The following is a 143,533-nucleotide window of genomic DNA, read 5'->3' on the forward strand; positions in this document are numbered from 1 at the left end:
AGGCGTGGCCACCAAGTGCACCTTGCAGCTGGGGGCAGTAAACAGCAACACAAAATATGTGGGATATCAGAGTGTGCTTCAGCTGTTGTAGGCTATTGAAAACCAAATCTTTCGTCAGGGTATATGGTTCCAGATGGCTGCAAAGTTGATCTAGCCGCTTTCTGCTAAAGTCGGCTCCCAACAGGTTCCTACCAGCAATGGAGGACTGTTCTCCTTGCTCCACATCCCTGCCAGCCTGAGCTGTTGCTTGAGTTTTTGATCTTAGTCATTCTGATAGGTGTCAGATGGAGTCTCAGAGTCGTTTTGATTTGCATTTCCCTGATGGCGAAGGATGTTGAATGAACATCTCTTTACGTGCCTTTTGGCTATTACAGATTCCTCTGGTGATAATTCTCTGTTTAGAGCTATATCCTATTTTTAAAATTGGATTGTTTGGTTTGTTGTTCCCTGAGCTCTTTATATATTTTGGATATCAGGCTTTTATCAGATGGATGTACAGTTGGTGAAGATCATTTCCCATTCTGTAGGCTGCTGTTTTGTCCCTTTGATGGTGTCCTTTGTATTACTGAAGCATGTCAGTTTCATAAGGTCCCATTTATTAATAGTTGATCTTGGTGCCCGAGCTATTAGTATTCTGTTCAGGAATTGGTCTTCTGTGCCAGTGAGTTCAAGGCAGTTTCCCCACTTTGTCTTCTATGAGATTTATTGTATTCATTTTTATGTTGATGCCTCTGATCCACTTAGACTTGAGCTTTGTGCAGGATTATAGATATGAATCTATTTGCATTTGTCTACATGCAGACATCCAGTTAGACCAGCACCATTTGTTAAAGATGCTATCTTCTTTCCATTGTATGGTTTTGGCTTCTTTGTCAAAAATGACATGTTCACAGGTGTATGGGTTTACTTCTAGTTCTTCAATTTTATTGATCAACTTGTTTTTTTTTTAATGCCAATACTATGGGGTTTTTATTACTATTGCTTTGTAGTATAGCTTGAAGACAGGGATGGTGATACCTCTAAAAGTTCTTTTATTTTATAGGATTTTTTAAAGCTATTCTGAGATTTTTGCTTCTTTGTTTGAAGCTGAGTATTGTTCTTTCAAGGTCTGTAAAGAATTGTGTTAGAATTGTGATGGAAATTGCATCAGATCTGTAGATTGCTTTTGGTAGGATGGCGATTTTTATTATGTTAATTCTACCAATCCATGAACATGGGAGATCTTTTCATTTTCCAATATCTTCTTTAATTTTTCTCTTCAAAGACTTGAAGTTCTTGTCATACAGGTCTCTCACTTGCCTGGTTAGAGGTACACTAAGATATTTTATGTTATTTCTAGCTATTGTGAAGGATATTGTTTCCCTGATTTGTTTCTCAGCACAATTGTTGTTTGTATATAGGAGGGCTACTGATTTTTTTCTTTGAGTTAATTTTGTATCTAATCATTTTGCTGAAGGTGTTTATCAGCTGTAGGAGTCCCCTGGGAGAATTTTGAGGGTCACTTTTGTATATTATCATATCATCTGCAAATAGTGATACTTAGACTTCTTCCTTTCCAATTTGTATTCCCTTAATCTGCTTTAGTTGTTTTACTGTTCTAGGTAAAACTTCAAGTACTATATAGAGTAGATATGGAGACAGTCCCTAATTTTAGTGGAATTGCTTTGAGTTTGTCTCCATTTAATTTGATGTTAGCTATTGGCTGACTGTATATTGCCCTTACTATGTTTAAGTATGTTCCTTGTATCCCTGATCTCTCCAAGACTTTTATGCTGAAGGGTTGTTGGATTTTGTCAAAGGCTTTTTAGAACTTAATGAGACGATAATGTGGTTTTTCTTCCTGTTTGTTTATATGGTGGATTATATTGACAGATTTTTCTTGAGTTACTCCTGCATCTCCAGGACAAAGCCTACTTGATCAAGGTGGTTGAGCTTTTTGACTTATGAACTAATGATTCTTTGGACTTCTTTGGTGTCTGTTGTTATATCCCCCCTTTTATTTCCAGTTTTATTAATTTGGGTATTCTCTCTCTGTTTTTTAGTTAGTTTGGATAAGGATTTGTTAATCTTGTTGATTTTCTCAAAGAACCAACTTTTTGTTTCATCGATTCTTTGTATTGCTCTCCTGGTTTCTATTTTATTGAGTTCAGCACTCAGTTTGATTATTTCCTGCTATCTCCTCGTCTTGGGTATGTTTGCTTTCCTTTGTTCTAGAACTTTCAAGTGTTCCGTTAAGTTACTAGTACGATATCTCTCTTTACGGAAGCACTTAGTGCTATGACCTTTCCTTTTTATGACTTTTCCTTTTCCTTTCATTGTATTCCACAAGTGTGGGTACGAAGTCTTTAATTTTTTTTCTTTATTTCTGCCTTGACCCCAAAGTCATTCATTACTGAGTTGTTCAGTTTCCATGAGTTTTTAGGATTTCTGTTGTATCTATTGTTGAAATCCAGCTTTAAACTGTGGTAGTCTGATAGGATACAGGAGGTTATTTCAAGTTTCTTGTATCTGTTGAGACTTGCTTTGTGACTGAGAATGTGGTCAGTTTTGAAGAATGTTCTGCGAAGTACTGAGAAGGTATATTCTTTTGTGTTTGGGTGAAATGTTCTGTAGATACCTCTTATGTCCATTTGAGTCATAAACTCTGTTAACTTCATTATTTATCTGTTTAGTTTTTGTCTGAATGACCCATCCATTGGTGAGAGTGGGGTATTGGAGTTTCTCACTATTAATCTCTAAGGTTCTACATGCAATTTAAGCTTTTGATTTAAGCTTTAAAATGTCTTTTATAAATGTGAGTGTCTTTGTGTTTGGGGCATAGATGTTAAGAACTGAAAGTCATCTTGGTGGATTTTTTTTTCTGAGTATGAAATGTCTTTCTCTGTTTCTTTTCATTAATTTTAGTTTGAAGTCTATTTTCTTAGATGTCAGAAGCAATTAGAAGCAAGCTACACCAACTTGTTTTTGTGTCCATTAGTTTGGAAAATTCTTTTCCAACCCTTTACTCTGAGGTAATTTCTATCTTTAATGGTGAAGTATGTTTCTTGGATATAGCAGAATGCTGGATCCTGTTTCCATATCCATTTTGTTAGCCTGTGTTTTTTGTTTTGGTTTTTTTTTTAAATCAGGAAATTGAATCCACTGATATTGAGAGATATTAATGACCTATGACTGTTAATTCCTATTATTTTTGTTGTTGTTGTTGTTGGTGACGATAGTGTTTGTGTGTGTCTGTGTCCCTACTTTGACTTTTGCTAGTATGAGATTATTTATTGCCTGCATTTTTGTGGGTATAGTTAATCTCCTTGGGTTTGAGTTTTCCTTCTAGTACTTCTGTAGTGCTGGATTTGTGGATAGATGTTTAAATTTACTTTGTCATGAAATATCTTGTTTTCTTCATCTATGGTGATTGAAAATTTTTCTGCTATAGTAACCCAGGGTAGCATGAGTGGTCTCCTAGAGTCTGCAAGACATTGTTTCAGGCCCTTTGGCTTTTAGAGTCTCTGTTGAGAAGTCAGGTGTAATTCAGATAGATCTATGTTATGTGTTTCTTGGCCTTTTTCCTTTGCAGCCTTCTTTTTTCTTTCTTTGTTCTGCATGTTTAGTGATTAGATTATTATGTGATATGAGGGCTTTCTTTTCTGGTCCAATCTATTTGGTGTTTTGGAAGCTTCTTGTCTCTTAACAGGCATGTCATTATTTATGTTAGAGAAATTTTCTTCTGTGATTTTGTTGAAAATAGGTCTTGTAGCTAGGACTCCTCTCCTTCTATTTCTATTCATCTTAGATTCATCCTTTTCACAGTGTCCCAAATTTCCTGGATGCTTTATGTTAGGAAGTTTTAGATTTAGCATTTTTCTTTGACCAATGAGTTTATTTCTTGTACCTTATCTTCAATGCCTGAGATTCTCCCATCTCTTGTATTCTGTTGGTGATTCTTGCATCTGTAGTTCCTGTTCGCATACCGAGGCTTTTCATCTCCAGAATTCCCTCAGTATGTGTTTTCTTTATTGCTTCTGTTTTCATTTTCAGGCCTTGAACATTTTCCCTCAATGTTTTGTTTGTTTTTTGTTGTATTTTTGTTTCTGTTTTTCTTGGCTTTTGGGGCATTCTTTAAAGGATCTATTGATTTACTCTATTTTTTTTTTTTTTTTTTTTTGTTTGTCTTTTCCTCAATTTCTTTAAGGGAGTTTTTCATCTATTCTTTAAGGAACTCTTCAGAAAGTTGGTTTTAAGGCCATTTTTCTTATGCTTCAGCTGCACTGGAACAATCAGGTCTTGCTGTCATAGGACAGCTGGGCTCTGGTGGTGCCATATTGTCCTGGCTGTTGTTGATTTTGTTCTTAGACTGATGTTTGGGCATCTGAGGTTGGCATAATTATAGGTGTAGGTGCTGATTTTCTAGGTTTGTCTTTGTTGAATGAATGTTTGTTCTTTGGTTTCTTTTTCTATTTTAGTCTCCTGGTCTTTGTGGCTTGAATTTTGCTGTCCAGAGTGACCTCTGATGCAGTAGGGAGTCTCTGACTAGGTTGGGAGTTGAACTTATGGTGACTAGCTTGGTCTTTGGTACAGCAGGGATCTCTATTCTTCTGACTAGTGTGGTCTGCACCTGAGCATTGGGAATCTGCAGGATGTTGGGGCAGGAGCCCAGCTGCAGGGCTAGCAGTGAGATGGGGAGGCAGTAGAATTAGTTTTTGGGAACTAAAACTAGGGAGTGGGGTAGTTCTGGTGGCAGGCTGGTCATTGACCTGTTCTTCTAACTGGTGTGACCTGTACCTGAGAAACAACAGTTTTCCAGAGTTTAGTCTGTATCTTTTTATTGGGGGAAATGAATTCATTGCTATTGGGATATTAATGGTAAATGATGGTTGATTCTTGTTTTTTTGATAGTGGTGGTTTGTGTGTGTGTGTGTTTCCCTTCTTTTGGTTTTGCTGGTATGGGATTATTTATTTTTTGTTTTCATGGGTGCAATTAACTCTCCTAAAACTATTTTCCTTCTAGTACCTTCTGTAGGGCTGGATTTGTGGATTTATTTTTTAAATTTGACTTTGTCATTGAATATCTTGTTTTCTCCATCTACGGTAAATGAAAGGTTGATTTTTTTTTTTTTTTAAGTATAGTGGTCTGTGTCTGTGTCTTTAGTCTCTTAGAGTTGGCAGCACATCTTTCCAGGCTCTTCTGGGTTTTTGGTTTTGAAAAAGTAACGATTGCTTTTTAAGAATATTTACCTGTCAAGACTCTAAGTTACTCTGAGGCCAGAAGCTACAGGCCCCTCAAGATTAATAATTGTTAAATGGGGTTTGGGGGGTAGGGATGGGAATTAAGTAATGAGATTCTTTTATTTAACTTCTTGCTGGCTAGAGAAGATTGAAGAAAGAAACAAATGCTTTGAAAAGAGCCTCTAATCTTTATTTCTAAGAAAAAGAAAAAGAAAAAGAAAAAGAAAAAGAAAAACAAAAAGAAAAAGGAAAAGAAAAAGGAAAAGAAAAAAAAGTAAGAGAAAGAGAAAGAAAAAAAGAAAAAGGGGGAACTAACTTTCTATTGATTGTAAAAAAAACCCAACTGCTGATTGCTGTTGTTCTCAGTACTTAGACTTTTTTGCAGTATGCATGATCACATGATATTCTAAGCATCTTTTTTTCAAAAGTTCACAACAAATTCAAACATAAATTTAAATAATAAATTGAAGAAAAAGTAACAACAGAGATGTTTACATGTGTTTCCATTAAGATAGTTATCTAAATAAACATTCATTATGTCACTAGCTCCACAGGTTTATTGAAAGTTTAAAACTATAATTCTTATGTCTAAGTCAAGAGGCAAATCATCTGCCTAGTGTCTCATTAATATTGAGGTTTATTTATTTATTTTTTATTTTTTTTAACTTAACATATCTAAATTTCTTTTTTTATTAGATATTTTATTTACACTTCAGATGCCATCCCCTTTCCCCATTTCCCCCCCCTTAGAAAACCCCTATCCCATGTCCCCTTTTCCTTTTTGCATTTATACATTTTTTTTAAATAATGTTAATCATAAGCGTTATAAGTTTGGAATTGTTCAATCAGAGGTGTAACCCACTGACCGACCTAGATATAACAACTATCTTTGACTGGTGGAGATACATGAATATCTGCCTCCCTGTCTCCCCCCTCTTTCTCTCTTTCATCACCTAGCTTTTCCTATCCTTCTCCTCCTCTTCTTACTCCTTTTCTTCCTCTCAGTACTCCTCCTACCTTAGCTCCTCCTACACATCACCCTTCCTGTTAAAATGAAACTTTTCTCTCAAAATACAATTAGAGCATAATTATGCCAATTTGTACCAGTGAGGTACAAGATAGTCCTAATACCCAGTCCATCATTTTGTTGACTAACCAGCACCTCTGTCATCTATCCTAACTAAAACATTTAGTTCTGAACCTGGCTTTAGGATGAATATCAGCTGACGACCATCCACTCAAATCTTTTCTCTTACGGTAAATAGCTATAAGTTTTCAACCCCTTCAGAAATCCAGAATGACTGAGTTAACTATAATTGTGGGAAGCACAAAGCATAGCTTCTAAAACTTAGCCAATTTATAGAGACCTCTGAACACCTGAAAAGCCCCTATACTACCAAATGTTGGAGCATCAAATCTTCAGCCTTCTGGCCCAGAATCATCTGACAGACCTTGGTGATGCAGGATTATTAAGGACTGATTACTCTGTCTAGGCAGATATAATCAGTCGACTATTCTGTATGTGTGTCCTTTTCTGGACAGTAATTTGTCTGTAGATGGAGAGAGGCAATTCTTGCCTAGTGGCTGTTACCACACAACTGGTGTAACTCCAAGGATGCTCAATTTCTTCTTAGAATCCATGACAGGAAGCTATTAGGAGCAGACAGGTCTCTAATCAATATGAACATTGATATATAAATATTTGTAGCATCAGTTCTATGGACTTCTGATGTTTTGAAAACCAACTATCCATGTAAGGTAACCTGGACTGTTTTCTGTTAACTCCTCTCAGCTATTTCTAAGTAAAATATGGAAAGCACCCTAACAATAAACTCAAAAATATGAATTTGCTATAGTCCCTTAACTCATAGGTTAACCGTCCCAAATCAGTTAAAAAAGTAAAAAAAGGGCTGGGTCTAGGCATTGTATTCCTAAATGTGTTATACAGGCACGATGCCCATGAGTGTATCAATATTCATCTCATTTTTATATTAATAAGAGGCTCGTACCAATGAAAACCTTAAATTTGAGATCAAAGTAAATTTTGTACCATTTAAGAATTTATAACTTCATCTTGATAATAATTATACAGATTTCTACCAGTAGGTTATGGCTATGCAGTAAGTCCCAGCTAATCCCCCCTGTTCCATCAATACCACTACTTGTCCCTAGAAAGACAGACCATTATTAACCACATTAGTCCCCAAGCTCAGGGAATAGGGGCGCTGACTCTTCTTTAACTTCTTCAAGCTGATTAAGGGCGTTGAGATTTTAGAAGAGGGGTGGGGGGGGGAGAGTAAGTTGATAAGCCTCTGATGCTGTGTCTTCACTGAATCCAGATGGAATTCCAGGACATCAGAGGTTTGGGCAGGTCTGCTCAGTATGCTTGATGAGTAGATACACCAAGGCTGTGTATTCTGCAATATACAATTCTCAGAACAAGTTTTAGTATCAAGAAAAAAAAAATTTCCCACCCCCAGGGGGCTGACATTTCTTTTTAAAAGATGTTGGTTCTGAAGACTTTTTTTTCCCCCCGCTTCTTAAAATTGGTTGTAGTATTTACGTTTCAGATTTTATCCCCTTAGCCTACTTCCTCCCACCACCCAGAAACCTATCCCATCCCCCTCCTCATGCTTCTATGAGGCAGTGACCACACCTACCCACCTCACTATCCCCTCCCCGCCCTCACATCCCCCCCCCACTGTGTGTTCATTCATTCATTTTTCATTCTTTTTTTTTTTTTTTATGGGACCAAGAAACTCCTCTCCCACCTATGTCCGACAGGGCCATCCTCCCCTACATATACCTCTGGAGTCTTGGTTCCCTCCCTATGTGTTCCCAGGCTGGTGGTTTAGACCCTGGGGGGCTCTGGTTGTTTGGTATTGTTGCTTTCCACCTGGAGTCAATAACTCTTTCTGCTCCTTCAGTCCTCTCACTAAGTTCTCCATTGGGAAACCCCTGATCATATCAGTGGTTAATTGTGAACATTGTCCTCTGAGTGTTTTAGTCTTTGGCTGACCTCTAAGGAGACAGCTATATCATGTTCCTCACATTATGCACTTCCAGCCATCCACAACAGTGTTTAGCTTAGGTGGCTGTACATGGGGTGAATACCCAGGTGGAAAGGTCTCCTGATGGCCCCTCCTTCAGTTTCTGTTCCATGTTTTGTTTCCCTATTTGCTCCCTTGAGCATTTTTATTTCTCGTTCTAAGTAGAACGGAGGCATCCCCTCTTGGTCGTCCTTCTTCATGAGCTTCATGTGGTCTGTGGGTTGAGTCTTCGCTAATCCAAGCTTTTGGGCTAACATCCGTGGAGATATGTTTGTGTAACTATCTTCTTTTGGGGTTTTTGGAAGATTACTTTCTTGCTTTTTCTGGGTTGTAGTTTCCCTCCTTGTGTTGGAGTTTTCCACCAATTATTCTTTGAAGTGCTGGATTTGTGTTGAGATACTGTGTAAATTTGGATTTGTCATGGAATATTTTGGTTTCTCCATCAATAATGATTGACAGTTTTGCTGGGTATAGTAGTCTGGGCTGGCATTTGTGTTCTCTTAGGGTCTGTATGATATCGGTCCAGGATCTTCTGGCTTTTATAGTCTCTGGTGAGAAGTCTGGTGTAATTCTTATAGGTCTGCCTTTATATGTTACTTTGCCTTTTTCCCTTACTGCTTTTAGTATTTTTTCTTTGTTTTGTACATTTGATGTTTTGACTATTATATGGCGGGAAGTATTTCTTTTCTGGTCTAAACTATTTGGAGTTCTGTAAGCTTCTTGTATATTTATGGACATCTCTTTCTTTAGGTTAAGGAAGTTTTCCTCTATAATTTTGTTGAGGATATTTACTGGTCCTTTTAGTTGGGAGTCTTCCCCCTCATCTATACCTATTATTCTTAGGTTTGGCCTTCTCATTGTGTCTTGGATTTCTTGTATATTTTGGTTTAGTAGCTTTTTGTATTTTGCATTTTCTTTGACAGTTATGTCAATGTTTTCCATGGTATCTTCTGCACATGAGATTCTCTCTTCCATCTCTTGTATTCTGTTGGTGATACTTGTGTCTATGACTCCTGATCTTTTTTTTAGGTTTTCTATCTCCAGGGTATTGTCCCTTTGTGATTTCTTTATTGTTTCTACTTCCATTTTTAGATCCTGCATGGTTCTGTTTAATTCCTTTTCCCGTTTGGTTGCATTTTCTTGAAATTCCTTAAGGGATTTTTGTGTTTCCTCTTTAAGGGTTTCTATCTGTCTACCAGTGCTCTCCTTAAGTTCTTTGAGAGTGTTATTTATGTCTTTCTTAAAGCCCTCTATCATCATCATGAGAAGTGATTTTAATTCTGATTCCTGCTTTTCTGGTATGATGGGGTGTTCAGGGCTTGCTCTGATGGGGGAGCTGGGTTCTGATGATGCCATGTAACTTTGGTTTCTGTTGCTTACATTCTTGCTCTTGCCTTTTGCCATCTGGTTAACTCTAGTGCTGCCTGTACTTGCTGTCTCTGACTGAAGCCTGTCTTTCTAGTTATCTAGCTTGTGTCTGATCTCCTAGGGGTCCAGATGTCTCTGTGATCTTTTCCAGCTGCACTGATTACAGTGGTACCTCTAGGATGCCTCAGGATATGGTGCCTCCAAGGTAGTAGTCCAGCTAGGTGTCTGCTGTTCTGGGTGCAGTGTCTCCTCTAGAATATCTCAGGATATGTTGTCTGAAGCTCTGAGTTCATTTGTTCCTCTGTGGCTCTGGATTGAGTGGACCTTCCAGTATGTCTCAGGTGGAATCCGGGGTCCACACAACAGCAGACCTGGCAGAGGTCTGATCTAGGCCTCAGATCTGAGAACTAGTTTCTAAGACACTGTCCAAGTTAGAGCGCCTGGGATCCCTGCTTCCTCTGGGTTCTTGGAGGTTGGGGACAGAGCTGCCACCCAAGATCTGCTCAGTGCTCTGGCCCAGACTGGAAGGAACCCGAGGTTTTTTTAAATAGATAAATCAAGTCAATATTTCATCTTCTGTCCTTGCACCTACAATAAACTGTTCATTCCCTTTTATGACCTTATGCTATCAAATAACGCTTTTACATCCTAAAGAAACTTTTCCTTAATCATAAATCCATTACATACCTGCTTTCTATTTTAGTGTAATTGTCTCATGACACATGAAGGATTAGAGCATCCTAATTACAGTTTTTCTTATAGAGGGTTTCAAAACTGCTTATATAATTTTAGGAATTCTATAGAATCACTATTAGGAACTAAGAAATCATCTATAGGTCTACGTAGCATTGTTGTGTAAGAGTACATCTTCATTGATCTGTAAGAAATCTGTCCAATAGGGTGGGCTAATGTCTAGGGATTAGTATATTATGTTAATAATGACAGGAAAGACAAGAATCAGTCAGGAGATGAAGTCTCTCGAGGCCCTGCCTCCCAGAGCTCATCATCACAGTTTATTAAAAAATAGTGGACCATTTCAGAAAAGTCACCTGCTAGCTTTTAGCTTATTCTGGATGGTTCCTGGCAGTTGGTATTTTTCTCTTGCATCTTTTAGTAGTCTTTTTTTTTTTTTTAAATCTGTATGTTTAGTATTTTGATTATTATGTGCCAAAGGGACTTTTCTTTTCTGGCCAATAATTTGGTCTTCTGTATGCTTCTTGTACCTTCATAGGCATCTACTTCTTTAGGCCAGAGACATTTTCTTCTATGTTTTTGTTGAAAATATTTTCTGTGCCTTAGATCTGGGTTTCTTTTCCTTCATCTGTTCCTAATATTCTTATCATTATTTTTTTAAATAGTATCCATGATTTCCTGGATGTTTTGTGCTAGGAGATTTTTAGATTTAACATTTTCCTTCCTTCCTTCCTTCCTTCCTTCCTTCCTTCCTTCCTTCCTTCCTTCCTCATCCTCCTCCTCTTCCCCCTCCTCTTCCTTCTCCTCCTCCTGTTCCTTTTCCTCCCTCCTCCTCTTCTTCCTCCTCCTCCTCCTTCTTCCTCTCTCTCTCTCTCTCTCTCTCTCTCTCTCTCTCTCTTCTTTTTTTGTATTTGTCTTTAATCATTTTTTTACAGTCCAATCTGTCTTTCCCTTCTGGTCCACCCTCAAACGGTTCCTCATCTCATTCCTCCTTCCCCCTGTCTCCAAGAGGATGTCTCCACCTCCCACCAGCCCTCTCCACCACACCCAATCAGATCTCCCCACTCCCTGGGGCCTCAAGTCTCTCAAGGCTTAGGTGCACCTTCTCTCGCTGTGGCCAGACCAGGCAGTCCTCTGCTGTATGTGTATTGAAGGCCTTCTACCAGCTCCTGTCTGTTGCCTGAATGGTAGCTCAGTGTCTGAGAGATGTCAGAGGTCCAGGTTAGTTGAGACTGCTGGTCTGCCTATGGGGTCACTGTCCTTCTCCTCAACTTCTTCCAGCCTTTCCCTAATTCAGCAAAAGGGGTCACCAAGTTTAGTCCATTGGTTGAGTCCGTTGGCTTGTTGGGCCTCTCGGAGGACAGCCATGGTAGGCTCCTTTCATGCATGTTCTTTTGGGTTGGAGTTATCTCACTGAGGATGATATTTTCTAGTTCCATCCATTTGCCTGCAAAACTCATGATGTTCTCCTCACTAATAGCTGAATAGTATTCTATTGTGTAAATGAACCAATTTTTAGCTAATGTATTCATTTCTTCTGTCATGTCTTCAATGCCTCATGTTCTCTTTCCCATCTCCTGTGTTCTGTTGGTAAAGCTTGCTTCTTTGGTTCCTGTTTGAGTTCCTAAAATTTTAACTTTCATATTTTCCCCAGCTTGAGTTTTCTTTATTGATTTTATTTTCAGTTTCAAGTCTTGAATGTTTTTATTCATTTTTCCCACTGGTACTGTTTCCATACATTTTTTCCATACATTTTAAAAAGAGATTTATTCATTTTCTCTTTAAGGACCTTTTACCATATTCATGAAGGCCATTTTAAGTCTTTTTCTTGTGCTTCAGCTATATTGGAATATCCAGGGCCCGCTGTGGTAGAATATCTGTGGAGACATATTGTCCTGGCTGTTACTGTGTTTTTATGTTGTCATATAGGCTTCTGGGATTTGGATAATTGTAATTTCAGGTGCTCAGACATCTGGTCTTATCTTTGTTGAGTGTTTTATTGCTTGTTTTATTTTCTCTCTGGTTACTAGGAGAGTGTGGGAACTATGTGTTGCCTGTAGAAAAATTTTCAGGGGTCTTGATGGGTATGGTCACTAGGGATTCATTGTAAAATGTGGTTTTTTTTTTTTTTTTTTTTTTTTTTTTTTTTTTTTTTTTTTTTTTGTCTTTGGAATCTGAGACTTAGGAATGGGAATGGCCTGGGCATGGTGGAGGTATTTCATAAAAGGGAGAAAATCAGGGTACTCTACTAGGATCTGCTCAGTTAGTCTCCAGGGAATGAGGGCAGAGAATGAGGAGAAGACACAGTAAAAGGTCTGCTTCATATTTCTCCCTCATTCTTTCTGTTATTCTCTTTGGCCAAAAAAAACTTGATTGCTACACTTTCTTTAGATTTATTCTGTTGGATATAAATTCTCTTAGACTGTTTATATTGTGAAAAGCTTTTCTATTTCTCCTTTAATTATGGTGGATAGCTTTATTGGGTATACAGACTTTTAGGAGTTGAAATGTATTGTTCTAAGGTCTCTGGCTTTCAGAGTTTCAACTGAGAAATCTTTTTCTAAGTTTCCCTTTCCATGCATTTTGCATTTTTTCCTTCATGTTTCAATACACAATCCTTGTTATGTATACTTACTGTTTTAACTATGATAATCCATGGGGATTTTCTTTTCTGAGTTTGTTTACTTTGTGTTTTATGCACATCTTGAGACTTGTATGGGTGCATCTTTCCATAGTTAAGGAAGTTTTTCTATTATCTTTTTGAAGATAGGTCCTAAGTCATTGATTTGAGATTTCCCCTTCATCTGTGCCTATAATAGGTCTGGTCTTTTCCATGGTGGCACATATTTCCTGTATGTTCCTTTTCTTTCATCTATCTATCTATCTATCTATCTATCTATCTATCTATCTATTACCTATCTATCACCTATCTTTCTATCTATCAATCTATCACCTCTCTATCTATCTATCAATCTATCTATCATCTATCTATCAATCTATCATCTATTATCTATCTATCTATCATCTATCTATCTATCTATCTATCATCTATCAATCTATCTATATCAATCAATCAATCTATCTATCGATCAATCAATCAATCAATCAATCAATCTATCTATCAATCTATCTATCAATCTATCAATCTATCTATCTATCTATCAATCTATCACCTCTCTATCTATCAATCTATCTATCATCTATCTATCAATCTATCTATCATATATTATCTATCTATCATCTATCTATCTATCTATCATCTATCAATCTATCTATATCTATCTATCAATCAATCTATCTATCTATCATCTATCTATTATCTATCATCTATCTATCTATCTATCTATCTATCTATCAATCTATCTACTATCTATCTATCTATCTATCTATCTATCTATCTATCTATCTATCATCATCATCATCTGTCCTTTACTCATTGGTCTAGATCCACAACTTCATCCTCAAGTCCTAATATTTTATCTTCTGAAGTCATTGTTTTTGAAAGGCTTTCTTCTGAGTTATGTGGTTGAGATACTGGGCTTTTAAATTTTATCTCATTTCAGCTTGAGTCCTCTTTATTATTTCTGTCTCCTCACTGAATTTGATTCTCAAGTCCTGGATTGCCGTTGTTTATATCGGTCTTATGTTTGTGTTTTCATGGGCCCCACTCAAGCATTTAGTCTCCTTAAGCGCTTCCTCTTTAGTTCCATTAAGCTGTTTTTGTGTCTGCTTTAAATTCCTCCAATTCTTTGACGATGCTTATGATTGTTCTTTTAAATTCCATGTCCTGGGGTTCATCTCATTGGCAAACATTTCTAAAGGACTATTATGTTTCAGAGAAAAGGTACTGGTTTGATCATTTATATTGTTTGTACTTTTGCAATGAGATATGGGCATGCAAACCTCTTTTTTTTTGTTAGTTCTAGGTCTGATTTGGACAAATCAGGTTGGGGCAGAAGAGAGAATGTATGGGCAGGTTAAGCTTAGAGGTTGGAAATATCTTACATGGCATGAAGTCTGGTGGATGGAGTGAACTAAGATCATATATAAGGTGTGACTTTTGGTCCAAGCCTGGAGTGTGGGTTATATCTGGCTGGGTGGAAATTTGTATGTGACGTTGGAGGGGCCTGTGGATTGGGGGATAAATAGGAAAGGTCCTGGCAGATGCCTAGAGGTTGATTGTACCGCAGGTAGGGATAGATAGACTATACCAGGGCACCAAATGTGGGTACTAGGCTTGATCTGGTGGGTTGGAGAGGATGTGTAGTTAGGGATGGTCAAAAGAACTCAACAGTCTAGACCCTGGAGAAGTATGTGGATGGCCTGGTGGGGTGGTAGGCATCAATGTAGTGCATAATTCTAGTTTTTATTTTTAATTAACATGAAAAATAATAAATTTCCTTATGCCATTTTTACAGGCTGGTTTTGTGTGTCAACTTGATACATGTCAGAGTCATCAAAGACGAAGACGCCTCAGTTGAGAAAACGCCTCCATGAGATCCAGCTGTAAGGCATTTTTTCAATTAGTGATCAATGGGAGAGGGCCTAGCCCATGGTGAGTGGTAATATTCATGGACTGGTGGTCCTGGATTCTATAAGAAAGCAGGACCACCTAAATAAATAAGCCATGTAAAGCAAGTTAATAAGTGTGAGGAGCCGCATTCGCCATTAAAAGATGGCGCAGGCTTCTGCTTCCTGGTTCTTCACGGAAGCTTTACTTGAGAATGCGCCTGCACATGGCGCGAAAACCGAGTATGACAATTGGATGAAAGATTTGAGCCAATGAGGGATCTGCACGTCTCCCAAAGCTCTATTTAAGCAGCGGGCTTTCTGAGCTCGGCGTCCTTCCCCTTTTCTCCATCTTGAAGAGCTGTTCAATAAATGCTGTCAGAAGAATCCTGAGTGTGGCGTTCTCCTTATCGGCGAGGTAGCGCGTCGCAAGTAAGTAGCACCCCTCCATGGCCTCTGCATCGGCTCCTGCCTCCAGGTTTCTGGCTTGCTTGTATTTCTGTTCAGACTTCCTCCAATGATCTGGAAGTGGAAGCAAAATAAACTCTTTTCTCCACAATTTGCTTTTGATCATGATCTTTCATTGCAGCAATAAAACCTTAACTAAGACACCATTGTCACGCGCACTTATTTTTGACTGACTCTCTTCCTTCTTTCTTTCCTCCATAGCCTTTCATCATTAATATTTGCCTTTTCACTTTCAGTATGTTTAATTTTGATCAACCTTCCCTCATCCCTGAACCTCCTCTTTAACCATCTCATGGTCCTCTTTCAAGATTCACAACCTATACTTAAACACATAACCATATGTATATGGAAGGATGCTTTTGATTTACTAATTTACATCCAAAACATGGCTTCCCTTCTCAGTCCCTTTCTTACAGAGTCTCCCCTTCCCTCTCTTCTTCTTCTCTGAGAGGCTAGGGCTCCCTGGGTATCCCCCTTCCCTACACATCAAGTGTCTGCTAGATTAGGTACATCACCTTCCACTGAAGCCAGCCAAGGCAGGCAGCCATGGAGACTGAGCTGCATGTCTGATACATATGTGCTGGAGTCCTTGCTCCAGACCATTTGCTCTTTGGTTGGTGACTCAGACTCTGAGAGCTCCCAGGGGTCCAGGTTAGTTGACTCTATTGGTCTTCCTGTGAGGTTCCCATCATCTTCAGGACCTTCTTCTAAAGTAGCAGACTTCCACCTGAGTTCTCTGAAAAATATTTATCCCTCTCCATATCCCTCCTCTACCCTGCCCTATATTTTCTAACCCAATCTAAACCTTTCTGTTCCATTATTCCCCCTTAATCTTTTACAGATGAGTTTCCTGTGCTGTCTCAAAAATTTCCAGAATTATCCATATTTGATGAATTCATAGATTCCAGAGAATACTGATGTAGCTCTTGTGGTGTTCAGAACACTGACCAGTGATAATACCTTAAGGGAGCCGGCATGTAATGACCAAGTATCTCGTATTTTGGAATACCTTTCAAACTAGCAAATGCAAGAAGAGTAGAGGTTTACTCATAGTGTCATTTGTCAAAATGGAGGCCTGAAAACATCATCTCGAGAAACCCACTTTCCAGGTGAATATTTGCATTATTGAAGGGAGACCTTCAATATCTACCACAAAGAGACTTGCCTCCAGTCTCAGATCTCCTCTGGCTCAGATCTGGGGGCATACTGAAGTTAGATGGGGAAGAGATGCGGGTAGATGTGACCATATTTTATTAATATTTGTATTAAATTTTAAAAATAAAAAAAAAGTTTTCAAAAAAAGACTATTCAGAATTGCATTATTTATTTGGAAGAATGTAATATTTAAATAGAAATCCATAATATAAAATTATTTAATCTGGCTTGTAGTAAGCAGTCATTTCCATTATCTCTGATATGACAGTTGAGATTCATTATCCCAATTTCTTATATATCGTCACAAGATATAGTCGCTCAGCTGCTACATATTTTGAGATCTTCCTGTCAAATTAAAAGTATGTATTCTATGGACAGTAGATTCTCATTTACTACAAGGCCCTGTAATGAGTAACCAGCTTTACTTCTTCATTGTTTCTATGAGTGTGACATTTCCACATGTGAATGTCTTCCTATGGTTGTGTGTGTGTGTGTGTGTGATGTTTGATGGATTGTATTTAGATTAATATACTCCAGAACCATCCATCTGCGTGCCACCAGCAGAAATCTATTATTTTTAATGTTGGAATGGTATTCTGGTATATACGTATTCTGAATTTTTCTTGTTACTTATTGAGTCAAGCTACATGATAGTTGATTAAATGTTTTGATTATTATGAATTAATATGATCTAGTGAATGAGTGCAGATATATCTTGTGCACATTTTCTTTCAGTTCTTTTGGGTATGTATCTATTGGTTTGAGGTCACAGTTGCATATAGCCCGGAAGTTGTTTTGAAGAACATTCACATGTGACAATATTTTATTAATATTTGTATTAAATTTTAAAAATTAAAATTTTTTTTCAAAAAAAGGACTCTTCAGAATCACATTATTTATTTGTAATGTGTATACAATAGTTACGTGGCTATTTCCTGCCAGGTGCAGTATGGAAGTAATCATCTATCTCTGCATCTTCATCTGCTGTCATCTGTTTTTCTGACGATGGTCTTTTCAGTAAGAGTGGGGTAGCATCTTATTTGGAAATTTGATTTCTCTAGTGAATAGTGGTGTTGAGCATCGTTTCATTGACAATGTCCAGGTTTTGGGCATTGTTTTAATTAGGTTCCTTTCTGCATTTCTCTGTATTGCCATATTTCCTACTATAATTAGGATGCTGCACAATTATTAAATATATGAATTACTTACTTTTGACTAGTTCCTGGTATTCTTCTTACTCAGTTCTCCACTTTCTTGTGAAAGAGCTTTTTAATTTGTTTTATCCTCATTTGCTTGTTTTCGTTATAAATGCACATTTTCCTTGGCTCGTAGTAGTAGAACTGTCTTTCTGAGCAATGTTGCAGAGACTTTTGTCCCATATTTCTTTATGTCTTATAGTCTGAGTTTTCACATTGAAGTCTTCAATCCATTATGTGTTGATTTTGTATAGAATATGAAACAAGAAGCTGAAAACGAAACCTAGGATTTCATCCTGTGAGTGGCTGAGTTAAAGGCTAGATTGATTTGTTGGATCATAATATGTCTATGATCACAATGAGGATATTAATTGGAAAACAATTTGATCCTAATACTAGACCTGAGGTAGGTGGAGTTGTTCTGTATCTAAATAATGAAGACCTTCAGTGAGATTACAAAGGCTTCTTGAGGTCTTCATACCTTTGAAAAAGGCTTACCTGTACGTCCATGTTTTTGGCGCACATAGGCCCATAGAGTCACCCTCTAACCACATCTGAGGAAATCTACCTTTCTTTGGCTTACTAAATGGTAATGATCACTTTTAAGTAAATGCCTTTCTTGTCCTGGGTTTCCTAGGACCTTCCCAGATCCCCCTGTACTTCAGCACACATAGAGGCCTCAACGTCTAACTGGTACATCAACGTGAATCATACTGGATTACTCATAAAGATGTGCTCTGTCTTTCCGAACATTGTTTTCACTTTTTGATTTATAGAAACTAACTTGGATATAATGTGTGAAAGTGAATTTTAAGGGCGTAGGGCGTTGAAACCCTTACCTGTAAATTCGGACCATGTACGATTTAATAATATAGTTTTAGTGAATAGATATTTTTACCTTTAATGTTGTATCTCAGTGATGTAGAAAGGACTCAAATTCTATGGTAGTCATTAGGATAGGCATCCAGAGCCCTGAGTATTCACTATATAAAAGGTAGCAGACTGTCTCTCCCCCCTCACGGTAGCACAGAGAATTACTCTTACTCTCTGCTCACTGACACTGGGAGCCTCCTATGTATAAAGTTTTTTTTTTTTTTGTTTTTTTTTTGTTTTTTTTTTTGTTTTTTTTTTTTTTCAGATTCATGTGAGAAACAAGTTAGTAGATTAAAGGTATAAGGCTATCAGTATCTTGAAGAGTCGCCAGAGTATCTGTTGGTCCCAACTTGGGGTGGGGATGTTGGCCACTGGACTGGGAAACACCAATACAATGACGGTATATGGATCCAAGTGTGGCAGGGACCTTGTGGCTTCATACAAATATGAAGGAGGCGGCAGGGTGATTGTGATGGATTTGTCTGAATGAGCCCTGACTGCATAAATTAATTTATGTAGAAGTGGCTCCACGCTCCTGCTCTCTACTTTTTCCACCTGAGTTAACTTCCTACTTGGAGTAAGATGGTCCTCAATGGTACATTTCTTGAAAAATCAAATGGAATCTCATTTGCTTAATTCTTGACAATATTGGTTTCTTGAGTAGATAGGGGTGTCTGGCCTGTTCTTCAGTGCAGGTGCCCTGATATACCCACATTTTCTTAACACAATGCAAATTTATAAAAGACTCATTTTATTATGACAAAGCTACATGTCAGGGTGCTTTTCTTTATTAAAGCAATGATTACTCATTGTTCACATTACTTCTGTCAAACCAACGACGTTTTTGGCAACAGCTGCCTTTTCCTTTGTAACAGGTGCTGATTGGAAGTAAAAACCATGGGCATTTGTGCACATGACAGTTGTTTTTTCCTTGGAGACATTTTATTGTGTCAAGGCCAGCAACTGCAAGAAAAGAACAGAAAACCCTCAGATTCTTGCTACAGCAGCAGTGATGTTTAGCATGCTTGATGAAGGCACAAGAAAATGAATTTCCGTATTTAAAGAAAAAAATTCCACAACTGATAATCTGGATGTCCAATAAAATATGAGCTGTCTTGAACTAACTTACCAGGGAGAGTCCCACAGCTCAGTAGCCATGTAGATTTGCGGTTATTACACTAGAAAGAGCAAATGGAGGATACTTTCTTATCTACTAATTTTGAGACAGGGTCTCACTCTATAAGTCTTACTGGCTTGGAAGTTATTATTTAGGTCAGACTGGCTCTGAATCACAGAAATGCTCTTTCCTCATTCTCTTAGATGCTGGAAGTAAAGGATGGACCACCATCTCTGGCTGTAGAACATCCGCATCACCACAAACTCTTCAGTGGGACAGCGGTGCCATGGTGGTGGGAGGAAATGGGGTGATGCTCTGTTTTCCCACTCCAGAACTTTCTCAGAGAAGCATCGTAGCCTAAGCCACTCACTTGCTCACACTAAATCCATCTTCTTGAGTTCTGTCTCATACCCTTTCTCTGCATTTTATAGGTTCTGACTTCCGCTGTGTATGATTGTTGAAAGAGCAATGACCTAAATCTAACATTGACCTCTACAATAATCATCCCAGTTAGATCCTCCAAAGGTGACCACCTCCAGGTTTTGTTTCCTTTTGTGGTGCTGTCTGTGCTGAGAAGATTCTAAGTGCATGTTTAGCATATTCTATGTTCCCTGGTGAAATACTTGCAGCTGATTGTTTGGTACTAGAACATGCAGTAACAATCAAGTTTTGAAAGCTCTTTGATAGAGAGCCACATTGTTTTGTTTGTTTGTTTTTCTTAGTGACATCATTAATCTAAATATTCCTATATGTGTTTTTCTTCTTTGTTTTTGATCAGTGTATTTGTTGTTTTAAATTATTAACTGGACAGAATTCAGAGTCACTTGAGAGATGGGCCTCTTTTACGCCTATGGGGGATTATCGTGATTGTGTTAATTGATGTGAGATGACCCATTTTAACTGTGGATGGGACCATTCCACAGGCAGGCATCATGGAATATATAAAATGGAGAAACCGAGGAAGCTTGCACTCATTTATTACTCTCTGATTTTTGACTGTGGCTTATTGTAGTTTCTTTTTCAGTTGCTATGAGGAATATTCTGACAAAAACAACTTATGAGACAAATGGCTTAGTTCATCATTATGAGGACATCAAGGTGACAGGAACTTGAAGTTAGTTGTCACAACCACAATCAAAAGCAGAGAGAGAGAGAGAGAGAGAGAGAGAGAGAGAGAGAGAGGGAGAGAGAGAGAGAGAGAGAACAAGAGAGCTTGCATGTCAGTGCTTAGCTCACTTTCTGCAGTCTTTTACAGTCCAGGCCCTAAACCCTGGAAATGGACATGTTTTCTTATCTCAGGTAATGCAACAAAGACACCTATAGATTATTCTAAGATTGTGCCAAGAAGACAACAGTATCATGTGGATGCCATGTGACCAACTACTTTAAGCTCCTATTGCCCTGGTTTCCCTGCCAATCTACTATATACTGAGCTTGGAGATAAATACATTTTCTCCTTTTTGTTGTTTTCCTGAATATTACATCATATCAAAAAAAAAATAAATGAAGGCAATTGCTAAGCAGAGGAAGATTGAACATAGTAGGATCGTTTTAAACCAAGCAGAGACTCAGAGCTCAGTTCAGTCAATGTCTGATCTGACAGAGGACAAATGTGAAGTCCATTGATTGCTCTTCACAGAGCAGAAAGTTCACAAAGACAGAACTGGGACCAGGACGGATTCTTCAGCCCCATTTTTATTCTCATTGTATCCAAGTACACCGCTAGATAACTACTGGATCCTGCTGCTCCATAAGAATTAATTTCTGGTTCTCCTTTACCAAGTTGTGTTTGTCACAAGAAAGAAGTGACTAGGGGCTTTCCCTGGAAGTAATTCAGTTACATTTCGAGTTCAAGACCTCCTTATGTAGTGATGACGGTCAACTTGATTCCTGATCTTGTGGACTGTGCTCTTGAGCTACTGATCACTAGTCATGTGATTGAGGTAAACTATTTATCCAAGAAATGGTGATTGCGACTCTCTTTTATTCACAAGGACATTGTGAGGAGTAAGTTAAAACGAGAGTCCTTGTACTTGATTCAAGGTTTATGCTTCCTGCACATGGCCTTTAATGCCCTGTCATCTGTCACCAAGTTACCTAATCTAAAACATCAAGTTCATATCGCTCATTAGCCAAGTGTACTGTGGTCATGTGTTAAATGGTCCTGTGAAAGATCGTTAAGGAGTGGGTGCCCATTTTCTGACAGAAATCTGGCCTCTCGGTGAACTGTGCCTTCCTGGGAGTAAGAAAGAATCTTTTCTACAAAGAGTATTTTCTAGATGACCATGACAAGAAGGGGGTTGAAGATCTTGGAAATCTCTTTGACTGGCTCTTCATTCTGGCCAGGTTCATTGCCTGACAACTAGGACAAAGGTTGAAGTCCCTGTTGCTAGTTGGCTACAGGCTTTTGAGTCTTGGAATGCTGTCTTACTGATGGCTCCTCAGATCCAAAACTAATTTTTCACCATTGTACCCAGCTCTGGTGAGGGGTCCAGCAGGTCTTGGTACTTACCTGGGTTGACCTGGAAGCTGGATAGAGAGACGATCAGCAGCAGAAAGCAGGAGATCGTCATGATTGTTGCACACGGAGCTAATTAGTCAGGGCTAGTATTGGAAAGCTTAGCTCAAAGATGAGCTTAGAACACAGAGTGCGTCTGTCCTAATAGAGAGGCAGGAATAAGTGACCTCAACGTTGAGCTTTAACGAGGGATGGCAATCCAGAGTGCCTGTCCAATAGCTAAGCTCTACAGTGTTTATTCTGAGGCATCTCAAATCCCGAGATCACTTTATCTCTGTTGCCTGGGCCTAGATTTTGCTCTCATCCTGGAAATGCTAAGTTCTATTTACCTAAACAGGACTCATAAAGGCTCCATAGGAAACTCAGACAACTTCTTTAAACTATGTTCATTGTTGGGTTTTAAAACTTATCGTAGTTACACATTGGTTGGCTTCACTCACAGTTTGTACCCTGGTTGCTTTACAGTGAAGAACATGGATAGGAGGCAGAGGGAGGTGTCTTCCCCAGACTCTCATATTTTTATGATTTAAATGCCATCATTTAAAACATATGGTAGATATATCACAACCTTTTAGAGGGAAACAGACCATGAAAAATGTCCATGTCTGGGCTGGAGAGATGGCTCAGTGGTTAAAGAGCAGTGACTGCACTTCCAGAGTTCCTGAGTTCAAAACCCAGCAACCACATGGTGGCTCACAACCATCTGTAATGAGATCTGATGCCCTCTTGTGGTGTGTCTGAAGACAGCTACAGTGTACTCATATATAATAAATAAATAAAATCTTAAAAAAAAAAAATGTCCATGTCTGTAGGTAAAAACTGGCTGGGGAGCCGCAGGGTTCCTCACACCAGGCTGTGTGTAGTTGTCTGGGAATGCCCTGGGTTCCTCCAGCTGGAAGTTAGGCCCCGCTGCTCACTAAAGGCTCCTCACGGCGCGGCCCCAACACACAAGAAAGTCCATTTTGGGTTTCCAAAACGGGTTTATTGGCATGACGATGGTGGATGGATCTGGATACACCCTCCCCCCACCCCCCTCAAACCTAGGGCAGACCTGAGTTAAATAGGGAAAGAGAGAGGGGGGAGGGACTGGGGAGGAATGCTTATTTGGCTCCACCCTCTGGCCTTCAGGTACCTCATTAGTATGTAAATCTCTCTAGGGTATGGGGCCTGTTCATCACACCCTCCACCTGAGTTTGTGACTGAAGGGTGCTGGTTGAATGTAGATTAGACCTTGTGTCAGGAGCCTGGGTTCTGGGGGCGTGGCCAAACCCACAACCCAAGAACCAGGATACCCTTCCATGGCCCCACACATGTCTATCAAGAATTTGCTACAAATGTAACATTCTAAACCCTAATCAGAGCCAACTAAAGGAAAGGTGGAAACCAGGAGCCTGGCTCCTGCCTACATTTCTTTCAACCCTTGTTCCTATAACATAAAGCTGTCTATGCAGAGACAGTACCAGACAGTTATCACAGATATTTAAGTACCAAAATATTAAATATTAAATATTAAAATATTTATTTTTGATTCCCTTACAGGATACTCTTTACTAACTGAGGTGGCCAGCTGTTGATATTGTCCAATGTCACCCATATATACAGGCGACTAAGACTCATAGTGCTGTTGGTTCCTGAGTATAAATGTTCTCACTGACCACAGAATCAGACCCTTTCTGACTGTGGATCAAAAATGGCCACACTCTGGTTTTGGCTCTTTTCTGTCTTGTAGTGTAAAATACTTCACCCTCTTCTTAACTTTAGGTTGTATGAAAGACTATGTGGTTTTCCTTAAGACTCTTTCTTACTGTCTCTTGGACTGATTCTCTTAGGAATCATTTCCTGCTCTCTTTCACTCCTGCTATCTGTGGATTAGTAGTAAGATCTGGAAAGTCAACTAGATTCAATGTCATCTGCGGACAAGAGTGTTTCGTAGCACGTTTGTGTCCTCCCCTGTCTCTCACAAGAAGAAGTACAGTGCCTTTATCTCTTAGTAAGCTGAGGCTGATCCTCTGGTGTGGCTTGTCTTAGCATACTCCTCTATTCTTCCACTGTAGGGTGAACTTTTTATAGACTGGCCTCATAACAATCTGATAATTTTTTATGTTGGTGATTACATTCAGAGCTGCAAAATGATCCTGGCTCTTTACTTCTTTGGTGTCTACTTACTATGAAAAGTTTTAATAGAGATGGAATGCAGATAATGATGCTAAGTTATACAGAGAGATCCATATCAAGTAACCATGTTCATCATGGTACATGTTCCTTTTGAAACAGCATATCAGTATGGTGATAGGATATTCATTAGACATTTCATAGAGGGGTGTTTGTAGGAAAAATAATTATAGTTTTGTTGTGTTGGAAAAATGTCCTGATCTTGCATTTATATGATGAATATTTTGCTGACATGCTGTGTTTCTCTTATAGCTGTGACAACTCAGGGAAAGATGGGAGTATTTTGGCTTATAGTTTGAGAGACACAGTCTGTGATAGCATAGAGGGTGTTGATGAAGGAGCATGTAATCACATTAAATCCACAGTCAAGAAACACAGAAGGGACCAGAGAAAGGCTCTGTTGGGGACAATGATTGTTGAGTAAGCACAAGGGCCTAGGTTTGTACCTTCAGCGCCCCTTGAAAGCTGTGTATGGACTTATTCGCCTTGCTTGTGACCCCACTGCTAGGAGGAGGTGGGTTGTATGACAAGAATTATTGGGACTTGCTGGCTAACAGCTTCACCCAAACAAACAATTAACAAGCAAGCAAAGAAACAAACAATGAGCTCAGATTCAGTGAGAGCTTTTGGAAGAAAAGCAGAGTGTGATAGAGTAGGAGGGTTATTGTTTTTCTCTGGGATCTGTGACTTAACATAGGTGCCAGACATGCAACACACGTACATACATTGCAACACAGACACACAACAGGCAGGAAAAGGATTGTATTATTAGATTTCAAGTCCTACTTCTAGCAACATTTCTTCTTCTGTGAGCCTTTCCTCATGATTAACTGCGAACCCTCTCATCATATAGGCCACTTGACATACTGTAATGCAAAGTGTATTCATTCCAGCTTCAACTTTTTTATCCTGTTTAACAGTGCATACACTGCCCAAAAGTTCAACCTTCACGTTTCTTTTGAGATACAAGGCAATCTCTAATATATGAGCCCCTGTAAAATAATAAAAACAAATGACATCATCGCAGAGTTCAATGGTACTGGATAAATGTTCTCTTTGTAAAAGGGAGGGAGAAGAATGGGTGCACAACAAGGAGAATGTGCTGAAGAAAGATGAAACCTCAGCCTGAGTGAACTTCAAAACTAATGGAGCCCGGTGGATAGGAAAACCAATCATTGTCACAACAGGTGAAAAGGCTAAATAAAAATCAGGCAAATGCCGAGTGAGAACAGAAGTTATTGATTTTTCTTAGATACATATCCTAGCAAGAACAGTATAGCATAAAACATTTCTATAATTTTATCTGTCATATGATCACACATCCTGCGTTCTTACGGCAATCATCTTCTTAGGTACCTGCGGTAGAAATGAATATTGAAGTGAACAGTGGAAACATGACATTGTCTCAAGGGGACAAAAGAACAGAAATAAATCGGTGTTAGAAACATGCCACTGAGGGCTCACAGCACATTTGTATGAGGAAGGCAAACCCAACAGTAAGTGGAGGCTACAGGTAAGAAAGAGAAATAAACGAGTCAATGAAAAAGCTAAAACCAACCCTTCTCAAGTTCTCCTTACGTTCATAGAACTTTTCACTTACTTACGTGAAAATTTGAATCAAAGCAAAACGACAAGTGTTTCCAATGAAACCATGCCCTACCCAAATATTAATATGTTTTATTTTTGTTCACTTTGTTTATTGTTGAGAATATCACACATTCATCTATATTTCTAAATTGTTGTTTTTGTTATATATGTAGCAATCTTATACACACATATATAAACAACAATAATGCTTAATTATGTAAAGACAACCGAGTGAGTTAATTTAGTGTTATTTGTATGTACATAATTTTGGGGCTTCCCACTTGGTACCAGATAACCAATTTCGGGCTCATCCCTGGGGAAGCATAATAGTCCATCTCTTTGTAATTATTAGGAGCTTGTAATCCTTTGTACATGGGTGGAGTCTCAAGATTTTCCTCTTCCATTTTAGTATATCTATTAATGTTGTAATTGTTCAGTTCTGATTTTGTATAACCATATGATTGAGGTATCATAAGTGTAGCTTCCCGGTCATTTCTAGAAGATACTAACAGTCAACTTCTGGGCCTTAGCAATCTACTGCAATGATCACAGGGCCATAGATATAGGAGTTGTGCTATAGATATATCCTATTGATGCGAAAAATCCCACAATAAACTGTCCCCTGTATTTTGACTACTTGATGTTTTCTGAGATAATCTCTGCTGCAAAGAGAAGCTTCTTTTATGAGAACCGAGAGCTGCACTTACCTGTGGATATAAGGATAGCATATAAAATGCAGTTAGAAATTATGCCGACTCATAGTAAGTCGGCAGAAGTAGGTACTCCTCTAAGATCCATGACTTCAACAGCCCAGATAGTTTGCTAGGTTTCTAGTACCTTGCATGGATTGCTTCCAGTTGATTCAGTCTTACGCCATTAGAGAGCTTCTGGTTACCACCAAGATATGCATGCCACTATTACATCTTTAGCAGTATCTTTCAAGACTGTACCTAACCCGAGACTCCTCTTTCAAAACTCGTCTTCATAGTACCACAAAGTATTATGCAAGCTGTCAGAGGGGAATTTGTCAATAGTTCTACCTAGCAACAATACGTATGAAACACATGGAATGTGTGCTGATCAAATCTACTCAAAAATTCTTCTCCTTGAACTCCTTTTACAACTCATCAACCACTTTGCCTTCCCAACTTTGTGTGCTCACTAAAAAAAAATGGACTGACGACTGATTATATCTGCCTAGACAGCGTAATCAGCCCTTAATAATTCTGCAGCACTAAGGTCTGTCAGATGATCCTGGGCCAGAAGGCGGAAGAACAGATGCTCCAATGTTTTGTAGTAGAGGGAGTGTCCAGGTGTTCAGCAGTCTCTATAAATTGGCTAAGTTTTAGAAGCTATGCTTTGTGCTTCCCACAATTATAGTTAACTCAGTCATTCTGGATTTCTGACGGGGTTGAAAACTTATAGCCTCATAGCCAATCCTGGCTATTTACCTTGAGAGAAAAGATTTGAGTGGATGGTTTTCAGCTGACATTCATTCTAAAGCCAAGGAAAAAGCCAGGTTCAGAACTAAGTGTTTTAGTTAGGATAGATGACAGAGGTTCTGGTTAGTCAACAAAATGTTGGACTGGGTATTAGGACTATCTTGTACCTCACTGGTACAAATTGGCATAATTATGCTCTAATTGTATTTTGAGAGAAAAGTTTTATTTTAACAGGAAGGGTGATATGTAGGAGGAGCTAAGGTGGGAGGAGTACTGAGAGGAAGAGAAGGAATAAGGAGAGGAGGAGAAGAAGGAGAGGAGAAGCTAGGTGATGAGAGAGAGGAAGAGGGGGGAGACAGGGAGGCAGATGTTCACGTGTCTCCACCAGTCAAAGATAGTTGATATATCTAGGTTGGGTAGTGGGTTACACCTCTGATTGAGCATTACCAAATTTATAAAGCCTTTGATTAACATTTTTTAAAAAAAATGTTTAAGTGCAAAAAGGAAAAGGGGGCATGGGATAGGGGTTTTCTAAGGGGTGGGGGGAATGGGGAAAGGGGATGGCATCTGAAGTGTAACTAAAATATCCAATTAAAAAATGGACTGAGTTCACTTAGTGTTGCCTCTGTGTATATGGGGATATGTAGAATTAAATATTTAAATAAAATCCCATCATGGGGTTTCCACTACCCACCCCAATGCTTTGTGTTCCTGAATGAAAGACACACACACACACACACACACACACACACAAAAAAAAAAACCTTTATATTTTGATATGCCTTAAATAGTGTAACAGCTGGGCCACTTCCTAACCTCCTCGTAGTTAATCCACCTCTGGCTGATAATCCTGAGTTATTACTTAAACTAAATTCTACACTCTATTGTGGCTGCCCTGGACCTAGAGGGCTGCCCAACTGGGCTGTCCTCTCCTGGCTCCTTCACATGCAGGCTATGTTCCCTGTCCTCCACTATTTTCTGGCATGGAGTCTCTCTTCCTTCTCCCAACATAGTGAATCTCCTTTTCCCCCTCTGCGTCCCAAGCCCAGGATTCCTAAAAGTCCTGCTTTTCCCCTGCCCAGCCATTGGATATTATTTTTTTTTATTGACCAATCAGAACTAATTGGAGGCAGGGTCCCTCAGTGTCTTACATGCAGACAGTCATGTAAGCAATTTTGGAGACCAAAATTAACATTATAATACAAGTAGCATTAGGCCAAACCCACTATACAGGTATAGGGCCATCCACCACAGCATGGGTACAGGAACTATTTCTATGCTGATATTTTGACAGTCTTGATCTTGTCTTAGGTTTTTATCCACAGCTTCTGTGAGTTCGATTGTCAGAGGCTCTGTCATGTTAAGAAAATATCTTTTTCCTGTAGATGTCTTCTACCTTTACTCTTAAATTTTTTTCTTGCCCCCTTGAGTTGCTTTGGCCAACATAGATTCATGTGTTCGAATTCTTGGCCACAAGGCATGGAACTCTTAGGAGGTGTGGCCTTATTGGAAGACTTTTGTCATTGTGTAGGTGGACTTTGTGATTCTATGCTTAATCTCTGCCCAGTGTGGAATTCTAGTCTTTTCCAAGCTACTTTCAGATCAATATGTAGCATTCTTGACTCCTATAACACCAGGTTTGCCTGTATGATACCATACTTCCCACCATAATGATATCAGACTAAACCTCTGAAACTGTAAGACATCCCCAATTAAATTTTGGCCTTTACATGAGTTTCCTTGGTCATGGTGTCTGTTCCCAGCAACAAAACCCTAACTAAGACAGAAGTTGTTACCAGGTACTGGGGTATTGCTTTGATAGGCCTGACTGTTTTTATTGGAAGGAATATGAACTGTGGGTTTGAAAATCATTTGAATGATTTACGTGGGACTTAATAGGCTATCTTAGTAGGAACGTGGAAGGCAGTGGTGTTGGGGGAAATTTGAATTGTGGAGGGGCCTGGCTCAAGAGGTTTTCAAGGAGAAGCATTTTAGTATGTTGCCTAGAGACTGTTCTTGTAATAATTTTGAAAAAAATGTAGCTGCTTTCCCCCTTGTCCAAAGAGTCTGCCTGAAGTTAATGTGAAGAGATTTAGGTTAATTGCAATCTCAAAGAGAATCTCAAAGTAACCTAGTTTAGACTCTAGGCTGGTGGTTCAATGTTATGAAGAGCATTTTGCTCAAGCATAGCAAGCTTGGAAAAGAAAAATATAAAATGTATGGTTCAAGTAATGGGGTACCAGGAAGTGGATTGGAGCAAAATCCTACATACAAGGATAAATTAAGAAGAATTGAGAGAGTGTTACCTTGGGACAAGATCCTTCCCAGGCAAGCTTATTGTTTATGTTTTTGCAGCTTTATGAGGTATAGTTATATCATGTTAGGCACTATTATGACATGATTATTATTTTCATTTAGAAACATAATTTCCTATGAAATTGACCAGGTATGTACTGCAATGGATTGTCTCTGTTGTCAACTTGACTACATCTGGAATGAACTGCGATCCAGAAAGGAAGGGTGCAATTGTGATCCAGATCCTGAAGCATAGTGGCCATGCTTATAAAGACCTTGTGAAAAGAAATTAAAGAAAAATTTGGGTTCAAGTGAGGAACCTTTAATCCTAGCACTGTAGAAACAGAGGCATGCAGATTTCTCACAAGTTCAAAGTCGGTCTACAGAGCAAGTTCCAGGAAAACAAAGCTTAGGCAGTGAAGAATTCAGTGAAAACAGAAAGCTGGTGAAGATGTAATAGACCACGGGGGGGTGGGGGGGGTATGGTCCAGCCCCAGGAAGCAGCTTCAGTCATGTGGCTCTTGCTTTAAAGTCAAGAGTAGAAGGGGTTACTGGGACAATTGATGCTGGTTAGCTGGAACAAAAAAAAAAAAAAAAAAATAGCAGTGATTAAGAAGAGACCATCATCACTGACATGAAATTTTCTGGGAAGTGTTATCTGAGAGCATAAAGAAGCTGTGTTCCAGAGATAAACATCTTGTTCGTAGCCTGGTGATTTAAGAATCACTCAGGTGGTAATGGTTTCGAAGGTATGAAGGCATCATGGAGAGCAGCTGAGCCTTGGCACTGGGGAGAGGCCAGGCAAGGCCAATGGTGAAGTTACAGCCTCGGTGGCAGTTGAAGGTGAGGCTTGGCACCATGACACATATGGAAGAGAGGATATTAGTGAAAGCTCAGCCTAGTTGTAGCAGAAGATTCCAGTGTTGCAGAGATGCCAGTACCACAGGATGACCACTAAGAGAGCAGCAGCACTGGAGTTGAACCTCTGGAGTCTAGAACACAAGGTGTGTTTGCTGCAGAGGGCAGTGGTAGAGAAGTGACCTGCCCTTTGGAGGAGCCCAGAAGATGATGTGTGGATCCTGGATCCTAGACATTGGACATTGACTTATTTATACTATTACAGTTTAATTTTGCTTGGTCCAGATTGTGACTGTGCCCTGGATCTCTCGTCTTGAAGAAGGTATTTAATTCAACCTTAGCATTTGCAGTTGCCCACAGCTGAAAGACCTTGAACTTTTAAAAGAGATTTTTGGATTGTTAGAGACGTGGGATATTTTAAACAGATTGAAATTTTAATATGCTTTAATACGTAAAGGCTGTTAGACTTTTAAGGTTGTTTTATGTTTTTAATGTGAGAACTTGGGGATGAATAGGAAAGGAAGGGTTCTAGCTCAATAGTGACGTGTCTGTGTTTCAAGTTCACAACGGGTCAGTTGTACTGGCTGGTTTTGTGTGTCAACTTGACACAAGTTAGAGTAACCAGAGAGGAAGGAGCCTCAGATGAGAAAATGCCTCCATGAGATCCAGCTGTAAGGCATTTTTCTCAATTAGTGATCCATGAGGAAGGGCCCAGCTCATGGTGGGTGGTGCCATTACTGGGCTGGTGGTCCTGGGTTCTGTAAGAAAGCAGGCTGAGCAAGGCATGGGAAGCAAGCCAGTAAGCAGCACGCTTTCGTAGTTGGTCTTTGTATCAGCTTCTGATTCCAGGTTTCAGCCCTGTTTAGTTCCTGTCTGACTTCCTCCAATGATCTGGAAGTGTCAGCCAAATAAACCCTTTCCTCCTCAACTTGCTTTTTGGTGGTGTTTGTTTGCAGCAATAAAAACCCTAACAAAGACATCATTGTCATGCACACTTTTTTTGGTTGATCCTCTTCTGCCTTTCTTCCCTTCATAACCTTTCATGGTTAATACTTTCCTTATCACTCCACTTTCAGTATGTCTCATTCTAATCAACCTTCACTTTTCTTTAACCATCTCATGGTTCTCTATGTAGCTCCTACAACCTATATGTAAACCTATAGCCACAGATAGATGCAGAGTGATGCTTCTGAAGCAGCAGGCTTGTACCCGAGTTCTCTGAAAAATCTTTATCCTCTCCATATCCCTCTATGTTTTCTAACCCAATTCAAACCTTCCTGTTCCATTATTTCCCCTTAATCTTGTACAGATGAGTTTTCTGTATTGTCTCAAAAACTCTGGAATTATCTATATTTGATGAAGTCATAGGTGTCAAGGACTCTAGAGAAAACTGACACAGCTCTAGCAGTGTGCAGAGCAATGACCAGTGTTAATACCTTAAGGAGGTCTGTATGTGATGACCAAGTATCTCATAACTTTGGAAGACTTGTAAGAAGATTAGAGGTCTGCTCCTAGTTCATGTACCAAAATAAAAACCTGAAAACATCACCTCGGAAAATCCATTTTCTGGGAAAATATTTGGAGAACTGAATGGTAAAATTCAGTATTTACCCCCAAGAGACTTGCCTTTGGTATCAGATCTTCTATGGCTCAGATTTGCAGGTATAGTGCAGTTAGAAGTGGATGGATCGGGGTAGGTGTAACCATATTTTATAATATACATGCATTAAATTAAAAGGCTCAGAATTGCATGCTTGATTGGAAGAATGCAATAGCTTAATGTAAATTCATAGTATAGAATTAATTACTAAATCAAGATTACTGTAGCAGTTGTCGTCATTGTCTAGACTGTGACCTTGAGATTCATTATCCCAATTGTCTTGTATCATCACCGCACATATTCACTCAGCTGCCACATATTTTGTGATATTTCTCCTGTCTGATTTAAAGATTACATTTTTAGGGCCACTAGCTTCTCACTTTGTACATATCCCTGCAATTAGTAACTAATGTTTCTCATTCATTGTTTCTATGAGTGTGACATTTCCACATGTGAATGCCTTCCTATGGTTGTGTCTGTGTGTGTGCGTTTGTGCATGTGTGTGTGTGTGTGTGTGTGTGTGTGATATCTGACAGATTTCATTTAGGTTAATATACTCCAGAACCATTCATCTGCTTGGCACTGGCAGAAATCTATTATTTTTAATGTTGGAATGGTATTTGGGTATATATGTAGTCCACATTTTTCTTGTTCCTTATTCAATCAAGCTACACTGAGGTCGATTACATGTTTTTATTATTGCGAATTATTATGATCTAGTGAATGAGTGTAGATATATTTTGGGCATATTTTCTTTCAGCTCTTTTTGAGTATGTACGTATTGGTTCAAGGCTACGACAGTGGCATATAGCCCAGCAGTTGTTCTGAGGGCATCCACATGAGAGCTAATGTTTACACAATAGTTGTGCCAATATTCCCTGCCAGGAACGGTGTGAAAATGATCATCAACTTGTGCATCTTCTTCTAATATCGTTCTGTTTCTCTGATGTTGGTCTTTTTAATAAAAGTGAGATACCCTCTCATTTGGGTTTTAATATTTATTTCTCTAGTGATTAGTGATGCCAAACATTGTTTCATTGACAGCTGTCATTTGAACATCAGTCTATGAATAAATATGTCCAGGTTCTTTGGCATTGCTTTAATTGGGTTCCTTTCTATGTTTCTCTGTATTGCCTTATTTCCTACTATAACTAGGATGCTGCACACTTATTAGAAATATGAATTACTTACTTTTCACTAGCTCCTGGCAGTGTTTTTACTCTGTTGTCTCCTTTCTTGTGCAAAAACATTTTTAGGTTTGGTATATGCTCATATGCTTATCTTTGCTATAACTGCCTGTTATATTGGCCTCATAGCCATAGAATTGTCTTTCTGAGCAGTGTTGTAGAGATTTTGTACTATATTTTCTTGTTTTATAGTCTGAGTTTCACATTGACATCTTCAACACATTATTTGTTGATTTTTGTATATAATATGAGACAAGGGGCTGAAACTGAAGCCTAGGATTTTAGCCTGTGAGAGTATATATATTATATATTGATTATATATATATATATATATATATATATATATTCAATGCAGCCTTTAATTCTGTATCTACATTATGAACCCTGTGGTTGAGTTTACAAAGGCTTCTTGAAGTCTTTGTACCTTCAAAAAGATCTGCCTTTACATTGATCTTTCTGAGACTAGGAACTTGAAACTCCTAAACTTAGGTGTAGGTTTAGATTTTTCAAAACCTGCTTTAATAAGTGTTCTTAAATGCTTCAATCTTTCTTCTAGCCCATCACCCAGAGGTAGTAGAAAAGAAAGGAAATGTCCTTTGGGGTTATTACATTCTTCTTTGTCAGCAGTCCAGTAAGTACATCACCATTCACAAATCAGCAACAACAGTTTGATCCAGAATAAACTGTGATCAATTGGCCTGAGTTAGCCAGTGAAAGGCACAAGAAACCACTGGAATATCACAAGGTCTTTGATGAGTTACTCTTCAAAGGTACAATAAGCAAAGATCAGCAATACAATGCAAGACGACCCAATACAAGAGTGTTGGCAGCCAAGACTAGCTAGATGCAACAATGTCAGAGCCTCCTCTTACCGTCTGTGGGGTCATAATTATATTCTTTCTTAAACATTATGTGTCCTTTCACATATCTGGTTCAGTGAAACATCCTGTATCTGCTAGAGTAAAACTTTCTTTCCTATGTCTGCTTCAGGAAAACATCCTTTCACCTGTGTGCCCCAACAAAGCATCATATGACATAATTAAGTTGCCAATGAAACAGAAATTTCCACTTCACTTAGGCCTCTGGAATCAACATCTAAACACTTCTAAGGAAACCTACCTTTCTTTGGCTAAGGAAATGGTGATGGCCACTTTTAGGCAAAGTCCTTCATTGTTCTAGGTTTTCTTAGGAACTTCCTACCTAGCTCTTCCATATTTCAGTAAAGCATAGAGGCCTTGACTTCTAACTAGTGCATCGAGATGAACCACACTTATGTGCACTGTCTTCCAAAACACTGTCTGTACTCCCTGATTCATAGAAGCTAATTTAGATACAATGTGTCAGAATGAATTTTAAGGTTGTAAGAATCTGTCCCTGCAAATTTGAATCAGGTCAAATTTAATAATGTAGTTTTAGCTAGTGGATATTTTTACCTTTAATGTTGTATCTTAGTGATGTAGAAAGGACTCAAATTCTTTGCGTAGTTATTAGGATGGACATCCAAAGCTCAGCGCTTTCACGATTTAAGAAGTAGTCACTATTTTAAAAGTATCTGTTTTCCCCTTCACATTAGCACACAGAATTACTTTCTGCTCAGTGTCTCTGGAAGCCTGTTATGTATAAAGTCTTTACATATTCATGTGAGAAACAAGTTAGTAGACTAAAGGTATAAAAGTAGCAGTATCTCTGAAGAGTGTTGCTGTCGTCATTTTGTTGGTCCCAACTTGGGGTGGGAATGGTGGCCATTGGATTCAGAAACCTAAATACAATGATTATAATTGGATCCAAAGATGGCAGGTGCCTTGTGGCTACATGGAAACTACAAATATAAAGAAGGTGGCAGGGTGGTTGTGATGGTTTGTCTGAACAATCCCTAACTGTATAATCTAATTTAGGTAGAAGTGGCTCCGTGCTCCTGCTCTGTCCTCTTGCCACTTGAGATGAATTAAAGTGGTCCTCATTAGTATGTTTCTTGAAAAAGTGAAATGGAATCATATTTGCTTAATTCATGGCCGTATTTCTATTTGACAAGACAGGGATTTTGGACTGGTTTGTCTGTCACTGCAGGTGTCCTTAAATAACCCACATTTTCTTAACTCAATACAGATCTATAGACATCTCATTTTACTATGAAGAAGCTACACCTCAGTGTGTTTTCCTTTATTACAACAGTGGTTGCACATTCTTCTTGCAAGTTCTGATGCATCAACAGCGTTTGTGGCAACACTTTCCCTTTCCTTCATAACAGGTGCCAACTACATCATGAAAGTATGGGCATTGGACAATGTGACAGGTGTTTTTCTTCTTAATGCACTTGATTGTGTCAAGGACAGCAACTGCAAGAAAAGAAGTGAAAAGCCTTCAAACTCTTGGCTGTAACCGCAGTGGTTTTAGAATGTTTGAGGAAGGCATAAGATTTCTACATAAAATACGATTTAAAAAAATCATTTAAAAAATCTCCACAATTGAGGTTTAGGACCTCTAATAGAAATCATATTTTTTCTGAACTCACTAACCAGAGAGATCCCCATTGCCATGTAACTGTGGTTACTACATTAGAAAGCGCAAATAGAGAATAATTTTTTTCTATTTATTTTGAGACAAGGTCTCAATCTATAAGCCTTGTTGGCGTGGAATTCATTATTTAGGTCAGGCTGGCTCTAAATCACAGAAAGGCTCCTTCCTCACCCTCTTAGATGTTGGGAAATGAAGGAAGAACATTCTCATCATCACAAACTCTTCAGTGTTGCCATGGTGGTGGGAGGAGATGGGGTGATGCTCTGTTTTCCCTACCTCAGAACTTTCTCAGAAAAGCGTCACAGCTTAACTCACTCACTTGCTAACAGTAAGTCCATCTTCTTGAGTTCTGTCTCATAGCCTTTCTCTATATTTTATAGGTTCTTACTTTCATTGTGTATGGTTGTCAAAAGAGCAATGCTCTAAATCTAATGTTGGCCTCTACAATGATCATCCCCAGTCAGACCTTCCAGAGGTTACCACCTCCAGGTTTTGTATTCTATGTTCCCTGGTGAAATATTTGCAGCTGATTGTCTGGTATTAGGAAGAGTAATAGAAATTAAGTTTTAAAAGGACATTGATGTGTTTGTTTTCTTAATGACATCATTAATCTAAGTACTGATATATATATATATATATATATATATATATATATATATATATTCATTCTCCTCTTTGTTGTTGATAATTTTAATGGTTCTTTTACATTTTCAGATTGACAGGGTCTAAAGTCATTTGGGAGAAGGACCTCTTTTATACCTGTGGGAGATTCTCTTGATTGTGTTAATCCATATGGGATAACCCATTTACCTGTGGATTGAACTATTTCCTGGGTAGGCATTATGGATCATATAAAATGGAGAAACAGAGGAAGCATGTACTCATTCTTTGCTCTCTGATTTTGGACTGTGGCTTATTGTAGTTTCCTTTCTACTTGCTATGACAAAAGGTTCAGACAAGAACAACTTAGGAAAGAAAGGGTTTAGTTCATAATTGGAAGTTTCAGTCCATCATTACAAGGAGATGAAGGTGGTAGGAACTTGAATAATTTAGTAGTCATGACCACAATCAAAAGGATACAGAGAGATACAGACAGACAAACAGACAGACAGACAGACAGAGGCAGAGATAGACAAATACAGACAGGCAGACAGATATAGAAAGACAGAGAGATAAATGGAGACAGACAGAGGAAGACAAACAGTGATAGAGAAATGGTGGATGGGAGACCTGCATGCCAGTGCTTAGCTCACTTTTTGCAGTCTTCGACAATCCAGGCCCTAAACCAGGAAATGATGACATTCTTAAGGGGCATGTCTTTTTTTTTTTTTCTCAGTTAATGGAATAAAGACAATCACCTATAGATGATCTAGACAATTTGTAATTGATATTCTCTTCCCATGCCACTCTAGATTGTGTCAAGTAGACAACAGTAACCATCAGGTGGATACAATGTGACCAGCGACTTCCGCTCCCATTGCCTTGGTTTCCCTGCCACAGTGTATCATATACTGAGCTGGGAGATAAAAGAAAGACTTTCTCCATTTGTTTTTTTTTTTTTTTTCAGAATATTATACCACATCAGAAAAAGAAATCAAGGCAATTGCTAAGCAGAAGAGGTTTAATAGACTAGGACAGTTTCAGAGGGAAGGAGAATCTTGGAACCCAGTTCATTCCCTGTCTCCCTGATCTAATAGATGACAAGTGTGCCCATTGTCTTCACAGAGCAGAAAGCCCACAAAGACAGAGCCCGGACCAGGATGGAGTCTCCAGCCCTGTTTTAAATTTCATTCTATCTGAGCACACTCCTGGCTGAGCACTGCATGCTGCTGCCCCATAAGAATCAATTTCTGGCTTTTCCTTTACTGAACTGTGTTAATCACAAGAAAGAAATAGCTATGGGCATGGTGTGACGTAATTCAGTTACATTCTGTGTTCCAAACCTCTTTATGCAGTGGTGCTGGTTATCCACCCAGCCTGCTTGGGCTGCAGCGTCTCAGATTTACCAAGGAAGGGGCTGGATTGATCTCAGCCATTTCTCACGTTCTAATTCTGGTCATTTTACCTTGGTGGACAACTAGTCATGTTTTCTGTCTTTTGTTCTCCAAGAATCATTCAATCTCTTTTCCTTTATTTTCAGAGAGACATTGAGACCCAGACAGACTGAATGCTTCTCAATTACTTTATGAAAGCAAAGCCATGTTTTGTTGAGCTTAAAATCTAGTTTTCTGAAGAAAAAAAGAACTGGGAAGTGTGTTTATTTCTTGGAAAGTTTGTGGACATCAGATGTCTTTTCTATAGAGTTTAGTCCAACAATTTTTAGCACAAGGGATAGATCTGTCTTACTGTTATGAAACTTGGGGTAAATATTGATATTGCCTTCAGAGGCTCTCAAAGTGCCATGTCTCTCCTTCTCCTGATTCTATTTTCCTTCCATTCCTAACCAGATGACTCAAATTTGTGCATAGAAGACAGGCCACTGATGTTAGTCAACTGGAAATGAAGAAAGAAGTTCTTGTTAAGGGGTCACAATGGACAACATTTGTTCCTTCCCTTGTCCTTCTAAGCAGTTGCCCTGTCCTGACCAATGGAAGGTTGGAGTGCTATTGTCTTACATATTTGTCATATGGTCTCCAGATGGACTCTGAATGCAACTATGCAAGATTCTCGGTGAATATTTCAGAGGTCAGTGTTGGGAGCCAGGATGATCCAAGGATTTTTAAGAGACCCTGATAAAGGGGAAAGCTATGTTCTTAACCAAAGTAAAGTCAGCACTGGGGCCTGGGACTGGAGCATCAAAGAATCAAGACTTTGATCAGTCCCAAGGGCACTGTGTGTTCAGTCTGTGACACACTTGAGATATTCTGCTTTCCTTTTGTGCCACAATGATTGGTTACCTTCCTGCTAACTTTGTTTCATTTTATGATAGGTTTCTGCTGACTCTCCCATTTCCCTCCTGCAAACCATACATAAAGGCTATACTTCTTAATAAAATATAGTATACTTCGTGGCATAAGGCATTAGCTCATGAAAAACCAATTGACCTGAAATTTTCTTTCTTCTTTGTTTGTTCCTCTCCAGTCCTTCACTGTCAGAAACCTGTAATGAAGAACAGCCTGACCAGGTCAGAGAGGTAGAAGAGAGGCCATTTGGTCATGGGGAAATTGCAGGTTGAGATGCATAGTAGATAGGGAAGGTGGAAATTGGAGTCACAGACTCCTTTGTCCTTTGTCCTGGAATCTTCATCTCTGCCTCATTTTCAAGGGAGAAAATGGACCTAGTCTTAATGATATGCATATTCAGCCTTTAGGAAAAGGAAGAAAGAATTTGCAGATTTAAAAATGCCTCTGCTAGAGTCATGTTAATGAGAGAGGCAAACAATTTGCTAGAGAGAATGCCAAGTGGGTCATTTTTCTTTTCTTTTTTGGTTTTTCGAGACAGGGTTTCTCTGTGTAGCTCTGGCTGTCCTGGACCTCACTCTGTAGACCAGGCTGGCCTCGAACTCAGAAATCCGCCCGCCTCTGCCTCCCGAGTGCTGGGATTAAAGGCGTGTGCCACCACCGCCCGGCACGTGGGTCATCTTTTCAATTCTCGTTCACTGCTTATTAGCCTGTAATTTCCCCCCAAATACATCAGTTTCTAAAAATGCCATTTTCCATTTTGTCCCTGCAGTATTTGAAAACCTGTAGGGTTCTTCTAACTTTGTGTGTGTGTGTGTGTGTGTGTGTGGCCTTTTGATCCCACACCAAACAATTCTGGAGATTTTATTTTCTTGGATTTCATGATCCTCTCTGCACTGTACTTTCAGTGTCGTGTAACCCAATCCTCAAGGGTCCCCACACAGCCACATCACAACTCATGGCTATTGGGCCTTGACCTACTGAGCACTGTCCTGTGATTGTGACTCCTTTTTTATTCACAGGGACACTGTGAGGAATAAATTAAAACTCGAGCTCTTGTACTTCATTTTAAGTCTGTGCTTCCTACACACAGCCTTCAAGACATGCATCATCTCTCACCAAGTTACCTAATCTAAAACATCAAGTTCACATTTCCCATTAGCCAAGTGTATTGCAGTCCTGTGTTAAATGGTCCTGTGAAAAGTCGTTTAGGAGTGGGTGCCTGTCTCCCGATAGAAATCTGGCCTCTTGGTGAGATATGTCTTCTTGGGGGTAAAGAAAAAAACTTTCTACAAAGAAAAATTTCTAGACCATGAAAAGCTAAAGATCTTGGGAATTCTATTACTAGCTATTCATTTTGGCCAAGCTCACTGCCTGATACCTAGAATACAGGCTGAAGCCCTGGATGTCAGTTAGCTACAGGCTTTTCAGATTCCAAACTCACTTTTTACCTGTTATATAACCCAGTGTATCCAGTTCTGGTGAGGGGTCCAGCAGGTCTTGATACTTACCTGGGTTGTTCTGGAAGCTGGATAGAGAGACGATCAGCAGCAGAAAGCAGATCTTCATGATTGATGCACACCGAGCTGATTAAAGACAAGGCCAGAGCTGGAAAGCTTAGCTCAAAAATGAACTCAGAGCACAGGGTGCATCTGTCCTAATAGAGAGGCAGGAATAAGTAACCTTAAAGTTGACCTTTAAGAGAGAGGTGGCAATCTGAAGTAATGCTCCAATAGCTAAGCTCGACAGTGTTTACCCTGAGGTGTCTCAAATCCTGAGGGCATTCTATCTCTTTTGCCTGTGCCTACATTTTGCTCTCATCTTGGAAATGCTAATTACCTCTTGTCTAAACAGGACTTATAAATGCTCCATAGAAAACACACATTATTTTTAAAAAGTAGTTATTGCCAAGGTTTTTAAACTTATACTAATCACACATTAGTTAGTTTCACTCATAGTTTGTTCCCTGGCCTATATATACTGCAGGACATGGATAGGAGACAGAGGGAGGTGTCTTCCCAAGGCTTTCATGTTATTATGACATAAATGTCACCATTTAAGAAATATTGTGGATACATCATAAACTTTTAGAGGAAGGTATTCATGAAATTGTCCCTGTATATCAAGAATTTGCTATGAACATACCAATCTAAACCCTGGTCAGAGTCAACTAAATGGAGGCTGGAAATGAGGATCCTGGCTCCTGTCTGTCTTTCTGTCATCCCTTGTCAGTCTGGCTTCGCTGACACACAGCTGTCTATATTTTTCAACTTCTGGGGACAGCACTAGACAGTTATAACAGACATTTAAATAACTAGCAAAATGCTAATACCAAATATTGAAATATTTTTTTTTGATTTTTGATTTTTGGATAGGGTACTTTTTACAAGCTCAGGTGTTAAGCTGTTGATATTGTCCTATGTCACCCATTATTATAGATGACTCTAAGTCGTTTAATGCTCTTTGTCCCTGAACATAAATGTTCTCTCTGTTACAAATGCAGGGATCTCCTCTCTGTGGATCCAAACATAGCCACACTCTGGTTTTGGTACTTTTCTGTCTTGTAGTTTAAAATACCTCACCCTTCTCTTTCTTCTAGGTTGTGTGAGAAACTGGGTCCTTTTTCTTAAGACTATCTACTACTCTGTCTTGGACTGATTCTCCTAGGAATCATTTCCTGCCTTTCTTTCATTCCTGCTATTTGTAGATTAGTAGTAAGATCTGGAAAGTCAACTAGATTCAATGTCATCTGTGAGCAAGAGTGTTTTATAATATGTCTTAATCAGGGTTTTACTGCTGTGAACAGACACCATGACCAAGGCAACTCTTATAAAGGACATTTAATTGGGCTGGCTTACAAGTTTAGAGGTTCAGTCCATTATCATCAAGACAGGAACATGACAGCATCCAGTGTCAGGAGCCATAATGGGACAAGCTAATAATTAGCAGATGATCATCCTGAAATGCTTGCCTCAGATTATTATATAATCTGCAATGAGTGTTCTCCATCCAGCAAGGCTGTGGAGACAAATTTTAGGAAAGATTCCTGCTATTAATATGATTTTCCCATTATTATTTTTATTATTATACATATGCAACAATCACTAAGCAATACCACACCCCTTTGGAGCAGATCTCTGCAGATCCACGAAGATGTACTGTCTTGTAGATACTATATAAACAAATAGATGGCTTCTTAAGTCTTAATGATGATTCTATAAGAATTCCTAAAATTATATAAATGATTATTAAGCTCTTTTATAACGGGACTGCTATTAGATCCCTCATGCATAGTCAAAACTGCAATGAGAACTCTTCTAGTCTCCTGAGTGTCATCAGTTAATTGCCCCGAGAGAGATAGTAACCAGACTTTCTCCTGCTCGGAGCACATTCCAAGAAGTTGTAAAACAATTAACCAAGGATCACTAAAAGAGAATTAACGATTTATTATAGGTACCAGGACAGAAGAGAAAATATTGCCTGGGTTTGACTGTACAAAACTTCACCAATTTCTTAAGTTACAGTTTCAAATTTTCAGCGAACCCGTGGAGTTAGACAGGTGATGAATGTCTAGCTAGATAATTACTCCTAATGGGTGTTCATGTAAACATTCTGTGTTGTAAACTTCTATTTAGATTTATGATTTGAATTTTGGTGTGAATTTGTGATGAACTTTGTAACATGTGACCATGTACTCTGAAAGATGCATAAGTACTGAAGAGAAAGAGAAAGAGAGTAGTAGTTAGCAGTAGAGTAGTTGTAGACATGGATGTTCATTAGGAGCCGTTCGTTCTTTCCTTTTCTTTCCCCCTGCCTAAAATTTTTCTCCCTTAGAATTTTTACTTTGTTAGAATCTTTTCCTTTTCCCCACTCAGGACTTTTCCACCTTTCCCCTCAGATAGCCGCATAGGATACCTCTTACACTTGAATAAATCTATAGCAACTTTTTAAAGTGTCTTTTCTTCCTGCGACTTCAGACTAGCAGAGCCCAGCAGTTCCTGCTGAGATAGAACAAAGACCACGTTGCCTAATACTCTGCTGTTAGGCTACAGGTGTTAATCACCTCTCAGAAGAAGTTTTTAGGATAGTAGGAGGCTATTTACTTAACCCCTTGCTGGTCTTAGGGCTGGGATGCAAGTGCCAGTTTCTGGTCACAGGATCCCTGACTGCAGGTCAGGTACAGTAGCATAGGGCTGCCTCAAGAAGAACCGGACAGAGGAGGAGAAGAAAGAAGAAGCTGCTTCTCCCCTATCACCCAAGCTCTCCCCCCTGCCCCCCCCAATCCAGGCAGTCATGGGGCTGGAGGAGCTGAGAGTTCCAACTCTTGTTCTGAAGGCAGCTAGGAGAAGAGTGGCTTCCAGGCAGCTAGGATGAGGGTCTTAAAACCTATGCACTCTCTTGTTATTGAGCATTACCAAACTTATAAAGCCTTTGATTAACACTAAAAATAAGTTACTAATAAAAAAATAAAAAAAAAACTATTTCTAAAGCTTAATATTAGCCTCAAGTATATATTACCTCTTATATAGTGACTATTCCAAGAACAGAATGTGAAATAGTTATCCTTCAGTTGGGATCAGGGAACTGGACAGCCAAAATTAATAATTTCCTAAGTCCAACTCTTTCTGATATAAATAAAAGAAAGAACAAAATCACCTGTTGGGGTCTTTTTCAGTGATGTAAGTCTAGGAAAATATCTAATACCTTAAAAGTACACATATTTTTTATGCAATTACCAGAATTTGTAGCTGATGGCACCTTAGAAACAAAGGTCAGTGTCATCAAACTATTGCCCACTAGCAGTCTATGAAAATAAAGGTGTATGTTTCAACAACAACAACAACAACAGCAACAACAATAAACCTATGCCCTCAGTGATACACCTACTCCAACAAGGCCACACCCACTCCAACAAGGCCACACCTACCCCAACAAGGCCACACCCACTCTAACAAGGCCACACCTACTCCAACAAGGCCACACCTACTCCAACAAGGCCACACCTACTCCAACAAGGCCACATCTATTCCAACAAGGCCACACCTACTCCAACAAGGCCACACCTACCCCAACAAGACCACACCCACTCTAACAAGGCCACATCTATTCCAACAAGGCCACACCTACTCCAACAAGGCCACACCTACTCCAACAAGGCCACATCTATTCCAACAAGGCCACACCTACTCCAACAAGGCCACACCTACTCCAACAAGGCCACACCTACTCCAAAAAGGCCACATCTAATCCAACAAGGCCATACCTACTCCAACAAGGCCACACTTACTCTAACAAGGCCACATCTATTCCAACAAGGCTACACCTACTCCAACTAGGCCACACCTACTCCAACAAGGCCACACCTCCTAATAGTGCCACCCCTTGGGCCAAGCAAATCACATAAAACCATCACATATCATGTCCTTCTTTGTCTCTCACAAAGGGAGTGCAGTAGTACCTGTGTCTCTCAGGCTGAGGCCTGATCCTCTGGTGTGGCTTGTTTTAGTTTAGTCTTTTATTCTTCCATTCTAGAATGAACTTTTACAGACTGGCCTTAGAACGAGCTGATAGTTTATGTCGGTGATTATATTCAGAGTTGTAAAATGGTTCTGACTATTTTTATCAGGTCTACTTACTATGAAAAAGTTTCTATTAGAGATGGAACATAGATACGGCTAATAAACTATAGTGAATGATCCAAACCACCAAATATCAAGTAACTCTATTCATCGCAGTTTACTTTCCTTTTGAAAATAACATATCAATATGATAAAAGAATATTCACTAGACATTTCCAAGAATGGATATATAGGACAAAATCCTTACACAGTTTTATGTTTGAAAACTGTCTGCATCTTACATTTATATGATGAGTCCATTGCTGATATGCTGTGTTTCTCTTCTTCTAGCTCTGACCATCCAAGGGCACATGGGAGTATTTTGGCTTATAGTTTAAGAGACACAGTCCATCATGGCATAGAAGGTGTGGAAGAAGGAGGATGTAATCATATTGAATCCACAGTCAAGAAATAGAAAAGGGACTAGGGATTGTTGCATAAGGGTTAGGGTCTGGGTTTGTGTATTCAACACCTACAAGAGTTGTATATGGTCTTACTTGCCTTGCTTGTAACTCCACTGTCAGGAGGAGTGGGCCTGTATGACAATAGTAGAATCACTGGGACTTGCTGGCTAGCAGCTTCACCCAAATAAACAAGCCCCCAAAAAGCAAACAAACAATGAGCTCTAGGCTCAGTGAGAGTTTCTACCAGAAAAGCAGACCATAGAGCAGGACAGTTAATGCCTTCTGCAGGCTCTGTGACCTAACATAGGTGGTCAAACATAGAACATGCACACCTTCATGCATTGCAACACCAACACACACACACACACACACACACACACACACACACACACACACACACACAGCAGACAGGAAGGGGGCTATGTTATCTGATTTGAAGGCCTACTTCTGGCACCATCCCTTTTCCAGTGAAACTCTCCTTCCTAACTGCTGGCCTCATAGGCTACTGGATACATCATAATACAAAATCTACTCATTGCAGCTTCAAACCTCTTTATACTGTTTAATAGTGCATGCACTGTTCAAAAGTCCAATGTTCATGTTTCTGTTGAGACTCAAATCAATCTCTAAAGTATGAGTCTATGTAACAGAATAAAAACAAATGACATCACAAAGTTGAATAGTAGTGGATAAATGTTCCATTTCTAAAAGGAAAGAGAGTGTTGAAGAAAGATGCAACCTCAGCTTCATTCAGTGAACTTAGAAATGAACAGAGCCTGGGGGATAGGAAAGCCAATCATTGTCAAAGCAGGCGAAAAAGACTAAAATCAGGTAAATATGTCAGGAGAACAGACAATAATAATGTTTCTTAGATACAAATCATAGTAAGAACAGTATAGAATAAAACATTGCTATAATTATATCTGTTTGGTGAGCACACATCCTGCATTCTTATGACAATCATCTTCTTAGGTACCTACTGTAGAAGTGAATATTGAAGTGAACGGTGGAAACATGACATTATCTCAAGGAGACAAAGAACAGAAATAAATGGGTGTTAGATACATTCCACTAAGGGCTCACAGCACCTTTGTGAGAAAAGCAGACCCACCAGTTAGCCTAGATGTCAAGAAGAGGAGTTACTTGAATAATTGATGCTGGTCAGATCAGCTGGAGCTACAGAATTAGTGCTGATCAAGAAGAAACCAGGATTACTGAGGTGAAATCTTCTGGGAAGTGTTTTCTGAGAGCACAAAGAAGCTGTATTCCAGAGATAGACCTCATGCTGGCAACTTGTCTTGGTGATATTTAAGAGTCACCCAGGTGTTACTGTTTCCAATGGCATGAATTTGTCAAGGAGGGTAGCTGAGACTCGGCACTGTGAGAGGCCAGGCAAGGCCAATGGTGAAGTTACAGCCCCAGTGGCAATTGTAGTCGAGGCTTGGCACCATGACACATGTGTAAGAGAGGATATTAGTGAAAGTGCAGCCTAGTTGTAGCAGAAGATTCCAGTGTTTTAGAGATGGCAGTACCATGGGATGACCACCAAGAACAGCAGCAGAAGTGGAGTGGAGTCTAGTCTCTGGAGTCTAGAAGACAAGCTGTGTGTGCTAGAGAGGACAGAGGGGGAGAAGCCCTTTGGAGGAGCCCAGAAGATCATGTGTAGATCCCAGGTACTGGACATTGATTTATTCATTCATTGTTAGAGTTTAGTTGCTCTTGCTTCAGATTGTGTCTGCGCCCCGATTTTTCCCTCACGTAGAAGATATTTAATTCAAACTTAACATTTACAGGTGCCCACAGCTGAAAGACCTTGAACTTTTAAAGGAGTTTTTGGATTTTTAGAGAGGTGTAATATTTTAAAGATATTCAATTTGTGTGTGTGTGGTGTGTGTATGTGTGTGTGTGTGTATGCGTGTGCGCATGTGTACATGCTTAGGTGGCTTAGGTACACACATGCACACACGCACCTTAACTTATAAAGACTGTAGGACTTTTGAAGTTATTTGTATTTTAATTGTTTATTTATTTATATTATAAATATTTCTCCCCTTCCTGCCCCCTAAGTGTTCTTTACCCCCTTCCTCCTCCCCCTCACCTCTGTGAATGTGTTCCTCCATCCATCCTGTCACCCATCCACCCACCCCCAACTCACCACCCTGTATCCCCCTTCCCCGTGGCATCAAGTCTCTGTAGTATTAGGCACATCTCCCACTGAGGCCAGATGAGGCAGTCCTCTGTTATGTATGTGCTGGGGGCCACAGACCAGCCCATGTAGGCTCCTTGGTTGGTGCCCTAGTCTCTGGGAGCTCCCAGGGGTCTGGGTTAGTTGATACTGTTGCTCTTCCTATGGGGTTGCAATCTTCTTCAGCTTCTTCAGTCCTTTCCTTAACTCTTCCATAGGGGTCCCTGTCTCATCCTGGAGATGCCCCCCACTTTCTCATCCTCATCAGTTGCAGATTTCCATTCATTCTCATGGCCATTTAGCTATCTCTCCTGTCTTTCCCCACACCTGATCCTGAACATCCCCTTCCCTATTCCTTCTCCCACCCAGTTCCCTCCCTTCATCTGCTTCTTATGACTATTCTATTCCTCCTTCTAATTGAATTCAAGCTTCCTCACTTGGGTCTTTCTTCTTGTTTAGCTTCTTTGGGTTTGTGGAGTATAACATTGGTATTCTGTATTTTATAGTTAATATCCATTTATAAGTGAGTATATCATACCATGTATGTCCTTTAGGGTATGGGTTACCTCACCCTGTATGATAGTCTCAAGTTCCATCCATTTACCTGCAAAATTCATGATGTCTTAGTTTTTAATAGCTGAATAGAGTTCCATTGTGTAGATGTATCACATTTTCTTTATCTGCTCTTCAGATGAGGAACATCTAGTTTGTTTCCAGTTTCTGGCTATTAAGAATAAAGCTGCTATGAACATAGGTGAACAAGTGTCTTTGCGAGATATTGGAACATCTTTTTGGTATATGCCCAGGTGCTAGGTGCCAGCCCTGGTGGTTCTTTCTTGTTGGTTCTTGAGGCAGTTGTCTCACTTCCTGGTCTCTCCTCTGAAAACCTCCCACCCTGTGCCCCCTCCCCTTTGCCTCTAAGAGGGTGATCCTCCACATACCTACCCACCCACACCAGGCTCACCCCTCCAGCATCCCCTTTGATAGGGCAACAAGCACCCACAGGACCAAGCACCTCCCCTCCCACTGATGCCTGATAAGGCAGTCCTCTGCTACATATGTAGTGCGAGCCATAGACTCACCCATGTATACTCTTTGGTTGGTTGTTTAGTCCCTGGGAGCTCTGTGGAGTCCAGTTAGTTGATATTGTTGTTCTTCCTATGGGATTGCAATCCCCCTCAGCTCCTTCAGTCCTTCCCCCAACTCTTCCATTGGGGTCTTCAGTTTCAGCCAAATGGTTGTCTGTGAGCATCTGCATCTGTCTTAGGTGGTTGCAGAACCTCTCAGAGGACAGCCATACCAGGCTCCTGTCTGCAAGCACTTCTTGTTGTTAGCAATAGTATAGAGGTTTGGTGTCTACAGCTGAGATGGATCCTAAGGTGGGGTGGTCTCTGGATGGCCTGTCCTTCAGACTCTAGTCCATTTTTTTTGTCCCTAAGTTTCCTTTAGACAAAAACAATTCTGGGTTAAAAATTTTGAGATAGATAGGTGGCCTCATCCCTCTACTGGGGGCCATGTCTAATTACTGGAGATGGTCTTTTCAGGTTCTATCCCTGATTTTGGGTATTTCAGCTAATGCCATCCCCTTTGGATCCTGGGGCATTCCTCTCACATCCCTAGCATCTGGGAGTTTCTAGTGGTTCTCCCCACTCCCTATCTCCAACTGCTATTTATATCTATTCATTCTCCTGGCCTTCTGGACTTCTCTTCTGTCTCTTCCCATACCTGGTCCTGCTCCCCTTTTCCCCCTTACCATTCCCTCTCCCACCCAGGTCCCTTGCTCCTTCTGCTTCCTGTGATTACTTTGTTCCCCATTCTAAGTAGGATTTAAGCATCTACACTTTCGCCTTCCTTTTTGTTAAGATTCATATGGTCTGTGAGTTGTATCATGGGTATTCTGAACTTTTGGGCTAATATTTACTTATCAGTGAGTACGTACTATGTATGTCCTTTTAGGTCTGGGTTACCTCGCTCAGGATATTTCTGTTTCCATCCATTTGCCTACAAATGTCATAGAAGCCATTTTTAATAGCTGAGTAGTACTCCATTATGTATATGTACCACATTTTCTGTACCCATTCCTCTGTTGAAGGACATCTGTTTTTTCCAGTTTCTAGCTATTATAAATAAGGCTGTTGTGAGCATAGTGGAGCATATGTCCTTGTTATATGTTGGAGTATCTTTTGGGTATATGCCCAGGAATGGTATAGCTGGGTCCTCAGATAGAACTATTTCCAATTTTCTGAGAAACTGCCAGATTAATTTCCAAAGTGGTTGTACCAGCTTGCAATTCCACCAACAATGTAGGAATGTTCCTCTTTCTTCACATCCTCACCGCATGTGCTATTACTTGAGTTTTTGATCTTAGACATTCTGATTGGTGTAAGGTGGAATCTCAGGGTCATTTTGATTTGTGTTTTCCTGATGACTAAGGATCTTGAACATTTCTTTGGGTGCTTATCTGCCATTTGAGATTCCTCAGTTGAGAATTCTTTGTTTAGCTCTGTATCCCATTTTTTTAGTTGGGTTATTTGGTTTTCTGGAGTCTAACTTCCAGAGTTCTTTGTATATTTTGGATATTAACCTTCTATCAGATGTAGGGTTGGTAAAGATCTTTTCCCAATCTGTAGGTTGCCATTTTGTCCTATTGACAGTTTCTTTTGCCTTACCAAAGCTTTTCAGTTTCATGAGTTCTCATTTATCAATTCTTGATCGTAGAACCTGAGCCATTGGTGTTCTGTTCAAGAAAAATTTCCCCTGTACAGATGTGTTTGAGGCTCATTCCCACTTTCTCTTCTATTAGATTCAGTATATCTGGCTTTATGTTGAGGTTCTTGATCCACTTGGACTTGAGCTTTATACAAGGAAATAAAAATGGATCAATTTGCATTCTTCCACAAGCAGACCACCAGTAAGACCAGCACCATTTGTTGAAGATGCTTTCTTTTTTCCACTGTATGGTTTTGGCTTCTTTGTCAAAGATCAAGTGACCATAGGTGTATGGGTTTATTTCTGAGTCTTCAATTTTATTCCATTGATCTACCTGTTTGTCTCTGTACCAATACCATGTGGTTTCTATCACTATTGCTCTGTAGTACAGCTTGGGGTCAGGGATAGTGATGACCTCAGAAGTTTTTTTTATTGTTAACAATTGTTTTCACTATCCTGGGTCTTTTGTTTTTCCAGATGAAGTTGAGAATTGTTCTTTCAATATGTGTGAAGAACTGTTTTGGAATCTTGGTGGGGATTGCTCTGACTCTGTAGATTGCTTTTGGTAGGATGACCATTTTTACTATGTTAATCCTACTAATCCATGAGCATGAGAGATCTTTTTTATTTTCTGAGTTCTTCTTTGATTTCTTTCTTCAGAGACTTGATGTTCTTGTCATACAGATCTTTCACTTGCTTAGTAACAGGATTTGAAGTTCTTGTTCTACAGATCTTTCACTTGGTTGGTTGGAGTTACACCAAGATATTTTATATTATTTGTGGCTATTGTGAAGGGTGTTGTTTCCCTTATTTCTTTCTCAGCCCATGTGTCCTTTGTATAAAGGAAGCCCACTGATTTGCTTGAGTTAATTTTATATCCAGCCCCTTTGCTGAAGTTGCATATAAGCTGTAGTTCTCTGGTAGATATTTTTTTGAGGGATGGGTTGCTTATGTATATCATATCATCCACAAATAGTGATACCTTGACTTTTTTCTTTTCATTTTTTATCCCCTTGATCTCCCTTTGTTATTTTATTGTTCTAGCTAGAACTGCAAGTACTATATTGAATAAATAGGGAGAGAGTGGGCAGCCTTGTCTTGATCCTGATATTAGTGGGATTGCTTTTATTTTTTCTCCATTTAATTTGATGTTTGCTGTTGGTTTGCTACATATTGCGTCTATTATGTTTAGGTATGTGCCATGACTTCCTGATCTTTCCAGGACTTTTAACATGAAGGGGTGTTGTATATTTTGAAGGCTTTTCCAGCATTTTATGAGGTGATCATGTGATTTCTTCTTTGAGTTTGTTTATATAGTGTATTATGTTAATGGATTTTTGTGTATTGAACCATCCCTGCATCCCTGGAATGAAGTCTACTTTATCATGGTGAATTATGGTTTTGATGTATTCTTGGATTCAGTTTGCTATGATTTTATTGAGTATTTTTATATCAATATTTATAAGGAAAATTGATCTGAAGGTCTCTTTCTTTTTTGGGTCTTTGTGTGGTTTAGGTATCAGAGTAACTGTGAATTAGGTAGTGTTCCTTCTGTTTCTATTTTGTGGAACAGTTTGAGGAGTATTGGTATTAGCTCTTCTTTGAATGTCTGGTGTAATTCTGATCCATCTGTCTTTATATCTTACTTGGCTTTTTTACTTTAGAGCTTTCATTGTTCTTTCTTTGTTCTGGGCATTTAGTGTTTTGATTGTTATGTGATGGGAGGAGTTTCTTTTCTGGTCCAATATATTTGGTGTTTTATAGGTTTATTATACTTTTATGGCCATTTCTTTCTTTTGGTTGGAGCAATTTTCTTCTATGATTTTGGTGAAGATCTTTTCTGGCCCTTTGAGCTGGTAATCTTCACTTTCTTTAATTCCTAGTATTCTTAGGTTTGGTTGTTTCATTGTGTCCTGGATTTCTTGGATGTTTTGGGTTAGGAATTTTTAATGCTTTGTACATTCTTTGACAGTTGTGTCTATATCTTCTATGTTATCTTCTATGCCTGAGATTCTTTCGTCTATCTCTTGTATTTTGTAGGTGATGCTTGCATCTGTAGCCCCTGTCCTCTTTCCTAGGTTTTCCATTTCCAGGGTTGCCTCTATTTGTGATTTCTTTATCATTTCTATTTTCCTTTTTATGTCTTGGACCATTTCACCTGTTTGAGTGTGTTTTCCTGTATTTCTTTGAGGAATTTTTTTTGTTTGCTCCTTAAGGGCTTCTACCTTAGAAGTTAATTAAACCTTAGTGTTTATGTTTTCCTGTATTTCTCTAAGTGAGTTATTTATATCTTCCTTTAAGATCTCTATTATCTTTATGAGATGGGATTTTAGGTTAGTATCATGCTTTTCAGGTGTGTTGGGGTATCCCGGGCTTTTTGTGGTACTAGAGCTGGGTTCTGATGGTGTGAAAGTATGTTGGTGTCTGTTAGTTATGGTCTTGCGCTTAGCTCTCAACATCTGGTTATCTCTGGGGTTAGCTGCCCTGGTTGTCTCTGTCTGAGACTTGTGCCCTCTGTACCTGAGTTACAGCAGATCTCCTGGGAGCTATGTGGCCTTGTCTTTAGCCAATCTCCTGGGAATTTTGATGTTGAGAGAATGGAACATGCAAGTAGATCTGTCCAGGTGCAGGTGCAGACCAGAAGGGAAATGTTGTTTCTGCAGAGGGGAGGGGGTTCCACAACTACTGAGCTCCTTGGGGATCCCAGCTGCTACAGTTATTTTGGTGGGTCTTACCTGCTGTGCTGGCTGCATCAGGTCTCCTGGGAGATCTGCAGACTTGTGGTGTTGAGAGAGAGGTGCAGACAATAAATCAGCCCATGCTCAGGTGGAGGCCTGAAGGGAAAAGGCATATTTACATTTTGACTAGTTTATCACATTCTTCTTACTCTGTTTTCTCCTTTCTTGTGACAAAAACATTTTAAGTTTGATTTACTCTCATTTGCTTATTTTTCTATGAATATGTATCTTCTTGGGTCATAGCTATAGAAATGTCTTTCTGAGCAGTGTTGTAGAGATTTTATACCATATTTGTTTCTTGTTTTATAGTTTATGTTTTCACATTAAAGTTTTCAATCGATTATTTGTTGATTTTGTATATAATATGAGATGAAGGGCTGAAACTGAAACCTAGGATTTTATCCTGTGAGTGGCTGGGTTAAAGGCTGCATTGAATTGTTGTATCACAATATGTCTATGATTACAATGAGGGTATTAATGGGTAAACAATTAGATCCTAATGCTAGACTTGAGGCAGGTGGAGCTCTTCCATATCTAAATTATGAAGACCCTGGATAAGTTTAGAAAGGCCTCTTAAGCACTTTGTACCTTCAAACAACCTGCCTTCATAAACAACTCTGTGAAGCTAGAAGCTTCAAACCTCTGATAGCACACCTAGAATCAATCTCTGAATGCTTCTGAGGAAATCCCTTTCTTTGGCTAAGGAAATGGTGATGGCCACTCTTTGGTAAAGCCCTTGCTTATCTTAGGACCTTTCCAGATACTCTGTAATTCAGTATACATAGAAGTCTTGACTTCTAACTAGGCCATCAAGATGAAGATGAATCACAAAGTGTTACTCATGAAGATATGCACTATCTTCTAAAACACTGTACTCACTCCCTGATTCATAATTTGGATATAATGTGTCAGAATGAGTTTCAAGGTTGTCAGAAACTGTAGCCCTTCCCTGAAAATTTGGACCAGGTCAGATTTAATAATGTAGTTTTAGCTGGTGGATATTCTTACCTTTAACGTTATACCTCAGTGATTCAGAAAGGTCTCAAATTCTTTGTGTAGTTACTAGGATAGGCAGCCAAAGTTCAGCTTATTCACTATTTGAGAAGTAGTCACTGTCCAGGCCAGCTGGACAATCAAGTGGGACCCTTAGACCCTGTGGAAAGGACTGAGATGCACGAGAAAATAAAAAAGGCACAGCAAGTCAAGAAGTCTGATCAAGCTGGCAAAGATTTTATTGTTCATACAGGTTACATACTCTGAAAACAGGATATGGGGAGGGGTAGGAAAGGAAAGAGGGCTTTGTGGGTGGAGGAAGCTAGCTGCAGCTGTAGGGTCTAACTAAGTTATTCTCACAAAACCTTTCTGCTACCAGGGGTTCTAAAAACATCTACATAGCAGGATGTTGGCTAAATCTAGAGATCAGGAGGAAGGGTTACTAAGGTGGGTTGCTATGAGGCCTTGTTTGAAGTTCTGAGAACTGACAAGTGAATCATGGAAGGTAAGCAGAAAGAAGAATAGTAGATAGGAAGCCAAGAGTGAGTGTTTGCAAAGAGTAAGGCCTTGCCATGGCTTCCCACAAGTCACTATTTAAAAAGTATCTCTTTTCCCCTTCACAGTAGCACACAGAATTACACTTACTCTCTGCTCATTGACATTGGGAGTCTCCTATGTATAAAGTCTTTTCAGATTCATGTGAGAAACAAGTTAGTGGATTAAAGATATAAATCTATCAGTATCTCTGAAGAGTGTTGCAGGAGTCTTCGTGTTAGTCCCAACTTTGGGTAGGAACGGTGGCCAGTGAATTCAGAAACCTAGATACAACCATAGTAATTAGATCCAAAGATGGCAGGTACCTTGTAGTTACATGGAAACTACAAATATGAAGGAGGTGGCAGGGTGGTTGTGATGGTTTGTCTGAACAAGCCCTGACTGCATAAACTAATTTTAGGTAGAAGTGGCTCTATGACCCTGCTCTGTCCTCTTGCCACTTGATATGAATTGGAGTAAAGTGGTCCTCATTAGTATGTTTCTTGAAAAAGTGAAATGGAATCATATTTGCTTAATTCTTGGCCATATTTCTCCTTGACAAAATGGATATTGAACTGGTCTGTCCTTCACTGCAGGTGCCCTAAAATAACCTACGTTTTCTTAACTCAATATTGATTTATAGAAGACTCATTTTAGAATAAAGAAGCAACACCTTAGTGTATTTTCTTTTATTAAAGCAATGATTACACATTGTTCATGTGACTTCTGGTATACTAATAGCGTTTTTGGCAACACTTGCCTTTTCCTTTATAACAGGTGCCAACAGAAGTAGATAACCATGGGCATTCAAAGTAGTAACAGCCATTTTTTCTTTGGACACATTTTGCTGTGTCATGGTCAGTAGCTGTTAGAAAAGAAAAGAACAGAAAAACATTAGTCTCTTAGCTATAGCTTTGGTCACCTTTAGCATGTTGAGGAACATATAAGAGTTCTATACAAAGTACATACAAAAGAAGACATTTTATAACTTGTACTCTGGACATGTAATAAAATATGAGCTGTCTTGAATGAACATACCAGGGAGAGTCACACAGCTCAATAGCCATATTACAGTTATTACATTAAAAAAAAACAAATGGAGAATATTTTATTTTTTATTCATTTTGAGACAGGGTCTCACTCTATAGGCCTCACTGGCTTGGAATTCATTATTTAGTTCAGGCTGGCTCCGACTCATCCTCTTAGATGTTGAGATTAAAGGAAGAACCATGATCTACAGCTGTAGAACATTCTCACCACCACAAACTCTTCAGTGGGACAGCGGTGCCATGGTGGTGGGAGGAAATAGAGTGATGCTCTGTTTTCCCACTCCAGAACTTTCTCAGAGAAGCATCACAGACTAAGCCACTCGCTTGCTAACACTAAATCCATCTTCTTGAGTTTTGTTTCATAGCCTTTCTCTACATTTTGGGAGTTCTGGCTTTTCTTGAGTATGATTGTTGAAAGAGCAATGCCCTAAATATAACTTTGACATGATCATCCCTAGTCATACCCTTCAGAGGTGACCATCTCCAGATTTTGTTTTCTTTTGTGGAACTGTTGGATGCTGGCATGACTTTAAGAGGATGCTTTGTGTATTCTATGTTTCCTCAAGAAATACTTGCAGCTGATTGGTACTAGGAAGAGCAATAAAAATCAAGGGTTATTTTGTTTGTTTGTTCTTTGTTTTTCAGTATAGAATAGAGTTTATTCAGGGCATAGGGAGGGGGAGTTAAGGGGGTAGTAGAGGCAGAGAAAGGCAGAGAGAGACAGAGAGACATAGAGACAGAGACAGATAGACAGACAGGGAGACAGACAGGGAAAGAGATATAGATACATAATGAGAGACAAAGAGAAAAAAGGACAACCAAAGAGGCAGTCAAAGAGACAGCTAGACAAAGAATGAGATAAAGAGAGTGCAAGAGAGTGAGAGAGCAAGAAAGAGAGAGAGCGAGAAATCGAGAAAGTAATAACAAGAGAGTGAGAGAGATAGAGAGAAAGAGAGATAGAGATAGATAATTGATAAGTAGATAGATAGATAGAGCTTTCAAGTCAGTGCTTAGCTCACTTTCTGTAGTCTTTTATAGTTGAGGCTCTAAACCCTGGAAATGGTGACATTTTTAAGGGACAGGCCTTCTTACCTCAGTTAATGCAACAACGACAATCACCTATAGATAACCTAGACAATTCGTAATTGATATTCTCTTCCCATGCCACTCTAGATTGTGTCAAGTAGACAACAGTATCCATCAGGTGGATACAATGTGACCAGCGACTTCCGCTCCCATTGCCTTGGTTTCCCCACCACAGTGTATCATATACTGAGCTGGGAGATAAAAGACTTTCTCCATTTGTTGTTGTTTTTCTTCAGAATATTATACCACATCAGAAAAAGAAATCAAGGCAATTGCTAAGCAGAAGAGGTGTAATAGAATCGTACTGTTTCAGAGCCAAGGAGAGGCTGAGAACTCAGTTCATTCAATGTTTCCCTGATATAACAGATGATAAACGTGTCCATTGCCTTCACAGAGCAGAAAGCCCACAAAGACAATGCTGGGACCATGATGGGATCTCCTGTCCTTCTTTTGATTCTCATTCTTCCTAAGTACACCTCTGGCTGACCATCTCATTCTGCTAATCCATAGAATGAAATTCTGCCTTTTCCTTTATTAGACTGTATTGATCACAAGAAAGAGCTAACTATGGGCTTTGTGTGAAGTAATTCAGTTATATTAGGAGTTATATTAAGTTATAATAAGATTTCACTTTGCAGTGATGATGACTAACTCATCCCCCATCCCTTAGATTGAGCTTTTGACCTACTGAACATAAGTTATGTGATTGGAGTAGACTATCCATCCAAGAAATAGGTATATGACTCCTTTTTTATTCACAGAGACACTGTGAGGAATAATCTAAAATGAGAGCCCTTGTATTTCATTCTAAGTCTATGCTTTCTACACATGGCCTTTCAGGATATGCATCATCTGTCATGAACTTACCTAATCTAAAACATCAAGTTCATATTCCCCATTAGCCAAGTGTATTGCAATCATGTGTTAAATGGGGCTGTGAAAGGTCGTTAAGGAGTGGGTGCCTGTCTCTTGATAGAAATCTGGCCTCTTGGTGAGATATGTCTTCCTGGGGGTAAAGAAGAATGATTTCTACAAAGAATATTTTCTAGATGACCATGAGAGGAAAGAGGTTAAAGATCTTGGAAATTCTATTACTAACTCTTCATTCTGGTCAGGCTCATTGCCCTGACACCTGGGCCCCAGGATGAAGCCCCTGATGGCTGTTGGCTGCAGGGTGTTGACCCTAGGAATGCTCTCCTGATGATTGCTTCTCAGACCCAAAACTCATTTATCACCAGCTCTTTGACCCAGTGCCCTCAGTTCTGGTCAGGGTTCCAGCAGGTCTTGGTACTTACCTTGGTTGACCTGGAAGCTGGATAGAGAGACGATCAGCAGCAGAAAGCAGGAGATCTTCATGATCACTGCACACCGAGCTGATTAAAGACAAGGCCAGAGCTGGAAAGCTTAGCTCAAAAATGAACTCAGAGCACAGAGTGCATCTGTCCTAATAGAGAGGCGGGAATAAGTAACCTCTGAGAGGTGACACAAGGGGGAGTGGCAAGCTAGAGTGATTGTCCAATAGCCAAGCTTCACAGTGTGTATCCTGAGGAAACTCAAATCCTGAGGGCATTCTGTCTCTGTTGCCTGGGCCTAGATTTTGCTCTCCTACTGAAAATGCTAAGTGCCACTTGTCTAAACAGGACACATAACTTCTCCATAAGAAAATCAGATAACTTCTTTAAACTATGTTCATTGCTGTTTTTTTTTGTTTAACTTATCGTAGTTACACATTGGTTGGTTTCACTCACAGTTTGTACCTTGGTTGCTCTACAGCACATGGCATGGATAGGAGGCAGAGGGAGGTGTCTTCCCCAGACTCATATTTTTATGATTTAAATGCCATCATTTAAAAAATATGGTGGATATATCACAACCTTTTAGAGGGAAACAGACCATGAAATATGTCCATGTCTATCAAGAATTTGCTACAAATGTAGCATTCTAAATCCTGGTCAGAGCCACCTAAAAGAAGGGTGGAAACCAGAAGCCTGGATCCTGTCTCACTTTCTGTCAGCTATTATCCCTATGGTTTCACTGACACACAGCTGTCTATGCTTTTCAACCTTTGGGGTCAGCACCAGACAATTATCACAGATATTTAAGTAACTAGCAACATCAAAATACCTAAATAGTACAATATTTATTTTTGATTCTCATATAGGCTACTTTTTATCAGTTCAGGTGTCGAGCTGATGTTGTCCGATGTCACCCATATACATATAGATGACTATGATCAATGCTGTTGGTCCCCGAGTATAAACGTCCTCAGTAACTACAGAATCAGATGCCTTCTTACTATGGATCCAAACATGGCCTCACTCTAGTTTTGGCTGTTTTCTGTCTTGTAGTGTAAAATACTTTACCCTTTTCTTAAATTTAGGTTGTATGAAAATCTACTGTTTCTTTTTTCTTTTTCTTTTCTTTCTTTATTTTTTTTATTTTTTTTTTTTTTTTTTTTCTTTTTTTGGGCTCTTTTCAGTTTATTGCATGAAGGAGTTACACTAGTCCAAGTTAAAAGCAGACCCCAAATGATTACATTATACAAGCTGTGAGGTTTTTAAACTTGTGACAAGGGACAGAAGGGAAATTCTACTCATTGCAAGGAAATCCTCACTTAAGCTTCCGAGAGCCACAAGCACTTAAAACCCACGAACCTTCAGCTGATCGTCCTCAGCCAGTCTAATCTCTATCAGGAACTGGCATATGTTCTTGCGCTGGTCACCCTGTAGCTGAATTACTTCTCCACATTCTGGATGCTCAATCACAGTACCATTGCAGGCAAATTTCTTCTTAAACGCCTTCACTAGTTTCTTTTTTTATCGTAATCATCAGAGATCCCTTGGACATTTGTAAGAGTCTTCCTGCCATTTCTCTGTTGAATTCTTATATGGATATAATCCTCAGTGCCAGCAGGAAGCAGGTCATTACCCTTACTTGCATCAGCAAAGGGGTCAAAAGAGTGGAGGTTCTGGATAGCTGCGGGAGAAGGTGGCTGCGGGAGAAGGCGGGTGGGGGGTGGGGGGACGGAGGTCGAGAAGCGAGGGGGCGCGAGGCGAAGGCAGCTGAGTCCTCAGCGGCTCGTGACTGGGGCGTTTTTTTTTTTTTTTTTTTTTTTTTTTTTTTTTTTTTTTTCCTTAAGACTCTTTCCTACTGTCTCTTGGACTGATTCTCTCAGGAATCATTTCCTGCTCTCTTTCACTCCTGCTATCTGTGGATTAGTAGTAAGATCTGGAAAGTCAACTAGATTCAATGTCATCTGTGGGCAAGTGTGTTTCGTAGCACGTTTGTGTCCTCCTTTGTCTCTCACAAGAGAAAGTGCAGTAGTGGTGCAGTAAGGCCAAGGCTGATCCTCTGGTGTGGCTTGTCTTAGCATACTCCTCTATTCTTCCACTGTAGGGTGAACTTTTACAGACTGGCCTCATAACAATCTGATAATTTTTTACGTTGGTGCTATATTCAGAGCTGCAAAATGATCCTGGCTCTTTACTTCTTTGGTGTCTACTTACTATGAAAAGTTTTAATAGAGATGGAATGTAGGTAATGTTGTTAAGCCATATTGAGAGATTCATACCACACAATATTTATTAACTATGTCCATCACTGTATACTTTCCTTTTGAAATAGCATATCAACGTGATGAATGAATATTCACTAGACATTTCCAAGAATGGGGCAAACAGGACAACATATTTATAGTTTTATTATGTTGGAAAAATGTCCTGATGTTACATTTACATAATGAGTATTTTGCTGAGATGCTGTGTTTCTCTTCTTGTAGCTGTGACAATTCAGGGAAAGATGGGAGTATTTTGACTTATACTTTGAGAGACACAGTCCATGATAGCACAGAGGGTGTTGACGAAGGAGCATGTAATCACATTGAATCCACAGTCAAGAAACACAGAAGGGACCAGGGAAAGGCTCTGTTGGGGACAATGATTGTTGAGTAAGCACAAGGGCCTAGGTTTGTACCTTCAGCGTCTCTTGAAAGCTGTGTATGGACTTACTCACCTTGCTTGTGACCCCACTGCTAGGAGGAGGTGGGTTGTATGACAAGAATAGTATTATTGGGACTTGCTGGCTAACAGCTTCACCCAAACAAACAATTAACAAGCAAGCAAAGAAACAAACAATGAGCTCCGGGTTCAGTGAGAGCTTCTGGCAGAAGAGCAGAGTGTGATAGAGTAGGAGAGTTATTGTTCTCTGGGATCTGTGATTTAACATAGGTGCTCAGACATGCAACACACGTACATACATTGCAACACAGACACACAACAGGCAGGAAGAGTGTTATGTTATCAGATTTCAAGTCTTATTTCTGGCGTCATCTCTTCTCCTGTGAGCTTCACCTCCTAATTATCTCCTAGACCCACGGGCTATTGGATTTACCATAACATAAAATATACTCATTCCAGGCTTCAAACTTCTTTATATTGTTTAATAGTGCATGCACTGTTCAAAAGCTCAATGTTCAAGTTTCTTTGAGACTCAAAGCAATCTCTAAAGTATGTGTCCCTGTAAAGTAATAAGAAGAAATGACATCTTCTCAAAGTTCATGGTACTGAATAAATGTTCTGTTTGGAAAGGGAGGGAGAGGAATGGATGCACAGCAAGGAGAATGTGCTGAACAAAGATGAAACCTCAGCTTCATTCAGTGAACTTAGAAATTAATGGAGCCTGGGGGGATACAAAAACCAATCATTGTCACAAGTGAAGAAAGGTAAAATCAAATAAATATGTGAGGAGAACAGGCAAAGATATTTTTTTTCTTAGACACGTATCATAGTAAGACCAGTATATCATAAAACATTGCTACTATGATATCTTTGAGATGAGCACACCTCCTGCATTCTTATGGCAATCATCTTAGGCACTTACGGTAGAAGTGAATACTGAAGTAAACAGTTGAAACATGACATTGTCTCAAGGGGACAAAAGAACAGGAATAAGTAGGTGTTAGAAAAATTCATTAAATTCTCAAATCACATTTTATGAGAAAAGCAGACCCAACAATAAACATAGCCTCGAGGTCAGAAAGAGAAGTAAACAAGCTGTGTCGAAGGGAAAAGCAATCCTTCTCAGGTTCTTCTTTCAGTAGTTTCCGGGCAGCAACACTTTTCCTTTACTCACTTGAAAATCTGAATCAAAGCAAAACAGGTTTTTTTTTTTTTTTTTCAATGAAACCATGCCTGACCCAAATATTAATATATATTATATTTTGTTTATTTTGTTGAGAATTTCATACATTCATGTAATATGCTTTAAATTGTCATTGTTGTTACATATGTTTAACATATATATGCATATACATATACATACATATATATATATTATATATATATATGCATGTGTAGCCATCTACACACATAGATTTTAAAATCTACCCTTGTATCCACAGGGTATCTTTGTATTTCTCGCTCCTCATAAAAGAAACTTCTCTTTGAAGCAGAGACCATCACAGAAAGCAAATAGTCAAAATACAAGGAACAATTTATTGTGGGATTTACAGCAACAACAGGATACAGCTGTAGAACAACTCCTGCACACATATATGTGTGTATATGGCTACACACATACACACACATATGGAACAACAATATTATGCATAAGTATATAAATACTACCTGGTGGGTTTATTTATTGTTACATCTAAGTGTATAATGTCAGGGCTGACCACTTGACATTGGATAACCAATTAGAGGCTCACCCCTGGGAAAGACTAATTTCCCATCTCTTAGTAGTCATTAGTAGGTTGTTGTGCTTTGTCTATAAGAGGAGTCCTTGAGATTTCCTCTTCTGTATTAGCAGGTCTAGTATTGTTGTCATTGTTCAGTTCTTATTTAGACAGCCATATTATTGAGGTATCATAAGTGTCATTTCTAGAATGCAAACACTCACAGTCAACCTCCCAGTCCTTTGGCTGTTAGCAATCTTTCGGCCCTTTATTTGTGGCAATGATCCTTGAACCATAGGTGCAGGAGTTGTTCTACAGCTGTATCCTGTTGTTGCTGTAAATCCCACAATAAATTGTTCCTTGTATTTTGACTATTTGCTTTCTGTGATGGTCTCTGCTTCAAAGAGAAGCTTCTTTTATGAGGAGCGAGAGATACAAAGATACCCTGTGGATACAAGGGTAGTTTTTAAAATGTAGTTAAAAATTATGCTGACTTAATAAAGTGGCAGGAATAGGTACCCCTCTCAGATCCAGGGCCTCAGTAGCTCAGCTAGTTGGCTAGGTTTCTAGTACCAGATATGATTTGCTTCAAGTTGATTCAGCCATATATACCATTATAGAGCTTTTGGTTACCACCAAGATATGCATGCCACTATTACATCTTTAGGGGCATTAAACAGGGCTCTACCTAACATGAAATATTCATCTCTCAAAAGTAGTTTTCATAGCACCAGAAGGTGTTATGCAAGCTATCACTGGCAAATGAATCAAAAATTCTAACTATCAACAACACCTGTGAAACACAACATGTAATGTGTGTTGATCAAATCCATCCCAAATTCCTTCTTAAATTTCTCTTACAACCCATGACCTACTTTGCCTTCTCAACTTTCTGTGTCCATTTAAAGCCCACTGAGTTTACATAGTGCTGCACATATGTATATGGGTATAGGGCCATCCACCACAGCATGGGTATTGGAACCGTATCCCTGAGACAAAATCTGATTCTTTTCACCAGTTGCCATCAGTTTCCAAAAGCTTCCTAGCTAGGAGTGGGACTTCATATGCCAGTCCTCCATCCATGCTGTTATTTTTCTGGGTTTTATTGTGTGCATGGCTTGGGCATTCTATTTTAGTTACTGTGAGTTCATGTATAAACAGCTATGTCATGTCAAGAAAATACCTATTTCCTGAAGAGGTCTTCTACCTTTACTCCTCCATTTTTTCCTGTCCCCTTATGGTGGTCTTAGTAAATTTGGCTTCCATGTATACTCATGTGTTTACGTACGTGGCCATAGAGCATGGCACTTTTAGGAGGTGTGGCCTCATTGGAGGACTTGTGTCCTTGTGTAGGTGGGCTTTGAGGCCTCCTATGCTTCAGCTCTGCCCAGTGTGGAGTTCCAGTCCCCCCTGGCTGCCTTCAGAGCAAGATGTAGATGCTTGGCTCCTGTAAGACCATGTCCTCCTGCATGCTGTCATGCTTCCTACCGTGATAGTGGACTAAACTTCTGAAATTGTAAGCCATCCCCAATTAAATGTTTCCCTTCATAGGAGTTGCCTTGTCACGTTGTCTCTTTCCAGGATCAAAATCCTAACTAAGGCAAGTTCTTACCAGAGACTGGGTTATTGCTGTGATAGGCCTGACCATGTTTTTGTTTGGAGGAATGTGTCTTTGGGACTGTGGATTAGAAAATCAGTTGAATGCTTTAAGACAGGGTTTAGTATTAGTAGAAACATGAAAAACAATGTTGCTGAGGGCAATTTGAATTGTGGAAGCATGACTGAAGAGATTTCCATAGGAGAAGGATTTTGTTATGTGGCCTGGCAATTGTTCTTGTGTTATTATTATTATTTTTTTTAAAGAATGTGGCTGCTTTTTTTTTTTGCCCTTGTCCGAAGAGTCTGCCTGAGGCTAAAGTGAAGAGATTTAGATTGTTGGCAAAGAAAATCTAAAAATATCCTGGTTATTAGCCTCTATCCTGTGGTTATGAAGAGTATTTTGTTCCAGCCAAGCAAGCTTAGAAAGGATAAATACAAAATGTGTGGTTGCAATACTTAACAAGGCTCCAGGAAGTAGGATGGATCTAAATTCTGTATTCAAGGCTATTAAATGGAATTAAGGAAGTGATGACCTCAAGGCAAGCTCATTATTTATGTTTTTGCACCAGGAATAGGTACATCATGTTGCATAATGAACTGGTTATTGTTTTCATTTGGAGATATAAGTTTGTGTCAAATTGACAAGGGTTGTATTTTACTGGCTACTCTTGGTTGTCAACTTGACTATATCTGGAATGAACCACAAGCCAGAAATGGAGGGCACACCTGTGATCCAAATATTAAGGCCCATTGGACGTGCTTATAAAGATCTTGTGTAAAGGAATTAAAGAAAACCTTTGGTCTAGATGAGGAGCCTTTAATGCCAGCACTCAGGAGACACAGGCATGCAGATTGTTGAGTTCAAGGTCAGTCTACAGAGCAAGTTCCAGGACAATCAAACTTGTGCAATGAAGGAAGTCATTGAACATAGAAAGATAGTGAGGATATAATAGACAAAGGGCCATGTTCCAGCCTTAGCAAGCAGCACAACTCAGAAGCTTTAGACACATGGCTCTGGCTTTAGAGTCAAAAAGAGGGGTTACATGGATAATTGATGCTAGCCATTGGGACCTAAGAAATTAGCAGCGATTAAGAAGAGACCAGGGCCACCGTGGTGAAATTTTCTGGGAAGTGTTTTCTGAGAGTACAAAGAAGCTGTGTTCCAGATACAGACCATGTGCCAAAAGATGGTCTTGGTGATCTGTAGGCGTCGCACAGGCGTTACTGGTTTCAGTGGCATGGAAGGGTCAAGGAGGGCAGCTGAGGTTTTGCATTCTGAGAGGCCTGTCTCAGTCAGCTGCTGGTAGGGTTTCTCTGAGGACAGTCATGCTAGGCTCCTGTCTGTAATTGAGATCCAAGTGAGGATGCACTTCATAGCATCAGTAATCAAGTCTTGGTGCTTCCCCATGAGATGGATCCCAAGTTGTTCAGTCACCAGACTGCCTTTCCTTCAGTGTCTTCTCCATCTTTGTCCCTGTAGTTCTTTTAGACAGAAACAATTCTGGGTCAGGAATTTTGACTATGGCTTAGTAACCCTGTCCCCCAACTTGAGACCCTATCTATCTACTAGAGGTAGACTCTTTTGAGTTTCTTCTTCTCACTGTTGAGCATTTTGGATAAAGCCACCCCCCCATTGAGTCCTGAGAGTCTCTAACCTCCCAATTTTCTAGGATTTTCCAGAGGGTTCCCCAACTTCCTACCCCTAGAGACTGCATATTTCCATTCGTTCTCCTGGCTCTCCAGACTTCTTTCCTGTCCTCCCCCACATGACTGATCCTGTTCCCCCTTTCCTCTTCCCCTTCCCTCTCCCTCTCAGGTCCCTCCCCCACTCTTCCTCCCATGATTCTTTTGTTTCCACTTCTACTTGGGATTGAAGCATCTTTACTTGGGCCTTCCTGCTTGTTAAACTTCTCAGGGTCTGTGGATTGTATCCTGGGTATTCTGTACTTTTTGGCTACTATCCACTTATTAGTGAGTACATACATGCGTGTCCTTCTGGGTCTAGGTTATCTTACTCAAGATGATATTTTCTAGTTTCATCTATTTGCTTGCAAAATTCATGATGTCCTTTTTTAATGCTGAATAGTATTCCTGTGTATAAATGAACTACATTCTGTATCTATTCTTCAGTTGAAGGATGTCTAGGTTGTTTCCAGCTTCTGGTTATTACAAATAAGGCCATCCTCCACTACATATACAGCTGGAGACATGGGTTCCTCCAGGTGTGTTCCCAGGCTAGACCCTGGTAGCTCCGGTTTGTTGGTATTGTCGCTCTCCCCATGGGGCCACAAGCCTCTTCAACTCCTTCAGTCTTCTCTCTAACTCCTTCACTGGAGACCCTGTGATCAGTTTGATGGTTAGCTTCGAGTATCTGCCTCTGTATATGTCAGGCTCTGGCAGTGCCTCTCAGGAAACAGGTATATCAGGCTCCTGTCAGCATGAACTTCTAAACATCCACAACAGTGTTTGCATATGGTGATTGCACCTGGGATGGATCCCCAGCAGGCTCAATCTTGTTTATGAAATAAAAAAAAGGAGGAGAGGCAGAGAGCTTTTGGGGCTGCTTGGCAAGAATCTGACATGAGCCAAGGAGAAGGAAATGGGCTTCTTGGCAGGAATGTGGCATTGGCCAAGAACAAGGAAGTAGACTTCAGGTAGGAATCTGACATTAGGCTAGAAAAAGAAGTAATCTCAGGCAGAAATCTAAATATTAGGCTAGAACAAAGAAGTAATTTCAGACAAGAATCTAAATTTTGGGCTAGAACAAGGAAGTAGGCTTCAGACATGAAAATGACTTTGGGCTAGGACAGGAAAGTTGGCTTAGATATTTTGGCCATCCTGAAAAGCCCTTAGAAACAGTGATCATGAAATTGTGTTTAATGCCTTACTTGTTCTTTGACTATTTGTGTTTATGTCTTGCTTGTTCCTTGACTATTTGCATCTATTGTATTACATGTAAGTATTAAGGTCAGTTCTTAATACTTGCATGTAATTAAAATGGTATAAAAGCAAAAAAGGACAAGGGGGGATGGTATAGGGGGTTTCTAGGGAAGGGAAATGGGGAAAGGGAATGACATCTGAAATGTAAATAAATAAGATAGCCAAAAGAAAAAAAAAAAAAAAACCAAACCAAACCCAAAACAAATAAGGCTGCTATGAACAGAGTGGGTCATGTGTCCTTATGGTATGGCGGAGCATATTTTGGGTATATGCCCAGGAGGGGTATAGCTGGGTCTTCAGGTAGAACTCTTTCCAATTTTCTGAGAAACCACCACATTGATTTCCTGAGTGGTTGTACCAGTTTGTACTCCCACAGTGGAGGAGTGTTTCTCTTTCCAAACATACTCACCAGCATGTGCTGTTACTTGGGTTTTTGATTGTAGCCATTCTGATTGGTGTAAGGTGGAATCTCACAGTCATTTTGATTTGCATTTCCCTGATGACTAAGGATTTTGAACATTTTTAAAAGTGCTTCTCAGCTATTCAAGATTTTCTTGCTGTGAATTCTCAGTTTAGCTCTGAACCCCATTTCTTAATTGGGTTATTTGGTTTTTTAGAGGTTAACTTTTGACTTCTTATATATTTTGGCTATTAGCCCTCTATCAGATGTAGAGTTAGTGAAGTTTTTTCCCCCAATCTGCAGGTGGCTGATTTGTCCTGTCGACTGTGACTGTGTCTTTTGCCTTACAGAAGCTTTTCAGTTTCATGTGGTTTTATCTTATTGATCCTTTTATCTATTGTTGATCTTAGAGCCTGAGACATCGGTTTTCTGTTTAGAAAATTTCCCCCTGGGCCAGTGAGTGCGAGGCTCTTTCTCACGTTCTTTTCTATTATATTCAATATATTTGGTTTTATGTTGATCCACTTGGACTTGAGTTGTATGCAAAATGATAAATATTTTCTTTTTTTTATTGGATATTTTATTTACATTTCAGATGTTATCTCCTTACCCCATTTTCCCGCCCCCCCGGAACCCCCCTATCACATTCCCCCCTCCTGCTTCTATGAAGATGTCCCCCCCACCCACTCCTGCCCCCCACCCTCGAATTCCCCCACACTGGAACGTCCAGCCTTCACTGGACCAAGGATCTCCTCTCCCACCTATGTTGACAAGGCCATCCTCCCCCACTCATATAGCTGGAGACATGGATCCCTCCCTATGTGCTCCCAGGCTGGTGGTTTAGACCCTGGAAGTTCTGGTTGGTCGGTATTGTTGCTCTCCCTATGGGGCCGCAAACCCTTTCAGCTCTTTCAGTCTTCTCTCTAACTTCTCCATTGGGAACCCCATGATCAGTTCAATGGTTAGCTGTGAGCATCTGCCTTTGTATATGTCAGGCTATGTCAGACCTCTAAGGAGACAGCTGTATCAGGCTCCTGACAGCATGCACTTCCTGGCATCCACATCAGCGTCTACCTTTGGTGACTGCACATGGGATGGATACCCAGGTGGAACAGTCTCCAGATGATGCTTCCTTCAGTTTTTGTCTCAGACTTTGTCTCCATATTTGCTTCCATGAGTATTTTGTTACTCCTTCTAAGAAGGACCAAAGTGACTACTAGTTAGACCAGCACCATTTATTGAAGATGCTTTCTTTTTTCCACTGTATGTTTTTGGCTTCTTTGTCAAATATCAAGTGTCCATAGGTGTGTGGATTTACATCTGGTTCTTTGATTCTATTCCATTGATCGACCTGTCTGTCTTTGTACCAATACCATGTGGTATTTACCACTATTGTTTTGTAGTATAGCTTGAGGCCAGGGATGGTGATTCCCCTAGAATAGCTTTTATTGTTGAGGATTGTTTTGACTATCCTTAGTTTTTTTTCCCATATGACATTGAGAACTGCTCTTTCCATATCTGTGAAAAATTGTGTTGGAATTTTGATGGGAATTGTACTGAATCTGTAGTTTGCTTTTGGTAAGATGGCTACTTTTACTATATTAATCCTACCAATCCATGAACATAGGAGATCTTTCCATCTTCTGAAGTCTTCTTTGATTTCTTTCTTCAGAGACTTGAAGTTCTTGTCATACAGATCTTTCACTTGCTTAGTAAGAGTTACACCAAGATATTTTATACTATTTGTCATTATTGTGAAGGGTGTTGTTTTCCTAATTTCTTTCTCAGCCTGTTTTTCATTTGTGTAAAGTAAAGCTACTAATTTATTTGAGTTAATTTTATATCCTGCCACCTTGCTGAAGTTGTTTATCAGCTGTAGTAGTTCTCTGGTGGAATTTTTGATGTCACTTATGTAAACTATCATATCATCTGCAAATAGTGATTCTTGGACTTCTGCCTTTCCAATTTATATCCCCTCGATCACCTTTTGTTGTTTAATTGCTCTGGCTAGAACTTCAAGTACTATATTAAATAGGGAGAGAGTGGGCAGCCTTGTCTTGTCCCTGATTTTAGTGGGATTGCTTCTGGTTTCTCTCCATTTACTTTGATGTTTGATGTTGGTTTGCTATATATTGCATCTATTTTGTTTAGGTATGTGCCATGACTTCCTGATCTTTATAGGACTTTTAACATGAAGCAGTGTTGTATTTTTGAAGGCTTTTTCAGCATTTTATGAGATGATCGTGTGGTTTTCCCAACTGAGTTTGTTTATATAGTGTGTTACATTGACAGATTTTTTTTATAAATTGAACCATCTCTGTATCTCTGGGATGAAGCATATTTGATCTTGGTGAGTGGTGGTTTTGATGTATTCTTGGATTTGGTTTATAAGACTTTTATTGAGTATTTTTGCATCGATAATCATAAGTGAGAGTGGTTTGAATTTCTCTTTCTTTGTAGGGTCTTCATTTGGTTTAGGTATCAGAGTAATTGTGGCTTTATAGAATGAATTAGTTAGTTTACCTTCTATTTTTGTGTAATATTTTGAGGAATATTGTTATTAGCTCATCTCTGAAGGTCTGGTAGAATTCTGCACTAAAGCCATCTGGCCTTGGGCCTTTTTTTTTTTTTTTTTTTTTTTTTTTTTTTTTTTTTTTTTTTGATTGGGAGGTTTTTGATAACTATTTCTATCTCCTTAGGGGTTATGAGACTGTTTATACAATTGACCAGATCTTGATTTAACTTGGTACATGGTATCTGTCTAGAAAGTCATTCATCTCATCTAGATTTTCCAGTTTTGTAAAGTATAGGTTATTGTAGTTGGTTCTGATGATTTTTTGAATTTCCTCAGTTTTTGTTGTCATGTCTCCCTTTTCATTTCTGATTTTGTTAATTTGTATACTGTCTCTGTGCCCTTTGGTTAGATTGTCTAAGGGTTTATCTATTTTGTTGATTTTCTCAAAGAACCAGCTCTTGGATTTGTTAATTCCTTGTCTCATTCTCTTTGTTTCTAACTGTTTGATTTCAGCCCCGAGTTTGATTATTTCCTGCTGTCTACCTTTCTTGGGTGTAATTGCTTCTTTCTGTTCTAGAGCTCCCAGGTGCCCTGTTAAGTTGTTTGTATGGGATTTCTCTATAAAGAAATAGATACATATGAATTTTCTTTATGAAGGCACTTAGTGGTATAAAATTTCTTCTTAACACTGCTTTCTTTGTGCCCCATATGTTTGTGTATGTTGTGTCTTCATTTTCATTGAATTCAATAAAGTTTTTAATTTCTTTTTTTTATTTCTTCCATGACCAGGTATCACTGATCAAAGAGTTGTTCAGCTTCCATGTGTATGTGGGCTTTCTGTTGTTATTGAAGTCTAGCTTTAGTCAGTGGTGATCTGATAGAATGTAGGTGTTTTTCCAATATTCTTGTATCAGTTGAGGCTTGATTTATGTCCAATTATATGTTCAGTTTTGGAGAAGGTTCTGTGAGGTGCTGAGAAGAAGGCAATTTCTCTTGTTTGGGGGTAAATGTTCTGTAGATATCTGTTAAATCTATTTGGTACATAACTTCTCTTAGTTTCACTGTGTCTCTGTTTAGGTTCTGTTTCCATGATCTGTCCATTGCTGAGAGTGGAGTGTTGAAGTCTTCCACTATTATTGTGTGAGGTTCAATGTGTGTTTTGAGCTTTAGTAAAGTTTATTTTATGAATGTGGGTGCCCTTGCATTTGGGGGCATAGATGTTCAGAATTGAGACTTCCTCCTGGTGGACTTTGATGAATATGAAGTGTCCTTCCTTATCTTTTTTTGATAAATTTTGGTTGAAAGTCTATCTTATTGGATATTAGAATGGCAACTCTAACTTTTTTCTTGGGACCATTTGCTTGGAAAAGCTTTTTTCCTAGCCTTTTACTCTGAGGTAGTGTCTGTCTTTTCACTGAGATGTGTGTTTTTTTTTTTTTTTTTTTTTTTTTTTTTTGTATGCAGCAAAATGTTGGATCCTGTTTATGTATCCAGTCTGTTAGCCTGTGGTTTTTATTGTGGAATTCATTCAATTGATGTTGAGAGATAATAAAAACAGATGATTGTTAGTTTGTGTTATTTTTGTTGCTGGAGGTAGTGTTATGTGTGAATGATTCTCTTCTTTTGGGTTTCTTCTGAAATGTTTAGTTACTTATGTTTTCTTGAGTATAGTTACTCTCCTTGTGTTGAGGAATTTGTTACAGTATCCTCTGTAGGGCTGGATTAGTAGAAATAATACTGTTTAAATTTGGTTTTGTTGTGGAATATCTCGATTTCTCTCCTTGTGTTGAGGAATTTGTTACAGTATCCTCTGTAGGGCTGGATTAGTAGAAATAATACTGTTTAAATTTGGTTTTGTTGTGGAATATCTCGATTTCTCTATCTATGATCATTAAGAGTTTTGCTGGGTATATTATCCTGGGTTGGCATTTGTGCTCGCTTAGGGTCTGTATGACATCTGTTCAGGATCTTCTGGCTTTTAAAGTCTCAGTTGAGTAGTCTGGTGTAATTCTGACCCTTCTGCCTTCATATGTTACTTGGTCTTTTAACCTAATTTTTTCTTTGTTCTGGGAATTTAGAGTTTTGATCATTATGTGACAGGACCTTTTTCTTCTCTGGTCCAATTTATTTTGTGTCCTGTAGGCTTCTTGTACATTTAGGGCTATCTCTTTTTTTTTAGTTTGGAAAAGTTTTCTTCTATGACTTTGTTGAAGATGCCTTTTGGTCCTTTGAACTGGGATTCTTCACCCTCTTCTATTTCTATTATTGTTAGGTTTGACCTTTTCCTTGTGTCCTGAATTTCTTGGAGATTTTGGGTTAGGAGCTTTTTACACTTTGTGTTTTCTTTGACTGATGTGTCAATATCTTCTATGGTTTCTTCCACACCTGAGATTCTCTCTTCTATCTCTTGTATTCTGTTGGTAATGCTTATACCTGTAGCTTCTGATCTCTCCCTAAGTTGTCCATCTCTAGTGTTGTCTCCCTTTGTGGTTTTTTTTTTTTTATTGTTTCTATTTTCATTCTTAGTTCTTGGACCATTTTGTTTAATTCCTTTATCTGCTTGATTGTAGTTTCCTTTATTTCTTTAAGGGATTTGTTTCTTCTTTAGGGGCTTCTATTTGTTTGTCTGTGTTTTCCTGTATTTCTTTAAGAAAGCTCTTTATAATCTCCTTGAAGGCCTCTATCATCTTCATGAGCTGGGATTTGAGGTCATTATCTTGGTTGTCAGGCATGTTAGGCTATTCAGGGCTTGCTGTGGTGGGAGAACTGGATTCTGATGGTGCTACATTGCATTGAGTTCTTTAGCTTATGACCTTGTGCTTGCCTGTGCCCATCTGGTTCTGTTTGATGTTAACTGGCATGGATGTCTCTGACTGGAACTGGCCTCCTTGGAGGCAGGTAGAGCTCTGTGACCTGAGTTAGAGTTGGTCTCCTTGGAGGCAGGCAGTGTTATCTCTGGCTAGGGTGAGCCTCCTGTGTCTCTAGTTAGAGCAGGCTTCCTGCACCCCAGGTTACTGTGGATGTCCTGTGCCCTTGTTTACTGTGGATCTTCTGGGAGGCATTCAGGCTTGTTGCAGTTGGGTGGTTATCAGGCTGCTAATCTGGCTCGAGTTGGAAAGTGGTCCAGAAGGAAGGTGGACTTCAGGGGTTGGGGTTGGGGGAGGTGGGTCCTAAGTCAGGTGAGCTTCGTGGTTGTCCCGGCTGCCATGGATATTTGTGCTACATTCTCATCTGTGTCTTTGGTTACTGTGAACCTCCTGAAAGGCAAGCAGGCTCTAGTGTTTGAGTGGGTATCACACTACTGATCTGGCCCCAGTGGGGAAGGAAGTGGGGTTACATATTTTGATTATTATGAATTATTATGATCTAGTGAAGGAGTGCAGATAAATTTTGGGCATAATTTCTTTCACTTATTTTCGGTATGTGTTGATTCAAGGCTAGTACAGCATACCTACTGTACTACTGTATAGCCCAGTAGTTGTTCTGAGGACATCCACATGAGAGCTAATGTTTACATTATAACTGTGCTGGTATTCCCTGCCAGGAACAAAATAATCATCAACCTGTGCATCTTCCTGTTTCTCTGATGCTGGTCTTTTTAAATAAAAGTGAGGTGGCCTCTCATTTGGGTTTTAATATTTATTTCTCTAGTGATTAGTGATACTGAGCAGTGTTTCTTGACAACTGCTATTTGCATATCAGTCTATGAGTAAACATGTCCAGGTTCTTTGGCATTGTTTTAATTGGTTTTCTTACTGTGTTTCTCTGTATTGTCTTATTTCCTACTATAATTTGGATGTTGCACAGTTATTAGATATATGATGTGTTTACTGTTGGGAGCCAACTTTTAGCAGAAAGTGGCTATCAGCTTTGCAGCCATCTTGAGCCATATACCCTGACATGAGACTTGTTTTTCAATGGCCTATAACAGCTGAGCACACTCTGATATCCCACATATTTTGTTTTGCTGTTTACTGCCCCCAGCTGCAAGGCATGCGGTTCACGTGCTGTCCACGTGCTATCCACGCCATACATGCCTGTGAGGTGCATGTGGTATCCATGCCTGTAAGGCTTACGTCATATCAACACCTGTAAGGCATGTGATATCCACGCGCCTACAAGGCACGTGGCAAAAGCCTATAAATACCCCAGATTTCCCTTCAATAAACGAGACTTGAGACTTGATCAGAACCTCTGTCTTGTCTCCATTCTTCTCGTCTCATCCCCTTTATCCCCACTTTCTCTCTTGCTAGACCCTGACCCGCAGACTGGAGCGGCAGCTTGGGCCGGGGAAACAGTGGCTGCCAAGCGTGGAGTGGAGAGGGCCGCAACATTTTACATTTGACTAGATCATGCCATTCTTCTTACTCTCTTGTCCACTTTCTTGTGAGAAAGCTTTTTTAGTTTGATTTAGTCTCATTTGCTTATTTTTGCTATAAATGTGTATTCTTCTTGGGTCACAGCCATAGAAATGTCTTTCCAAGCAGCGTTTCAGAGATTTTGTACCATATTTTTTCCCTGTTTTATAGTCTGAGTTTTCACATTGACATTTTCAATCTATTATTTGTTCGTTTTCTATATAATATGTGATAAGGGGCTGAAACTGAAACCTAGGATTTTATCTTGTGAATGGCTGGGTTAAAGGCTCCATTGAATTGTTGGATCATAATATGTATATGATTACAATGAGGATATTAACTAGAAAACAATTAGGTTTTAGTGCTAGACTTGAAGTAGGTGGGGTTATTCTGTATCTTCCTTATGAAATCTTTGTACATACAAAAGGCTAGCCTTTACATGGACCATTCTGGATCTGGAAACATGAAACCCCTAAACTGAGGCCCCTAAAAGCAACTGCTAACCACTTGTGAGAAAAACTAACTTTCTTTGGGTAAGTAAATGATGATTGCCATGTTTTGGTACAGACTTTGCTCATCATGGGTTTGCTTAGGACCTTTCCAGCTCCTCTGTACTTCAGTATATATAGTGAGCCTCTACTTCTAACTGGTGCATCAAGGTGAGTTGCACAGTATTACTCATGAGGATACACACTGTCTCCCAAAACACTGTTCTCATTTCCTGACTTATAGAAGGTAACTTAGACGCAACGCATGGGAGTGAAATGTGGGAGGGTGTTGTAGCTCTTTCCCTAAAATCTGAATCTGGTCAGATCAAATAATGTAGTTTTTCCTAGTGGATATTTTTACCTTTAATCTCGTGTGTCAGTGGTATAGGAAAGACTCAAATTCTATGTGTGGTTATTGGGATGACATCAAAGCCCCAAGTGCTCACTATTAAAAAGGTAGCAGTATCTGTTTTCCCCTTCACATTAGCACACAGAATTACACTTACTCTCTGCTCACTGACATTGGGAGTCTCCTATGTATAAAGTCTTTTCAGATTCATGTGAGAACCAAGTTAGTGGATTAAAGGTATAAAGTTATCAGTATCTCTGAAGAGTGTTGCAGGAGTCTTTGTTGGTCCCAACTTGAGGTGAGAATGGTGGCCATTGGATTCAGAAACCTAAATACAGTGATTATAATTGGATGCAAAGATGTCATGTGCCTTGTGGCTGCAAGGAAACTGAAAATATGAAGCAGGTTGTCAGGTGGTTGTGATGGTTTGATCTCAACAAGCCCTGACCGCATAAACCAATTTTAGGTAGAATTGGCTCCATCCCCCTGCTCTGTCCTCTTGCCAATGAGGTGAATTCCTATTCAGATAAGATGGTGTTCAATAGGATAGTTCTAGAAAAATTGAATGGGATACTGTTTGCTTAATTCTTGGCCATATTTCTACTTTATCAGATGAGGATTTAGACTGCCTTGTCTTTCATTGCATGTACCCTAAAGTAACCCACATTTTCTTAACTCAACATGGATGTATAGATGGTTCATTTTAGCATGAAGAAGCTACACCTCAGAGCATTTTCCTTTATTATAACACTGGTTACACCTTCTTCCTTGGAACTTTGATATACAAAAGGCGTTTTTGGCAACACTTGCCTCTTCCGTCATAGCACGTGCCGACCTCATCTTGAAAATATGGGCAATGGATGGTGTGACAGGTGTTGTTCTCTTGAAAACATTTTATTGAATCAACACCAGAAGCTGCAAGAAAATGAGAAACAATCTTCAGACCATTTGCTATAGCTGTGGTGATTTTTAGCATGTTTGTGCAAGATAGGAGAGTTCTACACAAAGTCTATAGAAAAAACATTGAGCATTTAAAAAAATGATGTTTAAGACCACGAATAAAACATATCTACTCTGAATTCAATTACCAAGGAGAGCCCCACCGCTCAATAACCATTTAGATTATGGTTATTACATTGGAAAGAGCAAATGGAGAATACTTTCTTTTCTATTCATTTTGAGACAAGTCTCACTCTATGGGCCTCACTGGCTTAGAATTCATTATTTAGATCAGGCTGGCTTTGACTCATCCTCTTATGATGTTGAGATTAAAGGAAGAACCAATGTCTCTAGCTGGAGAAAATTTACATCACCACAAACTCTTCAGTGGGACAGTGGTGCCATGGTGGTAGGAGGAAATAGAGGGACACTCTGCTTTCCCCATCTCAGAACTTTTCCAGAGAAGCATCACAGCCTAACCCACTCTAAACACTAACTTCATCTTCTTGAGTTCTGTCTCATAGCCTTTCTCTACATTTTTGGGGTTCTGCCTTCTTTTGTGTATGATTGTTGAATGAGCAATGCTTTAAATCTAACTTTGGCCTCTACAATGATCATCCCTAGTCACAGCCTCCATAGGTGACCACGTCTAGGTTTTGTTTCCTTTTGTGGAGCTGTTGGATGCTGGCATGACTCTAAGAGAAAGCTTCGTGTATTCTATGTTCCCTGGTGAAATACGCGCAGCTGATTGTCTGGTATTAAGAAGAGTGATAGAAATCAAGTTTTGAAAGTATATTGCTGTGTTTTTCTGTCTTAATGGCATCATTAATCTATGTATTGATATATTTGTTTCTCCTCTTTGTTTTTGATCAGTTTATTTGTTTTTTATTAATTTTTTTAAAATTTGTATTGATTTTTATTTATTTACATTTTAAACGTTATCCTCCTTCCCAGTTACCCCTTCACAAACCCCTTATCCCACCCCTCTCCCCGATGCTTCTGTGAGGGCGCTCCCCCACCCACTCCTGCCTCACTGCCCTAGCATTCCTCTATGCTGGAGCATCAAGCCTTCACATGACCAAGGGCCTCTCCTCCCACTGATTCCAGATAAAGCCGTCCTCTGCTACATAAGCAGCTAAAGCCATGGGTCACTCCTTGTGTACTCCTTGGTTGATGGTTTAGTCCCTGGGAGTTCTGAGGGGTCTGGTTGGTTGATATTGTTGTTATTCCTATGGGGTTACAAACCCCTTCAGCTCCTTCAGTCCTTCCCCTAACTCCTCCATTGGGGTCTCTGTGCTCAGTCCAATGGTTGGCTGCAAGTATCCACATCTGTATTAGTAAGGCTTTAGCAGAGCCTCTCAAGAGACATCCATTATCAGGCTCCTGTTTTTTTTTTTTTTAATTGTTACCTTGACAAAATCTAGGCAAAAGATGGGCCTCATTTATGCCTATTGTAGACTATCTTGATTGTGTTAATTAATGTAGGCTGACCCATTTTAACTGTGGATGGGACCATTCCCCAGGGATCATGGAATATATAAAATGGAGAAACTGAGGAAGGATGTCCTCATTCATTGCTCTCTGATTTTGGACTGTGGCTTATTGTAGTTTCCTTTCCAGTTGCTATGATGAAATATTCTGATTAAAAACAACTTATGAGAGAAATGGCTTAGTTCATAATTACAAGCTACAATCTATCATTACAATGGCATCAAGGTAGGAGGAGCTTGAAGCAGTCAGTAGTTACAATCACAATCAAAATCAGAGAAAGATGGAGAGAAACAGACAGAGAGAGAGAGAGAGAGAGAGAGAGAGAGAGAGAGAGAGAGAAAGAGAGAGAGACAGAGAATGAGAACATGAACTTGTACGCCAGTGCTTAGCTCACCTTCTGCAGTCTTTTACAACCCAGGTCCTAAACCAGGATATAGTGACATTCTTTTTTTTTTCTTCAATTTTTTGGTTTTCTTTTTCTTTTTTTTTATTGGATATTTTATTTACATTTCAGATGCCATCCCTTTCCCCATTTCTCCTCCCTATAAAACCCCTATTCCATGACCCCCTTTTCTTTTCGCTTTTATACAATTTTTTTAAATGTTAATCAAGGGCTTTATAAGTTTGGTAATGCTCAATCAGAAGTGTAACCCAATACCCAACCTAGATATATAAACTATCTTTGACTGGTGGAGACACGTGAACATCTGCCTCCATGTCCCCCTCCTCTCTCTTTCTCTCTCTCATCACCTAGCTTCTCCTCTCCTTCTTCTCCTCCTCTCCTTACTCCTTCTCCTCCTCTCCTTACTCCTTCTCCCCTCTCCTTACTCCTTCTCCTCCTCTCCTTACTCCTTCTCTTCCTCTCACTACTCCTTCCCCCTTAGCTCCTCCTACATATCACCCTTCTTGTTAAAATAAAACTTTTCTCTTAAAATACAATTAGAGCATAATTATACCAATTTGCACCAGTGAAGTACAAGATAGTCCTAATACCCAGTCCATCATTTTGTTGACTAACTAGAACCTCTGTCATCTATCCTAACTAAAACACTTAGTTCTGAACCTGGCTTTTTGCTTGGCTTTAGAATGAATGTCAACTGAAAACCATCCACTCAAATCTTTTCTCTCAAAATGAATAGCCAGGATTGGCTATGAGACTATAAGTTTTCAACCCAGTCAGAAATCCAGAATGACTGAGTTAACTGAGATTATGGGAAGCACAAAGCATAGCTTCTAAAACTTAGCCAATTTATAGAGACTGCTGAACACCTGGACAGTCCCTATACTACAAAATGTGACATTCTTAACGGGCACATCTTCTTATGTTAGTTAATGGAATAAAGACAATCACCTATAGATGATCTAAACAATCTGTCATTGATATTCTCTTCCCATGCCACTCTAGATTGTGTCAAGTAGACAACAGTAACCATCAGGTGGATACAATGTGACCAGCGACTTCCCCTCCCATTGCCTTGGTTTCCCTGCCACAGTGTATCATATACTGAGCTGGGAGATAAAAGAAGATTTTCTCCATTTGTTGTTGTTTTTTTTCCAGAATATTATACCACATCAGAAAAAGAAATCAAGGCAATTGCTAAGCAGAAGAGGTTTAATAGACTAGGACAGTTTCAGAGGGAAGGAGAATCTTGGAACCCAGTTCATTCCCTGTCTCCCTGATCTAATAGATGGCAAGTGTGCCCATTGTCTTCACAGAGCAGAAAGCCCACAAAGACAGAGCCCGGACCAGGATGGAGTCTCCAGCCCTGTTTTAAATCTCATTCTATCTGAGCACACTCCTGGCTGAGCACTGCATCCTGCTGCCCCATAAGAATCAATTTCTGGCTTTTCTTTTATTGATCTGTGTTAATCACAAGAAAGAAATAGCTATGGGCATGGTGTGATGTAATTCAGTTACATTCTGTGTTCCAAACCTCTTTATGCAGTGGTGCTGGTTATCCACCCAGCCTGCTTGGGCTGCAGCGTCTCAGATTTACCAAGGAAGGGGCTGGATTGATCTCAGCCATTTCTCACATTCTAATTCTGGTCATTTTTATCTTAGTCATGTTTTCTGTCTTTTGTTCTCCAAGAATCATTCATTATCTTTTCCCTTATTTTCAGAGAGACATTGAGACCCAGACAGACTGAATGCTTTTCAATTACTTTATGAAAGCAAAGCCATGTTTTGTTGAGCTTAAAATCTAGTTTTCTAAAGAAACAAAGAACTGGGAAGTGTGTTTGTTTCTTTGAAAGTTTATGATGGGTCACTGGACATCAGATGTCTTTCTATAGACTTTAATCCAATAATTTTTAGCACAAGGAAAAAAATCTCTTACTGTTATGAAACTTGAAATAAATATTATTATCTCATTCAGAGGCTCTCAAAGTGCCATGTCTCTCCGGATTCCATTTTCCTGCCATTCCCAACCAGAAGATTCAAATGTATGCATAGCAGATGGGCCATTGATATTAGTCAACTGGGGATGGGTAGTGGTGGCACACACCTTTAATCCCAGCACTTCGGAGGCAGAGGCAGGCAGATTTCTGAGTTTGAGGCCAGCCTGGTCTACAGAGTTCCAGGACAGCCAAGGTTACACAGAGAAACCTTATCTCGAAAAACCAAAAATGAATGAATGAATGAATGAATGAATGAATAAATAAATAAATAAAAGTCTGGCAGGATATTAGTCAACTGGAAATGAAGAAAGAAATTCTTGTTAAGGGGTCATAATGAACAACATTTGTACCTTCCTAACTCTAACCCTAACCCTAACCCTAACCCTAACCCTAACCCTAACCCTAACCCTAACCCTAACCCTAAGTTGGCATATGGTCTCCAGATGGACTGAATGCAATTGTGGGGCACTCTTTGGGAATATTTCAGAGGTCAGTGTTGGGAGCAAGGATGATCTAAGGCTTTCTTAGAGATCCTGATAAAAGGAAAAGCTACTTCTGTGTTCTTGACCAGATCAAAGTCTGCACTGGGGTCTGTGGCCAGGGCTTCAAAGAATCAAGGCTTTGATCAGTCCCAAGACCACTGTGTGCTCAGTCTGTGACAAACTTGAGATATTCCCTTGATACACACTGTGTTCCCTTTGTACCATGGTAATTAATCAGCTTCCTGATACCTCTTTCCCATTATTTGATAGTTTTCTGCTGACTCTGTCCTATTTTCCTCCCTGAAAAACATATAGAAAAGCTGTGTTTCTTAATAAACTCACTTGGAATGAACCGTTAGCTCATACATGGCCTTCTGACCTGGGTTTTCCTTTAGACATTGTTCCTCTCCAGTCCTCCACTGTCAGAAACCTGTAACTGAAGAACAGCCTGGCCAGGACAGAGGGGTAGAAGTGTGAGTCCTTTAGGTCATAGGGAAATTACTTGTTGAGGCATATAGTAGACATAGCAGGTGGAAATTGGAGCCACAGACTCCTGTGTCCTGGAACCCTCATCTTTGCCTCATTTTAAAGTAAAAAAAATGAACCCAGTCTTAATGATATGCATGTTCAGCTTTTAGGGAAAGGAAGAGAAAAAAATCCAGATCTAAAAATGCCTCTGCCAGGGTCATGTTATACAATTAACTACATGAGAAGGCAAAAATTTTGCTAAAGGGAATGCCAAGTGGATCATCTTGTCTATTCTTGCTCAATTTTTTAAAAAGATTTATTTATTTTTATTTATATGAGTACCCTGTAGCTGTCTTTAGACATCCCAGAAGAGTCCCACCAGATCCCATTACAGATGGTTGTGAGACACCATGTGGTTGCTGAGAATTGAACTCATCACCTCTGGAAGAGCAGTCAGTGCTCTTAACCACTGAGCCATCTCTGCAGCTCCCTCTTGCTCAATTCTTATTGACCCATATACACATTATATTCTGAGAAAGTCATTTTCAATTATGACCCTGCACTACTTGAAAAAACTTTAGGGTTGTCTAACCGTATTATATGTATGGTCTATTTATCCCACCCCAAAGCATTCTTGAATTTGTTCTTGGGATTCATGATCCTCTCTGTAACCTCCTTTCAGTACTCAATCTCAAGGGTTCCTTCAGACCAACATCAGAACTCATGGCTTGGATTGGGCTTTTGACCTACTGAGCACTGGTCATGTGATTAGGGTAAACTATATCCCCAAGAAATAGGTATTGTTACTCCTTTTTATTCACAGGGACACTGTGAGGAATAAGTAAAAATGAGAGCCCTTGGACTTCATTCTAAGCGTGTGCTTCCTATACAAGGCCTTTCAAGACATTCTGAATCTGTCACCAGGTTACTTAATCTAACACATCAAGTTCATATTCCCCATTAGCCAGGTTTGTTGTGGTCATATGTTAAATGGACCTGTGAAAAGTCAAAGGAATGGGTACCTGTCTCCTGATAGACATCTGACATCTATCCTCTTGGTGCGCTATGCCGTTGTGGGAATAAAGAAGAACGGTTTCTACAAAGAATATTTTCCAGATGACCATGACAAGAAGGGAATTGAAGACATTGGGAAATCTTTATTACTAGCTCTTCATTCTAGTCAGGCTCACTGTCTGATGCCTAGGACACAGGCTGAAGTCCCTGATGCCAATTGGCTGCAGGGTGTTGACCCTAGGAATGCTCTCATGCTGATTGCTCCTTAGACCCCAAACTCATTTTTTACCTGTTCAATAACCCATTGTATCCAGCTCTGGCCAGGGGTTCAGCAGGTCTTGGTACTCACCTGGGTCGACCAGGAAGCAGGATAGAGAGAGGATCAGTAGCAGAAAGCAGGACATCTTCATGATTGCTGCACACCCCACTGATTAAAGACAAGGCCAGGGCTAGACAGCTTAGCTCAGAGATGAAAAGAGCAGAGAGTGCATCTGTCCTAATAGAGAGGCGGGAATAAGGAGGAGTGGCAATCTAGAGTTACGGTCCAATGGCTAAACTTCACAGAGTGTATTCTCAGACTTCTCCAGAGGTCTGAGAATCCAGAGGTCACTCTGTCTGTTTCCCTAGGCCTAGGTTTTGCTCTCGTCCTGGAAATGCTAACTGCCTCTTATCTAAACAGAACATTTAAATGTTCTATAAGAAACACACAATTTCTTTCAAAGTATAGATACTCCCAAGGTTTTAAAACTTATAATAATTATACAATGGTTAGTTTTACTCATAGTTCATATATTGGTTGTTTCCTAGTGCAAGACAGATATAGGCAGCAGAGGGAGATATTTTCCCCAGACTTTCATGCTATTGTGATGTAAATGGCTCTATTAAAGAAAAGAACATTTGCTTCTGGTCTCCATCTGTGCCTTGGAGCTAAGGCTGCCCCACCGCCCTCTGCACCCAAATCCTGCAAAGGAGAGAGCTGATCTCCCAGAAGTGCTCTCACTTCTAAGCCCAGAGGTGAGATCACCACTTTTGCTCCAATAATTGTCCAAAGAGGGACGTGCTAGGAGCACAGCAGGGCATGGGAACAGTGGAGGGGTTGGAGATAGGATGCTTTCTGTCTCCATCTGCACCCTGGAGCTAAGGCTGTCCTACAGCCCTTCCCACCCAAATCCTGCCCAGGAGAGAGTTGGTCTCTTCAGGAGTGTGGACACACCTAAGATCACAGGCTCACAGGACCATAGGAGGGACAAGCTATAGTCAGAGACAGCAAGACCAACTGACACCAGAGATAACCAGATGGTGAGAGGCAAGTGCAAGAACCTAAGCAACAGAAAATAAGGGTACTTCGCATCATCAGAACCCAGTTCTCCCACCACAGCAAGTCCTGGATACCCTAACACACTGGAAAAGCAAGATTTCAGATTTAAAATCACATCTCAGGATGATAGAGGACTTTAAGAAGAACATAAACAACCCCCTTAAAGAAATACAGGAGAACACAGGTAAACAGGTAGAAGCCCTTAAAGAGGAAACACAAAAATCCCTTAAAGAATTGTAGGAAAACACAACCAAACAGGTGAAGGAATAGAATAAAACCATCCAGGATCTAAAAAAGGAAATAGGAACAATAAAGAAAGCACAAAGGGAGACTGCACTGGAGATAGAAAACCTAGGAAAATGATCAGGAGTCATAGATGCAACCATCACCAAAAGAATGCAAGGGATAGAAGAGAGAATCTCAGGTGCAGAAACCACAGAAAACAGAAATAACAGTCAAAAATTGCAAAATGTAAAAAGCTCCTAACCCAAAACATTCAGGAAATCCAGGATACAATGAGAAGACCAAACCTAAAAATAATAAGTATAAAAGAGAGTGAAGATTTAGTGAAGATTTAACTTAAAGGGCCAGTACATATCTTCAACAAAATTATAGAAGAAAACTTTCCTAACCTAAAGAAAGAGATACCTATAAACATACAAGAAGCCCACAGAACTCCAAATAGACTGGACCAGAAAAGAAATTCCTCCCATCATACAATAATCAAAACACCAAATGCACAAAAAAGAAAGAACATTAAAAGCAGTAAGAGAACAAGGTCAAGTAACATATAAAGGTAGACCTATCAGAATTATACCAGACTTCTCACCAGAAACTATAAAATCCAGAAGGTCCCGGGCAGATGTCATACAGACCCTAAGAGAACACAAATGCCAGCCCAGGCTACTGTACCCAGCAAAACTCTCAATTACCATAGATGGAGGAACCAAGATATTCCATGACAAAAGCAAATTTACACAATATCATCCCACAAATCCAGCCCTACAAAGGGTAATATATAGAAAATTCCAAGATGAAGAAGAAAACTACACCCTAGGAAAAACAAGGAAGTAATCTTTCAACAAACTCAAAAGATAGCCAGACAAACATAATTCCATCTCTAACAACAAAAAGAACAGGAAGAAACAATCACTTTTCTTTAATATCTCTTAACATCAATGGATTCAATTTCCTAATGAAAAGACATAGACTAACAGACTGGATACAGAAACAGAACCCAGCATTTTGCCGCATACAGAAGAAACACCTCAGTGACAAAGACAGACACTACCTCAAAGTAAAAGGCTGGAAAAAATTTTTTTCAAGTAATGGTCCCAAGAAACAAGTTGGAGTAGCCATTCTAATATTGAATATAATCAACTTACATTCAATTCAACCAAAAGTTATTAAAAAATCTAAGGAAGGACACTTCATACTCTTCAAAGGAAGAATCTATCAAGATGAATTCTCAATTCTGAATATCTATGTTCCAAATGCAAGGGCACCACATTCATAAAACAAACTTTATTAAAGCTCAAAGCACACATTGCACCTCACACAATAATAGTGGGAGACTTTAACACCCCACTCTCAGCAATGGACAGATCATGGAAACAGAACCTAAACAGAGATACAGTGAAACTAAGAGAAGTTATGAACCAAATGGACTTAACAGATATCTATAGAACATTTCATCCTAAAACAAAAGAATATTCATACCTTCTTCTCAGCACCTCATGGTACCTTCTCCAAAATAAATCATATAATTGGTCACAAAACGAGCCTCAACAGAAACAAGAATGAAATAATCCCTTGCATCCTATCAGATCACCACAAACTAAGGCTGGTCTTCAATAACAACAAAAACAACAGAAAGCTCACATACTCATGGAAGCTGAAGAACACTCTACTCAATGATAACTTGGTCAAGGAAGAAATAAAAAAAGAAATTAAAGACTTTTTAGAATTTAATGAAAATGAAGGCAAAACACACCAAAACTTTTGGAACACAATGAAAGCAGTGCTAAGAGGAAAACTCACAGTTCTGAGTGCCTACAAAAAGAAACTGGAGAGAGCATACACTAGCAGCTTAACAGTACACCTGAAAGCTCTAGAACAAAAAGAAGCAAACACACCCAAGAGGAATAGACAGCAAAGAATAACCAAACTCAAGGCTGAAAACAACCAAGGAGAAACAAAAAGAATGATTCAAAGAATAAACAAAACCAGGAGCTGGTTCTTGGAGAAAATCCACAAGATAGATTTAGCCAGACTAACCAGAAGGCACAGAGACAGTATCCAAATTAACAAAATCAGAAATGAAAAGAGAGACATAACAACAGAAGCTGAGGAAATTAAAAAAAAAAAAAAAAAGATCAGATCCTACTACAAAAGCCTATACTCAAAAAACTGGAAAATCTGGATGAAATGGACAATTTTCTAGACAAATACCAGGTACCAAAGTTAAATCAGGATCAGATAAGCCATCCAAACCGTTCCATGACCCATAAAAAAATAGAAGCAGTCATTAAAAGTCCCCCCCCCCCCCCAAAGACCAGGACCAAATGGGTTTATTGCAGAATTCTATCAGACCTTCAAAGAAAGACCTAATACTAATACTCTTCAAACTATTCCACAAAATAGAAACAGAAGAAACTCTACCCAATTTGTTCTATGAAACCACAATTATGCTTATATATAACCCACACAAAGAAAGAGAATTTCAGAGCCCCAAAGCTCGGAATACCTAATATACAATTTACAGACCACATGAAGCTCAAGAAGAAGGAAGACCAAAGTGTGGATGCTTCAGTCCTTCTTAGAAGGGGGAACAAAATGCTCATCAGAGGAAATAACGGAGATGAAGTGTGGAGCAGAGACTGAAGCAAAGGCCGTCCAGAGACTGCCCCACCTGGGGACTTATTCTATGTAGTCACCAAACCCAGACACTGTTGCATATGCCAAGAAGTACTTGATGACAGGAGCTTGATATGCTGTCTCCTGAGTACCAGCCATGGCCGCAGGGATGATGCACGAGCCCCTGCTCCTCGGAGTGGCTGAGAAGCCAGAAGGCAGCAGACGGACACAGATGATACTTCGAGGTTTGCTCCGACTAGAGTCCCACCGAGGATCCGGGATGCTCTAGGTCCCTTTTCTTATAGACTGTCTCACACTCTGTCTTGGACTGATTCTCTTAGGAATCATTTCCTGCTCTCTTTCACTCCTGCTATCTGTAGATTAGTAGTAAGATCTGGAAAGTCAACTAGATTCAATGTCATCTGTGGGCAAGTGTGTTTCATAGCATGTCTGTGTCCTCCTTTGTCTCTCACAAGAGAAAGTGCAGTAGTGGTGCAGTAAGGCCAAGGCTGATCTTCTGGTGTGGCTTGTCTAGCCTACTCTTCTATTCTTCCATTATAGGATGAACTTTTTACAGACTGGCCTCATAACAGTCTGGTGTTGTTTTATATTGGTGATTATATTCAGAATTGTAAAAATGATCCAGGCTCTTTACTTCTTTAATGCATAGTTACTATGAAAAATTTTTAATAGAGATGGAATACAGATAATCTTTTAAGCCAAATTGAGAGACCCATACCACACAATGTCAAGTAACTGTGTTCATCACGGTATACTTTCCTTTTGAAATAGCATATCAATGTTGTGAGAATATATTCACTAGTCATTTCCTAGAAGGCGGTCTATAGAATAAAATTTTATAGTTCTGTTGTGTTTAAAAACTGTCCTCATCTTGCATTTATATGAAAAGTTTCCAGTACCAGGTATGATTTCCTTCCAGCTGGCTCAGATTTATGCCCAATTCTAGAGCTTTTGGTTACCACCAAGACACGCATGCCACTATTGCATCTTCATGGGTATCTTTCAGGGCTGTATCTAATCTGAAAGACTCTTCTATTAAAACTAGTTTCCACAGTACTAGAAGGTATTATGCAAGCTGTCAAAGGGGGAAGCAATCAATAGTTCTACCTAACAACAACAACAACAACAACAACAACAACAACAACAACAACTATGAAACACACATGTAATCTGTGTTCATCAATACCACCACAAATTCATTCCCCTTGAATTCTTCTTAAAACCCATCAACCACTTTGTCTTCCATTTGAACATTTTAACCTTTGTGTGTTTATTAAAAAAAAACACTCAGTTTGTTTAATGTTCCCTGTATGTATATGGGTATAGGGCCTTCTACAGTATGGGTATGAAAACCATCTCCCTGAGGAAAACAATCTGAGACTTTTTCACCAGTTGTCATCAATTTTTCATAGCTTCTTAGGTAAGGATAGGACTTCAGGTGCCAGTACCCCATCCATGTTGGTATTTGCCGGGCTTGATCATGTGCACATCTTAGGCCTTCATTCATAGCAGGCGTGCATTCATGTGTCAGCAGCTCTGTCATGTTAAGAAAACACCTTTTTCCTACAGATGTCCTCTGCCTCCAGTCCTACATTGTCTTTTCCTCCTCTTCCTTTGTTAACCCTGAGCCTTGGAGAGAAGAGGTGTGATATAGATGTTACAGTTCAGTTACTCACACTCCAGTCTATTACTCTTTTTGTGTTGACAAGTTATGGGTGCCTTTATTAGTAGTCATGCACTGCATAAAGAAGCTACTCTGATGAGGGTTGAGAGAGAGAGAGAGAGATAAAGGATCAGACTCAGAGAACTTTTTATTATTATGTCCATTTATCAGAATTAATAGTATTAGATTATCCCCGAGGGTCTGTGACCTCCCGAGCCATGTTTTTTGGACCAGTTAATGGTATCATGCATGTTTCATCTTGTAGAGTGGGCATTAGATCCAATCCCAAAGTGGTTGATGGCTCCCATAACATTTGTACTATTTCACAAATGGGCATATCTTGCAAGGTTGTTTGTTTTTAGATCACAGTGTTCACAGTTGGTTAAGACTGTGTTAAGTGTTGTGAATGCTATCCAGTATGGATGAATCTTATAGACTGGTACCAGTCTGTATTTCTCCAAGTGTGCTGTCTTTAGAATATGATGTCTTAGCAATAGGGTCTCACTATCAATTTCATGAAGGTAGCAAAGAAAAGTGGCAATAACTTATAATGTTTGAGGAAGCTTATAGAATTAGGCTAATTGACACTTGGAAAAGAGGTAACCCACACTTATCCCTGAGCTTTTAATTTGATAGCCTATATTGTCTGGGGGAGGCATTTCCCAATGTTATTATTCTATTTAAATTCCTTTTACATAGATATGTAAAAATACTTTCAGAAACTCCTACAATAGTAGGTTTCCATGTAGCATTTTCAAAGCTCTTTAGTGCCAGTTATCTTTCCTTCTTTCATCCTTCTCAGTCACCTACCATCACATTTAACCCTTGCCCTTCTGGTAGTCTTCTTTCCCTCTTCATATCTTATCTCCCTTCCCTTAGTTCTTCCTCTCCCATGTTCTCTTACTAGCTTCTTGACTTTTATGATATATACATCCCAAATATATCTTCCATAGATATATCCCAAATATACATATATATTCATACACACACATATCCCCAATACATGCACACACACACACACACACACACACACACACACACACACACACACCATATCCTAAATACACACACACACACACACACACACACACACACACTTACAAAGCTTGACTCTATATTGAGAAAGAACACATGGTGTTTGTACTTCTGAGTCTGGGTGACCTCCCTTGGCATGATTATCTTCAAATCTATTCATTTTCATGCCATTTTCCTAATTTCAGTTTTCTTTACAGCTTGATCACATCCATTGTGGAGGTTGACATCATTTTGTTATCCACTCATCTGTTCCTGGACCTCTAGGTGGTTTCCATTTCCTGGCTAACACAAACAGAGCAGCAATGAACATGAATAAGCAACTGACTCTCTTGTAAAATATAAAGTCCTTTGGCAATTTGCCTCGGAGTAGCAGAATCATAAATATTTTTGGGTTTTTTTTTTGGGAATCACCATATTATTTCCACAGTGACCACACCATGTAAATCCTCTCATCAACAATGAATAACTATTTTCCCCCCACATGCCCATCAGTATTTACAATCTTTCTCCCCCTATTCATTCAGACTGGAGTAAGTTGAAATTTTAAAGTGGTTTTTATTTATATCCTGGTGGCCAAGAGTAACTGGGCATTCTTAAAATTCTTTCTCGGCCATTTGTATTTCTTTAATTTTTTGTGAGAACTCTCTTTTTTAGTTCCATATCCTCAATTTTAATTGGGTTACATGTTTTTTTTTTTTGGTTTTAAATTCTTTTTTATATATTCTAGGTATTAATGCTCTGTGAGATACACAGTAGGTAAAAGTTTTCCTGCTGCATTGTCTGTCTGATCATTTGAATGATGGAGTTCTTTGATATACAGTCACATTTTAGTTTCAGGAAGCCCTGTCCATCAACTGATAGTCGTAATGTCTCAGCTTTCAAGGTCTTAACCAGAAAGTCCCTTCCTATCCCTGTAAATTAAAGTGTGTATTCCTCATTTTCTCCTCTAACAAATACAAGGTATCAGGTTTTATGTAGCAGGCACATTTTTTTTCTATTTCCCTAGAATATGTAAGATGTTTTCTTAGTCTGCATTGTGAAACTTTGTAAAGATGGGTCTCTATGGGACTGTAGCACAGTATAGAACACATGCCTGGCATGCAAGAGGGTCTAAATTCAATCCCTACCACAGAGAGAACTCAAGTTGGTCTTTTCTATTTTATTTTATTTTTTTGATTGGATATTTTTTATTTACATTTCAAATGTTATACCGTTTCCCAGTTCCCCCCTCCCCAAACCTCCTATCCCATTTCCCCTCCTCTGCTTCTATGCAGGTGTTCCCCCCCACCCATCCACCCACTCCCACCTCACCTCTCTTGTATTCCCCTATATTGGGGCATCGAGCCTCCACATGACCAAGGGCCTCCCTTCCCATTGATGCTAGATAAGGCCATCCTCTGCTACATGTGTATCTGGAGCCATGGATCCCTCCATGTGTATTCTTTGGCTGGTGTTTTAGTTCCTGGGAGCTCTGGGGTCTCTGGTTGGTTGATATTGTTTTTCTTCCTATGGGTTGCAAACCCCTTCAGCTCCTTCAGTCCTTCCCCTCACTCCTCCATTGGGGTCCTCATACTCAGTTTGATGGTTGGCTGTGAGCATCACATCTGTAATGGTCAGGCTCTGGCAGATCCTCTCAGGTGGTTTTTAATATGTGGGTTTCAACACTTTCAGGGTTGAATGACCCTATTACAGAGGTTGCATAAGACTATTACAACACTCTGGAATTCACAGCTCGTGACAGCCTCAGGAAGTTAGGCATCCCTGGGCTCAATATCTTGGCTATCTCCTGCTTTATACAGTGGATTCTTATGGACTAGTTCCTAGGGATGTGTATGGAGGGTACTGGGGGAAGGCTTAAAGAAATACCTCAGCTATACACAAGACATTTCTTTTAGAATGTGGGGGAAAATGCATCAAGTTCTCACTTTGGAGGAGAGAAGAACCCCATTTTAGTGTCCCATTAATTCTCTATTTTATACCTTAAGCTCTCTGGGCAATAGTTAACATAGAGCTTACAGAATCACATTGCATTTAACAATAGTGGGCTTTCCTGTTACTAGATTGATGACCTTAATCAACTAATGCCACCTCTCTGAACCTTCATGTTCTCTTTCCTTTAAAGGGAAGATAATATTAGTTAACCATTCAATGGTTGTGAAGTAAATAAAATACTAAAATAAAAATCTCATCACATCAAGTGTAGGCACAATAAAATCTTATATGCTTAGTGATTGGTTCAGGGAAGAAATACCATCTGCTCTTGGAAAGGTGAGCCTGATCATTGAGTTTGATTATGTTTTGAGACAGGAGGGTGCTTGGGTTTTAAGACTATGTCTGTAAACCATTAGCTGGATAATTTTCTGCTTTGTTTCCCAGTGGGAATCTTTATTCAATCAAGGAACATTTTTCTGGTATCACATTTCTCAGTGGTGTGCCCTGGAAAAGCAGTTATTCCTAACCACAGTCCTTCCCAGGATCCTAAAGAGGGCTGGGGAGTGAGGCTCTTACTTCAAAATGAGAGGTGCTTGCAGATGAGAAGTTTGGGAGGCTCACATCAACAATGCATGATTACATTTTCAGATATAACAAACATCAAGCCAATACCTAAGAGGAGTGTGTGTGTGTCCTCTTCCAGTTTCTTTCTCTCTCTCTCTCTCTCTCTCTCTCTCTCTCTCTCTCTCTCTCTCTCTCTCTCTCTCTGTGTGTGTGTGTGTGTCCGTCCTCTGCCAGTTTCTGTGACAGATGCACATGAGTCCAACGGTATATTTCTTTATATACATGTGCACAGTGAAACAACCTCCAGCAAACTTGCTGTATGTGTAATTCATTGAGGGAAGGTGACGTTGGTCAGAGCAGTTCATGCGGAGCCATGATGTCTACCCTCCTTTGCAGGCTGAAGCCACTCTTCACACAGCATAGTAGTTAGCTACATTGTCAAACAGACAGCAACATCTTCACATAATGAACAACATGGTATCACAGATTCAAAGTTACAGGTCCTTTTAGCTGAGGGAGCAGCTGGAAAGAAGGAGCTGCCAAGGTTCATGTGTTCTGGACCAGGGCTGCTATGAGGTTTGCAGGTAGGGATGAAGTAACAAAGCCATAGGAGATGTGTGAGGTAAAAACAGGGGCAGGATCAAAAACAATTCCACATATTCCAAAAAGTCAAGAACCACCAACTCTTGTGTGGTGAAGAATATAGGAGAAAAATATAGGTAAACAGGTCAATGGGAGACTTGACTGGGTGAGCAGTTTCTCCAGAAGGCCTTGTATTACCATAGTCTTCTATCTAGTTGCTACTGTGGGAAAAGAAAATACGTTGCTGCTTTTCTGCTAGTCACTTGACAGGCTTTGTTAGAGCAAGGTATCCAACCAAAACGTTACTGCAAAAGAACTTTTCAAATTGTGTCTGACACTTGCCTGAGGGCAGGACACCTGTGCCCTCAGTGTACAGTGTATCTTTGAAGTGCTTTGATCCTTTCAAGATTTCTGACTCCAAGTCAGAACTATTGGTATTTTTGTCCTAAATTATATCATTTGTAACCTGATAAGTTATAGCAAGACGAGTAAGTTTTTATTCTCAAGCATGACTATGACTTGACATAAATATTAGCATGATTTACTATTCTTGGTACTTACATATTTCCAGATGATTGGACCACAAGTTTACTATAAATTTCCATTTTCACTGTGGTTTCCATTCTAACTTCTGTATAGAATTAACTTTCTTCCTAACCCAGAGTTCTAAGTGGGTAGTCTTTGCATATCTGCTTCTATCACTATGATATGACAGATAGCCTTCCCTCCTCTGCTGGGTGTGGTGTGTCTGGATTCTTCACTCTCTCTAGGCAGCATTGAAGGTTGCCTCAGATAATATTGCACTGTGCTATTGAAAATAGGTTTTACTGTGCCTTTGTTGGAAATCTACTCACCAGCTCATATGTGAGCTGGTGACATCACCGTCTATCTCACCCACCCCCGAGACTACAAGTGGCTCTATTTTGAAGCTGTATTGATTGTGGAATAGAAATGTCGTTAATTCTCAATGAGAAGCATTAGCAAAGATGAAAGAATAGCTATTGATAGTTCCTTACAGAACACACAGAAGTAGAGACTGCTAGTAGTTTTGGGCTGAAAATTGCTATGCTCTTGAGTTTCTGGGCCCCCTGTCCTGGCTCACACAGATACTCATGCCATGCTTGTTCTCCTTCAGAACCTTGAGTGTCTTTTTGAAGGATCCCCTCAGAAGACAAGTCTATTCCAGATATAGTCATTCGGATCCTCACAGGGCTCCATTTTTTTTCTCTCCAGAAAATACAGTACCTGCCCTTTAAGTCTGTTTGCTATTTTGTGCTCTCCCCTCAGACATGCTTGTATGTAATCTAAGTTGCACCAAGATCCGCATGAGAACTGAGAATGACCTTAACTTGTGGTGCTTCTGTCTCTACATCCTGAATACACACACACACACACACACACACATATATATATACACACATATATACGCATATATACACACACATATATATACACACACACATACACATATACACACATACACACACACATATATATACATATACATGAATATATATACACACACATATATATGTATACACACACACACACACACACACACACACACACACACACACATATATATATATATATATATATATATATATATATATATATATATGTGCTATACAGCTCTGTGTATCTAACCCCCCAGGGCCATGTGCATCCTACAAAAACATTGTACAAACTGGGCTACATCCCCAGGCTGTGCTTATTTTGTGAAGATTTGTCTAGATGCTAGTCTTTCCCACAGCACTTCACAACCTTTCAATTTAAACATTATATAACACACACACACACACCCCTATGGAGAACTGACAGTTTTTTGATGACATCAAATTATTTTTTGTTTCTGATCTTTATCTACTTCTGTTAAAGACTTTCCCAAATGTGTTAAAATATATTTTCATCTTTTGTCTTGTCTCACTTCTTTTAGTTTCTAGACTTTCAATTTAAACATTACACACACACACATACACACACACACACACACCTATGGAGAACTGACAGAGTTTCTTGATGACAGCAAATTATTTTTTGTTTCTGATCTTTATCTACTTCTGTTAAAGACTTTCCCAAATGTGTTAAAATATATTTCACCTTTTGTCTCACTTCTACTTTCTAGACTTTTTTCCATTTGCTTAAAAAGTTTTGCACATTTATTTAAGTTTTCTGACTTAATTTTTAAATATCAAGCACCTTCTTTCTAGCTCCTATCTTGACCAGGATATTTCCTCACGATCTTGCACCGCCACACGTTAGCAGCAATTTGTGACAGCTTCCTGTGCCTTGTTCTTCAGGTTCACATTGCCCTCCCTTGCTGTAGTGTTTGGTTGCATATTTATGATTAATCAGAAGGATCCAAGACCTGTTTTGTGGAAGTAGTTTAACTGGAAGGAGCAGCTTTGAAAAGCTTTGCTTGATCCACCAAAACTGACTGGGATTATTGGGGTGTGGAGACCGGGCTGGTAACAAAATGTTCTTTTTAAGGATCTCTGTGTGGGGTCTGCCCCCACCAGGGCATGTCACCACTGGAGGTCATTCGAGATGCTTTGGTGTTGAACCTGATTAGCCAGGTTGGCAGAGTGATAGCACCAAGTATTTGTCTGAGAATGATTTTTCTGAATATTGTAAAAGTTAAAACTCACACTTCTTCCTCTTCTCTCTAATAATCAATTGGCGATGGTGACATGAGGACACAAGAGGTTGGAAAGCATGTTTTGAATCTTCATGGGTCTCAGAGACAGGAGATAGGCCTCACTGTCCAAAGTTATCTGTGGAACACCAGTGATAGGAGGAAGAAGATGAACCATCCCTAGGGAAGCTAGAATTCTGCTGATGCTTATCTGCCAAGCACAGGGCAAGGCATCTGGGTGAGTCTGGATGATTTCTGTGGGATATAAAAATATATAGTATGTTGTCTAGTTGTCTGAACCATGATCTTCAAATGACTAGAGTGGAAGAATACCATCTCCTAGGATTTGTGGCTGAGAGAGAAGGAGGCTTTTGACTGGTTGGTATGAATGCTACAGATATGACTGGAGGACCTGTTACTGCCTTGCAGGTCTGTCTGACACTGACAAACTCAGTTTGCATAAGTTTGGCTTCTGTGAGATTACACTTGTCTGCCATCCTGTGATATTTATCTTTCTTCACAAGACTTTTAAACTTAGGAAAATGTCTACTGGCTTCATACACTTACACGGACAGGACTCCATTTTCTTCTTAACCTGAATGATATCCACCATATATTCAAATATCTTTTCATTCAGTTGAGCCACACTGAGGCTAATTTCACATACTGATTAGTATGAATAATATCACAGTGAGCATAGGTATGCAAATATATTGTGGCACATTTGATTCTTCCGGACCGATATGCTCACTACTTGGAAGCTACTACTGCCATTAATGCTTTATTTATTTGTTTATTTATTTGAAAAATGCCATACAATAAACAATATTCATTATTAGCCATCACTGCTTTAGAGATGATGGGACCAGGAAGAATGATCAATGAGGTAAACTAAAATCTCATGCAGTACTCATGAAGTTTTATTTACAGCATCAAATAATTAATACTCTGAGGATTAAGAAGAAGAATCGCATCTATAATCACAAGAATAAGTCACAGGTGGCAAAAGATATACGGTCCTATAGAGGCATATGAAGGGTAGTTTAAACATTTAATTGACTACCATTGGGAAGCAATAATAAGTAATCTGAAGTAAACTCAGTCCTATCTGGTACACATGGGAGGAACCTGAAAACAAAGTCCAAGAACAAGTTTATGTTTTGAAGAAACTGAGGTCACAAGATTCTTGTGTTGTTTTCCTGGAGTGTTCTCATGAGCCCAAAATTCACCTCACATGAAATCGTTCTTGGGTTGTGTTCTAACTATTAGCTGCTTCCCTGATAATAATCTACATTTCTATCAGCAGTTTACAAAATTCACCTTTTGTTTTTCTTCAACTCTGTATTTTAGTTTTCAGGTGGCAGCCTCTGAATTAAGAGAGAAGTGACATCTCTTCATGCTTAAATTTTCATTTTCTTAATTATTTTTGAGGTTGAACTTTTTTTTTCATGGATCATTTGTCCCTTTTCATGTTCTTTTGGAGAAACATCTGCTTGAATATTTTGCCTGTTTTATACCAATCTCTCCTTTCCTTCCTCTCTTCTTCTATCCCTCCTTCTTACCTCCCTCTCTCATAATCTCTTTTATTCACTTTTCCCTTTCAAACATATATGTTCTCACTCTGTTAACCACTGTGTCCTGAAACTCACCATATTGTCCTAAATGGCCTTGAAATCAAAGCAATCCTACTGCCTCAGTCTCCCAAGGCTGGGATTATAGGTGTGGGCCATCACACTTGAAAAGTTCTTTTTATTAATTTCATGAATTGTTACACAATTTGGTTTTTAATCTATTAATTGGCATGTGATTTACAAATATCTTCTTAACCATGGGCTTACTTTTTAACTTCCTTTGCTGTTCGTATGTATTTAGTTTAATATAAGCGTGTACAGTTCTGCGAGTTTCCTGTTCTTCTGAGTTACATCTAAGGACTTGTCTTCTAGTTCAGTCTTCTGAAAAGGCCAAAGTAGTAGGATAGATTTCATCTTGTTCTCCAAACTCCATTTTAAGTTGCTTGTACTCAGAGTGACATGGCCTCTACCTTTGGGATCTGGGAAAAAGACCACAAAGTGTTCTCAGCAGTTGAAAATAGACATAACAGCTGTGGCCAGCTCAGGAAAAACTGGCCACAATAACAGAATGAGTTAAGAAAACATGAGTTATTCCCAGGTCAAAATGCCTCTTTTAGATGTGTGGTTTTCCCTTGTGGTTTAAACAGATGCTATGCACCAAGCAGTTTAAAGGCCAACATTCCTTTATCCACATAACCAATCATGTAACACCAAGGCTCGAAAGCCCCTGCTTGCAATCTTTTCCCTATATAAATCCTAAGACCTTAGACCCTGGTGTCACTTTCCTAACCTGTTGCATCAGGAAGGTTTGTGACTCGAGTCTAAACTCTAATAAAGACTCTCACTGTGCTTGCATCGGAGTTGTGGTTCCTGGTGGTCTCTGGGGGGTGGAGTTGGTTTCGCAATCTGTGCATAACAGTTTCAAAGGCTTTCTGCTATGTTTTACTGTTAATTTTATAGACTTAGAGTATATACTTAAGTCTTTAATCCATCTTAGCTGATCTTGTGGATGTCATAGGAAAGGAACTGAGACTTAGAAATCCAAGTCCAGAGTTTCCTCCAGTGTATGACAAAATTACACTGTAATTTGTAATCCTAGGGCCACAGTGCAGGTAATATTAAAATGAGAGAATTAATTGGGATATTGTGGGATGCTGAATGCTAGATTAATGATATATGGATGAAGCTGGGCCAGTCAAGCTACTAAATTTCTGCCGTTAGACACAGCCTCTTCACCCCATGTGAGGAAATTTACCCTTCCTTGCTTAAGGAGATCTCAATGGCTACTTTAGACACATGCCATGGAAGACATTGATGAATCTCCTTAGGGATCTTCATACAGTCTAGTAGTGTTTATAGATCTTGTAACACCCAACCTACAGCAGCCTCTCAAATTGAGCTACAAAATATGACCCTTGAGGGTGTATACTGCCCCCTAAAGAAACACTTAAATGATCTAGTTCATAGAAACTAATTTGAAGAATATGTATTTGGATATATATTAAGGTCATAATATAAATAATAAAGTCACCAGGGTCAATCATGTCAGATGCATTGATATGTTTCTACTATGCAAAAATATTGCATTTAATGCAATAAGGGGAGTCAGAAAGGATGCAAAGAGTATGTTAAGTTTTTTGAGTGATATATAGAACAAAAGGTTTCTGATATTTTGTAAACTGCAAATTTTGATCTCCCTTGGGTTAATATGAAGGTATTCAAACCTATATTAGTGTTCCTGGAATGTGAGAGATTTGGTGACTCACTCCAACACACCATATACTACTGTATTCATTCTGCTAAACCCTTGTGGGGATCTATGTTGAATGCAGGCAACCACAGTTGACCAACATGTAGAACTTAAAAGACTGGAGTGCTCAGGTCTAAATGGGATATCTGCATCCCCTTCCCTTGCTCAAAGGTTTAGGAATCATCATGAAAGAGGGAGGCAGAAATATTTTAAGATTTTGCAAAGAAATAGCAGTTGCTTTTATATATAACAGGTCTCTTGTGACACGAATCACTGTGTCTGTCTGCATTAAGAAGAACCGTTCTATCGCAAGCTAACCTGACTCTCTCAGCATGGGTGGAGGAAGGGCTCATCAAGTTGATTCCTAGCTGAAGACTATTGGTAATTCTTGACTGTTGGAGAGAGATGGTCATTTTCTTCAGTGATGAGGTCCCTGAGAGAGTATCCATGTTCCTTCTAGAATCCTCTGTAGGGTTGACCTGGTAGATAGATATTCTTTAAATTTGGTTTTGTCCTGGAATATTTTGGTTTCTGCATCTATGTTGATTGAGAGTTTTGCTGGGTATGGTAGCCTGAGCTGGCATTTGTGTTCTCTAAGGGTCTGCATGAACTCTGTCCAGGCTCTTCTGGCTTTTAGTGTGTCTGTTAAGAAGTCTGGTGTAATTCTGATAGGTCTGCTCTTATAGGTTACTTGGCCTTTTTACCTCACAGCTTTTTTATTGGATATTTTATTTATTTACATTTCAGATGCCATCCCCTTTCCCCATTTCCCCTCCCTAGAAACCCCCTATCCCATTCCTCCTCTTCCTTCTTTGCTTTTATGCCATTTAAAATTACATGCAAGTATTAAGGCCAGTTCTAGGTTGAGGAACTAGCAATACAATAGATGCAAAAAGTCAAGAAACAAGCAAGACAATAAACCCAGATAGTCAAAGAACAAGCAGGACAATAAACAGACTCCTGTGATCATGCTTGTGATCATTATTTCTAAGGGCTAATCAGGATGACCAAAATATCTGAGCCTACTTCCCTGTCCTAACCCAAAGTCATTTTCTTGCCTGAAGCCTACTTCTTTGTTCTAGCCTAAGATTTAGACTCCTGTCTGAAATTACTTCTTTGTTCTAGCCTAAGATTTAGATTCCTGCCTGAAGTTACTTCTTTTTCTAGCCTAGTGTCAGATTCCTGCCTGAAGCCCACTTCCTTTTCCTTGGCCAATGCCATTTTCCTGCCAAGCAGCCCATTTCCTTGCTCTTGGCCCATGTCAGATTCTTGCCAAGGAGCCTCAAAAGCTCTCCAACTCTCCTCCTTTTTAATTTTATAAACAAGACTGAGCCTCTCTTGGGTTGTTAGACAAGAATGCCTTTCTTACCTGTTGTGGAATATGCATTATCAAAAGCAATGCATTTTTGTCTTAAGTTGGTAAGGCTCTGTGCAGAATCTTACCTATCTTTGGCTTGCCAGTATGTTAACTTAATAACTCTGTCTGGGGGTCTATTTTCAGTTTCAACCTATGTACTTTGGCTGCCAACATGTTGATGTTGTTAAAGACAAGCTTTAACACAATGGGAAGGAATAAAAGTATTCCCAGGACAAAAAGGGCTAGCATGATCAAGCTATATATGCCATTCTTGAAGCTTGACCAAAATAGAAATACTGACCTCAGGTCATGGGTAATTTTATCAGCAGTATCTGCCACATTAACACACAGCAGAGCAGCATTCTTGAAATTCATAAGCTCACTATGTAAAGTTAAAACATCCAGAGAGGTGTTAGAATTATACCAAATACACTGTAAGTGTTTTTAAACTTTTTCCTAATTATAATGACTACCACTGTAAATTTTAGAACTAACATGAATCCAATGGTATTTGGCATGACACTCGAGATGGCTCCTTACTCTTAAACTCTGAACCCCCTTCCAATAATTTGAATAGGATAAAGAGCATCAATCCGTTCTTCCAAATGCCTAACTAAATCCTCTTGTATATTCAACACATTAGTAACATTTTGCTAAATGTTACTAAATTAGTAATTTTTTGTAAATGATTAACAAAAGTAGCTGTCTTAACTTTTTGTATTAAAGCAATAGCAGAAGCAGTGTTGCTATCAATTAATGTAATTAAAGCTGTTATACCAGCAATAATCAAGCCCACTACCCTCTTGCTTCTGCTTAAAGCCTGACTCACTTCTTCCAGTCCTTGCAAGCTGATACTCAGGGCAAAAAAACAAAAGTTGGTTGATACACCTCCATAACAGACATGCTGGGTTTCAACACACTAACACAATTAGAAGGTGTACAATCAATGCAACTTGCATTAAATACTGTAGAAGAAACAAATGTAGTTTTAACTTGACAATTAAAAGAGCCTTAACACATGTGCTAACACCTGCTTGAGATGTCCTTGTTTTGAATAGAGGAGTAGTATTCCATTGTGTAGATGTACCACATTTTCTTCATTCTTCAGTTGAGGGACATCTAGGTGGTTTCCAGTTTGGCTATTTTGAGTAATTCTGCTGTAAGCATTGTTGAGCATGTGTCCTTGTCGTATACTAGGACACTTGCATCCCTTCTATTCTGTTGGTGATGCTTGCATCTGCTGTTCCTGTTCTTTTTCCCAGGTTTTCCTTCTCCAGGATTCCCTCGGTTTATGTTTTCCTTATTGCCTCTACTTCAATTTTCAGGACTTGAAGTGTTTTATTCATTTCTTTCACCTGTTTATTTGTATTTTCCTGTGTTGCTTCAAAAGATCTATTCATTTCCTCTTTAAAGGCCTGTAGCATCTTTATAAGATTGGATTGAGCATTGTTTCATTGTGATTTGATTGTGTTAGGACATCAGGGCTTGCAGTAGTAGGTTAGCTATGCTCTGAAGGTTGCTCTGCCTTTGTTGCTTGTGTTCTTATGCTGGCTTTTAACCATCTGATTATCCATAAACATTCCTGCTGTAGCAGTTATTGGGAAGGCAGGCCTACCTGGATGTTCCAGGGACAGCCAATCTTTATAATATCAGCTCTGTGCTGGACAATAAAATTCAGGGGGCAGTGGATGTTTACTAGAAGTTGGGTGTGCTCCTAGGAACAAGCCAGCTGGGGATGGGGTTGGGGAGTGGGGGAGGGATGTTTCTGATGCTGCAGCCTGTTGAATTGGATGGCAAGGTGGGACAATGGAGCTCTTGGAGACAGTCAGCCTCTCAGAACAGCTGGTTGTACCCCAGAGGACTTGGCAGGAAGAGGAATTCAGTCAGGGTCTATCCTCAACCCAGGATCTGGGTTCTCGACTGGAAGCAGGGATATCTGGAAGGCACATAAATAGACACAGGGAACTTTTTAGGGTACAAGCTGACAGACAAATTTCAAGGCTTGAAGTTTCAAGGAACATCTAGTTTCACAGAATTCACCAGAACAGAAAGAGAAAGAAATAAGAAAGTCAGATATAATAATTATTCACACTAAGGCCAATGGAAAAGCAGCCACACGCAAATGAAATCTGTACAGCCATTGTCCATGGCTAAGGTTAGGAGAAATGGAACCACTTTTTTTTTTTTTTTTTTTTTTTTTTTTTACAAAGAGCTGCCTGAGGACTTCTGAGATGTCTCCATCTAGGGCTGCTGCAGGCAGTCCCTTATTTGTAATGGTAGGTCCCCCGGAGGGATGTGTCTTCCACTTCTCAGAGTCCCAGACACCATCCCTGTTATGCTATGCTCTTCCCAGCAGAATTCACAACTCAAAAAAAAAACATATATTAAGTGTAAAATCATGTGCTTTCTTCTCAGTGATAACTTGTCACTGTTTATACACGAAAGGGCTCACATTAGTTGTATGTGTGTGCACATGCAAGCACATGCTGGTGTTTGTGTATGTGTGTCAGAACACATGTGACATTCACATGGTGGCCAGAAGAGATTGTCAGCTGTCACTTCTCAGACCTTATCCTTTTTCTTTTGAGACAGAGTCTCTCAGCAGTTTGTCTCTGGCCACATTTGCTAGCCTGAGCTGTCACTGAGTCCCCAGGATCCATTTGGCTCTGCTTTCCCAGACCTGGGGTCACAAGCTTGGGCCGGTGAATACCTGGCTTTTAAACGTTTGTTCTGAGGCTTGGACTCAGGTCCCTGTCTTTATGGGGGAGTCAATCACTTTATGACGGAGGTATCTTTCCATCCTCAGAAATCAATCTTTCAATCTTCTGAAAGAAATAAGTTTGTTTTAAAACTTATTTTAGCTTTGCAATTATGATGTACCAGAATTATGTGTAGTTTTAATTTCTCTTTTGAAATACTAGTTATTTTAGTAGAAAAGTTTAGTTAAGGGGCGTCTTTCTAAACATTGCGTGACATGGCCACTAGGGGGCGAGATTGTCTAGCTTCTGCTCTTGGCTTCTCAGCACTAAGAATCGTCTACTGTTTGTTGTGTTATTCAGAATCCACTTTGATACAGTTTCTTTTTCTCTCAGTAATTTTCTATTCGTTGGCCCCTATGTTGTTTCTTGTGGTTTCCCACTTTTCAGTACTATATTTGGACACGAATCCCAAATCTCGCTGCTACAGAGAGATGCTGTTTCCCTGGCTCCCATTTCTACTGCTCATGTCCAAAGAAAAGATGCTCTGTGATACGTTTAGTAAGTATCGTTGGATTTTTTTTTTTTAAAGGGGGAAAAAGCTTTTAAAGAATCATAATACTCAGAGAAAGTCTGGATTGCTGCCTCAAAGAAACCAAGAGAATCATAAAGGCGGCCGTTTTCTGCTCTACTAGATACTAAATGGACCCGACTTCACAAAGTCCAAAACTGGAGAAGAGGCCACTGAGGGACAGTCCGGAGAAGTTTCTTCTGAGATTCTGCTCATAGCTGGTGCTGAGAATTCAGTGTTTCTTTTTTTTCCTGCAGCAGAGTGGTGTTAAGTTGGCCCGACAGGTCCCAATCTTTTCTTCGAAGGTAAGGCAGTCATTTTCACATCGGCCGTTCATCCTTTTACAGAGGAACCTTCTGTACAATGTGCCCCTGGCTAAGGGGAGAGAGCAACTGTTAGTTATCTAGTAATCTTTTACTAGGTCAAAAAGTGAATATGTCATTACTTAATCAGAGATAGAGAGAGAGACAGAGAGAGACAATAGAGGCAGAGACAGAGAGAGACACACAGAGAGACAGAAACAGACAAATACACACACATACACACACAGGGGGAGAGAGAGAGAGAGAGAGAGAGAGAGAGAGAGAGAGAGAGAGAGAGAGAGAGAATAGATCAGACTCCTGGTAAGTCATTTGCAGTCAGTGCCCTTAGAAATCGTCTGGAAGAATGACACATAATGTAATCTGTTCCAAGCAGCTGACTCATAGGAAAGAGAGTGTCTCTCCCTAGGAAGGCAGCAACCACTTCCCAACTCCGAAAAACAAACCTCCCCAACAAGATTTTTTTCTTTGTACTTCTAATAGTGTCTGATATAGATCAAACTGTAAAGACAGTGTGATTGACACTGCAGGCAGGTCAACAGTAAACCATCCCCAATATCATAGGATCTTATGTTCCAGATACAAAATCAATCAACAATGCTCTCCTTATTGGCACTTGCAGAAAAGAAATCTAAGAATAGAGCTCAAGAACCTAACTAGGAACCTGGTTTGCCAGGGAGCGCTCAGCACGGACTGCTCCTGGGAGAGTTCACCATGGGCTGTTCCCTGCACGGTCCTTATGTCTTGTGCTGCCTTTTAGCGTGGTTCATGTAAACCAGTTTCTCAGGAGGCCTTTCTGCATCTGAGTTAGAGTGTGGTCTGTCCTGCTCCTGCTTCTCTGTACTTGGCATTCTGGCTTTTAGGAATCTGGTTTGTATTAAAGCTCTGTGTATACACTGTTTTCTCGCTCACTTACTAACCTATACTTATCTATATTTTGAATGATTTTACTCTTTCTGGGAATCTATTATTTATTAACAGATATAGTACGGCAGTACATTTCCAGAAAAATTAAGGACAAAGGCTCTGCTTTAATTAAAAGATCTCTGCTTATTTTGTATATCTGAGTGAATACAGCTGGGGACAATGTTTCACAAATGGTAAGGACACACGGTCTGAGTTTCCCTAGAGTGTCTGGTGCTGATCCTCATACGGTTAGATGCTTGGGAGTTATGAAGGACGGTTATGAAGCTGAATACAGGGAGTATGTAGCAAGGGTATTTGAGGGGGGTTAACCAGATTATTGTAGGGTGTAGTTTATGCTACACAAACAGATCTGTTTAAAGCACCCCTGAATCTGACATACAAACAAATCAGGATGGTAGCAGCTTCAATGAGATTATTCTCCACTATATACAACACTCCAAACAAAGTTTGAAATAATCTCACAGTAAGCTATTTGAACCAACTACCAAAATATGGAAAATGTTGATTTTTTTTGACACTTTAAAGCAGTCACTTTGTCATGTGCTAAGATATGTTGAGATTTAAAAATTGGGGAAAGGATAGAAAGGAATAAAAAAGTCCAAATCCCTGTGTAGAGTGACCTGAGAAGTGGCAGGTGCTCTGGTCCTCGCTGATCTGAGTCAGTGCCATCTGAGTCTTCGGTCCCTCAGCTCGGAACAACATTTCCAGGGCCCGTTTGGCCCCAGACTTACAGATCACAGAGCTGAAGGGTGAGGTTTCCCTGAAGTTAGCTTGCTTTCCAAGCACAGATCCCGGGCAAGCTGCCAACACTGCCCCTCCAGCGACTTTCCTCTTACCTGGGTAAAGCTGAATGAGAAGAACAAGCCCAGCAACAATTAAAGAAAAGATTCTCATGTCTCCAGGCAGCAGTGGAGCAGACATGGAGGAGGTAGAGCTGGGAGCCGGTTCCTTTATTAAGGAGAGGAGAGGAGAGGAAGACCCATTCTAGTGCTCAGAAACAGCCTTGAGGGAGAACTATTTTCCATGCTCCACTGAGTGACATGTGGGCCAGCTGGTCAACCTTCTGTCTAAGTCTTTTATTGGAGGCAAGGCAGAGAAAGCACCCCACCTTTTTGTCTGGAATATTCTATTTCCTTTCCTCTTAGGTGTCCCTCATTCCCTTCATGTTCCATCTCAAGGATCCCCAATTCCACAAAATCCACAACCATTCACCCCTTTCTTCCTAAAGTTTTATGTATAGCATGCTTGTTTACAAGCTTTGTCTGCCAGTTCTTAGTTAATTAAGTGATAACCGGTCTAGTGCGTTTTGTGGGATAAACTGGCTATCCCAATAGATAGTAAACATCATAGAAGAAACCAGGTCAATTTTGATTTCTTTTCTCCCAGCAGGTTCTTACATCAGAGTTGCTCAGGTTTCTAGTGATAAGCCGCTTGCTCTGGGTAATTCATGACTAAACAAACAATCAGCTGTAAACTGTCATTAAATCTCTCAAGTTTATGTGTATATAAGGCTTTCAAGGATGGTATAATTCCTAATATTCTTTCCATAATCATTTGTAGTACAAAAGCTATGTGTATTTTTACTGCATGTATTTGCTATCAGTAGGCCTTAATTTTGTCCTAAAATCAAAGGAGACAGTGTAGGATTTTGTGCAGGAGAGTTATCTGGAAGAATATTCCAGAGGGAAAAATCTACCTCCTCAGTAAAGTGAGTGCTTAACAGATCAGCTCACACACTAATAGTAAATTAATTTCTGGAAAATGCAGAGCTGCCAAAAGGAGGTGTAAGATGCAGTGAAGTCCGGCATGCTTGGAGAAAAGAAAATATCTAGGTAAAGAATGAAAGTCAGTGAGTTACCAGTGATTCTTAATGCGTTAGAATCTTGGCCTGCAGTGTGAGATTTGATGGACCCTTTAAAATGTAGGGCTTAGAATCCAGCTGTGGTGACAGAACTCAGGAAGTGGAGACAGAGGGTTTCAGGCCAGCTTGGGCTACATAGTGAGTACCAGCCCAATCCAGTCTCAGACTGCCTCTGTCTCACCAAAACAAAAGTAAAACCCAAAAATATGTATAGATTCGTGTAAGTTAATCAGGTCACTGGGGCACTGTCTTTAGAAGGAATAGCATGGTTCTCATGAGGGACTCACTATTCCAGAGAGGTTATAATAACGATGCCCTTCCCTGTCCCCTCCCATCCCCAGCTTCTTGTTTTCCATGCTGCCATTGGCTCTCATCCATGCTCCTCCAGTATGCCATCACTAAGGATTGACATGGACTGGGAGACCCTCTCTGAAGCTGATCACAGGTATCACCTGATCATGGACATAAGCCTGTCAGTGGGATAAACTTTAAAAAATAAAGTATCTAGACTCAGTTGTTGTGTATTAGCAAAAGAAAAAACAGGCAAATACATTCACCTGTACCTACCCTCAGGTGATGACCCTGTTCAACACTATAAGAGCCAGAGCCAGAAAAGGTGGTGCTTAGAGCTCACATCACTCCCACCCCCCCATCCCCAGCTTAAGCCCAGAAACCCGGAGGCTCTGACCTTCCTTTGTGTCCCTTCTCCAGGATCCATGGTCTCCTCAACCTCAGCTATCACTCCCTTTCCATTTCCTCAGCAAGGCTGGTGCCATTAGTGACACCAAGTACTTTGGGTTGGAAAAGCAGGAGAGGTGTCCCGGGATGAGGTCCCTTCCCTCTGAAGAGCCCAGGGTACAAAAGCACAACACACATGAAAGTGTTTCTGTGAAAGGGTTGCCTAGGGAAATCCAGGTTCAGTCGTGCAAGCTCTCAGAGCTTGTTATAGCTACACTGCAAGAGGGCCTCATGACATCTCAGGTTGGCAGGAGAATTCGGATGTCTATGCCATCCTAGTTTTGTTGGATTGCAGAATGCAAGACTTGTGGGGGTGTGGAGGCTTTCAGGAAGGCTTCAGAAAATGTCACCTGTATACAGGACTGGATAACAAGGTCAGATTCCCTGCAGAGTCCTGGAACAGGCTTTGTACAAAGCTGGTGTGTGTGTGTGTGTGTGTGTGTGTGAGAGAGAGAGAGAGAGAGAGAGAGAGAGAGAGAGAGAGAGAGAGAGGAAGAAGAAGAAGAAGAAGAAGAAGAAGAAGAAGAAGAAGAAGAAGAAGAAGAAGAAGAAAGAGAGAGAGAGAAAAAGAGAGAGAGAGAGAGAGAGAGAGAGAGAGAGAGAGAGAGAGAGAGAGAGAGGTCTATGCTTTGGCTAAGATCCTAGGGTGTTAGAGATACTAAGAATGTTGGATCACTGCCTCGGAAAGCCACACTTACCAAGTGGTCCAGTCTATAAGAAGCCATTCTTGCTGTAAGAGACAGGGCTATAGTATAGAGACAGGGCTAGCCAGATCCCCTGGAGTTCACATCATATCACCCCAGGCCCCAGATGCCAGGCATGGAGCAGAAGGCTTTAGTGTTTGCCCAGCTGGATTTTGGTCCAAGCTTGGGCCACCATTCCTTGTTATCCTCACGATTCTTCTTGGAACAGAAATGTTTTCTGGGTGACATTGTATATGAAATGCATGTCATTTGGATTTTTTATGTTTTCATATATTCACAGCTGAGTTTTTGTAGAATCTGAGAAAAGACTGGCCACTAGAGTTTGTGTCAGTATTTCCTTCAAGTATTTTAGGGTTCTGCTCTTAGGTGCAATTTTTTTAAATAATGTATCTTCTCTCTTGGATTGATACTTACATCATGAAACAACCTTGTCTCTCATAATGGGCTTTTTGTTTTTGCCAAAGTTTGTTTTATAAGCTGTTTGTCTACCACTTCTTTCCAATGTTTCTTTGAAGATAAAGTTTTTTAACTATACAACTTAAACTTTAATCTTTTAGAACCACTTTCTGTTAATCCCTATTTGGGATGTTTAATTGATTTCCCCTTAATGTAATTATCAGTAAAGTAGAACTTATATCAGTCTTGGCATTTGCCATGTACATATGTATACATATGTTATAAGCAGTTGCCTTTGAGATTGTTATTACTGTTGCAGTTGCTACACGATTCTTTGATGGTAACACCAACTTACTTTCAATAGTAAGTTGGAGCCACAGCCTCAATTCTTCAGCTCATTTTTGTTGTAAAAGTAGGGGAATTCTTAAGTAAGGGGTCCTCTTGCTGGTCTTGAAGGATGCGATTGCCGTGGACAAAGACAGCAGTGAGCCAGGGATGATAAGTGGTCTGTCTTTGCTAGAACTGTTGATGTTGGCCCCTGACCCTGGCCTTTGGAAGACCTTTTGCCTCTGATGGCATTGCAGCTGGAGTAGATGCTTTATGGTCAGTCTTGTGAAACACTGAGCAGAGGAATCATCTACACCAGACCCAGACTTCTGACTGAGGTAGTTTGAGATAGCCCGTGCTGTGCTAAGCTGCGAACTCCAGTGTGTCCTTCTACAGCAGCATGTCTAGCAGCTGTATCTTAAGGTGGGCGCATCCTGTAGGGAAGCATTTGCATGTTCTCAGGAGGCTGCTGTGCTCGCCAAAGCAGTGAGCAGTTTCTCAAGTGGTTGAAAGTCTTTGTAATTGTCTTTTTATGAATTCATCTCACTCCTAGAACTTTATGCTAAACCCCTTTATGCTAAGTTCTTTCCCAGCAAGCCTCATTCTTAGCTGTTTTCCCCTCAGGATGCTTTGACTCAATGAACCCATGTGATATTTTTGTGACCCATAGAAAACACACATCTTGTTGCCCTGTATCCAGTATCCCAGGCTCTGCCTGTCAGGAGCTACACCTGCCATGGGAGAGAGAGCCAGGTGAGAGCTGAGAGAAAAGCAGTAGCTTTAATATGGGAAACAAATTCTCTGGTGGGGCATCATCTCTGTTTCTGTTGCTATCTGCCATTTTCCTAGCAGATTGTACTGATTAAACTCAGCCTGAAGTCAGGAACCCTGGTGGATCAGGATAGGATAGACCAGTGTTGATGCTTCATAGTTAGAGGGAAAGAGTAAGAGAGAATCCTAGGTTTTAGATAACACTACCCAGAATACTGCTCAGGTTCATGTGTCCCCCCAAAACTGATCAAGTGTGAGCCTCATGGCTGTTGGTTTTGATGTTTACTTTTTGAAGCTACAAATTTTATTTCACAAGGTAAAAGTTACAGATTTTCATCTGCAGATATGAAAATAGACATTTTAATTACTCTCTAATCATTTCCTTTTGCAGGAGAGGACAATGCAGTCTCAGGAGCACAGGCATTAACAGAGTAGATGAGGGTTGTTGTAAAAGTACATCACAGTTGTTATAATCTGTGGATACATTACCTCATCAAGAATCAAGTGAGTGAATTTTTCTTGTATTTTGTAGAACTACAAAGCTGTCAACACAGAGGAGGATGACACTTTCACTTGTCTATTAATCCCATAATAATTTATATGTTAGAGAGAGACACAGAAAGAGGTAGTGATGCATACACTGCCCCTTGTCTCCCAGCTTTGCTGTACCAAAGGCAGCAACACAAATCAAATAGCTAGATCTAATACAAATAGGAACAATAGTCACACTCTCAGGTTACCCCGAGCCCTATGAGAAAATCCTGGAAAGAACACTTATAAGTTATAAGTGTTCTGGAGATGTACAGTTTTGTCTACTTGTGTAGAAGGCATTCATTGCTGTTGTGATTTTGGCCATCTTAAAATTTGAATGAAGCACAGAAACAGACTGAGGAGCGATGGGTCTGAACAGTGCTGACTGTGGCCTGGTGAAGCCACAGGTGTTCTCTTCATCCATTCAGCCCAGCTTCTAAGGTCCAGAGGCCAGTGGTCCTTGGGTTCAGATCCTCTCCCGACAGCAGAAGAAGTTCAGCTTGCACTTGCCCGCAATCTTCTCGCTGTCCATGCATGTCCTCCTGCATTTCCCCCGGCCGAGCCTGCATGTTTCGCACACAGCAAACTCCCCTGTGCCAGGAAAGAGCTGATGAGATGTTTACTGGGACTTTGTGGGAATGGGAAGAATATCTAAGGCCCCCTGACAGGCAGGATTTGTGTGTATGGTCTTGAGTGTTTTCTAGAATTTGGCCAGAGGCGTTGGGGATAGCTCAGTTGGCAAAGTGTTTCTTGGATAAGCATGAGACCCTGAGTCTGATCCTCTGTGCCCAGATAAAAAGCCAGGCACTTGTGTAAACTAACAGTCCTCAGCTGGGGAAGTAGGGACAGATGAATCTCTGAGGCTCAGTGGTCAGCCTAGCTGAATTTGTGGTAGATTCTGTCTCAATAAACAAGGAAAATTTACTAGTTAGCCTTTGGTTTCAAGCCCTCGAAGCTGGAATGAATAATTTAATCTTAATACTTGTTCGGGCCTAGTATTAGCCCCTTCATTTACCCAGCCTCATTCACCTGAGGGTTATATCAGAAATACCAGAAATACCTGTGCACAATTTTAATTTGCTGAGTGGCGAAATAAAATAACTACGTGATAATATTTGTGCTGTATAATGTTTACTTGCAAGGGGGCTTTAATAATTAAGCGGCATAATCCATGTGTATTTGTTAAGGGTTGGAGAAATTAGTACTCCATGAGTTCCACGGTTCTCACTCTATTCAGTTATTTATCATCATCACCATCACAATCATCATAATCATGTTTGTGTGTGTGTGTGTGTGTGTGTGTGAGACAGAGAGAGAGAGAGAGAGAGAGAGAGAGAGAGAGAGCGAGAGAGAGAGAGAGAGAGAGAAAGGTGTATTATATTCTAAACACATACGTGTGTGTAGGTTCATGCCCCATGTATGTGCACACAAATCATCAAGACAAAGGCTTTGGGTATCCTGTCACTCTAGGCTTTGAAGCAGGGTCTCTCTTTGAACCTTAGCTCATTTTCCTAGCTGTTCTGGTTCTCAATGAACCACCTATCTCTGCCCTTGAGCCTCCTAGCTCTACCCTGTAGTGCTGGGGCTACAGGCTCAAGTATAACTGTTTGTGTGCTGGGGTCCAGACTTGGGTCCTCACAGTGACACAGCAAGCACTCCTAACCTGTGAGCCACTTTTCCAGCCCTGCAAGAATATTTCTTGTAATTGTGTTTGCATTGTGCTTTCTTCCCATGCAGGAGACGCTCTGGTGCACTCCCCAAGCTTGTGGCTAACCAATATAAACAGTGCTACTCTAAGGGTGCTGCCTCAGCGACCACCTGCACCATTCTACCCGATCCTCCTCATCCAGCAGACTCCATTCAAGTTCGATCCTAAGGGCAGAAGCCAGAATCTCTGGGTAATGAAAATTGGTGAGGGTGAGGTTGAACCTAAGCATCAGAAATGAACAGGAAAGTCACTGGGAAATACAGATAGGACCGTGGCCACAAGAGAAACAGAGGATGGAGCCAATGGATCAGAACTGAGTCCTTTCTCAACTACCCTCTTCCTTGGCTTCGTCAGTCAAAGATAGCTAACTAGGCCTGATTCCCCAAGAGAGAAGGAGAAAGGACAGGTAAAGGATATAAGTTACCTCCTGGAAATAACTGGGAATACTCAAGTCCTGCCCAGGACCCTAAATTTAAAACAAAAATACATTTTAGGAAAGAATATTAAAACAAGGAATGACACTTTATAAAACGTCTCCTACATGTTGCATGGCTATCGAGGGACTTCCGAGGTCATGGCTGATGCCTTTATTGGATTTCCCAAGACCAGTGCTCCTGGAAGCCAGAAAGACCAATGTACAAAACAATAAAATAAAAATTAAAGCTCCGTTCAGCTGGCTCTTAGGAAACACTAGTTTAGATTGAAGAACTATCTGAGCAGAGAAGACTTACTCTCAGAATAAGGGTGGTCCATGGAAGAATCATTGGATTTCATGATCTGCCCCACCCCCCGACCCCATCAAAATCCCATCAACTTTGATTTACCTGATGGCAGTTCAACTACAATGAAGAACAAAGCAAAACCAAAATAGAACATCTCTCTGCTCAGAGCCATGTTTGAGGGGAGATTCTTCAACACACAGAATCGGGGTTTCTTTGAGGGGACAAGAAAGCATTTATATTGGAAAGTAATGGGCTATGTTCTTGGTCAGTGAAGTGAATCAATAAAGAAAGCACGATTGCATGCTCCATTTGCCAGGATCAAGAGCCAGTGCAGTGAGTTATAACCTTGAGCCTGCAAAGCCCTACTTCCCCACGCCCAACCAGCTTGTAGAATGGAGTGGACATTGGTAGGAGACTTAGAGAACCCATGTACACTTCTATTGCAGGAATTGAGGGGAGAGAATCCTGACAGGTCTCCATGACTTCTCAAGGACCAAAGCACATGTATTGCCTTTGCAGTGGGGACCCAGTATGATTTCAGCTCAGGAGTACTTTGAGTGTTCTTCATGTTTACAGAGCTCTGGTAGGGACTGAAGGCAATCCACAGATGTGCGCACTGACCCTCCTCATTCAAACTGCTGTATTTATAAATTGTTCAGCAGAACATGAGGACTGACAGACCTTTGCTAAGGTAGCTTTGAATCCTGTGCCTGTCAGAAATCTTATCACTGACCAAAGTCATAATCACAACAACCTTTAGTCATCAAAACTGTGGGCATCAAAAGGAATATTCATGTCAACTCCCCAAACTGTGTCCTGCTTATTGCCACTGGGATACTTATAGTTTACATGGTGTTCTGGTTTTCAGTCTTAGAGACAAAGACAGGCCTGGTGTCACAGGCTTGTAACCCAGCTACTCTAGAGACTGAGGCAGAAACATCACAAGCTAAAGTCCTGCTTGGACTACAGAGTGAGGTCAAAGCCAGCCTGTGTAATTTGGTGATAAGTAAAAAGGGGCTGGGACGTAGCAAAGTGTTTGTCTGGCATACACAAAGCCTACCTTCAATTCTCAGTGCCCTCCCCTCTCTCACATACACAAGAAAAATGTAGACTATGTAGTTAGACAGATACCTACCATGTAGGCCACCTTGGGTAGGTTAACAATTTTTGAAACCTTCGTCTCTTTATCCTTAAAATTGGGTTATATCGATAATATCAGCCTCATTGAGCATTTGAGTGCATTGCTCATGGCATAGAAGTGTTTAGCAGAATGTCTGATTATCACCATCATCATCACATTCATATTCCTGTATAACCTTGACCAACCACTCTGCTAAGTGACTGTAGCAATCTGACTCCTAATGACATGTCCTAAGCTCATAGATCAGAGCATCCTTCAACCCTCACCAGAGAATCTTCCTCTTGCATTATGTGGTCATTAACACAGAGATCCACAACTGGCCAATGTGCAGAGAGTGAGAGACTGTGGAGTTCTCAGCCCTTAATGGGATATTTTTATTACACTCTTCCACTCAGTGCTCAGGGATCTATGTGGAAGAGGAGCTGGCAAGAGTGTCAGAGCGAGGAGGAGTAGCCAACTACAAGGGGACTGCACCAGACACAAGGCTGGTGCACACCTGAACTCATAGAGACTGGTAGTGTGCACAAGACCTGCACAATCTAAGCTAGACAACTAGCAAAAGGGAAGTGGGCACAGACTTCACATCTAGACAAGAAGCTACTTATTTGTGATTGACAGCTGCTGGGATAGGGAAAACAAGATTCCATCTCTGGAGTGATACTGGGTATATTAACCACACTCTAGGACAGGCCTTATGCTCAGGGTAGTTGGCCAACCCAAATCAGAGAACATGAAGTTTGGTGGGTAGTGGGGAGGATCTGGGAGGAGTTATGGGAGGGTAAAGAAAGTGGTTAAAATATACTGTGTGAAGGGCTAGAGAGATGGCTCAGTGGTTAAGAGCACCAACTGCTCTTCCAGAGGTCCTGAGTTCAATTCTCATAAAATACATTATGGCTCCTAGGATCTGTAGTGGGATCTGATATCTCTTCTGGTGTGTTTAGAGACAACTACCACATACTCATATAAATAAAATAAACAAATATTCAAAAAATATACTGTGTGATATTCTCAAAAAAAAAAAACCCAAATTAAAACATACCCAACATAAAACAAAACAAAACAAAGCAAAAACCCTCCAAGTTTAAGTAAGATGATGTAACATTTGAAATAGGCTGCACACAGCAAAGTCCAGAATCTGAAAACAAATGATGGGGTGCAGGCTTAGGTTAGGTTATTTCCCCAGCGTGTACAGCTCACAAAGGATGACTCTGCAGTTCAGAGTCTACCTGATCACAGAGCACCAGTTCGTCACCGACACATGGGGTATTGTACCCTTACACTCCCACTACACTTGTGATCTGAAGCCACTAGGGAAGGAACATAGTCAGGATTAGAATGATTGGACTTCAGATTCTTCTAGCACAAAACCTGCACCCAGTCATCCATCTTTGCCCACCTGTGCTCTACACTCATGCCTATTTTCCTCCTTGGGAATTTTCCAGAACCAGACAAAACAGCAACACACTGTAGCTTGAGCAACACCCACTGAGTTGGGTGGGCTCCATGTAGAGGGTATGGGGTCACTTGTTCTGATACGCTTCACTGATCAAGGCCCTGTTTGCTCTGGAGAAGCATATAAAGGTGGGTGGGTGGTGGTGCCCTTTTCCATGGACACTGTGCTGACCCCACAGCCCTTCAGGTCATGAAGACTTTCTTCCTTTTCTTTCTTTCTTTCTTTCTTTCTTTCTTTCTTTCTTTCTTTCTTTCTTTCTTTCTTTCTTTTCCTCCTCCCTCCCTCCCTCCCTCCCTCCCTCCCTCCCTCCCTCCTTTCTTCCCTCCCTCCCTCCCTCCCTCCCTCCCTCCCTCCCTCCCTCCCTCCCTCCTTTCTTTCTTTCTTTCTTTCTTTCTTTCTTTCTTTCTTTCTTTCTTTCTTTCTTTTTTTCTTTTTTTTGTGGTGCACACATTTAATCCCAGCACACAACCAGGCATACATGAGAAACCCTGTCTTGAGCCTCAAAACCCAAAGACTTACCGGACTTGCTTTTTTTTTTTTTTTTTTTCCTGTCAGAAATCATCCTGAAGTTGAATTCTACCTCTTGGGTTCCGTGAGCTGTGAGTCCCCTGAGGTGACCTCAGCAGCAAATGGCAGCAGTGTGATGACACTGAGTTCACCAACATCAATTTCTAGCTCTTACTGCAGTCAAAGCATAGATGCCGCTGAAGACTGGTCTTCTGATGGTTGTCTAGAAACCAAGAAACCCTCAGAAATTCTTTACTCAGGGAGCCTCTAGCCCAGAAGGTGCTTGCATACCTGTCATCCATTTCATTAACAGAATGGCCTGGAAACACAGTGACTGTGACAGTTGGTAGTGGGCAAAAAAAGCTGACAGCATTAAGAAAATGTTTGTACAAAAAAACATAGAGGTTGCAAACACAACCTTCAATTTGATATTGATTGACCTTTTTTTTTGAAACCTGGAATAGAGTGAAATCAGGAAAAGTTTAAACTGAATTATGAACTTCTGAGTCTCTTTTAAAAAATTTTTTTAAGTGGATATTTTATTTACATTTCAGATGTCATCCCTTTACCCCATTTCTCCCCCCCCCAGGAACCCCCATCCCATTCCCCTTCTCCTGCTTCTATGAGGATGTGCCCCCACCTACCCCCACACTCCCACTTCCCCACCCTTGAATTCCCCCACACTGGGGCATCCAGCCTTCACTGGACTAAAGATCTCCTCTCCCACCTATGCCCAACAAGGCCATCCTCCCCTACAAATACAGCTGGAGCCATGGGTCCCTCCCTATGTGCTCCCAGGCTGGTGGTTTAGACCCTGGGAACTCTGGTTGGTTGGTATTGTTGCTCTCCCCATGGGGCTCCAAACCCTTTCAGCTCCTTCAGTCTTTTTTCTAACTCTTCCATTGGGAACCCCTTGATCAGTTCAATGGTTAGCTGTGAGCATCTGCCTCTGAATATGTCAGACTCTGGCAGACCTCTAAGGAGACAGCTATATCAGGCTCCTGTCAGCATGCACTTCCTAACATCCACATCAGTGTCTACCTTTGGTGACTGCACATGGGCTGGAAACCAGGTGGAATGGTCTCCGGATGGCCCCTCCTTCAGTTTCTGTCCCACACTTTGTCTCCATATTTGCTCCCCTGAGTATTTTGTTACTCCTTCTAAGAAGGACTGAAGCACCCACACTTGGTCTTCCTTCTTCATGAGCTTCATGTGGTCTGTGAGTTGAGTCTTCGATATTCCAAGCTTTTGGGCTAACATCCGCTTATCAGTGAGTAAATACCATGTGCGTTCTTTTGTGATTGGGTTACCTCACTCAGGATGATAATTCCTAGTTCCATCCATTTACCTAAGAATTTCTCGAATTCATTATTTTTAATAGCTGAGTAATACTCCATTGTAGAAATGTACCACATTTTCTGTATCCATTCCTCTGTTGAAGGACATCTGGGTTCTTTCCAGCTTCTGGCTATTATAAATAAGGCTGCTATGAACATAATGGAGCATATGTCCTTGTTGTATGTTGGAGCATCTTCTGGGTATATGCCCAGGAGTGGTATAGCTGGGTACTCAAATAATGATATGTCCCATTTTCTGAGGAACCACCAGACTGATTTCCAGACTGGTTGCACCATCTCGCAATCCCACCAACAATGGAGGAGTGTTCCTCTTTCTCCACATCCTTGCCAGCATCTATTGTCACCTGAGTTTTTGATCTTAGCCATTCTGATTGGTGTGAGGTGGAATCTCAGGGGTGTTTTGATTTGCATTTCTCTGATGGCTAAGGATGCTGAACATTTCTTTAGCTGCTTCTCAGCCATTCGAGTTTTCTCACTTGAGAATTCTTTGTTTAGCTCTATACACCATTTTTTAATAGGGTTATTTGGTTGTCTGGAATCTAGTTTCTTGAGTTCTTTGTATATATTTGATATTAGCCCTCTATTGGATTGGTAAAGGTCGTTCCCCTGTCTGTTGGTTGCTGTTTGTCCTATTGACAGTGTCCTTTGCCTTATAGAAACTGCAATTTATGAGGTCTCATTTGTCAATTCTTGGTCTTAGAGCATAAGCCATTGGTGTTCTGTTCAGGAACTTTTCTCCTGTGCCTAGGTATTCGAGGGTCTTCCCCAACTTCTCTTCTAATAGTTTCAGTGTATCTGGCTTTATGTGAAGGTCCTTTATCCACTTGGACTTGAGTTTTGTACAAGGGGATAAGAATGGATCGATTTGCATTCTTCTACATGTTGTCCTCCAGTTGAACCAGTACCATTTGTTGAAAATGCTGTCCTTTTTCCACTGGATGGTTTTAGCTCCGTTGTCAAAGATCAAGTGACCATAGTTGTGTGTGGGTTCATTTCTGGGTCTTCAATTCTATTCCATTGATCTTTCTGCCTGTCTCTATACCAATACCATGCAGTTTTTATCACTATTGCTCTGTAGTCCGGCTTGAGGTCAGGGATGGTGATTCATCCAGAAGTTCTGCTGAGAAGAAGGTATATTCTTTTGTTTTAGGATGAAATGTTCTATAGATATCTGTTAAAAACAATTTGCTTCATAACTTCTGTTAATTTCATTGTGTTTCTGTTTAATTTCTGTTTCCATGATCTGTCCATTGCTGAGAGTGGGGTGTTGAAATCCCCCAGTATTATTGTGTGAGGTGCAATGTGTGCTTTGAGCTTTAATAAAGTTTCTTTTATGTATGTGGGTGCCCTTGCCATTTGGAGCATAGATGTTCAGATTTGAGAGTTCATCTTGGTAGATTTTTTCTGTCGATGAGTATGAAATGTCCTATCTTATCTTTTTTGATTATTTTTGGTTGAAAGTCAATTTTATTTGATATTAGAATGCAACCATTTGCTTGAAAAATTGTTTTCTATTCTTTTACTCTGAGGTAGTGTCTGTCTTTGTCACTGAGATGTATTTCCTGTATGCAGTAAAATTCTGGGTCCTGTTTATGTATCCAGTCTGATAGTCTACATCTTTTTATTGGAGAATTGAGTCTAGTGATGTTAAGAGATAGTAGGAAAAAAGATTGTTGCTTCCTGTTATTTTTGTTATTAGAGGTGGAATTATGTTTGTGTGGCTATCTTCTTTTGGGGTTGTTGGAAGATTACCTTCTGTATTTTTCTAGGTTATATTTTCCCTCCTTTTTTCCACCAATTATCCTTTGAAGTGCTGGATCTGTGGGAAGATATTGTGTAAATTTGCTTTTGTCATGGAATATCTTGGTTTCTCCATCTATAGTGATTGAGAGTTTTGCTGGGTATAGTAGTCTGGGCTGGCATTTGTGATCTTTTTGGGTATCAGTCCAGGATCTTCTGGCTTTTATAGTCTCTGGTGAGAAGTCTGGTGTAATTCTTATAGGTCTGCCTTTATATGTTACTTTACCTTTTTCCCTTATTGCTTTTAGAATTTTTTTCTTTGTTTTGTGCATTTGATGTTTTGATTATTATGTGATGGGAGGTATTTCTTTTCTGGTCTAGTCTATTTGGAGTTCTGTAGGCTTCTTGTATGTTCAAGGACATCTCTTTCTTTTGGTTAGGGAAGTTTTCTTCTATAATTTTGTTGAAGATATTTTCTGGCCCTTTAAGTTGGTAATCTTTACTCTCATCTATACCTATTATCCTTAGGTTTGGTCTTCTCATTGTGTACTGGATTTCCTGGATGTTTTGGGTTAGGAGCCTTTTGCATTTTCTTTAACTGTTATCTCAGTGTTTTCTATGGTTTCTGCACCTGAAATTCCTCTTCTATCTCTTGTATTTTGTTGGTGATGCTTGTGTTTATGACTTCTGATCTCCTTTCTAGGTTTTCTATCTCCAAGGTAGTCTTCCTTTGCAATTTCTTTATTGTTTCCTCTTCCATTTTTAGATCTTGGATGGCTCTGTTTAATTCCTTCACCTGTTTGGTTGGTTTTTTTTTCTTGAAATTTTAAAAGGAATTTTGTGTTTCCTCTTTAAGGGCTTCTACCTGTTTTCCTGTACTTCTTTAAGGCAGTTATTTATGTCCTTCTTAAAGTCCTCTATCATCATCATGAGAAGTAATTTTAATTCTAAATCCTGCTTTTCTGGTGTGATGGGGTGTCCAGGCTTGCTATGGTGGGAGAACTGGGTTCTGATGATGCCAAGTAATTTTGGTTTCTGTTGCTTATGTTCTTGTGCTTGCCTTTTGCCATCTGGTTAACTGTAGTGCTACCTGCACTCACTGTCTCTGACTGGAGCCTGTCTTTCCAGTTATCTTGCTTGTGTCAGAACTCCTCAGAGTCCAGATGTCTCTGTGATCCTGTGATCCTGAGCTCCTGGGTGGAAGAACTCCTGGGACTCAGGCTGCCTCTGGGATCCTGAATCCTGCTGCTCTGAGTGGAGTGTCTCCTCTAGAATGGCTCAGGATACCATGTCTTCACAGGAGCAGACCAGCTAGGTGTCTCCTCAGCCAAAAGGACCAAGCAAGCCTGAGTCTCTTATCATGTCCATACTAATATTGCTTTTCTTGTTCTTTATCATAAAGTGGCTCTAGACCTTACTAGGTTTTATATATTTATTTTTAACTGATTTATTTATTTTCATTTTATGAGAATTGGTGTTTTCCTGCATGTATGTCTCTGTGAGAGTGTAAAGTCCCCTGGAACTGGAGTTACAGACAGTTGTGAGCTGCCATATGGATGCTGGGAATTGAACTTGAATTTCAGGCAGAAATATAAACCTTAGGCTAGAACAAAGAAGTAAGCTTCAGGCATGAAAATGACTTTGGGCTAGGACAGGGAAGTAGGCTCAGATATTTTGGTCATCCTGATAAGCCCTTAGAAACAGTGATCATGGAAGTGATCATGGGACTTTGTTGATTGCCTTGAATGCTCTTTGACTATTTGTGTTTATTGTCTTGCTTGTTTCTTCACTTTTTGCATCTAGTTCCTTAACCTAGAATTGACCTTAATACTTGCATATAATTAAAATTGTATAAAATGAATCTTAAAGAAACCAATCTGCAGGCAAGAAGCTCCCACTGGCACAGTAGTGGCATGGCTGTTTGGAAAGGAACTGCCCTCTAATTGCATGCCAGGCCCACACCATGGGAAGGAATAAAAATGTAATACTGGAAACCTAGGTATAAACCTATGACTGGGAGAGTTATCAAACCTAGGGTAGAACTTACTCCCTAGGTTGTGCTAAATGAATGTGGTACCAAACTGCATTTAAATATTTATGCTTATGTGGTACATCAGTGCTGTTCTCAACTTTGGTCAGAGAAGCATCTGTGTACAGTGGTTAGTGCTTAATACAGAGCCTCATGAGTGGTCAAATTGCTGAGAGTAAATGACTTATCCCTCAGCAGCAACATCAGTATCATTCACTGCAAGTCCCAGGAAATGTCACAGAAAGGGAGTGGAAAAAATGTAAAAAAAGGAGGATGGGGAAGGTCTTAGAAATGCTGTCTTCTGTACGTGACACACCAATAACATTATGAACACACAGCTGCACTACCTGCACAGGACATCCACAAACAGTAGGACATTAAAATAGGAAGGAGACCTTTTGGGAAGAAGTGTTGAAGAGTGGGAGATGAGGAGAGAGGACAATATATTATGCTCACACATGTACACACTGTCAAATGCTTGTGTTAGAAAAAAAACCTAGGTGATACAACAGTGGAGAAGCATGTAGAAACAGAAAGGATACACAGAGCCAGGTGAGAAACAGCCCCCTTCTCCAATGCTTGTCCACATGTTGTGTGGAAATAAAAGCACAGCCACAGGCTTGGGCATTTGTTCACTCTGGGTAAACAAACTGGGTGTCTCTGAGGCAAGAGCCCAGCCTTCGAAGCTCTCTGGGGCCAGCAGTGGTCCAGGTGTGGGAAGACATGAAGTTTGGCCTCAGTCCACATGGGCACAGATCTCAGCCCACACTGGCACAGCATTCAGATGCTTCTCAGCCCACAGTGGCTCAGCGCTCAGCCCACATGCAGTCTTATGAAGAACAGTGAAGAAGACTGGAGCCAAATAACCTCTTCCGTTCCTTATGCTGGAAAATTCCATGACCAGAGGCCCAGGAAGAAATGTCTCTAATTTGTTGTTATGTTAAAACCAGTCTCCTTCCCTCCTCTCCCTCTCCCCACCCTTTTCCCTCTACCTTTCCTCCTTTCTCCCTCATTCCCCGCCTTATCTCCCCCTCTCTTATTACATTTTAGTATTTTTTTAAACTTTGATTTTATTGTAAGACACTTAAATGTTGTTCTTCCTCCTGCCTTTATCGGATTCATTTACTTGCATCTGTCTGTCATCAGATGCTTTTCTCTCATTCCTTCTGTATGGTTTTCTATGGTTATTGGTAGTTAGCTATTGGCCTTAAGTAGCTCTGGTTTTTGTAGCTGGTTTGTTTGATGTTATTGCAGTTTGTCTTCACTTCTCTGAGAGATACTAGGGATTAAGTGATTTAGTCCCCAAGAGAAGACCATTCACTAGAATGATGCCCAGATAGCAGCCAGAGTTGATCCCCAACAATACACAAATCACAAGTTTGAGAAATGAGAAATAGCAAAAGGAAAGAAACATGATTCTGCTAAAAGCTCACAACTCTGGAGTGGTTCAATTAAACATCCAGGGGTGAAACGACAAACAAAGAATTCAAATCTACTTTTAAAAATGATTGATAGGGCTGGAGAGATGGCTCAGCAGTTAAGAAAAACTCTTACCAGCTACTCTCTTAAAGGTCCTGAGTTCAACTCCCAGTAACTACATGATGGCTCACAGCCATCTGTAATGAAACTGATGACGTCTTCTGGCATGCTGGATAGAGCACTGATGTGCATATAATAAATAAATAAACCTAAAAAATAAATAAAAATTGATCAGTAAACTCACTTCAGATTCAAATAAACAGGAAACTGAAGAAAAGAGGCAATTCATAACCTGGAGTTGGAGATCAACTACTTGGGTGAGAAATTCATCAGAAACATAGAGATTTTGAAAGAAGCAACAGAACACCAGACTAGGAATCATAGTACTGAAAGCTCAATGAATCAGATGAAAAGCTCAGTACAGAACATCACTAATAGACTAGACTGGAGAATGAAAGAATACCAGGGATCAAGGCAAGGTTGCAGAATTACTACATTTACATAACAGAAAAATCATGAATACAACATTCAATACCCATGGAAAATCAGTAAGAGATTGGACACATGAATCTGTGGTGGAGAGGAAAGAAATAAGCTACTGTTACGCGCACCTCTTCTGTGTCCCCTTCGCCCGCGAATAAGGACACGGAGGCAGTAATCGGGTATCACTACAGACGAGGCTTTACTTGTAACAGCAAAAACGGAAAAGATGGAAGAAACCGGAAGAGGCTCCTTAAATACACCCTAGAGTGACGTATTCACTTCTGATTGGCTGTTCGCTCACCACCCAATATTATGCCTCAGGATTGGCAGTGACTAAGGCACGCCTATCTGCCTAGCAACTGCGCAGATAATTGTTTACATCTGGAGAAGACACGCAGCCAGCGCCATCTTGGAAATGCAAATGTGTAGCCACTGAAACAGCAGCTCACTACAAGCTACTGGCTAAAAACCCAGAAAATTTAGTCAATAAAATTATAGAAGGTGATCTCCTAAATTTAGGGAAAGAAACGACATGTAAGCATACAAGACTTTTAGAACTCAAGTAATCACGGCCGGAAATGAATCTGCATCACATTGTAGTTAAAATGCCAGGGATATAGTAAAAGAGGTTATTGACCATTGTGAAAGAGAAGTGCTGGATTTCTATGAAGGCTGATAAGAGAAGAAATAAGAGCAGGAACAGTGAGTGCTGAGCGAATGAGAAATGACCTAATTCAAGCCCTGAAACACCAGAGCTGTCCCCAAAGACTGTCAGAGCCTACTGTAAAAGTCAAGGGCGATATGAAGACCTGCCATGATACACATTTATCAAAGCAATTCATGGTCACCAAGCTGGCACTACAGGGGACACTTCCATGGAGTCTGTACCCAGACAGGAAAGAGAAACACAAATGCAAGAGCCAAGAAAAAAATCCAACCCTCATGAAAGGACATATTAAGATTTGAGACATAGAAAAGAATCAGACAGGGTTATATTAACTCAGTAGTCGGTAGATGTCTAGTGTGGAAAAATTAGTAAAAACCTATCAAACATAACCCTGTGTGTAAACAGTGTTATCTCCCAGGTTGAAAAAGAGAGACTGACTGGAATATAAAGAAATGTATGACAATTTGCTGTCTAAAAGACAGTTGTGACACAGAAGATGTTAGACAAAATTAGAAGGCATAAGGAAACTTGAGACATTAATAATGGGACCAATCTAGGTATATGAGCTTGAAGATATATAAGTCATTATATTAATGACTTATATGTATATAAGATATATAAGTCATTATATTAATGACTGTCAGTATATGCATGGAACTTTAATTCACCTAATGTCATAGAATGAGCACTGTGAGTTCAAAGGGCAGACAGGTCCTACACAGTAACAGTGGGTGATTTCAACACTGAATTTTCACCAACAGATGAACCATCCAGACAAGAAAATTAAAATAGAAACCGCAAGGTTAAATTGTGCCATGGATCAGTCACGTACAGACTGTCCCATCCAGCAACTTCAGAACAGACTCTTCTCAGCAGCCCACAGAATCTTTGTCCAAACAGATTATATTTAGAACATAAAACAAGTTGCCACAAATACAAAAACTCAAATTTCCTGTGTCTTGTCAATTGAAATACAACTAAAAAGAAACAGCAAGAAAACTATAGAAACTATAGAAACATGTGGGTGTTGAGCAGTTTATGCTTCACTTGTATCATTTTGATTTTAATTTTTTGTCGCACTAGCTGTCACATTCTTCTGTAGATATTTTGCATGTGTGTTCCTGTGAGTGTGTGTATGCATACACACATACACATACACACACACACACACACACCACACACACACACACCACACACACACATTAAAGACACTGATGTTTTATCAAACATATACTTAAAAACAACATCTATCCTCCAACCTACCAGTCCCTTCTACTACAATGGCAGGAGATAAGAGCTGGTACCACTGCCCACTACAGCATGAACTAGAATACTGTGTTTTCGGGGCTCATTCCCTTCCCCAGCCAAGCAGATTCAACCCATTACCTACAGGATTTCAAGACTGCTCATTGTAGTGTTTCTTAACCATTTCCAAACATCTACTGTGAGAAGCACAGCAGGCAACTTCCACCTGACACACATTTGCCAAATGAAATGTGCTGACACATGGACTGTTTGCAGTTGGTACACAAGCACACTGTGGAAGTAGGGTTGGAACACAGCTGATATGTGCCCATCTTTCTCTGGGGTCTCTCTCCAGCAATCCTGAGGCCTTCCTGACCTGGTCTCATCTCTTCAACCTATTCATAAGTATGAATTTGTATCATGGATTTAAGACAAAGACTCAATGTTCTCTCTCCCTTTATCCTCTAACCTACCTTAAAGCTACCTTAGAGATCAATTCTATTTCCTGTCTAGTCCTTGCTCTTTCAGTCCCCAATCAGGTGATCTGGTGATGTTCCCAGTTACTGCATAAGGGGGAGTAGTTCTAAACAGTTGCTCTGAGGACATGCATATGCTCCCTCCATCTAAGGTGCATGAGCAAAGTGCTGCTGTCTGATCCAGGTGTGTGTGTGTGTGTGTGTGTGTGTGTGTGTGTGTGTGTGTGTGTATGTGTGTGTGTATGTGTGTGTGTGTGTGTGTGTGTGTGTGTGTCTGTGATCCAGGGTGAGGTGACTTTGTTCAAGGATATTGACTTTCAAGGCCAGGCATTTATACTTTCTCTGAAACACTCCTATATAATAAATTTATTTTTATTGGGTATTATATTTACATTTCAGATTTTATCCCCCACTTCCCCCCACCACCCAGGAATCTCCTATCCCATCCTCCCTCCTCATGCTTCTATGAGGATGTGCCCCAACCTACCCCCCCCACTCCCACCTCTCCACCCTCACATTCCCCCCCACTCGGTGTTCATCCTTCATGGGACCAAGAATCTCCTCTCCCACCTATGCCCGACAAGGCCATCCTCCCCTACATGTACAGCTGGAGTCATGGGTCCCTCCCTATGTGATCCCAGGCTGGTGGTTTAGACCCTGGGGAGCTTTGGTTGGTTGTTATTGTTGCTCTCCTCATGGAGTCACAAACCCTTTCTGCTCCTTCAGTCTTCTCTCCATTTTTTCCATTGGGAAACGCTTGATCAGATCAGTGGTTAGCTGTGAGCATCCTCCTCTGAATGTGTCAGCCTCTGGCAGACCTCTAAGAAGACAGCTACATCAGGTTCTTGTCAGCATGCACTTCCAGCCATCCACATCAGTGTCTACCTTAGGTGACTGTACATGGGATGGATACCCAGGTGGAATGGTCTCCATATGGCCCCTCCTTCAGTTTCTGTCCCACATTTTGTTTCCATATTTGCTCCCTTGAGTATTTTTGTTACTCCTTCTAAGTAGGACGGAAACACCCACACTTAGTCTTCCTTCTTCATGAGCTTCATGTGGTCTGTGAGTTGAGTCTTCGCTATTCCAAGCTTTTGGGCTAACATCCGCTTATCAGTGAGTAAATACCATGTGTGTTCTTTTGTGATTGGGTTACCTCACTCAGGATGATATTTTCTAGTTCCATCCATTTACCTAAGAACTTCTCGGATTCATTGTTTTTAATAGCTGAGCAATACTCCACTGTGTAGATGTTCCACATTTTTTGTATCCATTCCTCTGTTGAAGGACATCTGGGTTCTTTCCAGCTTCTGGCTATTATAAATAAGGCTGCTATGAACATAGTGGATCATATGTCCTTGTTGTATGTTGGAGCATCTTCTGGGTATATGCCCAGGAGTGGTATAGCTGGATCCTCAGGTAATGCTATGTCCAATTTTCTGAGGAGCCTCCAGACTGATTTCCAGAGTAGTTGTACCTTGTACAATTGTAGCTTGCAATCCCAACAACACTGGAGGAGTGTTCCTCTCTCTCCACATCCTCGCCAGCATCTACTGTCACCTGAGTTTTTGATCTTAACCATTCTGACTGGTGTGAGGTGGAATCTCAGGGTTGTTTTGTTTTGCATTTCCCTGATGACTAAGGATGCTGAACATTTCTTTAGCTGCTTCTCAGCCATTCGAGTTTTCTCAGTTGAGAATTCTTTGTTTAGCTCTGTACCCCATTTTTTAATAGGATTATTTGGTTGTCTGGAGTCTAGTTTCTTGAGTTCTTTGTATATCTTAGATATTAGTCCTCTATGGGATGTAGGATTGGTAAAGATCTTTTCCCAATGTGTTGGTTGCCGTTTTGTCTTGTTGACAGTGTCCTTTGCCTTACAGAAGCTTTGCAATTTTATGAGGTCTCATTTGTCAATTCTTGATCTTAGAGCATAAGCCATTGATGTTCTGTTCAGGAACTTTTCTCCTATGCCTCGGTATTTGAGGGTCTTTCCCACCTTCTCTTCTATTAGTTTCAATGTATCTGGTTTTATGTGGAGGTCCTTTATCCACTTGGACTTGAGCTTTGTACAAGGAGATAAGAATGGATTGATTTGCATTCTTCTACATGCTGACATCCAGTTGAATGAGCACCATTTGCTGAAAATGCTGTCCTTTTTCCACTGGATGGTTTTAGCTGATTTGTCAAAGATCAAGTGACCATAGGTGTGTGGGTTCATTTCTGGATCTTCAATTCTATTCCATTGATCTTCTTCCCTGTCTCTGTACCAATACAATGCCTTTTTTATTATTATTGCCCTGTAGTTCAGTTTGAGATCAGGGACAGTGATTCCCCCAGAAATTCTTTTATTGTTGAGAATAGTTCTCACTATCCTGGGTATTTTGTTATTCCAAATGAATTTGCAAATTGCTCTTTCTATCTCTATGAAGAATTGATTTGGAATGTTGATGGGGACTGCATTGAATCTGTAGATTGCTTTTGGCAGGATGTCCATTTTTACTAAGTTAATCCTGCCAATCCAGGAGCATGGGAGATCTTTCCATCTTCTGAGATCTTCTATTTCTTTCTTCAGAGACTTGAAGTTCTTGTCATGCAGATCTTTTACTTGCTTGGTTAGATTCACTCCAAGATATTTTATATTGTTTTTAACTATTCTGAAGGGTGTCATTTCCCTAATTTCTTTCTCAGCCAGTTTATCTTTTGAATAGAGGAAGGCTACTGATTTGTTTGAGTTGATTTTACATCTAGCCACTTTGCTGAAATTGTTCATCAGGTTTAGGAGTTCTCTGGTGGAAGTTTCAGGGTCACTTAAGTACACTATCATATCATCTGCAAATAGTGAAATTTTGACTTCTTCCTTTCCTATTTGTATCCCTTTGACTTCCTTGTGTTGTCTAATTGCTCTAGTTAGAACTTCCAGTACTATATTGAATAGGTAGGAAGAGAGTGGGCAGCCTTGTCTAGTCCCTGATCTTAGTGGGACTGCTTCAAGTTTCTCTCCATTTAGTTTGTTGTTGGCTACTGGCTTGCTGTATATTGCTTTTTACTATGTTTAGGTATGGGCCTTGAATTCCTGATCTTTCCAAGACTTTTAACATGAAGGGATCTTGAATTTTGTCAAATAGTTTCTCAGCATCTAGTGAGATGATCATGTGTTTTTTTTTTTCTTTATTTATGTAGTGGATTACATTGATGGATTTCTGAATATTGAGCCATCCCTGCATTCCTGGGATAAAGCCTACTTGATCATGATGGATGATTGCTTTGATGTGTTCTTGGATTCGGTTTGTGAGAATTTTATTGAGTATTTTTGCATCAATAGTCATAAGAGAGATTGGTCTGTAGTTCTCTTTCTTTGTTGGGTCTTTGTGAGGTTTAGGTATGAGCGTAATTGTAGCTTCATAGAACGAATTGGGTATTGTTCCTTCTGTTTCTTTTCTATGGAATAGTTTGAAGAGAATTGGTATTAGGTCTTCCTGGAAGGTCTGATAGAATTCTGCACTAAAACCATCAGGTCCCAGACATTTTTTGGTGGGGAGACTTTTAATGACTGCTTCTATTTCTTTAGGGGTTATGGGACTGTTTAGATGGCTTATCTGCTCCTGTTTTAATTTTGATACTTGGTATCTGTCTAAAAAATTGTCCAGTTCATCCAGATTTTCCAATTTTGTAGTAGGGTCTGATTACATCCTGAGAGATTAAGCAAGCTACTTCTACTGCAGCATACCTCTTTGTCTTCAGTGAATAACTTATGGAACATTGGGCACCATAGTCCACTTACCTACGTCTTGTAATGAAGCTTAGATTTAAGGAGAAAACACAAGAAACCAAACAAGGCAGGGGTCAAGGATCCTGGATACCAGCTGAGGGCCCTAGAAACCCATCTAGGTCTTGATTGTTTGTCATCACTGGCGACCTCTAGGAACCTGTTTAGGTGTTGATTGCTCTTAGGCTTTTGAATGATGAGACTCATTTTCTGTGCTTCACTGAAGAGTAGATCCAGGTGTAGTTGATATGTGGAAATGCGATGCTCTGTCCCATCTGTGTCCTTCTGAGCAGCTGTTCCCTGTACCCTAAGTTTGACCCTCTCTGTCCTATCATGTCATAATGTCAAAATGTAGAGAAACACATTGTGTTGATTGGGAAAAAAAGAACAAGTTTTTGATAGCAAAATGGTAGGCCCTGGTTGGACCCACTGAGGAAATTCTGAAGTACTCTAGAGTGAGATGCTAGCAATCTCTGGCTCCTGTGCTAACACGGGACCTAGAAGCATTGCTAATTCCTGCTCTAGCAAAGCTGCCTGACACTCTCCATGCACTGAACAGGAATAGCTCTCTTGCAGTCAGTGCTTTGGATCCATTCAGGCATTTGGACACTGGTTCCCAGTTGCAGATGTTTGAGAGCCTCCCTGCTGGAGGAAGTACCTGTGGAAGCTGGCTTTGAGAGGTCATAGCCTGGCCTTTCTTCTAGCTTGCTCTTTCTGTTTGTGTTTGGGGACAAGGATGTGATCCCTTAGCTTTTTGTGCCTGCTGCCATGCCTGCTCCTTGCTGCTCTGCTCCCTGCTGTCTATCATGGACTCTCATCCCTCTGGAACTGGAAAAACTCTGAAACTGGAGAGCTTTCCTCAAGTTCCCTGTGGTCATGGTGCTTTGTCCCAGCCACAGAAACATCATCAATATAGAGTTATTCAACAAATCCAGCATAGCCAAGAACAAACCAGCAGTGTTAACTCCATATGCTCTTTCCTCCCTTGCCACCCAGCAGAGTTGCCAGGCTCTGAGGAAGAAGAGTGTGTCCTGCTATACAAGTGGAATAACAAACAGGCTTAGAGCTCATGGAATGTAGCCCACTGGTTAGCACAACCATGATAGGTGTGTCTTGGAGAGGCAGAGCCCTGAGGACTGTGTGTCCTGAGGACTTCATGCTGTGTGGTGCTTTGCTCTGCTTGTTGCCTTCACATCCCTCTTAATCTAAGAATTGTGAGAAAACTCTAAGGGGGCTTCCAGCCCCTCACTGGGCGGTATCCCTGGCACTCACAGTAATAGTTCTCGATCTCTTTCAGGCGTTGCTGCTGGAGCAGACTCATGATTCAATCACCACCCTAGGAAAGAACTTGGAAATGTAGATTGTCATCAATGACCACCAGCCCTTGAAAGCATTTGGAAAACCATGTTAGTGAAGCTAGGTTAAGATGTTTTTGTTAATGGCCTTGATGCAGGAAATCTTAGGGAGCAACTTGAAGTTCAGAAAGACACACTTGTTAGTTGAGCTACTGACTTTTGGAGGTCAGGGAACAAGAAGAATGGTAGCTTGATCACCACTAACGCTGGGTTTTTGGTTGAGTGATGATTGATTTCTTGTACGCATGTTTGCCCTCAGCTTTCTGACATGGTTTAATAAAATTTGCTGATGAAGAGATGTTTGTTCTGAGTATTTAAAGTAAAAATTACTGAGTTTTTAAATATAAAAGTTTAGAGTCTTTTAAGTTTTATATGATTGCTTTTAAAGATAAATAATAAAATAATTGACACTTTCTTTGTAATCACAAATTGCAGCCTGCCAGTTAGAGAAACTGGCTGAGAAAATTACCTTGCTTGCTGACACTTATTAATCTATAACAAGTTGCTTAGTTACAATGTATGTGGTTTCTTAGAAATAATTTGTTTTCTTTACCTGTTTTCAAACCTAAAGTTGTTGGAGTCTGCTTATTAGAGTTTGCGCCATCCACCTAATGTGTATATATGCATATATGTATGTGTGTATGTGTATATATGTATGTGTGTATATGTGTATATATGTATATGTGTATTTGTGCCTATATGTATATGTGTGTGTATGTACACGTGTATATATGTATATGTGTCTATATGTCTATACGGGTATACATCTATCTATCTATCTATCTATCTATCTATCTATGTAAGTTTAGTTGGAACTTTGCTCCAGCTGTCCAATGTGTGAATGTGTGTAAGTATGTATCTATGTATGTATGTATAAATGAATTTATGCATGTATGTGTATTTATTGGAGATTGTCTTGCTTTATCCATTCACTGTAGGTGTGTGTGTGTGCATCTGTGTTTTCCCCTTTTTGTTTTTCCTTCTTGACAGCCCCCAAAAGAGTTCAAAGAGTCTCTTGCTGGTCACATGGAGTACTGGCCCCAGAGAATGTAACTTTTTTCCCTTGGAAAAGAGACTGAGTGATCAGTTCCCAGTTCTAAGGACCCCAGCCAAACCAGGGAGTGTTGTGACCTGTACTCTTCCTCAACGCTTTGGTTGAGCTAAGTGCTCTGGTCAAGAGAGAGTGTGGGGCTGCAGGGGCAGGTGACGTGAAGAATGGAGACAAGACAGGGTGTGATTCAGTCTCTCTTTTATCAAGTCTCCTTTATCAAGTCTATCTTTTATCAAGTCTCTCTTTTATCAAGTCTCTCTTTTTGAGTCTCTTCTATTTTCTCAAGTCTCTCCTATTGAAGGGAATTCTGAGGTATTTATATATACAAACAGGAGAACACAGGTGAAAACACTTTACCACGTGCACCATACAGCTGAGGTCACTAAACAGCAAAACAAGCTATGTGGGATAAACAAGATATTTATCAGAGTGTGCTTCAGCTGTTATAGGCTTTTGACAACCAAGTCTTTCATCAGGGTATATGGTTCCAGATGGCTGCAAAGTTGATCTAGCCGCTTTCTACTAAAGTCGGCTCCCAACAGGTCCCCTTTTTTAAATTTTTTTCAAAAGGGAAGGCTGGGAAAACTTACGGAAACCATGCCTGTCCTAGGTTGGAACAAAGGACCCCAGCCTCACTTAAGATGGTGAGGCCTCCCTTCTTTTAGGGGCAAGGGTCTCCGATATGCTCTCTTACCCGTCATTGGCTATCCGGCTTAACATGTAAGTTAGGGGTTAATCCTTGTCAGTCTTGATGACAGAGTTTTCAGAGTCCCCTACTCCCAGCCTGTAATAGCGCACCTGTATGGGTTTCATTTGTTATCTGTTGCCGTACCAAAGCCATCAGTTTGTTGAACAGCATGAACCCGAGAGACAAAAGACTTAATATCTAAACTGTTGATATAAAAGCAACACTCTTTAAGGCAACACACAACTTCCCCTGTTGGAGAAGTAAAAGGTCTAAGCCTTGTACCCACAAATTTATACCAATGAAATCCTTGAATTTTGCATCAACTTAGTAACAATTATACAGATTAAGACAGCTTAATATTAACCACCTCAGTCCCCAAGTCCAGGGAATTGGGGCGCCGACTCCTCATTAACTTCTTCAAGCTGAACATGGGCGTTGACTTTTAGAAGAGGAATAAGGGGAAGGGTAAATTGATAAGCATCTGAAGTCTGTCTTAACTGCATCCAGCTGGAAGTCCAGGGCATCAGTGAACATGCAGGTGATAAGATTCATTCTCCAAAGCTGTGTATTCTGCAATATACAAATCTCAAAACAAGGTTTAGTATCAAGATAATTATTTTGATTCTCTGAAATCTAGTGTTCTGGAGGCCTACCTCTGTCATGTCTGATCCATATAATTCTGGAAGACATAACTACTACCTTAATGACCTCATCAGAAAACTCACAGAAAAACCTTTTTTTCCAAATTAACCTTTCCTTAAGCCAGTAACCAGAAAAACCTTTACATTGAGTTTTTATCCAGAAAAATATTATACAACTCAGAATTACACCCATTTTGAAAGTTAAATCAATTAACATTATCATTCTGCTTAGCTCTCTGTCTAGAGCAGCCTTCTATTTATTCCTCGCGTCTTTAAAGCCTTTTTCATCTGTTTTTACTCACTTATTTCTTGCCCCATTTTCGTTACTATAACCTTTATCTATTTATCTGTTTGGCTCTCTTGACTCAGAGCAGCCTGCAATTTACTCCTTGCATCTTTAAATCCTTTTTTATCCGTTTCTATTTACTTATTTCTTGCCGTTTTTGTTACTATGCAATCACCTTTGTTTCACTTCCGAATTCAGCCAGCTCCGTCAGTCGACTGGTTCTCCAGCGCAGGGTGGCAGGGTGTCTTTCACTGTATCCGCTTACTGGAGTTCAAACGTTGAGACTCTGTCAGTCGGACTGGTTCTCCAGTGCAGGGTGTCTTCCATTGTATCCCGCTTACTGGAGTTCAAAAGTTGAAGCTCTGTCAGTCCACTGGTTCTCCAGCACAGGGTGTCTTCCACTGTATCCCGCTTACTGGAGCCCGACGTTGGACGCCACAAATGTTGTGGCCTTTACTCTGCCTCAATGCTTCTGCCTCAACGCTTTGGGGCTAAGTGCTCTGGTCAAGAGAGAGAGAGAGAGAGTGGGGCTCTTGGGGCAGGAGACGCGAAGAATGGAGACAAGACAGGGTGTGATTCAGTCTCTTTTCTATTTTCTCAAGTCTCTCCTATTGAAGGGAATTCTGAGGTATTTATATACACAAACAGGAGAACACAGGTGAAAACATTTGCCACGTGCACCATACAGCTGAGGTCACTAAACAGCAAAACAAGCTATGTGGGATAAACAAGATATTTATCAGAGTGTGCTTCAGCTGTTATAGGCTTTTGACAACCAAGTCTTTCATCAGGGTATATGGTTCCAGATGGCTGCAAAGTTGATCTAGCCGCTTTCTACTAAAGTCCAACAAGGGAGGATCTCAGTGGCTCCAGTCAGTCGCCAACTCTATACCCTGCCTCAATTTACCCTGGATGTCAACACTGATCTTTTAAACAAGAGTGCCACGTACACTGGGAGCAGGTGAATGTGGTCCACTAAGAAAATGTGGCCCCTCACATTCCCTCAAGGCTCAGCATCACGGTACAGGTGTGCACCCCCGCATGGCATCAGACCTGGTACATTTGGCTGATTTATAGCTTCGGATCTGTTTCTCACTCACTGTTCATGCACTACATATTGTATATGCAGTATATTGGTAGCTTACGGACCAGAACAACTAAGTTTTGGCTTAAACTTCTGTGCTGAATACCTGGAAGCTTCTCTCATTCCTTCTCTGAAGCATCATTCTCACTTTTAGTAGATAACATATTTAGTCCAATGTTCTAAAGCTCATGTTCCCTGTCTAGTTTGTTCCGTGTCCACCATCGTTGGAGCCTTCTTTTTCTCCCCTCTCTGAGGTCACAGAGCTTCTTGGTCAACACCACCTCCAATTACACAGGTCTGCCTCAGGTCTTGTGCATAACATACACTATAGCTTTCAGTTTACTAGTTTTATGAGATTCCTGAATCTGTGAAGGAGTGGGTCTTTGATTCTTGTACCTGTTCTTGGGGTTCTTTTATTTTTCTGTTGGCTTGGATTGTCCAAATTTGATATGATAGATTTTGTTTTATCTTATTATATTTTATTTTGTTAAAATTTAAGTCATCACCTAAAAAATACAGACCCCCAAGTGATTACAATATACAAGGAGGAGGAGGAGGAGAAAGAGGAGGAGGAGGATAACTGGGTGCATGCTTTTCAGATTAAAGTTTATGTACGGTGGGGAGTGACGGTTAGGAGGATGGTGAGAATGAGAACTTGAAGATTGACAGAGGGAATGTGGGTGAGCAGATTCTTCACCCAGGGTTTTACTGGAAAATGCCTGCATGCCGAAGGCAAGGTTTCCAACACTGGGTGTTCGGCTTTCTTGACTTCTGTGACAGATAATGTGCCATGTCCCCACAGGCTCATGTGTTCATGTGTTTGGACATTTGTTTTCTGTGTGGTGGCAGATGCTTTAGGAGGTAGAGCTGTGCTGGAGGAAGCGGTCATTAAGGGAGGGCACTTAGATTCCTTCTCTGCTCCTATCCTTTGAGATGCTCGAAGTCCTGGCAGCGTGCCTCCTCTGCTTGAGTTTTTCCACATCTTCCCCACCTTGCTGGGACAGAACCACTCATACTGTGAGCCACAATAATAAACCTTACCTCTCTCAAGCTGGTTTTTGTTAGTTACTTGGTTACAGCCACAGAAATATTGCAAACACTCCTCCCATTGTTAAATACTGAAAACCATGAATGTGAGTATTAGCCTAGCCTGGGCTCAGAAGTTTATCTTGGGTGAGACTCAGATGAGTGAAGCCAGTGTTCACATAGGTTTTTTAATTTACCCTTCAGCTTTGTTTGCAAGGTACTAACAAGGACTTCATGGGCTTTATTTCCATGGCATATTTCTCTAGGGAAAAACAAGGAAGGCTCTGGGTTTTCTCAACACTCGAAAACCAAAGACACAGAGAGCCAGAAATTGGGGTGTTGGGAGGGAGTTGAACTATCCCATGAGCAGGTTTAAGGGAATGTATTCAGTATTGGGATGTGACAAAGGTCAACACAGTTTTCTGTGACAAGAAATGACTTCAAAGGAACCAAACCCACAGGGAGGAATGGCACCATTCCCATGACAACTATACCCATGCCTTTGTGACCCCCAAATCATACTCTTTAAAAATCAGCATACATAGGGTGATATCACTGGGAAGCCTGCTCTTCTCTGAAGGCAAATAGAGGGGCAGTGGATCTGGGTGAGAGGGAAGACGCAGGGGCGTGGCAGGGGAGGAGAGGTGGGAGGGAGGTTGCAGTTGGGATGCATTGTATGAGAGAAGAATAAAAATAAAAAACTAAAAATTCATCATACAAGTTGTATATATTTTTGTCAGTACAGGGTACTAATTTGAATCAGGTGTATGATGTCTTGTGTGCTAGTTAGGGTGGTTAGTACTTCTTTCCCTTTCAACACTTACTTTTTGAGAGGTTGGGAACCTTAGAGCATTTCTCTTCTAGTTCTTCATAGAACACACAATTGAGTTTTGTAACGCTCAGTCACGCTATGGTACTGTCAAGCAGAAGAACTCATTCCATGCATCTGGCTAGTGTTTGGGTTCTGTTATCCCACTGGCCTCTGTTGTTTTCCTCTTCCCAGCCTCCCTTAGCTGGGTTGGTCCTCTGACCTCTGACCTTGAAGTCCTATACCTTTCAAAAATGGATTTCCCTCCTTCCCCTTTAACCTTACCTCACCCTTTGAGCTATCTTGGTGTACATGCAGTGCAGCTGGGTGCAGTCTTCAGTGTGTGGTTCATACACATGAACACTCCACGTCCTCATCTCCCTCTGTCTGCTCTTCTTAGATCAGTGGGTGAGGCAGGTCCTTCATATACACAGTTCTATTCTCAGTGGAGTGTTTGTGATTCCCAAGTGCAAATGCATGGGTCTCTATTTCTTGTGCCTTCTTTTGACTCTGACCTTTGTATTTGTTTTGCCTAATACTGATGTGTTAAGTCTTGTTTTATTTCATCATATTTTATTATCACTTAGAATCCTGATTATTTTTTTTAAAGATTTATTTATTTTATGTATGTGCATACACTGTTCTTGTCTTCAGACACACCAGAAGAGGTCATCGGATCCCTTTACAGATGGTTGTGAGCCACCAAGTGGTTGGTGGGAATTGAACTCAGGACCTCTGGAAGAGCAGTCAGTGTGCTTAACAACCTCCTGCTTGTCTTTTTAATGAGAGATATAAAGCAAGTAAATCTGGATGGAGATGAGGTGAGGAGAAAATGGGAGGGGTAGAGAGAGGGGAATGATAGTCAGGATATATTACATGAGGAAGAAAACTTTTTTCGATAAAAAGGGGAAAAGAAAAGAAACAGTGGGTGAGAAATTAAAGGCTGATTTCAGGGCAGATTTTTGTGAATACTTCATTAGAACCTGCAGCTTCAATAGACTTATTAAGATTTACAACAATATGAAGGTTTTAGTCCCTGAATGGAGTTTGTGATTTCTTAGAATTCTTGCAAAAAGGTTTATTCTGTCCCTCGTTTGAGCAGAGATTTTAGGAGGCTAAAACCATTTCAGATCAAACTTATATTGGAAAAATTAGAACATTCTATGACTTCTTGTTTGTCTGGAAAATAAGGGAATCAAACCATCTATTGCTACTGTGTGTCCAGAAGCCCTTGACCTTTGTCTAATTCTTCAATTCATCTCATTTACTGCTATTCTAAGGATTTCCTGTTTTCCCTTTCCATATTAGCTTCTACTGTCTGTGTGTTGTCTTCCTCAGTGTGAAATTCTTTCTCCCAGAGTGTCCTATGTGCTCTTATGTATGTGCTCCCCACAGCCCTAATGGAGGTGCTCCCCACAGCCCTAATGGAGGTGCTCCCCACAACATCCATGGTTCTGTTAGCACGTTGAAATTTCAAATCTCAAAACAAGGAGACTCACACGGCAAGGCTCAGTTCACTCATCTGTGGGTCTCCTCTCAGCACCTTTTAAAGGTGGAACTTGAGTCTACAAAAGCTGCTGAGACCAAACTGGCTACTCTGGGTTTTTTCCTTCCCACATTCACATTTCCAGGATTAATTGAAATGCCACCCAGGAGGTGATAAAGAGACGACAATGTCGAAGACCTTCTCATGTACATAGTTACATGTTGTAGTCAGCACAGGATATGCAACATATAATGTCCTCTTTAGCACTGAAGCCTCTTGTTTTTACTTCACACTATCTAATGGGTTCAGGGGAATGAGATGTCAGGTACAAAGCGGCATTGTAGCGTTGAATACTCCAGAGGTCTAAGGCTGTGTGACACTGCTGAACCTGTGTGCACCCCTGTTCCCAGGGCTCAGCCTCCTGCGTGCTCTTCTTGCTTCCCTGGATCCCATGGCTGCTGCTCTGTTCTCAACTGGCTTGCGCTTTTCTCCACTCCAAGATGAGTATTTTCAATTATACAAATAGTCTAAGATGTGTTCTCTGTTCAAACAAAAATAAAGGCTTTAAACTTTATTTCCCTTTCTTATAAAACCTGAATAAAATTTTTGTGCATGCTTTAGGATTTAATTGCTTAAGAGCTCCTTGTTCTATTTATGAGTAGGAATGCTATTGAAGGCAGGAGTCTCCTTGTAAATTATGCACAAACTAAAGACATTAATAAAAGTTAAGAGTACAAAAAAAAAAAAAAAAAAAAAAAAAAAAAAAGAACAATGGAGACCAGAGGGGCAGTCTCACCTAGGAAATGCTCTATATTGGATTCTCTTGGTTACACCCTCCAGCTGAAAGTTTTGGTGGCTGGGGCTACCCCAGGCAGTTTTCACAGGATAGTGTATAAGTGTCTACACCAATATTCTATTGTCTTTCTGTTGCTTGTTTTTCTTTTTCCTTTTATTCCTGGTTGCTCTGTACATAATAACCTCATACATTTAAAACTGAAAGTGCTGGTATCATGGATTATTCCCTGAACAAAATGCATTTCGTGATTAAGTAACCCTTGAACCAAAGCCTATGCTTCTTGGTTTCATCTGAATCATGCTTCCAGGGATGTGCATGCTTGAGAAAATATAGTGAGACAAAACACCTGCCTGGGTAGAAGATGAAGGAGAAAAGGAAGAAGAGCCTCATGTGTGGTTATTACAGGAGAAAACCTGGCCTCAACTCTAGGGCATTTTTCTGCAGAGTTGAATTGGATCTAATGGCATCACCAGGAGGTGCCAGGGGTTAAGAGGAAAGAAAGAAAAAATAAAGATAACTCAGTTAACGTAAAATGAAAAGAAAGAGTCAAAGGAGATGCAGGAGAAAGGAGGGGTCAATAATCTCAGAGAGACGGAACAAGAGAAGAAAAAGCATTGATGAGTATATTAAATTCATCTGACTACCTGGAGCCGTGCCTAGCCCGTGTGTCTTATGTTTCATGAACAATGGTGTTCCAGTAAGATAAACGTGTTCTGCAGACAACATAGAATTAGCGTTGTAGCCTTATGTTAAAGCTATTGAAAAGTAATTACGAAAGCTGCTGATGTGCTAATCACATTTATTTTTGCTTCTTCATGGCTTACATCTTAATTTACCTTCATGGACTCTCTTATCAAGCCCACCCAAAGCATTCAGGCATATCATTTACTTCCTGAAAAAACAAAACCCACATAACTCAAAAGTTTGTTCTGGGAACAATGGGGGACATAACACATCTTCTTGTGACCTTCGTGACTGTGCCCTCTGTCTGGAGGTTCCCAGCCCACACTCCCAGCTCAGCTATAAGAGAGCAGCAGCTGCCCACCCACCTAGGTCCCTTCACTGCCTGCAGTCCCCTCCACAGCCATGAAACCGAGACTCCTTCCTTCCTTTGCCAGCCTCCTCCTTGTGGCCCTGCTGTTTCCAGGTAAGGCAGAAACATGGCTTAGTCCTTGGGCCCAGGCTCTTCCTGCAGTTGTCGCTTTAGGTATGGATCTCTAGGGCAGCTGTAGACATCCGTGTGTTCTGGAGCACATTTTACTAATGAGGCTTCTGCGGAGAAGTCAGTGAGGTGGGTTCTCAGATGGGCTGGTGGCATTAGTTTTCCAAGAGGAAGAATTGATTCCTCCTCTTTCTTCTATGTTCTACAGAGGACATTGAGGCTTAGATTTAGGGATCTTGGCAAGTGCATTTATGATGTCCACGATGAAGGCTGAGCTTGTTGTTGAGGTACCCATTGTTCCTGGTGCATTTCTTCACAGGCCACTCTTTTCATTTTCCCCACACATGCATACATGTGGGTAAACACAGACATAATATGTGTGAATCCCTCAAAGTTCATTCCAGTCTCTTGTCAAGCCTCACTCACTGTTGAAATATATTCCATCTTCTTGGGTTGCTGGATAGAGTTTCTAAATATCCTTAATTTCAGCAGGGTTGTCCAGTGCCTCATCCATTAACTACCAAGTCACTGAACCTCCCAGTTTCCCCAAGGACGAATTTCCTGCCCAAGGAGTGAATGGGTCTCAGTTGTTGCATCACAGAGTGAAACGTTTCCCTCCGCACACTGCTCCTTACCGTGGTAAGTCAAACACTGGAGAACAAGGCTGGTCCATCCATTAGGGAAATACTGAGCATGTGATGGAGAGGACAGTGTGGATGGGATGAGGTGAGCATCACTGTTTGTGGAGACATGGTGTAGGCGGTTCAGTCTTTCGTAGATGTCAGGAAAGTCAGGAGATCCTGTAGCCTCTACTGAAATTGGATCCTTGAGGGACTCAGAAACATAGGAGTCTTGAGGGGCCCAGAGGTGAGTTGTCTAAGTTCACTATGGTAATGTCCTCCTTGATTCAAGTAGTAACCAGAGAAGATGCTTCTTCTCCTACCCCGTTCCTTGTTACCCCAGCCTTGGAGGTAGTTTTCTCAATTGGAATTTGTTGAATACTTGCTAAGTTCTGGGAGTCAGACAAAATTCAGGCAGGTTTCTTGGAGAAACAGGAAGAGGACAGGCTGAGCTGTTCATCACCTCCTGTGGGGACAGATACAAGGGAGAGGCAAAGTACCACAAACCCAAACATTCTTCTGAACTCTTCTGGTCCTATCCAGGCTTCTTCTCTGTCCCCATGCCCTACCCCAGAGCCAGCTCCAAATCCACAAGGCCTAGAGGAGTTGGTAGTTCCTGGAATGCCCTTAATCTCAAAATCATTTCTGATTCAGAGACCAGGGTCAGTGGAGAAGGAAGACCATCGAATGCTGGCAAATTCCTGCTGATATTCAGTAGATACAGTCCCATCAGCTCTAACTGCTTTCTTACCCTATCATAATCTCTGCTTCCTCGGAATTCACCTCCTGTTTCCAAGGACTTAGTTCACTGAGGGAAGGAAACAAGGAAATGCAGTTGTCACACCACAAATATAGGCAGGCATGATGTGGGGCGTATGTTCTTTCTGACAGTACGCTGTGAGGAAATATTACAATGCCATTTTGTTAATATAGGGACTTGGGAGACTTTGAATGAACAGAGTGCTGTCTGGACTTGTGTTCATAAATTAGAATTTGAAATTATGCACACAACAAGCTATTTCATGTGCATTGCCATCTCCGGCATCATAGCCTTACTTTAAAAATGACCCCTGACTTACTCTTGGCATAGTCTTATGATACTAATTTGGATATTCCTTTTTACAGAGCCTGACCCAAATTACCGTATTGTCAACTGCAAGAAAAGCGAAGGACACTGTCAAGAATACTGTAACTTTATGGAAACACAGGTGGGCTACTGTTCAAAAAAGAAAGAAGCCTGCTGCTTACGTCCGCTCTGATGTTGCTGATCACTGAAGCTGACGTGACCTGCATACCTGTCAGCTGTCCTGAACTATCATGTCCTTGCGGGTGTGGCCACACTAGAGAAGAGTCAAACAGAGAAGGACATCTCTATCTGTGTCCAGCAACCTAAGCACTGTAACATGACAGAACTAAACAACAAAGGCTGCACACACTATCTTACAAAAGGCTTGCTAGCTCCAGACACGTCTCCAGAGTCACACAATTCATGCTGGATAATGCAGCAATAATAAACCTTCATAGGAAAGCATTCAAAGAATGTGCTCATTCATTTAAGAAATGATTTGAGTTACTTTTCTTTGTCGTGGATACTGAGAAATGTGAAAGGCATTCATGGGTAAGATACACACAAAAATAAATATCTGAATGGACAGAAAAAGTGACCTGCTATCTTCTCTTTAAGATGGCTGTATCTTAGACAGTAGTAGTGGAGTATTAAGAAGTGACTCCATGGAAAATCTGAGAAGGGTTTGTAGGATGAGCAGAAATGTGTCAAGTTAGGAGAAGGGGCAGAAATTTCCAAGTATAGGGTACAGTTTGTACAAAGGTATAGGGACATGGAAGGATCATTAACCCATTTAAATGAGAAGAGTTCAAGTACAGTTGCAAAGGAGGTCACTTCACAGAAGCAGGTGTTCTCCAAAAGGGAACAGGTACAATGTAGTCATTTGTAGGTAGGCACTAAAGTCTGTAGTTAGAGATGGCTTTCTGGGAAACAGAAATCTATAATTCAGATATGGCTATCTGGGGTTTGTGGGGAGCTACTAAACGAATTCCCTGAAATAACTCAATTCCAAGTGACGAGGAGAGAGAGGCAGTTTCCTGAGATGGACATTGGAAGTCATACCAGTCAACAGGAAGTAATCCTGGAAAACAGCCAGGTATAGCCACTCTGCCCTGCCTCTTTTTCAGAGCTGCCACCCTGTGGTAAGGGCTGGGACACCTGGCCTCTAGACTGAAGACTAATTATCAATAAAGCCATAGGTGTTTAATTGTAGGAGGTCAGTGTTTCTTAATTGAAGAGAACAAAAGTTACTCAAGAAAGAATTTTGTTTGCGGGATAAAAGTTAAAATAGTGACTAAGATTAACCTTGAAGGTAGAATGCAGGAATGCATGTCTATATGAGAATGACTCAAAGAGGGAATAAAGATGAGAAGGAGAGGGAAGGTTTTTCCAGCCCGCCCTGTAAAAAAGCTGCGTACATGTTTCATTATTTTTCTTAAATCTAACATTATTTCTCTTCTTCATTCACTCAGTCGCTCAACAGACATCTAGTACCCACCACCATTCCTTCAATTGTTATTTTAGGTTCACACATTCAGTCATTATCAAACTCACTATGCTCCTGTATTTTATATTCTAACTAGCCCTGACTAACCACGAGGAAGATATGCAAATAAAAAACATGCTGTGCCAGAAAATAGTAAATATAATGCAAAAAGACAATGATGGAGGTAGAATGTTGACTTTTAGAGAGAGGGTAACATAAAGTCTCACCGAGAATCCAAAAAGATAGCAGGGTATGGTGGTCAGGGGCACCAAGGGGAGGGACCAGCAAAAAGCAATGCATTGAGGACCAGCTTTATTGGGTATGATTGGAGAGTATTAAGAGGAGGCTTATGTGACTAGAGCGAAGGGAACAAGAACTCAGGCTGGGTGGAGATCCTGTATCACAGCCAAGAGGGAAGAGGGCCATTGCCTTTCTGCTGGATTGGAGATTTTGGCAAAATCTAGATAGCAAAGGGATACTTCTTTATACAGTAGTATCCCGTTGTTCAGTTCATCTTTCTGAATAAGAAAACTTCAATCTACTGTCCTGTAATTGGCTCTCTTTTCCTCCCGATCCATGAAGGATAAGACAAGGAAAGTACTTCAGTGGATTTGGACATCATGTATTACAGATGCAATGTGCTTCCTTCTAGTGTTTACGTCTGGAAGTCCATCTTCCAATCTTACACATCACTTCATTATGCAGTACAATTTCAACAGAATACGTTTAAGAAAATTCTGTGCAGATTCAACTAGAAGATCACTTTTATACATATTTTCAAAATAGCATCCAGGAGATCTTTATTTATAATATATATATAGTGCTTTTCCTTTTTGAATGATTCCATACATTTTGTTTCTCTGATGGACTTAATCTCATTTGGTCATTAACATATAGGAGGCTAGCATTTTTTACATTAAGGACATGATAAGCAGTTTAATTGTCTTTAATAATTATACCAGCTAATAAAATTAACATTGTTAGGTCATAGACTACATGATCATTATTACACTATGTGCCAAACTTTCTTTTAAAGAGAGGTTTTCTATTCATTTTCCTATCAGCAGTGTATTTTTTTGTTTTGTTTTGAGACACGGTTTTTCAGTATAGCCCTGGCTGTCCTGGAACTCACTCTGTAGACCAGGCTGGCCTCAAACTCAGAAATAAATCCGCCTGCCTCTGCCTCCCAAGTGCTAGGATTAAAAGGCATGTGCCACCACTGCCAGCTCAGCAGGGTATTAACATAGAAAATTCTTCACATTCTTTCTAACTCCTAATATCATTAAAATTTAACTCTGGGTAGAAATAGCAACTGAATTTTTTAATAGCACAGTACTTTCCCCCTTTTCTTTGTGTATGTATTTAAAGGGTATTAATAGTGAGGTTTGGTATTCAAATTCTTAGTGAATGTCTATAAGTCAAGCAGACTAACATTCTATCTTATATAGAAGACTTTTGCAGATGTAAGAATGTCTGGGCTCTTCCAAGTTAGCAGATCCTGGGTATATAATATAATAGTTCTCACTGGAATCCTCACATCCCTCAGTGTAGACTTGAGTCCTGTATAACTGTGCCTTTGCATCAGTTGACTTTCCTCTCTCCTCCCAAACCACCTTTCTTCTTCCTATACTTGCAGTTTTTAAAGAAAAATTAATATTTTGTTTTTGATAAATTATCATATGCATTAGATTACACTCAGACAAAGAGTGTTTTTGTGGTTCCCCTTCTCCCAGTCTTCCACACTCCTCACTACCCTTCATCTCCCTGTGGACTCCCCACCCCTGTTTTTCCTTTTTCATCTATAGAATAAGGGTGAATGTAAGGGATAAGAACCAAAGAGAAGCACAGTTGTCACGAGTCTCAGAAACGTGGCTGGTCACCTGAGCAGCCGGACATTCCTGAGCTCAGGGATGACTGGCAAGATTTGTTGACTTTGTTCCAGCATCCACCAACCCTCTGTAAAGCTGGCTAGCTGGAGAGGGTAGATAGGCAGTCTCTTCTAAGCTGTTAACCCTTTACCTTCTCAGACCACTAACTCTCAATAAAGTACAGCCTGAAGATTAACCTCCTGTGTCTGCTTATTGACATTTACCAGCAACAGACACTCTGAATGTAAGTTCCTTCTAATTTAGCGAACATCAAGTCCATAATACAATGATTCTCTCTCTCTCTCTCTCTCTCTCTCTCTCTCTCTCTCTCTCTCTCTCTCACACACACACACACACACACTCCTGCTCAAGTATATATATACATAAAAAAACTAAAAAATAAAATTAGCTTTTAATTCTCTGTAGCCTCAGCAAACGCTGTAAACTTTGGGTTGTTTCTTGATTGTTTTATATCTCTCCTAGGATTGTATGTAGCCCACACGAGCACCAAACTCAATATGTAGCCAAAGATGACCATAGATTTATTGCATTATTTTCATATTTGAAATATACATGTAAGGAACGAAACACTCAGTGCTCCAGAATATGCATGTATGTACAAAGCCATCTGCCAGGCACAGACAGATATTGTGTAGTATAGTTAAAATGTTCTGAATTAGAAATTTAAGCTAAGAAAGCACTTTCTGGACATTAAAATAATAAGACTTTAAAACATGTTACCCAAGAAAGCTGTAGAGCTTCATTGGATTCACAAGAAAAAAAGTCAAACCTTACATTTTTTTTTCACCCATCGGAGGTAAAATTTGCATTTCTGTTTGTGGACAAGGGAGTGGACATGATGACCTCTCGAGGTCAGCTCTGAACCATTGGACTCATTAGTCATCTTGTGTATGTTAGTTTTGCAGATACTATTTGTTACGGAATCCCAAACAATGACACCAGCTTTATGGACACTCTACCCTAGTGGGAAGATATTCTAGCCAGCAGTATCTCAGGCTGCTAAAGTGCCAGCTGAGCTACCAGGTGTTCTCATT

At 40.2% G+C, this 143,533-nt stretch overlaps 7 protein-coding genes, 1 long non-coding RNA gene and 1 pseudogene across 10 annotated transcripts; 2 read left to right on the top strand and 7 right to left on the bottom strand.

Annotated features, from left to right (window-relative positions):
• Nucleotides 1–19,334: 19,334 nt before the first annotated feature.
• LOC117721694 (beta-defensin 40-like) lies at nucleotides 19,335–22,222 on the bottom strand. The gene is made up of 2 exons (XM_034520495.1): nucleotides 22,162–22,222; nucleotides 19,335–19,495 (listed from the first exon to the last, which is right to left on the bottom strand). The coding sequence occupies exons 1-2, from the start codon at nucleotides 22,220–22,222 to the stop codon at nucleotides 19,335–19,337; spliced, it is 222 nt and encodes a 73-aa protein (XP_034376386.1).
• Nucleotides 22,223–35,513: 13,291 nt separating this feature from the next.
• On the bottom strand, nucleotides 35,514–40,294 carry LOC117721695 (beta-defensin 37-like). The gene is made up of 2 exons (XM_034520496.1): nucleotides 40,237–40,294; nucleotides 35,514–35,644 (listed from the first exon to the last, which is right to left on the bottom strand). The coding sequence occupies exons 1-2, from the start codon at nucleotides 40,292–40,294 to the stop codon at nucleotides 35,514–35,516; spliced, it is 189 nt and encodes a 62-aa protein (XP_034376387.1).
• A 14,217-nt stretch (nucleotides 40,295–54,511) lies between these two features.
• LOC117721771 (beta-defensin 38) lies at nucleotides 54,512–57,502 on the bottom strand. 2 transcript variants are annotated; one of them, XR_013104203.1, is made up of 3 exons: nucleotides 57,337–57,484; nucleotides 55,420–55,543; nucleotides 54,631–54,771 (listed from the first exon to the last, which is right to left on the bottom strand). XR_013104203.1 is itself a non-coding variant. In XM_034520560.2 (2 exons), exons 1-2 carry the CDS (start codon nucleotides 57,395–57,397, stop codon nucleotides 54,641–54,643), a joined length of 192 nt encoding a protein of 63 aa, XP_034376451.1. In that variant the 5' UTR covers nucleotides 57,398–57,502; the 3' UTR covers nucleotides 54,512–54,640. The 2 variants fall into 2 exon arrangements, 1 of the variants encoding a protein (XP_034376451.1); XM_034520560.2 differs by lacking the exon at nucleotides 55,420–55,543 and having other exon boundaries at nucleotides 54,512–54,771; nucleotides 57,337–57,502.
• Nucleotides 57,503–58,496: 994 nt separating this feature from the next.
• On the bottom strand, nucleotides 58,497–60,906 carry LOC117721696 (eukaryotic translation initiation factor 1 pseudogene; annotated as a pseudogene).
• A 14,212-nt stretch (nucleotides 60,907–75,118) lies between these two features.
• LOC117721231 (beta-defensin 39) lies at nucleotides 75,119–81,565 on the bottom strand. The gene is made up of 2 exons (XM_034519811.2): nucleotides 81,505–81,565; nucleotides 75,119–75,279 (listed from the first exon to the last, which is right to left on the bottom strand). Exons 1-2 carry the CDS (start codon nucleotides 81,563–81,565, stop codon nucleotides 75,119–75,121), a joined length of 222 nt encoding a protein of 73 aa, XP_034375702.1.
• A 19,747-nt stretch (nucleotides 81,566–101,312) lies between these two features.
• LOC143434654 (uncharacterized) lies at nucleotides 101,313–112,799 on the top strand. 2 transcript variants are annotated; one of them, XR_013104297.1, is made up of 6 exons: nucleotides 101,313–101,696; nucleotides 101,964–102,011; nucleotides 105,156–105,259; nucleotides 107,650–107,732; nucleotides 108,142–108,254; nucleotides 110,019–112,799. It is a non-coding gene; the product is annotated as an uncharacterized LOC143434654 (long non-coding RNA). The 2 variants fall into 2 exon arrangements; XR_013104296.1 differs by having other exon boundaries at nucleotides 101,378–101,696; nucleotides 101,831–102,011.
• Nucleotides 101,939–104,050, bottom strand: LOC117721228 (beta-defensin 13). The gene is made up of 2 exons (XM_034519807.2): nucleotides 103,790–104,050; nucleotides 101,939–102,081 (listed from the first exon to the last, which is right to left on the bottom strand). The coding sequence occupies exons 1-2, from the start codon at nucleotides 103,872–103,874 to the stop codon at nucleotides 101,939–101,941; spliced, it is 228 nt and encodes a 75-aa protein (XP_034375698.1). The 5' UTR covers nucleotides 103,875–104,050.
• LOC117722019 (beta-defensin 12) lies at nucleotides 108,296–110,883 on the bottom strand. Its single transcript, XM_034520953.2, has 3 exons — nucleotides 110,814–110,883; nucleotides 110,414–110,455; nucleotides 108,296–108,872 (listed from the first exon to the last, which is right to left on the bottom strand). Exons 1-3 carry the CDS (start codon nucleotides 110,881–110,883, stop codon nucleotides 108,748–108,750), a joined length of 237 nt encoding a protein of 78 aa, XP_034376844.1. The 3' UTR covers nucleotides 108,296–108,747.
• A 24,563-nt stretch (nucleotides 112,800–137,362) lies between the features above and the next one.
• On the top strand, nucleotides 137,363–138,118 carry LOC117721817 (sperm-associated antigen 11B-like). The gene is made up of 2 exons (XM_034520626.2): nucleotides 137,363–137,423; nucleotides 137,928–138,118. Exons 1-2 carry the CDS (start codon nucleotides 137,363–137,365, stop codon nucleotides 138,116–138,118), a joined length of 252 nt encoding a protein of 83 aa, XP_034376517.2.
• The last annotated feature ends 5,415 nt before the right edge of the window (nucleotides 138,119–143,533 follow it).

Source organism: Arvicanthis niloticus, chromosome 16, assembly GCF_011762505.2.
Source record: "Arvicanthis niloticus isolate mArvNil1 chromosome 16, mArvNil1.pat.X, whole genome shotgun sequence".
In the NCBI taxonomy this organism is placed as follows: Eukaryota; Metazoa; Chordata; class Mammalia; order Rodentia; family Muridae; genus Arvicanthis; species Arvicanthis niloticus.

Coding starts and splice junctions, on each gene's coding strand:
- LOC117721695 (XM_034520496.1), bottom strand. CDS start 40,294: ATGAAGATCTGCTTTCTGCTGCTGATCGTCTCTCTATCCAGCTTCCAG. Junction 35,645..40,236: donor CAGCTTCCAGAACAACCCAG/GTAAGTATCAAG, acceptor CTTTTCTTGCAG/TTGCTGTCCTTGACACAATC.
- LOC117721231 (XM_034519811.2), bottom strand. CDS start 81,565: ATGAAGATGTCCTGCTTTCTGCTACTGATCCTCTCTCTATCCTGCTTC. Junction 75,280..81,504: donor CTGCTTCCTGGTCGACCCAG/GTGAGTACCAAG, acceptor ATTTTCTTGCAG/CTTCTGGTGTTGATTCAATA.
- LOC117721817 (XM_034520626.2), top strand. CDS start 137,363: ATGAAACCGAGACTCCTTCCTTCCTTTGCCAGCCTCCTCCTTGTGGCC. Junction 137,424..137,927: donor TGTGGCCCTGCTGTTTCCAG/GTAAGGCAGAAA, acceptor CCTTAATTTCAG/CAGGGTTGTCCAGTGCCTCA.
- LOC117721228 (XM_034519807.2), bottom strand. CDS start 103,874: ATGTCTGCTCCACTGCTGCCTGGAGACATGAGAATCTTTTCTTTAATT. Junction 102,082..103,789: donor TCTCATTCAGCTTTACCCAG/GTAAGAGGAAAG, acceptor CTCTCCCCTTAG/CCAGGGGCACATTGTACAGA.
- LOC117721694 (XM_034520495.1), bottom strand. CDS start 22,222: ATGACGATCTCCTGCTTTCTGCTGCTGATCGTCTCTCTATCCAGCTTC. Junction 19,496..22,161: donor CAGCTTCCAGGTCAACCCAG/GTAAGTACCAAG, acceptor CTTTTCTTGCAG/TTGCTGGCCTTGACACAATA.
- LOC117721771 (XM_034520560.2), bottom strand. CDS start 57,397: ATGAAGATCTCCTGCTTTCTGCTGCTGATCGTCTCTCTATCCAGCTTC. Junction 54,772..57,336: donor CAGCTTCCAGGTCAACCAAG/GTAAGTACCAAG, acceptor CTTTTCTAACAG/CTACTGACCATGACACAGCA.
- LOC117722019 (XM_034520953.2), bottom strand. CDS start 110,883: ATGGCTCTGAGCAGAGAGATGTTCTATTTTGGTTTTGCTTTGTTCTTC. Junction 110,456..110,813: donor TGTAGTTGAACTGCCATCAG/GTAAATCAAAGT, acceptor TTTTAAATTTAG/GGTCCTGGGCAGGACTTGAG. Junction 108,873..110,413: donor TTCCCAGTTATTTCCAGGAG/GTAACTTATATC, acceptor TTCCTGGCACAG/GGGAGTTTGCTGTGTGCGAA.